Source organism: Lygodium microphyllum, chromosome 7 (genome assembly GCF_053477565.2).
Source record: "Lygodium microphyllum isolate KBCC chromosome 7, Lygodium_microphyllum_v1.1.10, whole genome shotgun sequence".
Taxonomy (NCBI): Eukaryota; Viridiplantae; Streptophyta; class Polypodiopsida; order Schizaeales; family Lygodiaceae; genus Lygodium; species Lygodium microphyllum.
The window spans coordinates 71,025,291-71,169,469 of NC_141141.1; the positions used below are offsets into that span (position 1 = coordinate 71,025,291).

General features: G+C 40.8%; 1 protein-coding gene across 5 annotated transcripts; it reads left to right on the plus strand.

Moving 5' to 3' along the window:
* The first annotated feature begins 38,172 nt into the window (after window positions 1-38,172).
* On the plus strand, window positions 38,173-115,744 carry LOC148033575 (plant/protein). Of its 5 annotated transcripts, none has more exons than XR_015691327.1 (6): window positions 38,173-38,896; window positions 88,802-88,901; window positions 89,023-89,209; window positions 89,303-89,398; window positions 114,486-114,602; window positions 115,306-115,744. XR_015691327.1 is itself a non-coding variant. In XM_087681517.1 (6 exons), the coding sequence occupies exons 1-5, from the start codon at window positions 38,476-38,478 to the stop codon at window positions 114,534-114,536; spliced, it is 855 nt and encodes a 284-aa protein (XP_087537643.1). In that variant the 5' UTR covers window positions 38,173-38,475; the 3' UTR covers window position 114,537; window positions 115,306-115,744. The 5 variants fall into 5 exon arrangements, 3 of the variants coding, with proteins under 3 accessions (XP_087537643.1, XP_087537641.1, XP_087537642.1); XM_087681517.1 differs by having other exon boundaries at window positions 114,486-114,537; XR_015691328.1 differs by having other exon boundaries at window positions 38,179-38,896; window positions 89,023-89,173.
* Window positions 115,745-144,179: the final 28,435 nt, after the last annotated feature.

A 144,179-nucleotide genomic window follows, 5' to 3' on the forward strand; every position in this document is an offset into this window, starting at 1 on the left:
CACATCTGATCGTGTAGTTGGGGACTCGAGGGCATTTTTCAAAAGACTTAAAATTATAAGTCAAGACCTGGAAGATGAAGACAGTACTGCCTACTTATCTTAGGGTCAAACTCACTGCAAAGAGAGAGCACACTGTCGATGCTCCCATTGATAAAGGAGCTGATTTTAATATCTTGACCTATGATGCATGGACTCTACTAGGCCAACCAGAGCTCACACCGACTAATGCAACTCTTAATCCTTATGGGGAACACTCACAAGCACTTATAGAAAAGTGCAAAATCCTTGTAACTATTGAAATGGAAAGCTTGCCTATCCTCTTCTATGTTCCTCCAAATATTGCTAATTGTGGAAAAGAAACCCTCCTAGGAAGATCCTTCAAAAGGGCAACAAAGTGTGAGACTGATTATGTAGCACAAATGATATACTTGACACTACCAGGTGTGAGGATAGTCACAACTTTTAGCAAGGGTGACCTCATTGAACCTCAAGGGAAAGGCAAGGAAGGTGCTGATATAACGTGCAAGCCTACTAACGAGAGTAAGGACTTGTTGAAAGAGTTGATACAAGCACATATCGAACTGAGAAAACCAATGAGCAGGGCCATGCTTGGAACAAGAAGGTTAGGAGACAATGCCAAGGACAGGCTTTGGACTTACAAATATCATGGAAGACTACAAAAGAAGCCCAAGCCTCACAAACAAAGGCATCGATGGAGAGCTAGCACAATGCCATGATGGATATCCAAAGCGTTGCTACATGCTCAAGGGTATTACGCAGGTAATCGATGGATTTGGGTACCAAAGTCCCCTGCTAAATCACCTCTATTAGCTGAAGGCCAAATAGTGTCAAAAGTAAAGAAGTGAAGGAGGAAATCTAGATGAAAATCCAAGCCTTCACTCAACAAGGTTGGAGTGACTGAGCCCCTCTCACGAAAATCAAGAAACCAAACGAGACTATTCGAAGGGTAGATCCTCAGCCTAGTGTGCTTAACAAGCGAATATAATATGTACCCTTCGAGTGTACACAAAAGCCACTAGTGTCCAAGGAGCCTTTGATTTCCCAAGAGGATAATGAGTATCATAGGCACAACATTGCTCATGGTAAGGCTAATTGCTCAACAAAGCAAACGGCAGAATCATCTAACAGCCACAAGCAAATCATCCAGCCAATGTCAAAGCCGCTTAGGAGTCCCAAGTCTCCTACACCCTCTTTCCCTAAATGGACATAGGAAGCACAATAGCAGTCATCAAGTGCAACTACTCAATCCTGATCTCTATCTCCATCCGAGCTTCCAAATGTCCAAAATGCAGGACATGACACCACCCTTAGCTCTCAGCCTAAGGATATGCCTGTGCAATCCATCATGACTAGCTCAACTAATGCTCGATCTCCACAGGTGGACACGCAGAGGGAAATAAAAGACATGGCCACTTCTGATCTACTTAAGGACTTGACACTCTAGCCTACCAATAGTGGCCAGTCCACTGATCTAGCCATTACTACTTCTAATCAGGAATCACAGCAGTCATAGCCTTTGGCCGTGATGATGCCCCTTGCAGAATGTATCCTTAGCCATTCACCAGTGGAAGAGGTGTCACAACCAACATCCTTGATACCTCCAGTACTGTTGAAGCACCTAAAGCCTACGCTTGAGGAGAAACCTCTCAAAGATGTGACCCAAAAGATGGTGCATTTGATCAATCAACCTAGCAAGGCTATTCAGCAGGCCACAACTAAGTCCCATGAGAGCACACCAGAGAAAGAGAGTGCTAAGGCCTAACCAAGCATATCAACGACTGACCTAGTTCAGGGTCCTAAGTCTTTGAGAAATACACCCTCATTTCCCACTAACAAGAGGAGAACACAGCGAACACAATTGCAGTTACAAGTGGTTGTGGATGCCAAGAAGATTGAGACCGAGAGCACAGAAGAACTTGGGAATAAAGCATCGAGTCCACCCACTAAGGAACCCATTGCCATCGCCCCTAATAGCGATGAAACCCCAGAAACATCTGTGTGTTCTAATAAGTCAAAGCAACACCATGAGCAATTGCTTGCAACATTCAATCCACCGACAACAGAACTTGCATTGACCAATCAAGAGTGGATACAACACTGTCACAACATAGTGACAAATCTATACCAGTTGCATCCAAGGAGAACCATGACGCAGTAACAACAAAGCCTCAAGAGAAACATGGAAACCCCGAGGACATAAGCAATCCTAGAATTGACCAATCTTGCTCGTCTAGGCCTGAATCCCCAGCTATGTTAAAGCCTAGGGAAACTCCTAGAACCTTCATTGAGATAGCAACTGAGCAAGCCCTCATTGAACATAGAAGTGTCACAGAATGCTTAATTGAGTTGGATGCCATTTCCCCTATCCTAGGAAGAGCAAGAACATATTGACGAGCACTATGACAGGCTCCTGCATGGACGCATGTGACTCATCTTTGACAAGGAAGCTGACGAACTATGCTTAACTGCGACATTCAATGATGTGCTCTGTCAACCAAATCTCTTAGAGTAGAGCAACTAAAGCAACAATCAGAGGGTCAAGTCCATTCGAAAAACGTTGGTTTGAAAACCGCATTACAATGGCCAAATTGGGAGCCCAGATTATGATAGTCTCAGAGGAGCAATTGGCCAAGTACTGGATGTATGTGCCACACTCCAGTATAATCCTAGTTTTTATTGTGAAGCGACATGGATGCATAAATTGTACATAAATGAACAATGTGTTTTGTGACTGTGAATAAATAATACCCAAGAAAGCTCACACACAAGCAATGATAGTCAAATGTAGAGAGAAAAGTTTGGGTTTGACAGGCTGAGCTCCTAGGGTCCTCCTCTCACCACACATCTAGAAGTCGTGTGACCGTTCCCATCTCTGGGTGAGGGCAGATAGTCCTCATGACCGCCATGGGAAGCCCTGATCAACACCTTTGAGGGTGTACATGATGGGGCACCGTCCCTTTCTATGGGCTCTCCCTCCGCTTTCGATCTCCCCTTCTAGAAGCGAGTCCTGCCCCAGTTCATCACAACCAGTCCTTTTGATTTGGGATGAGCAAAGATCTACTACTGGCTGCTAGAATACGCCCTGCAGTCGAAGCAAGACAAGTATTATCACAACGGTTGTCCCTCTACAACAACTACTATGCGCTTGATGATCTACTAGTTAATCCCTATCATGCAAATAATTCCATCTTGCCTCAGGGCCTAACCCTTGGTTCACTTTTTGCAAGTTTCCTCATAGTAGCCGTCATGGAGCACCCAGTGCAACTAGCCTTCGAATCTCCATTTCTTAAGCCTTCGAATCTCGACATTTCCCAATCCATTGAAAGGCTGATAGCCTCAATGTATTGCAATGGTTGTACTTAGGATATTCTTCTTTTTTTTTAAGAAGAAAGGAAAAGAAAAGAAAAGAAAAGAAAAAAAGCACTCACAATCACAACACGACACCTAGGGTTTCTCAAACTAGATACGCCCAGTGACCTTGGTCGGCTGGCTCCATCCCTAGTCCCCTAGCCCTTTACACATCACCCACAATTGTTTATGGCACATCAAGGGCAGGACATACCTAGGGAGCTCGTCATGGTAAGCAAGGCATGGAAGACCATGGAAAGTACATTGTACTCTTCAACCACTACACGTAGCCACCGGCTACAAAAGCTAAGGTGTCAATGAGCTCAATTATGCTACATCGTGTTGTCAAAATCACAAATGATGTCTCAACAAGCCTTCAAGCGTACTTCTCCTCAACATCAACAATTTTTTTCACCCCGTCGAACCCTTGCTTCATCCACACATTGTTATGAGGAACCAGACGCGTAGTCTTCTAACTACATAATATCTAAGTATGCATGAGCACTCACATAATATCTGCACTGAAATATATACATAGTTTGGGTCCTCAAGAGCAAGACAATACTCTCAGCTTACCTATCTCCCAAGCTAATCAAACTATGTCTTGTGAACGATAAGAAGACTAGCGCTACCCCCAGGGAGAGACCACATATGAGAGGTTTTCAATTGCAGGTATTGAAGACTCCAACAAAAGTGTTGTTCGCCCTTCATCAACACTCAACTTTGAATTCTTATCCTTTATCATCATGCAAGCCCACCAAGAATCGTCGGCCATAGAATCCCCAGAACACCAATACCTGTGCCAACCTAGGAGTGCAGCTCCCAACAACAACTAGCCCTATTGTAACGTGCATGCTTGTTTGCTTGCGCGACACGTCTTAGCAGCCCATTGGGAGGAGGGTCTAGAAGGCTCTGCCTAGCACTCGCAGGGAATGACACAGGGTTTGCGATCTAGGTCTTTCTGAGTCTGCCCCGAGCAGAAGTGTCTAGCAGTTCCCACTTGGGATCGACCTAAGGTCAGGGTTCCTTTCCTATCAGCAAAGTCTCTAGGGAGAAACTAGCGTCGAGTTCCAGATGTACCACTTTGTGTTGGAACAATAGAGTCGAAACGGATTCATGCTGCACTTGGTTCATGGAGAATGGGAAGCGAGAGGGATGCAGAGCTCAACCTCTCTGCCATATGGTATAGTCCCATCCCTTTCCCCTAAAACAGAATAAACTGAGATTCTACATCTACTGACACTAGGTCTTCATTGTCTTATTATCTCATCATTTGAGAAAAGTTCCTAGCTAATTGGGACCACCCTTCCGTAGGATGGACCTAAGTCACATCCATCGCACTTTCCTTAGTTTGCTTTAGTTATCTAATTACCTAACACATTACATTTTGACATGCAAAATCAGCTTCCTTAATTAAACAAATTAATCATGGGTTCCTTCACGTAACTTAGGCACTGACACAAAAACAATGCCAAGTAAGTTCCTTTTTCACAATCCTGGAGTACATCCAATATCCCACCTGAAGGCTATCCTAGCAATCTACAGGATTGCTGTTCCAAGTTCCGCCTGTTGACTAGTACACGGGCCTCGAGATCCCATCTCGAGTCACGTCGGCCTCTTGTGCGAGATCCGGGAACAAGGAATTTACAACCAAAGCCTCCCCTAGCACCCAAGCGTCCTCTCGCTCTAAGCAGCACCCATGGAGAGACCTCTCACGGCGGGTTAGGTCCATATACCCGGCACGGCTAAAAACCCCCTTGGATAGGGCCAGGTAGACAGTCGGAGGTAACTGTTCCTGCCTCTCCCTCCAGGCTTTCAACCTGAAGCATTAAGTGTTTTCCTTGAATTATTTCCTTGAGCAAAGAGATCAAATAATGTACCTAAGTACAAGCACGAACATTTCGGAGGTCGTTTATATGACTGACTGCTAAGATGTGACTCCTTTTTTCCCAGATGTTCCCAACATCCGATCTTGGGTCTTTTCGTGACTTGGTGAGATCCCAATAATTTCAAACAAGATTACGCAAGCAAATGTTCTTGGTAAGATAACTTATTTTTTACTTGCCCTTTTCCCTTGGGTTTTTCCTTAGGGTATCTTAATCCCTAATTCAAGCATTAGTTGGTCAATCAAGGCAATAGACATGCCTTATTCGTAACCCAACCAAGGGTCTTTTAATCTCTAATTCCAACCAAGCTTACTTAACATACATGGCAACACATGATTCTTCATTTAGACTTTCAAGATGTAGTCTAGATGCATGCGATCCTTCCAATTCTCTTAGTGCGGTTCTATGCAGGATTTCCTAATCAACCTTAACCATCATGCACATTGTGCGTTTAGTATAGTTGTACCTCCTAAATGACTTTTATCTCTCTTTATTCCCGACAACGAGTACTTATTTCTAATGCACCGGATCACATGTGACTTGCGTATATGAAAGTTTAGGATTTTGTCTAACAATGCAAGTGTATCTCATGAATAGAAATTAACATTTCATGTGTTTTTTTAAACCATGATTGTGAAACGTGAATTCTAAATGACTATTCATGCATTGAACTGGTTAAAAAGCTATCTTTTTATGTGAAGCAAGGCGATAACCCTATCATTTTATGTGAGTAAAAGCTATCACTTCATGCATAAAATCTTATGCAAATTTCAAACTCTACCGTTTCACGCATGTAACTTAGTACTTAGAGTAAACAAAACCCTAAGACTCGTTCTTGTTCCATGCACATCCCCAATCCTTTCATCTCTTCCAGAGAAATAATACCTAATTAATTTTTAAAGCTTATAACCTAGGCTTGATTCGTGTGTGTTGTTGTGGTCACTCCGCTCGCCTCTCCAGAATTACCGATAGCTTGGGCGCCTACGCTTCCCTTGACTTTCTTCTTGGGCGCCTACGCTTCCCGTGACTTTCTTCTTGGGCGCCTACACTTCCCGTGACTTTATTCTTGGCTTGTTGCGGTTACTCACCAACTCTCACTCCCTCTCCTTCTTTCTTTGTCTCTCTCTCTCTTCCTCTTCTTTTCTCTTATCCTCCTACTCTTTCTCTCTCTCCTCCACTTCTTCTTTTCTCTTATTCTCCTACTCTCTCTCTCTCTCTCCTTCTCTTCTCCTCTCCCTCTCCCACTTCTTTTCTCCTTCTTCCCCTTCCCTCTCTTTCTCTTCTTCTTCTCTTCTTCTCTCTTTCTACTTCCCTCTCTCTCCTTCTCTTCCCTCCTCCTTCTCTCCCTCTTCTTCTTTTCTCTCTCCTACTCCTCCTTCTCTCTCCCACTCCTTCTTCTCTTCTTCTCCTTCTCTCCCTCTTATTCCCTCTCCCCTCACTCCTTCTTTTTCTCTCCTTCTCCTTGTCTCTGTCTTCTTCTCTTCTCTCTCCCACTTCTTTTTTTTCTCTTCTTCTCCTTGTCTCCCTCTTCTTCTCTTCTCTCTCTCTCTCTCTTCTTCTCTTCTCTCTCACTTCTTCCCTTCTCTCTCTCTTCTTCTCTTCACTCTCCCACTCCTTCCTTTCCTCCTTCTCCTTCTCTCCCTCTCCTTCTCCTTCTCTCCCTCTTCTTCTCTTCACTCTCCCACTCCTTCTTCTCCTCCTTCTCCTTCTCTCCCTCTCTTCTTCTTCCTCTGCTTCTCTCCTACTCCTTCTCTTCTTCTCCTTCTCCCCCTCTTATTCTCTCTCTCCTCTCTCCTTTTTCTCTCCTTCTCCTTCTCTTCACTCTCCCACTCCTTCCTCTCCTTCTCTTCTCTCTTTTTCCCACTTCCTCACCTACTTTACGTCAGGCGTACAATTCACGGCACGTGGGAGCGTGTCACCGCCTACTATCACGGGGGGGAAAGGTGGGTTGAGTCGTTAGCCTGGGTAGCGGCGCAGTTCATAGCAGGTGGGAGGGTGTCACCGCTTGCTATCACGAGGGGGAAAGGTGGGTTGAGTCGTCAGCCTGGGTGGCAGCGCATTACATCAATCCACGGCTGCCGTTGCAACGGGTCTCAAGGGGACAAACACTGTTCAGAGGGCCCCACAGGGGGGGGGGGCAACATCTGGCATACAGGGGGTGACTACGGACGAAGGCCTAGGGGCCCATTTCAGCAGGAAGAAGGGGGAAAGAGAGCCCAATTGGAAGGCCCAGGGGACGGGTGTGCAGCATTGCCAAGCGAGGAGGGGGGAAGCCTTCAGTCGGCAGCCCCAAGGGCCTTGCAACAGCTGACGGGGAGGCAGTGACGTGCATGGAAGGGGGTCGTAGCCTCTATCTGTCTCGGGGGAGGGGAGAAGCCTCCCCTTATATAGGGGAGGGGAGGAGGTAGGTGGCATGGCCACCCCTCCCACCTAGAGGTTGCATGCCTCCGCCTCCATCACCACCACTCCCACTCTCTCTCCCCCCCAACGTGATGTTGGCGACCGCGGGGGGAGGGGGGTGACTATGGATGAAGGCCCAAGGCCCCATTACAGTAGGAGGAAGGGGGGGAGAGAGAGCCCAATCAGAAGGCCCAGGGGAGGGGTGTGTAGTGTCACCAAGCGAGGAGGGGGGAAGCCTTTAGTCGGCGGCCCCAAGGGCCCTACAGCAGCTGATGGGGAGGCGGTGACATGCATGGAAGGGCGCCATAGCCTCTGTCTGTCCGGGGGAGGGGAGAAGCCTCCCCTTATATAGGGGAGGGGAGGAGGTAGGTGGCATGGCCACCCCTCCCACCTGGAGGTTGCATGCCTCCCCCTCTATCACCACCACTCCCACTCTCTCTCTCCCCCCACGTGCTGTCAGCGGGGAGAGAGGGGGGAGTAGAAAAAATTTGTACTAAAGGTAAAAGATTTTTCTTTTTTTGAAATTACAGAGGGGGTCCTATGGCATGTTACACCTATCACCAACTTCGCCAACCCTACCACCAGCCAACCACCAACCACATGCCCCAAACAACCTTCATCCGCCCCACCACCAAAACTCCTCCATGGCAAACCACCGATGTCCCTTTCAACCACGTCTTCGGTGCATACCAAAGCTTGCTACCTATGACGGAGAGTGCCATGGGACTGGCACTCGCCTAGGAGGGGGGTAATGTTAACCCTTAGACAAACAAGGTGGAGAATCCGAAAAATCTAAAGCAGAAGACAGGGCCAAGGCAAAAGTGAAACGGAAGACGAAGGCGCACTAAGAAGAATCTAGAAACACAAGAAGTGTATAAAAGTCCTAAAATTAAGGAGAAGGATGCATGAGAAAAAGCACAAGTCAATGGTTTTGTAAAAAAAGCACAAGGCGCACCATGATTTATTTTAAGAGTGCCGGGCTCTCACCCGTGCAATTTGTCAAGGTAGACAGACGGTGGAAAGGAAGCTAGGAAGATAAGATGACAATGGGAAAAAGAGCCTAGCGGTTGGCCATGTAAAAAAGGGGATAAGGGGATGACCGCCCAAAAGGGATTTAGGGTTTTGTATATAAAGTTGAAAAGTGAATGAGAAGCTCATTCTTGTGTGTGGCAAAGAGTGGCTCTTCTTCTTCTTCTTCTTCTTCTTCTTTCCTGCTTGCTTGCTTGAGCTTGTGCTTGAGAGAGGAAGTGTGAGAGTGTGAAGAAGTGAGTGTGTGAGGGTGAGGACCGGGGAGGACAAGCTCTCCATCTTCTCCTCTCTTCTTGTCTTCTCTTCTTTTCTCTTGTCTTTCTCGCAGCAATGGAGCTTGGAGCGTGGAGCTTGCTTGAAGCTTGCACTTGGATCGTGGAGCTACCGGAGTACTCGGGAGAGGAGGTAACTCGATCGGGCATGGAGGTAATCTCACTACACCCATAGAGATGGATGGCGCGCTAGCTATGCGAGAGGTAGCCATTAGTGCTCGGCTTGGAATGCTTGAAGCAATAAGTGGTCCGTGGGTCTTGGCAATTGAAGGCCTCTACAAGGAAAGTAGGGCATCTTTGATATACCTCCTTATCCCACTCTTGCTCTATTTGGTAATCCTCATATATGCTATGATCATCTTTCAAGTCCACCCAGTCCTTGCATTGTCTCGCAAAGTTTGTACAGGCCCCCTCTCCATCTGCCCATACATAAACTTGACTAGCAAAGTCACCATTACATTTCTAGAATGGATTGGCAAGATAGCATCGCAAATATGCTTTAAAATAAGGATATTGTGAACTACCTATACAAAAGTCTCCATGTTGTCAACTTCGATGACTTCTGTGACTTCTGTGACTCTATGTCTTCATCCAACTTGAAATCATAGAAGATAATACGAAACATTTGCTCTCTATGTTTTCTCTTTATCTCTTGCGTATATTGAAAGAACAAATTGTCTTCCACTCAAATGTTGTAATGGTTCTCCCAATTCAAGAGCAAACTCCTTCCGCTATCTTGCAATATGGCCCAAAGGCCTCTTGTCTTATCCAACTTCGAAACGGTGCATTTCCATTTGCTTGAATCAAAGTTATCATTAAAGACCAATTCATTAGAGACTTATGATGCAAATAATATAGATGATCAATAATAACCTACGCTCATGCATGCCCATCAACGTTCAAATTTTCTTGTCAGAACTCTCTATGGCCTTCAATATCCTTACGTGATTTGTCTCATTTAGCTTTGAGGATACTAGTGTGTATACTCTCTTCTCATTCAACACACCCCCCATCTTGGAGCCCAACTCCAAGCATGAGACAATTTTGCATTGACAAAAACATTATTACTTTGGACCAATTTAGTTTAAGTACATATCAATGGCAAGCACAAAGAGGTAGTAACTTACTGATACCACTTCTCTCCGAGGCTGGGGTTTGCAACTCTTAGCAAAAATCAAGTCTTCTTGACGAGCTTTTCATTAACACTATAGTATGTCTCATCCCACTTGGTTCTAAACTTAGAGACAGAGAGCTGTGTCCATTTCTGTTCAATTGGCCATACTGCACTTGGTAATTAAGAATATTGTTATTGCATTGGGAAAAAAAGCATTAAAAAAAACATTGGTTAGTTAGCTTGAAGAACTATCTACCTTCCACATGACGTAGGCAAGTGCAATCAATGGTGCCTTGTACCATGCATGAATGGGCATTAGCTTTTTGTGCGCTTGCACCCATGCCTTTCATCATCAGTTAACTTGTCAAAAATAGTTGTGTGGTCAGCCTACCCTAGCGTCCTTGCTTTGCAAACAAGGTTAGGATATGAGGTATGGACAATCCCCCTTTGTGCCAGCATGTGCATATTTCATCATCCATGTGACTTTTAGCACACAAAGGCATTCCAAGCATACGAGGAAATGGTCCATTTTTCATACATGTATATACCAGATATAACTAAGCAAAATCTCCCTCTCTGCCACACTTGTCACTTTCACAAGGCGACAATCAACGAGCACATATTGCTTCATGTTATTTGGAAAGGCTATTGCAAACAATCAATTATGTTAACCAATGACGTAAGCAACAAACACATTGCAAAATGTTAAGGTCTTACGATTTAGGGTCACTAACATGTTTTGAGCTGATGGTTACCATCCGAAACATAAAACATGCAATTTGACAAAAAGGCCCAATTAGTACCATTGATTTTTGCCTCAAAGTCCTCGTGCTTCTTTAGCCAATGGGGATCCCACTCATTTCTAATTGTATCATCAGCCTCCTTGCACTGGTGCCTTGGAGTCTCTAATGATACTATGAATATACCCATCCCTCTAACGTGCCCATTGCTGAAAAATGTCTCTAAGAGTTGCTTGTACATTGATGTGACTCATCATATTGTAAGCATGGAAACCAAACAACATAACGGGATGGGTAGCAAAGGGGTTAATGCCCCCATTTGTATGAAATGATGAAGTAATACCCACATCAACGTAAAGAAATAAAAACCATAACCAATATCATGTCACCATCTCTTATAAACACTCATCGTCAAAGTTTCCAAATGGTCTTTGATGCATGCTTACCCACTATGTTTATCGCAAGTGACTGTGAGAGGGGTCTCACTAGTCATAACACCAGCCTTTGTCATGCGCTCCTTTTTAGTTATTTGCATTCACATCTTCTTGATTTGTATGTGGCTACGCCCATGTTGTGCAATAAAGAACTCATTGCTTTGATGGTCATTGCTTTTTTCATTAGTATCACTCGCTCATACAATGAGCTTTCTCTTGCCCTTCCTCATTTGCATCATCGAAGTGTCCCCACCTTCTTCTAATGCCACTCCTTCCCCACATGCAAGTGCAATGGTTACCTGCATCTCGGTGGATATCAATAATCGTATTTGTGTTGCTCTCTCCCTCGCTCTTGGAGAGCGACTCCCCCCTTGCGATTGCATGTTGTTGGTGATAACAGTCTGTCCTGCTCTAGGAGAGCGACTCCCCCCTTGCGATTGCTTGCTGTTGGTGATAACAGTCTGTCCTGCTCTAGGTTGTGGAGGCAAGTGAGAGTCCTCGGGAGACTCGTCCGGTCATCACTCTCTTTCTGGCACACAATGATTGAAAATAGAGTGAGAGGGGGAGATAAAGTGGCCATAACAAAAATCAAGAGAGGGGATGCTTACCATCTGTTCCATTGGCCATTGCACAATTGTGTTTTCCTTGACGTCAATCTCAATATTGCCTATGCCACGAGCCTTCACACCTCTTCGATGCACAATGATGATAAGAACTCCCACTTGTCCAAGGGAGCAAGCTCAGTGAGGGAAATGTTTGTCCAATTAAACCTTCTCCTATGCTTTTATCACCCTCGAAAAGGGTGGCATGATCTTGTCTTTTGAAATATGATATGTCCATGATGGAGCTATTTAGGGTTACTTCTTGTAGATATATTGCTTCCTTGATTTCTGCCATCAAATACCAATTATGATATACGTAAACATGGTAGCTGGGTAGGAACAAATCTAAGTACATACTCTCCTACACAAAGAGAGAGAGAGAGAGAGAGAGAGAGAGAGAGAGAGAGAGAGAGAGAGAGAGAGAGAGAGAGAGAGGGGGGGGGGGAAGCCTAGGATAGAAAGAGGTGAGAGTATGTGTGACTGAGAGAGAGAGAGAGAGGTTGGAGAGAGATTGAACCGTGCCGAGAGGGTAGGGGATAGAAAACATGAACTTGAATTATAGGAGGGGGTTCCTTTTATAGACAAAGAAGAGAGAAAGGGGAGAGAGTGAGGGAGGGATAGAGAGAGAGAGCCACATACTAAGAGTCATGGGAATGATTCGCAATGTGAAAAAGGGGGGAGGAATGGGTCCTTTTATAGTTGAAGGAGAGAGAAAATAGGGGGAGAGAGAAAGAGTGATGAGAGAGAGGGGGAGAAAGAGAGAGAACATGAGATATGTGTAAATTTTTCTCGCTAAGAAGGGGTCATCGGCAGCCCCTTATCGAACAAAAATTAATGTCACAAGTCCTAGGCCCTCGATAAGGGGCTCCTAGCAATCCATTCCCACCGAGAGTAAATTTTTTGAATGACTAGTGATTGCCAGTAGTCCTTTCTCAGGCCGAGAAAAAAGTCAAAAGTCCACTTAGGGGTTTTTTTCCTGCCTAAAAAGTGGTCGTCGCACGACAATCCCTTCTCAAGCAAAAAAAAAGTCGCAAGTGGATTTGTGGATTTTTTTTTTCACCCAAAAAAAATCCACAAGTCCCCTTCACCCCCTTCCGAACGAAGAGCAATTTCACAAGTCCCATCCTCTCTCTTTCTCTCTCTCTCTCTCTCTCTCTCTCTCTCTCTCTCTCTCTCTCTCTCTCTCTCTCTCTCTCTCTCTCTCTCTCTCATTAATTAATAATATCTTAATTACTTAGTTAAAAAATACATATTTATTGTTTAAAGAGTATTTATTTAGATGGTATTAATTTAATTAGGTAATGTTAATTAGATTACTTTCTCTTAATTACCTTTGTTAGTAGTAAACAAATTAGTATTGATTATAAGTATTAATTACTTTCTCATATTAATTAATTATTTAATTAGATTAACATTATTTAAGTATTTATCAACATTAATAATAATTTATTTTAGATATAATTTTTACGTTAATATTAATTATATTACATCTCCTATTAATTACATTCTTGTAATTATTAGTATTTAATTACTAATATTAATAATTTAATTATTATTAATTAATATTATTATTTCAATTTAATATTTAGTGTTATGTATTACTTATTAATATATTAGAAATTAATTAATTAATAGTGTTGTGCAATAAATATCAAACTAATTAACTAATTACTAAGTAACTACTCTCTAATAATTAATTAACTACCAATTTCTTAAAAAAATAATTAATTAATTGTAAATTAACTAAATAACTAAGTAACAATTACTAAACTAACTAATTAATTGATAGCTAATTAATAAATTAACTATTAAATGAATAAATAATTAACCAATTGATCACTCATTTAATTAATAATCAATAATAAAATATTAATTTGTGTTAATTACTTATTTAATTTTAATTATTAATATTATTTATTTTCTTATATTAATCAACCAATCCATTAATAATTAATTAGCCAATCTAACCAATATTTAATCAATAAATGATTATTAGTTAATTAATTATTTGTTAATAATTGATTAATTGTAACTAATTATAAATAATTAAATAATAATTATTGAGGGAGGGGGAGGAATTTGAACCTCTCTCTCTCTCTCTCTCTCTCTCTCTCTCTCTCTCTCTCTCTCGTGTGTGGTGACAACATGTGTACTGACCCCACCCCCTCATTTACCACCTACGCCTATGATGTCCAAGTCTCCCGCGAGAATTGCTCTGTGTGTGCGTGCGTGTGTGTGTAAAAGCATGCATCTACTTTTTTTGCTAGCTAATTATTAATTAATTAATTAATTAATTAGGTATATTAACTTAAAATAAACATAAATTATACATGAAATTAGAAAATGAAAAGTAAGCTTATGAATTAATATTAACATTGATTAAAATTAAATATTTTAATTATTTAATTAGTTCTTTTTAATAACTAATTAATATTAAAATTAATATGATTATTTAAAAATCAATAAATATTAAGTTAATCATTCGTAATTAGTTAATAAGTTTAGTAATTAATTATTTAGTTTACTAAATTAATCAAATTTACCAATTAATTAGGTCATAACATTAATTTATCAACTTAATTACGTAATTAATTAATTAAAAAATTAGTCATATATTCAATTAATATATCAAATATTAATGTGCTTATTTCATTAGTTATTTTAATGGGCTAGTCGATTACTAATTAATTAGATTATCAAATTAATCAAGCAATTAATTAATCGCATATTTAGTTAATCAATCAAAACTTAAGGTAATTAATTAATTAGTTGGTAGTAGTTTATTATTTAAATAATTGATTATTAAATATTTAATTAGTAATTATCAGTACTAATTATCGAATTGATTAATATTAACTTATTAATAAACTCTCTAATTAATATTAAAATTAATCAATGCATGAATTAAAGCAAGTAATATTTAACTAGATGGTATCAATTAGTTAATTAGTGTATCAATCAAATTATATCAATAATATTATTAATTAATTTATCAATTGATGTTAGTTAGCTTGTTCACTAGTTGATGCATATCAACTAGTTTATTAATTAATATGTTATTATATATCAAATTTAATAGTTCATGAATATTGATTTGTTTATTATAATTAATTAATTTAGTATCACTTACTTTAAATTGATAGATTTTTATTTACTTTATCAATTATTTATTTTAATTAGTGTTTTGATGAGATTATTAATTACACTTACTTTATTGTAATTACTATTAATTACCATTAATACTAACCAATATATATTAATATATTAATAAGTGAGTATATTGATTAACATGTTAGTATAGTAATCAATTAGTATGAAGTGATCTCTTGGTATATTAATATTAATTAATATATTTTTATTAATCATTTTATATAAATCAATGTGTTTGTATACTAATATTAATTAATCGGTTAATATGATAGTATATTAATATGTTAATTGTACGGAATATTTCTTTTAGGAGATGGAGAGAGAGTGCGAGTGCATGTGGATTAGGGTTGTTTTGCCACCGTGAAAGGGGTGACGCCCACATCTATGTTAGTTATTTGGGTTTAGGGTCTAGGGTATGCGAGAGAGAGAGAGTGTGTGTGGGCCAAGATGGTTGAAGAGAGAGAGTAAATATGGACTGGCATCATTCTATCGCCAAAGAAGGGGTCATCGGCATTCCCATATTTGGTGAAGAAAAATATAACAAATAACTCCCCCCCCCCTTCGCAGCTCTCTCTTCGTACGACACATGTCTCTTAGTCTCCCTTTCTCCATCTCTCTCTCTTTGACATGCATTTAATACCCCACTATCTCAAAGTGGTTATATAAAGCCACACATCCCCTATGACATAGCACCCCCTCCCCCTCCCCCTCCCCCTCCCCCTTCCCCCCTCTCTCTCTCCATCTCCCCTCCCCTCCCTCCCTCCCTCACTCACTCACTCTCTCTCTCTCTCTCTCTCTCTCTCTCTCTCTCTCTCTCTCTCTCTCTCTCTCTCTCTCTCTCTCTCTCTCTCTCTCTCTCTCTCTCTCTCTCTCTCTCTCTCTCTCTCTCTCTCTCTCTCTCTCTCACCCGCATCCACACACACATGCATGTGCTGTCTATCTCTATCTCCCTTTCATGCACACACACTTTATATAACTCACACCCGCACAGACACTCGCACGCTCTCTCTCTCTCTCTCTCTCTCATATATGACATACACCCTCACACTAAGTCTTTCAATGTCACCCATATCTGACATGCATGTGTCAATAGCTTTGGAAATGGATCCAGTGTCAAGTGCTACACCAAACACTGAGGTTCACATATATGTATCCTCCCTCTCTACCAAACCTATTATGCACTACACAAGCAGACGGTTCTTGATGTTGAAGAAGAAAGACATTTGCAATGGCAATGGCTACCATGTTCTTGCTATCACTCATGCGAATGGCCAAATACAAAGCATGTTGATCCATTGCAACAATGACCATGAGGTTGGCCATGTATATGTTCTAGACACCTTGGTCTTGCAAGACCATCTTACTTAGCAAGGAAATGGGCCAACATTGTAGCATTCCCCCACCATAAACCTCACCTAGAGCCCTTGCAACATTGAAAGAACAACAATCATTGTGGAAGCCTCAGCACTCCCTTGGACATTGCAAAAAACAAAACCATCCCTATCATGATTGATGTGGAAGAGGAGGGGATACATCAATCCTCTTATGTTGTAAGTGTGGTTGAGTACATAATGTCTTTGAGAGGATGACACCGAGTGTTACGTCATTTGGTTTAGAATATGAGCATTATCGAGAGAATTGAGGAGATCCCAGTTTTGTATAATGGCAATGTGACGTACAAGCTTCCACTGGTAGTAAACAATATGCATCCAATGGAGGATATGGAGCAAAAGTACGATGGCCATTGCTAGACAAAGCCCACGTTAATATCAATGGCATTCCTTGGTACTATTTGTCGAACCAAATACATCAAAGAACTAGAGCGTCCAAATAGAAATTGTGCTAGTCAGGGTCAATTTTTGGCTCCCCAAACTAGGTGGCATGGACATGTACAAGACTCTTCATTCACTTCAATATCATTAAAATGATTGCGAAGTAGCCTAACCTGGTTCTAGTACCCTATTATAAGCAAATCATACTAATCAAGTCCCAATACATGCCATCTAAGTAAACTTAATACCAACATACTGGCTATCAAAATGCTAGGTGTTGATGATCGCAGAAGCCTTGGATGCCTCTATTATAAGAACCCCCCCATCTTGCTCTCCAAGTGTGAGTGTGTAGTGTACTTTGTGATGTCAGTAAGCATAATGTCAAGACTGTTCATCCATCAAGGCACACATAATCATGAGGTGCAAAGAGGCAGCTGCAAAGCTAATATCAAAGAGATATGAAAAACCATAAAGGAAACAGTAAGAGACTTTAGTGTAGCTAGACCTTGACACCTGCAAATGACTATGGCAAGAGGCTAGTGACGAGTGCCCTAGTTCCTAAGCAAGGTGTTCCCATGTTTGACACTGAACTCTTGATGATGCTCGAGGAAATCCAACCATTGATTTTGAGAAATAGGTAACATATTATTCCATTCACAACACATCCCGAAATATCATTAAGAAGTCATGCATATGAAGATCAATATTCAATGCATGTAGGTTCAAACACGAGGTCCGTGCCGCACATGCTAAGAGCAATCGATGGATGGAATCTCGTCTTCTAATGTTAAAGCAATGTTGTGCATACAGATTTTTCCATGGTAGCCTATTTCTTGGGCAAGCTTTGACAATCATAACATTTTCTTTATATTCAAAATGTCAATGACTGGGATAGCCTGAGGGGTTTACTTAGTGAATTGTATGCGAAGGAATGGCATTGGGCACCTATGCAATAGTTGGATATGCTTCAATCACGTGCATCACATTAATGGTTGGACCACCATGGCAGCATATGTGTGAGGTAGTTTCTCTTACATGATTCTACCATCACAACACGAATTTCAAACATAGTTCTCCTTACTCTTCCATTCATCTCTTGTGTTTCTGTAGTGTACAAGAGTTGATGACTCTGGCAATATGTGAGATGAAGGAAGAGGATACAAATGCACAAGCTCTTTTCTGGCCAAAAATGAATGAAGTGATGGAGAAGTGTGGCCACCCAAGCGCCGATTTTTGAGGATTCGTGGCAAACGAGGTAGCCGCCAACTAGAGGGCCATCTGCATAGTGTTCAGAACAACATAATGCAAGGAAGAGAGATATCTTGCTTATTTCATTGGGAAGAAAGTCTCCAAATACACACATCATAGTATGTGCACAAGAGTTTCCAAGATGAGCATAAGCGTTTGTGTCGCATATGGAGGTGTGCAACCACAAAAGATGATGCAACAATGTAATATCGATTCATTCGGGCTTGGTGGGCCTCAGGGAAAGTTGCAGATTGCAATATATCAACAATGGATTTTGGAAAATTCAGACACTTACTTCAGCTTGTGGAGTATGAAAATAACAAAAAGGTGAAGACATCTCATGATGATCAAGGAGGAAAATTCACTTCTATAAGTTTGGCGATTGTTTGATGGAAAATGGCATCAAGTGCCTTAGATGTTGCGAAATATTTAGTAAGAAAAGTAATCTAAGATGTTGGGTGTTTTTTGCACATGAGTAACCTTCAAGAGTATTAACATTTAGGGATATTAAAGATCTTGCTTTTATTGATATGAAGACTAAATCTTGGCTTTTAAAATTTTTCTCAAACATGTAACATTAAGTGATGGAGTTGTAGAGCTCCTTGCCACAATCACAAATATCTAATACATCCAAATTCCGAATTCTGGATCAAAAGTTATGGCCATTTTAAGTTATGTCCAATGTACATAAATTTTTATAGGAAGTACAAGTGGCCCACATGTTTACTTTTCTTTAGCTTCTAATTAAGGCAAAACTCCCCATCTTTGTCTATGTAAAACAATCTATGGGTGGTCTTAGAGATATCAGACACCACTCTATTGGGAATGGGTGAAGCTAAAGGGAGTCTCTCTCTTTAATATTTTTCCATATCTTCTATGATCCCATGGGAGCTCTATTAAAATCCATCCACCTCTTTCCCTCTTCTCAACACATGCATGGGAGCTCTATCAAAATCTACAAAGCTCTTTTCCACATGTGCATGAAAGCTCTACCAAAATCCACCAATCTCCTTCTCTTCTCCAAGTGTGTGGAAGCTCTATTGAAATCCACCTAGCTTGCTTCCTCTTCTCCACATTTACACAAAAACTCTGTCGAAATCCATTAGGCTTTTTCTCTCTTCTCCACTATTACACATAAGTTTTGCAAAATATTTTCTCTCTTCTCTATACTCATATTGAAACTCTACTAAAATCCACCTAGCTTTCTCTCTTTTTCACAATTATGCAAAAGATATATCAAATTTACCCAAAATGATGGTCCCTAAGGGACATTGTGAAGGAAAGGAGGTTGTTAGTTGTAATAACATTAATAATTCTAGCCCTAAAAAAACTAGAAACCTTAATAGAAGCTTTGATTTTGAGGAGTCGCCAATCCAATGTCGACATCATCTTGTACTACATGACCACCACCCACATCATCATCATCATCATTAGTGACATCCTTGTGTTTACCCAAATTAAGATTGATCCTTCTCACCATGGCTATAAAAGCCTTAGTCTACAAGGCCTAAGATTACTCATTCATAAAAAGTCTGAGCGACGGTCCTACAGATAGTTTTTGAGCATTGGCATGTGTGTGTGTGTGTGTGTGTGTGTGTGTGTGTGTGTGTGTGTGTGTGTGTGTGTGTGTGTGTGTGTGTGTGTAAGTGAGGATAGAGGGTAGAAAGAGATAAAAGTGATTGAAAATATAGAGAGATAGAGAGTGAAAAATAGTGAAGTAGAGAAGAGGATAAGAAGATAGAAAGTGATATAAAAAGAAAGAGATATAGAGAGAGTGTGTGTGTGAGAAGATATAAAGAGGAAGAGAGCAAAACGATAGAGAGGAAAAGAGAGAGAAAAAGAGAATTTTGAGATACTACAAGATACATGCCTCATACCAACGTTCAAAGCGACGAAAATGTTCAAAAAAAAAATTGCCCCCGCCATCACTAAAAATGTCAGTATTAGCGACGCCATAGAACCCTCGCTATAAGCATCACTATGGACGTTGCTATCAATCGGTTTGGGACGCAAATTGCGATGCTAATGGTGACACATGCAGTAAATTTGCGACGCTAATAAAGACGGTTACAGAGAAAAAAATTTGAGACTGATACATAAAATAAATACAAGATCGCATAATGAAAGCGGCGGTAGAATCATGGCAAGATACAAAGGATAATAATAACATAGTGCATAGAAAATGCCTACATAAATAACATGACCAAAAAAGAAGAGGATGTGCCCTCCATGGATCCAAGGCCGAGCTATAGATCCTCGCCATTCGAAAGCTCATCCCACCGCAAAGGAGCATTGAACGGATTCTGCAAAAAAAGAAACAAGTACACATCAGTCCACCATACAATAATGCATTTTAATTCAAAAGTAACTACGGACCAGAAAGATGAGTGACTTACTAGGCCACCACATGCATACAATTGGCCGATCAATGCAGTGAGACCATTGACGGCTCCTGTCCTATCATCTACAAGGTATCCATACCCCTCTAGGGTATGTCTAAGATGTGTCCTCTCCCACCTGTGACCATGCTCTTGGGTATATCCAGGAGACCCTTGTACATCTGGTGTACCTACGGGGATGGTATCTCTCGAAGTAGCACCCATAGGGGTGCCACCTACGGAGGGCTAAGCAAAAGCTGGAGTGACTGGAGTAAACGTCCCCACACGTGTGACAAATCCCATAGGTGACGTGAGCTCCAGTAGAATGATGAGACAGAGACACTGCGTTGGTACCTCCACAGCAACCACCTGAGCCACGCTCTCTCAAACCTGCACGAGAGCAAGGAGTAGCACTTGTATCTCGAGCTGACCATAGGCTCACTGCATTCATATCTTCACATCATCCCCCAAAACCACTCCCTCCGTCCGACCCAAATCTAGAGCGTCGACCTCGTCTACTGAAAACTGAAGCATCAACATATACCAAAGGAGATCTAATAGAACGGTCTGATGGTGTCCGAGACAGCTCCTGGTCCACCATATCTCTGAATCGAGCAATCTAATCTGGAGACACACATGTGAAGATTTCCTATAGCTCCTTGTTGCTCATCCCTCGACTCATCGTGCAGATCCAAATATCCACAAAGATCATATGCACAAACAAAAATTGATGTTAGCAAAATTAATATAAATCAAGCAAAGCACGGTACTATAAATCTTTTAAAAATGATCTTACTTAAAATGCATATCTTATGTACCCTTATAAGTGATTCATCAATGAATTGAATACGTGGATGCTCCAAGTATGACGAACCCTATGGTCCCATGTCAATCTCCTAACACAACTCTGCATATATTGGAAGGTCAATAGAAAGGTCACCACAAAAGGATGAGCTCACCTCATTCTCAAAGAATTCTTGGTCTCCTGTCTTTCTATCATTGTTGCCCGATTCTAGCTCCTCTACATGCTCCAAGCTTTTGCGGCCTCCACCCCTTGCAATATCAACCCCTCTATTTGCATACTGTTCTCATCTATGCTAGGAACATTGCTATGATCAAAGCTCCATGCAACCATCGCGTTGACATAAGCTGCAGCATCTTCTCCATGCCCTCGGGATATCAAATCGATCGTTGGCGTGTACTATATCGAAATTTAGATCGTGCTTCTTTCCAATCTTTCATGACTTACTCGTACCTAGTAAGCCATGTCTCCATGGAGGAATGGTGCAACATAAAAAAATGATTTACTTTCTCCTCCATTGCAGCATCCATCCTTTCTTTACCCCATTTCCAACCACCACATCTCCCGTCAATCTATCATCATCCTTCAACAACCATAACATACTAGTGTCTAAATCCACTGTTGGTAGCCACTTTGAAATATGCACTAACGTCTCAAATACCAACTAACCTTCAACCATGCTACCTTCTAACCGAGCTCATTGTCGCACAAAGACTTTTAGGGTTTTCATAAAGTGTGCTAAGAATAGTATCCATCGCCTATGGACAGGTCCCACAATCTCCACTTCCTCTACAATATATACCAAGAGGTGGATTTGTATCGTGAGCATGCTAGTGGGCAGGTACTTCTCAAAGAGACAGACAGTCTCCATTGCTCCCCACCTTGTAGATTCAATAGAGGATGTCTTGATCTCCTCCTGTGAGATCCATTGCACTAAATTTAACAACTTGTAAATCGCCTTGGTATTTCTAGAGTAAGGCATCCCGCGATCGTGATCGATAGTACAAACTGCCACAAATGAAGAAGCATTACGAACAATTACTAGCCTCCAAATAGCAAAATATGCAGGCCACTTATAATCCATTCGTAGTACTACAAACTTGACATATCTTATGCCAATAATGGGATTTTAGCCATGATAATTGGTCGTCTTTAGAAAACACGGACCTAAGAGAACGTATCATACCCATCGAAGTGTGGACAGACTTGATAATTTGCTTCACAATGCACTCTTCTTTAGTGGACAAAACCCAAGGAGCTCAAGGTAGTTGCAAGTGACCATCAACACTCGGCTGCAGCCAAAGCACCTCCATCTTGCCTACCTCCTTCAAATCCATTCGTGCCCCTGTAGTGTCTCTCTTTCTTGTGATGTCGTCCCATAGCAAGCTACCCACATTCTTGAAAATATGCATGGGATCCAACAAGTGGTTGATCTATAAGTGGGTCCAATATGGCAACTCGTAGAAAACTGAGAACTGTTGCATTCCATTTGGATGCGACTCCTTGTGGACCATTTTTAGCTTGTACCAGCTTTGGGCATTCATTTGTATTGGAGGTTATCAAAGAAAACCTTCCCTCAGTTCATGACCCTTCGACAAGAAAGTAGCGTGTCCTTGATATACCATCTTCTTCATGGTTTGTGACCTTCGGGAGTCTAATTGTGGTCCACACAATGGACATGCATGATAACCTAAGGTAACCAGACCTATCCCAACACCTCTATCCAGTGAATACAAACTTGAACAAGCTATGATAGATATTACCAACGAGAACGGAAGCCTACTTACCTGAGCACTCCTCCAATCCTGGAAAGTCATGCATGGTTCACATGAGAATGGCTCATATATTGGTGGACCGTCGACTATCGTGCTTACTCATATCTTCCATGGTGACCCATGCTCAGATCTTCCATGATGATCCATACGCACTTGCCATCCATAGCAAGACCGAGCCGAAGATTCCTTGGCTCTTGGGCAAAGCTTGGAAAGGTAGAGTCAATGTGGCTCCATGCACGTAAATCCATTGATATTCGTCGGACTCCATCTGTGGATCTATTCTACGCATGCCACATTGTCAAGCTCGCCATGCCAGAGGTACGAAACATGTGATGTATACGGGGGATAAGCAAAAAGTGTCTAAGAACTTTTTGAGTAATGTTTTACCCTTGCAAGTCCTTTTGATACCTGTGAGCACCACACTTTGGACATGTCTCCATAGTCTCGTATTCTCCTTGAAACAGTACGCAATCGTTGACACATGCATGGATGCTGTTATAGTCCATGCCAAGATTTCGTAAAACATGTCGTGCTTCATCACAAGACTCAGGTATAGTATTTGTAAGTGGTAATATATGATTCTTTAGCAACTTGAAAATAAATCATAAAACACCTTGAAAAAGCACAATTATTTTTAATGATGGTGCCAAAAAGAAATCAACGAAGTGTACGTAGAAGGTACCTGAACAACTCTATCACACTCGCATCGCTCCACTTGTATTTTGCTTGCACACTTAGGAGTGCAAGCAGTGTCTTCAAGCGAGATACTCGGCGCCCATCATATAATGGTATGGATGCTTCCTCTCTAAGTGAATCAGATGTCTCGACATCCATGGGTATCAATGCATCGATCATTGCCTCTATCTCAGGATCCAAGATTGTAGGAAAGTCTGAAAGGCTACATGTCTCCTCTGGTATTGAGGATATAGATTGGGTAATGCCTTCCAAGTGGTGGATTGGCTCAGGCACTCCATCCATCGCACATCCACAAACTCTTCTAACTAGCCGCAAAAGGTACACTCCTCCTTGGGATGAGACATAACCTCCTTGTAATAAAACTTACAGCCACATCCAATGTTTTTGTATATGATATTCAATTAGTTTGCGAATACAATGCATGATTGATATACACTTTTCTTATCGTTTGCTCAAAATCTAAGATTGCCTAATCAATGATCTCTGATTGAAACTCGCCAAAGTGTCATATGTGTTCTATAGAAAATCGATATTTTCATCTAATTGCTAGCTTACATTGGTAACAAGGACATGGGACATGCTGATTAAGATACATCTCACAATCTTGAACATCATGGTCTTCATCGTTTTCCATTTGGTCTACATTACGACAAACAATTCGTTTTTGTTATCATTCTTTTTTTCTTTCTTAAATTGTTTGAAAATAAATTTCTTCTCTTGTAACTCAACAAAATTAATGTATGTAAAGTCTCCACCCACCTACGGACGAGCCTACTATATGTAACGTCTAATATGCTATGCATGGGGGCGAGAGACTAGCTACCCTATGTCGGAGTGTTCCCCATCCCTTGGTATTGCACCGGACCTCGCTACCTTTTTTCCTTTGTGTACAACTCAATATGCAGAGCGTAGGAGAAGGTAGCACAAAGCATGTCAATAAAACCGTCCATTCACCTTCAAGTCCAATCTCTCTTTTGCTTTACCGAGCCTGGAGACACAAGCTTTCCGCGCCTTCCCGAAACATCAAACACACCTAAGGTACATCCTTATATATATATACTACTACTACTACTCACCTTCCCGAAGCATCGAACACACCCAAGGTGCACCTTTAACGAAACATTTCTCTCTCTCTCTCTCTCTCTCACACACCATCACCACCACTACTACTACTAGTAGCCTTTCCGAAGCATCGAACACGCCCAAGGTGCACCTTTAACAAAATCTCTCTCTCTCTCTCTCTCTCTCTCTCTCTCTCTTCTACTACTACTACTACTACAACAAACAAGAAAAGAAGAAATTAAAGAATAAGACCTTACCCTCTCTTTGTTTTTCATTCATTTCTTCTTCTCTCTCCTCCCTCCCTCTCTCTCTCTTTCTCTCTTTCTCTTCCTCTCTCATTTCCTCTCTTTCTCCTTCAATACACATCATTTTTAACAAAAACAAACTAAAGAAAAGGAGAAAAAACAAGAACAAGCCAAGAGGGAGCAATGCACTCACTGCAAAGATCCAAGGATGGATTCGACGGCTCCTCTTTGCAACAATGGCTCCTCTTCGCCCTTTGTGCACTTCCTTCTCTTCTTTGCAAATGATGGCGACAGTGATGAGAAGCTCTCATTTTTCCTCTTTCTCTCTTTCTCTCCGTATTAGAATATCAAGCCCTCGTTAATCTTCAGTCAATCTATATTTATGTGTTTAACCGACAGCTGGATACAGCTGTACACGTGTGTGACATTCATAAGTCGGTGTAGTCAGTGACTTAACCCTTGTTAGTCTTGGTTAGTCATACCTATATGTGTAAGTCTCTTTCAGTGTGTATGATGGAAGAATAATATAAGAAGAACAATAATGAGCTCATGCTCATCTTCTGCTTCACTCTGTCTCTCTCACTCTCTTCCAACATGGTATCAAAGCTTGAACGCCTGAAGGCTTGGCAGTGGCTATTTGACATCAAGACATCATATCTGAAGAAAACATCATCAAAGGAGACTGTGCCTGCAACCCTTTTTTTTTGTAAAAGTTATATTGTGTTATAGAAATGGTTTTTGGAGAAATGGCCCGTGATTCTTGACCATTTCGACATGGTCTACAAGTTTGGAGAAGAAATATTTTCAAATTCATCATAAACTTTGAGATATTCAGCACAGACCTATACCAGACTGGCTGTTTATTGTAATAAACAGCAAGCGATAGCATCATTGCTTGACTGAGAGCTCATTTGGGAGCTTGAAGAACTGATTATTGATCTGAAATAATAGTGGTCTACTGTATACAGAAAACCTACATCATGTATGCACCTCTGACATGAGCTTGGAGCTCTCAAACTTGTTAAGAAATACCATTGAAGCATATGTATATACTAGGAAGTCATATGGACTTGATGTCATGCATTGGAGCTGGGATATTATGCTGAAAAATATTCAAATTTGAAAATTTTTAATGACTAGAAACTGTCACTGAATGTAGACAACAAGCAATCTCTTACTTAAGCATTACATGTCATTTTGAAGCTCATGTCATTTGTATGACCTGACATATGTATGTTGAATGCTTGGAAGACTAAAGAGAGAATTAGATACAATTGAGGATTGAAATTTGGAGATAAAACAAATGCCTTGACATCTACTTGGCTGGTCATTTACAGTAAATGTAGTATATGACATTGCCTCTCTACACTCCTGAAGAAAATAGCCTCATTTATCACTTAGGATCTCAAAGAAGGTTATTTCCTAAATGTCAAGTTGTAGGTTTTAGACTACATATTCTCTTCGCTACAGTAAGAATACATGAGACAGAGATACAATGCTTGCAGAGTCTATGTATTGACTAAAACACCTACGGGTTATCCCACATACTTGTGGATGTTTCTGATGTTGTAAAGGGCTGAAATACCTTGTTTCTTTGGTGCAAAAAATTATTGCAACAAGAAACTGCCATGAATTGCAAGAAACTGTCGTGAATTGCAGGAAAGTGTCTTAAATAGCAGGAAACTAGTCCTGAACTGTAGGAAAAAGAGTCAGATACTTACAAGTTGTATACATCACTAAATACCTAAGTTGCAACTATAGCAAATGCTCAAGGCATTAACAATATTACTCAAATTGTGGAAAAATAGCTGGACATAAAAAAATTTGCTTTATGGAAGTTCCGTATGAAGAATTTTTTGGTTGGCAGAGGTTATTGGGACTTATGTACAAGAGATGAGGCTGAACCTGAAATGCCTAAAAGGAAATTGACAAATTATTAGAAAAGGGCTCTTAAACTATGGACTGAGAGAGCATGCAAGGTATTACATTGGTTTTCCTTATGTATATCAGATGCTATGGTTATACAAATTACTGGATGCAGTTCCCCAAAGGATACATGTGACATACTAATGAAGAATTATGGAAATGTAACATATGCAAGAAAGATTCAGCTAAAACAATAATTCAATAGCATGTCTAGGAATGTCAGAAGCATTCAAGCCTACGCTATAGAGATCAAGAACATAATAGATCGGCTTGCCACCATTGGATCTTCATTGTCTGAGGATGATATGATTGCAGTGATATTGAATGGACTTGGCAAAGAGTATAAAGCATTTGATACATCTATTTCTGTGAGAGTTGAATCCTCTGATTGGGATGAGCTGATTGCTTTGCTATTGCATGAGGAAGTTAAGCTTGGGCTGAATACAAGTTCTAGTATGTCTCAAAGCAGAAACATTGTTCTTTACTCTAGCCGGCGTAGCAAAGGCGACAGAGGACATGGCTCTTTTTGAGGTCGAGGAGACACTCGAAACACTTATGGACAGCAACGGTAGAATGCCTAGTATGGCACAAATACACTGGGCCACTGTGGATCTGGTGGTTTTTGAGGTAGGGGAAGATTCCCTAGAGATAGATGAGGATCTTAATAGTCGAATGATCACTTCAACATGGACAAGGACTGTCATTATTGTGGTAGATATGGGCATATATCCAAAGATTGTCATAAGAAGCAAAGTGACATGAAAGCCAAGGGTAGACAACATGAAAATTATTCTTCATCTAGCAAAGTTCCTGATGATTAGGGTGACAAATTGTTTGCTATGTAAGATGTGTCTAAGAATGCATCTAGGAAGAACAGCGATGGGAGATGGTACATTGATTCAGGGGCTTCAAATCATATGACACCCCATGGAGAATGGTTTGATGAGATGGTTACAGGCTCACATGGACATGTTTGTACTGGGGATGACACCCATCATACTATTCAACATAAAGGAGTTGTACCTTTGTTGATGCCTGATGGCAAGAAAAAGAGCCTGCATGATGTATTACATGTACCTACAATAACCAAGAATCTTTTGTCAGTTGGACAAATGACAAAACAGATTCTGCATGTGAGATTTAATAGAGATGGATGCTTTGTTGAAGAATATGGTAATGGCTGCAAATTGATTGCTAGAGGTTGAAGAGATAGCATAATGTTTACTCTTGATGTGTCAATTCTAGAATTAAAAGCGGCCATGTTTGCACATGATGGTGGTACTATACAGGATGTTGAGATATGGCATAAGCAGATTGGCCATGTGAATGTACGAAAGTTGAAATCTATGCAGCAAAAGGAGATTGTGCTTGGACTGCCTAAGTTCAAGTATCATGACGTTGGACATGTATGTGATGCATGTCAGTTTGGAAAGCAAACACGGTTTCCATTTATGAGACATGTATAGAATAGCTCATGACCCTTATAGTTGGTACATTCAGATGTATGGGGTCCGTCTCATAATGCTTCGTTTGGTGGTGCTCGTTACTATATATCCTTCACTGATGATTTCAGCATGTATACTTGGCTTTACATACTGAAACATAAGGATGATGTATTTGATGCATTCAAGGACTTTAAGAAGCATGCTGAAAATGAATTGAGCTGTAAAATTTCATGTCTTAGATTAGATGGAGGTGGAGAATATGTCTCTAATTACTTTGACAGGTACCTTGCTAAATATGGGATCAGAAGATAGTTAACTTGTAGCTATACACTGCAGCAAAATGGTGTAGTAGAAAGGAAAAATAGGGTACTAATAGAATCAGCAAGAGCTATGCTGAATGAGAAGAGTTTGCCAAATGGTTATTGGACTGAAGCAGTAGTGACTATTGTCTATGTGCTGAATAGAACCCCTATAACAGGGATTCATGGTGTAACTCCATATAAGAGGTTGTATGGTCATATGCCTGGCATTTCACACTTGAAGGTATTTGGCAGTATTGCATATGTGCATGTTCCCGATGAAAAGAGGAAGAAATTGGATCCTAAAGCTATCAAGAGTGTGCTCCTTGGTTATGCACAAGACTGGAATGCTTACAAGAGTTATGTACCGTCTACACATGAGACATTGATTAGCAAAGATGTGGTTTTTTATGAGCTAGCATTGTGGTATGGTAATCCTATTGCAGTGGCTACTGATGGATCAGCCAACACTAGTAATGCTGAAAATACACCTACAGTGAGTACATCTATGAGTGGTCCTACAGGTGATGGGTCACCTATAGTAAGTCCTTGGTCAGGACACTTGCAGAGTCGTACTCATACGTCCACTGACAAGGATATGTCAATGAGGGGGAGATTGGATAAGGGAAAAGAAAAGATGCTTGAGGATGTGACATGTCCACTTATAGTAGGTTATGAGTTATCTAACAGCGATAGTTTGTATAGTGAGTTGGGCATTCTGTCTATTATGATGCCTGGAGCAAAGCAGAGTCATTATGTACCGCCTCATGAGAGGCAAGCTCAGAGTGAGCCACAGTTACGAAGATCTGAGAGAGTCAGAAAACTAGTTGATAGGTTTACATACACTGGTTATTCAGCCCGCCATTATGCATATATGGCTAGTGTGACAAGTTACAAAGAACCTACAAAGTTTGATGATGTAGTTACATATGATAACTAGTGTGTTGCCCTGGATGAGGAGTATGCAGACCTGGCTGAAAATGAGACATGGGAATTGGTTGAGTTGCCTGAAGGCAAAGTCCCCATTGGCTGCAAATGGATGTAAAGGTTAAGTGCAAGTCAGATGGTTTGTTAGAACGCTATAAGGCTAGGCTGGTTGCAAAAGGGTATGCGTAATAGTATGGCCTTGACTATGAGGAGACTTTCAGTCCGGTGGCTAAAATGGCAATAGTCAGAACTGTCATTGCTTTGGCAACATGCAAAGGCTAGAAATTATGGCAAATGGACATCAATAATGCTTTCTTGAATGGTGGTTTGGTTGAGGAAGTATATATGGAGCAGCCTAAAGGCTATGTTCACTCGAACTTTCCTACACATATATGTAAGTTGAAAAAGGCTTTATATGGATTGAAATAGGCACCTAGAGCATGGAATGCTTGGATCAAAAATTATTTACAACAACATCGATTTAGATTGGGTGATGCAGATCATAGTCTATTCAAGAAGAAGACAAATCATGGATATGTGTTTCTAGTGGTTTATGTAGATAATCTTATCATCAATGGAGATGATGAAGAGGGCATTGTTGAAATTAAATCATGTTTATAGGCTGAATTTAGAGTCAAAGACCTTGGTGAACTAAAGTATTTTCTTGGGATTGAGGTAGTCTCTATGCCTCAAGGTATATGGCTGCTATAGAAGCAGTATGCTCATGACATGTTATAGAAGTATGGTATGGCTGAATGCAAGCCTACAGAGACACCTCTTGATCAGAATGTCAAGCTGTAGATTGATGTTGGGAATGACATAGAGAATGTGACCATGTATCGATAGATGGTGGGTAGCTTGATATACTTGACTATTACCCATCCTGGCTTATGTTATGCAGGGGGTTGATTAGTCAGTTTATGCAGAAGCCTCGCAAACCACATTTAGATGCAGTCAAGAGGATCATGAGATATGTAAAGGGTACTATATTTTATGGATTGTTTTATGTATATGGAAAATCCCTTGAATTAATAGGGTTTACTGATGTTGATTGGGAACCAGTGGTTATGCATTTGGATTGGGCAGCAATATGATCAGTTGGTAGAGTAAGAAACAGCCTATTGTTGCATTGTCTAGTACTATAGAAGCTAAGTACAGAGGAGTTGCCTTAGCGGCTTGCGAAGCAATTTGGTTGATGAAACTGCTGAAAGACTTGGGAATACAGCTCAAAAGCAGAGTGAGATTGCATTGTGATAACCTCAGTAATGTTATGTTGGCTAGAAATCGTGTCTACCATGCTAGGTCCAAACATATTGAGGTTCACTGCCATTTCATCGGAGAAATGGTTCTTATAGGGCAGATTGACTTGATTCATGTGAAGACTGAAGACTAGGTAGTAGATATATTTACCAAGTCTCTTGGTAAAGAGAAGTTCATATACTTCAAACAACCACTTGGAGTTTATTAGATGGTTTGAGCTTGCGGGGGAGTGTTAAAATATCAAGCTCTTGTTACTCTTCAGTTAGTCTATCTTTATGCATGTGACTGACATTAGCTAGATACAGATGTATATGTGTGTGACATTCATAAGTCGGTGTAGTCAGTGACTCAACCACATTTAGTCGTGGTTAGTTATACCTATGTGTATAGGTCTCTTTTAGTGTGCATGATGGAAGAATAATGTAAGAAGAACAACAATGAGCTTAGGCTCATCTTCTGCTCCACTCTGTCTCTCTGCCTCTCTTCCGACACTTCCTCTCCCTCCCAAACACAAGATGTAGTTCGCTCTCTCTTTCGCTCTTTTGCACAAAATGATGTGCTCGGGTTTCGGCCCATTTTTTTTATCTGAGTACCGTCACTATTTGTGTTGCTATTTGCATCGAAATAGTGACGCCACTAATTTGTGTCACAAATGGCTGTCGTTATTCCCCTGTATCCTTGTAGTGAGAATAGACGCGCACGCACGCGCACACACATGTACATACAAGGTTGATGGTAGCTTAGAAAAGTACATGGCCATATTATATATAAAATGAGAGAGAAAGAGAGAGAGAGAGAGAGAGAGAGAGAGAGAGAGAGAGAGAGAGAGAGAGAGAGAGAGAGAGAGAGAGAGAGAGAGAGAGAGAGAGAGAGAGAGAGAGTAAGTGATTGAAGAATGAGAGGGTTGTGGCCCGAGTTCAAACTTTAAGTAGTTTCACCTCATCTTCCTCCTTGTGGACTAACCTATCACTCTCCTTGTTTTGTCCACCTACTCTAAAAGTGAACCCTGCTTCCCATACAAACCCTTCTCCAACCCTTATCATTGTTGCCTCTACCCTTATTGTGTCTCTTATTCTCTATCCAAAATCCACCAAAAAAGATACTTCAAACTCTCCAAAAATCCATCCTAATTTATCTTCTATAAAGCTTACCCCTCATAAGCTGAAACTTCTCCTTACTCAACCCAACTTTATACTTCTTTTGAAGTAATCCTTCTACCCTTGATGAGCCTTTATTTGAGGTAGCACAAGTCCAATAAAGATCAAAGAGAAAGTGAGACAAAGAATGAACTAGGGGAATTTATATGCTAGCAAGATGGAATGCAAAGGGATGTTGGAGTTGGATGAGAGATAGCACATACTAGTGGTCTTTCCATTGTGCCAACTCAAGTCGAGGTGTTTGCTTTATACTTCAAAAAGTAATTAGATGAAACAATGATAGAAAATTTAAATTAATAATATTAACTATATAGATCACGACTACTTGATATTTCAAGATCCTTGTGGATTCTTAAGAATCAAGAAAATGGATGAGAAATATAGGTGCTTAGGAGGAAATTTCAATAGGAATGCCTCTCCCATGATAGTACCTAATCCATGCTTTGAACTTCTTAATTGATTGGATGTTTTATGTTAATAGAGGAATGGTTGATTTACTAAGTTCACCATAAATCAAAGTTAACTTCTTTCTTTAAAAGAAAACCTTTAGGTGACAAAGAAAGAAACTCAAGGAAGTTAAGATAATTAGGAATGTTGGTTTTATTGTATAAAAACTAGTTAGTAAGGAGAGATTAGCCTCTCAAACTAGTAAGGGTTAACCATTTTTGCTAGAGAGTTGTCTACCAAGGTACCATGATGAAATTATAACATAAAGATAATTTGGTTAAACTTAGATCTTTCTAAAAAGGAAGCCTTTGATACTCGAAATAGAAGTATCATCTTATTACCTAGATGAAGAATGAGATAGCTCAATAAAAGGCATCTCATTGGTAAAACCAAGACCTAAGAAAACAAGAAACATGAGTTCAATCAAGTGGAATCTATGCTTGTAAGCTCATGGCCTAGAGGAGCACTTAGGCACAAGTATATTTGGTCATACTACTTATCACATTGAAAGAAACGTTTGCACTAAATGGATTCTAAGAAATTATTTACCCAACACAGGTTAAATTCTTGGATATGTGTACTAGACCTCCCCTAAGGTTAGTTGCACTAGCTTTTCATTAAGGGAGCTAGATTATCACTCCAAATTGCTATGAACGACATCGGATACTCTCTCTCTCTCTCTCTCTCTCTCTCTCTCTCTCTCTCTCTCTCTCTCTCTCATAGACACAACTAGCCCAATCAGCATATGTATAACCTGTCAAGTAAAATAATTTCCCATGCTCATAAAAGATCCCATAATCAGCAATACCCTTCACGTACCGCATAATCCTCTTGACTGCATCGAAGTGTGGCTTACGAGGTTTTTGCATAAATTGGCTAATCAACCCCACTGCATAGCTCAAGTCAGGACGGGTAATAGTAAGGTAAATCAGGCTTCCCACCATCTGTCTGTACATAGTGACATTCTCGATCTTAGTCCCAACATCAACTGCAAGTTTGACATTCTGATCCAATAGTGCTTCCATGGCTTTACACTCCATCATGCTATATTTCAACAACATATCATGAGCATGTTGTTTTTACAACAGCCATATATCTTAAGGTGTAGACAACCTCAATCCCGAGAAGTACTTCAGCTCACCAAGATCCTTGACTTCGAATTTAGCCTGTAACATTGCTTTAATTTCAGCAATCCCATGATCATCATCTTCAGTAATGATCAAATCATCGACATAAACCACTAGAAAAGCATAACCATGCTCTGTCTTCTTTGTAAACAGGCTGTGATCTGCATGACCCCCAGGCTACTCCATATACACCTTAAGTTGTGTACATAACCCTCACGCTGCTCCATATATACCTCTTCAAGAAAGTTACCATTCAAGAATGCATTTTTAGCATCCATCTGCCATAATTTCCAGCCCTTAGAAGCCGTTTATGCAATGACTATTCTCATCATTGCCATCTTCACAATCGAGGTGAAAGTTTCCTCATAACCTAGGCCATATTGCTGTGCATATCCCTTTGCAACTAGTCGTTGCAACTAGTCGGGCTTTATACCTTTTCAACGAACCATTTGACTTGCATTTCTCTTTATAAACCCATTTGCTTAAAGACATCGAGCACCTCATCCTTGTACTTTAGAATGTACAACCATGTATATCGGCTGAAATCATCTATCCAATCGACAATAGATTCTTGCAAATTCTGTTTTGCTATCATAGCTACAACAGTCTACCTTCCTACTAGTGGGCCATCCCACACTCGCACCCAAAATCTTTCCATCCCTTTCAGCTCCAAGTCTTGCATGACTTCTTGAACAACCTTATGAAAATATATTTTTGGGATGAGAAGCTCGTATCCGCGCTGGATTCTCCTTATCTCCTGATGGGGTATAGTGCCCGGTTTCCATCTCCTCTTCTTCTGTGGTGGTCGCTGTGCTCTATGGGAAGCACCTGCTGCTACACTAGAGGAGGCTCCACCTTGTGCTCCAGGTGGCGGGCCTTGGCGTGAGGCCTTTCCATGGCCAAGAAACGATGACATGCTTGCTTGGTGCTTGCTATGCAAGCTCGAGGAGGGCAAGATGGAGAAGAGATAGAGGTTGGGGGTGTGAGAATGAAGGAAGCAAAGAAAGCAAGATGTGAAAATGAGAAGAATAATGAACTTTTAACCCATTTAAACCCCAAAACTGGGTTAATGTAGCTTCATACGCATTGCCCATCATGTGATCATAAATCCATAACCTTTTATCGGAATGCAATGAAACTTCACACGCGCACTCGTTAGGTGGCTAAGAGCCCAATTTTTTTTTAGGAAAAAAAAAAGTGTGCAGACCCTTGGTCCGAAGTTTGGCGTCTGAAGAATCCTTTCGTGCTTCTCTCCTCCTTATTCTTCTTCAGGGGTTCCCTCCTTCTCCTTTGTAGTTGTCCCCTCTCTTTTGGTGGATGCGGTGGCAATGGCAATGGCAGCGATAGCCTCTCTCTCTCTCTCTCTCTCTCTCAATCTCCCTTGCATTGATCTGTCTCCCTTTTTCTCTCTATACATCTCTTCATCAACAAAAAGAAAGAGAAAAGTAAAGAAAAGAGAAAAACAAAGAGAGAAGAGAGAATGCACTTACCTCAAAGCTTGAAGAAGAATCCTTTCGCGCTTCTCTCCTTCTTCTTCTCCTTCACAGGTTCCCTTCTTCTTCTTTGCAGTTATCTCCTCTCTTTTTGTGGTGGATTGGCGGTGGCAGCAACCTCTCTCTCTCTCTCAATCTCCCTTGCGCACATTGATCTCTCTCACTTCTTCTCTTTATACACTCTTCATCAACAAAAAGAAATAGAGAAGTAAAGAAAAGAGAAAAACAAAGAGGGAAGAGATAATGCACTTACGTCAAAGCTTGAAGAAGAATCCCTTCGTACTTCTCTCATTTTTCTTCTCCTTCACGAGTTCCTTCCTTCTCCTTTACACTTGAAACCTCTCTCTTCGTGGATGGCGGTGGCCTCTCTCTCTCTCTCTCTCTCTCTCTCTCTCTCGCTTGTTTACAAACCTGTAAAATGCCATACTCAATTTTCAACATTTTTTTATGAAGCCCCTCTCTCTCCTGTTTTTTATTTCTCTTCATCTCTCTCTTCCTTCCCCTCCCTTTTTCTCTCTATTTCTCCCTCCTTCCTTCCCCACTCTCACTCAACTCATCTCATTGCGAAGACAATCAAAGATAGAAAATGAAAAGCTTAAAAAACAAAGATATTGAAAGAAATGTCACCCCACCTCTCTTTATCTCTCTCTCCCCCCTCTCTCTTTACTTTTCTTTCTTAGCCGTCTCTCTCATTCTCATTATTTTCCTATTTCTCTCTTCTCTATTTTTTTTCTCTCTATCTCTATTTCTCCCTCTCTCCCTCTCTTCTTTTCACTCTCCTTCATATCTTTACCTCACCCTTATTTTCTACCTCCTTCTCCTCTCTTCCTTCCCTCTCCCTCTCTCTTTCTCTCTCTATTTCCCTTTCTTTGTTTCCTCTCTTTGTTTCTCCCCCCCCCTCTCTCTCTCTCTCGTTGTTTCTCTCACTCATCTTCCTCTCTCCCTCCATTCATCTCTTATTTCTCTCTTCCTCTTTCTCTCTGTTTCCTTTCTCCCCTTTCTCTCCCTCTCCCTCTCCCTTCCTTCTTCTCCCTCCCTCTCTTTCCACGTATCTCTTTGCAAAGAAAAACAAAAAAAGAAAATAAGAGAATACAAAAATAAAGCAAGAAGAGGCAATGTACCTACCTCAAAGGCCTGAAGATGAAACCCTTTGTATCTTCTCTTCACACCTTCCCTCCCTTCTCCCTTGCACACTTCTCTTTCTTCTTCGTGTATAGCGGCGGCGGTGGTGACGATGGTGATGAGCTCCCTCCCTCCCTCTCTCTCTCTCTCTCTCTTCATCTCTCTCTCCCTCTCAAAGCTTTAAGCTCTCTCGCTCTCTCTTTCATTCTTTCTCGCAAATGTTTTCTCGACAAATGCCACGCTTGGGTTTTTGAAACGTTAATAGTAACGCTTTTAGCAACACCACTTTTTTGTGTTGCAAATGGCCATCGTTGTTGCCCCATTCCCTTATAGTGTAACCAAAAACTAGTAGATCTCCTCACTAAAAGTCTCTCAGCAGAGAGTTTTGCCTTCCTTATGAAATTGATGGGTATTGGATGAGATTGTGTATTTTCTCATCCTATTGTACTTTGTCACTTTTTTCTTATAAAGACACTTGTGCCTAACTACTTGTATATGCATTACATTGATAGTACCTGCACACTTGCATGCAACAGGTGGTGGGTGTCCATCACTGCCACTTCATTCTTTATTCTTTCGGTGACATTTGAATAAGGGAAGGTCCATCACACATTGTGACTGTTGGAGTTCCCACATCCATCTCTCTTGCTCGAGGACAAGTCTCTTAAGCTTGTCAAGATCTTGATTGACAAGAATCATATAGATCTACTCACTAAAAGTCTCTCAGTGGAATGTTTTGACTTCCTTAGGAAGATGATGTTGGGTGTAGGATGAGATGACGCCTAGTCCTCGTCTTCTTGTACTTTGTCACTTTTTTCTTGTTCTCTCCTCACTAGAGACACATTTGCCTTTAAGTGGGAGGTTATTGGGAGTAAAGGCGTCTATGCCTACATCACCCTATATTTACCATACACACTTTGATCACACATCTATACACTGTACTAGGTGGTGAGCATCTATTACTATCACTTTATTCTTTATTCTTCCAATGACTATTGAATGAGGAAAGTTTAGTCATCACAAATTGTGATGGTTGGAGTTCCAATATCCTCTCTTTCTCTCTCTCTCTTTATCCGCCATAGCTAACATCTCTTTTTCTTCCGCTTGCTCATGCTTCTAGTTGGGCTTCAACGGAGACTTCCTCTTATACTCATTAACTCTATGTGTGTATGGGACCATGGTTTATGCAACTTTTGGAAGTTGAATGTCTTTTCCTTTGGATGGGATGCATAAGTGTCCAAGTCCATGCTCGAGAGTCCATGTGGAAACCCTCAATCGGTTTTTGCACCTTGGGGATGCTCCCCTTCTAAGCTTCTTGGTCATCTCTTGACCTCTTTCCCCACATGTGGATGACAATCCCTCTTGCACACATGGATAGGAAAGAAATGTAGCCATGTGCCTTGTTTCCTACTCAGACTTGCTCACCCACCTATAGAATGCTATTTAGTAGCTTTTTGTTGTAGTGCCATGTTATCTACTTGCTATACATGAGGAGTGAAGCAAAATTAGTGCACTCACAAAGCTTGGTTGCACAATGCATAACATAGTAAGGGTGGGTTCAGACACATTTAGACACATGCTTCATATAGGCACATCTCTCAAATGTGTTAAAATGAGATTAGCTTTGGGAAAAGTAGATGGACATTGAGCTTGGCCACTATACCCACGTAGGACAATAGGTGGATAGGCCTCCATGCGCAAAAGCAAGGTTTCAACACATGCTACATGGAAATAAGGCAATAAGCTTTTCCAATTGGCTTACAACAATTAGCCGAGGTAATGTAGAGAAAATAAAATATTCAATATTTGTTTGACTATGTGTGAACATGAGGCGAATGGACATGGGCTTGTTTTTGCCTCTCTGTCCGCCCTCATGCGAGCCCACCCCGATTAGCTTTTGCCAACTCGAGTTTACTAACCGTGTTTGAAATTTTGAATGGAAAATGTTGTGGCAAATTTGGACACTAAATGGGACGGGAATCGGGATGAAGCCGCCTCGTGGGGTGATGGGTGTTGCAAAATATCTGACACGTCTCCCTCTCTCTCTCTCTCTCTCTCTCTCGCTCGTGTTCTCGCTTGCGTGACAGAATCGTTTGGTTCCTTGGCTTTCTCACGCGCTCAGATTCACGCCGTCGGGACGAAGAAAAGAAAAAAGAATCCTCTGAATCTGCGCTATTATTCCTCTCATTCTCACAGATAGATTCATCTCTCGCGATCCGAAGAAAGCAAACTAGGTCCTTTTATCCCGCACACTGTGCACAGCTTGCCCCCTGCGTAACAGCACTGTGCCGAAAGGGTATGGCTCTCGTCGTCCCCGTGGACTTCATTCTTGTGCCGTCTGAAGCGTGGCCTTCTCGACCGGACGCCCCTCTTGCCAAATATCACGCCTTCAACGCTGTCGCCCGCCCAGCAGCAGCCCTCAGCACCGACCTCCTCCTGCCCCACCGCTTCTCCTTCTGCTCCCCTGCGCCTAGGGCACCTAAATGGACCTACGCTGCTGCATCTAGCAATGCGGACGCATCCGGCAGCAGCGCCGATGATGGTGGTGAATCTGGCCGCTCCAGCCACGGTGACGATGACGAGCACGACATCGACCAAGCCCTTCATCTGGATGGTCAGATTCCTCCCACTTCAGATGGCTTTCTGAAGCAGGTCTCATCTCGAGCTTACGACATGCGCAGACGGCTGGAGCAGAGCATGGATACCAGTAGCTATGATGGTTTGTTTTCTGTCCCCATTCTTGTTTTTGTGCATGATTTTATGCAGGTGAATTGGATCGTGTTTCTTATCATGAGCATTGGCTGTTGGGTATTCATTTCTTCATCAATCCAACCTTTTGGTAGTGGTTCCTGCTGGCAATCAGCTTCCTCTACTGCTTGTAAATTCTCTATCTCTAGGGGTCCCTTTTGTATGCATGCATTCTTTTTTTGAAGTAGAATTGCATTGCTGCAGAACGAGAGAAGCATCTTATAATTTGCAAGCTCGCCAAGTTCCATTCCAAGCTTTTTCAGCTACTCCCAACGTTGAATAGATAAGCATAACCAGGAGCACAATATAACACTGCTTTGAAAAGAAAAAAGTGTTCAAGGCATGCAGAGAGAGAGCTGACCAGCCTCAGTGTGGATGCTCTTTGATCCAGGAACTACTTAGAACTTTATATTTGAAGCTAGAAAAAATTGCAAAGTGCCGGAAGTTTCTGATCCGAGTTTTGGGTTGTGACTTGTTATGTGACTGATAGGGATTTATGATTCATAATGCTACAGACCATGCGACATGTAATATGCAGGGGACAGCTGCAAAAACACAGGGGCAAATCAATACTGATGATTGCCAGTGAAACTACCACAATGCTGCCGCTGGTATGCAAATCAAAAGGCTGGACAAGGGAGGCACCTTCTCCACAACCCATTCCATAGGGTCTAGGTCTGCACATGATTGCAGAGGGCGCAAGCACATGCAAACTAGATATGCAATTGGTTGTATAGACAGTTGTCCACAATGACTGAATTTGATGGCCGAGAGTCCACAGGCAAACATGAATATGTGCAATATTTGCATACGACCGAGAAGTAGATTGCCTAGTATTAGTACAATAGGAGTCTACGTCAGCTACCTTAATGAGGGGCCCATTCACACAAGTTTCTTTAATGCCTGCCAAAGCTTGAGAATAGCTACAACTCATATTCCTATCAGATGTAATAATTGCTTCCCAGCGTACATTTCAAAAGTGGATTTTGGGGGACTTGACTAAATGGTGCTTGCCCATGTGAATGAGGCTTGCAACATATTTATGCTAAGGCTCTCACCAATAGAAGTCATGAGCTCAAATTGAGGGAAATGATTTTTAAACCTCAGTACAAAATAAAGTGTATTGCTCTCTTGATATATGATTCTGCACTATGACTTCAGCGCGCTAATGGGGTACATATGTCATCCCATTTTGCTTAGTTTGTGGAAAGTTTATGGATTTAAAGCCTAGCAGCAATGCTTGGTATTCTTGGAAAAACTCTTATCCCATCTCATGTTTCTTCAAACGAGTCCTCTAATAAGGAATTGATGCTATGCTCGAGCAGTGCCATTGTTTAACTCATTAGAGGAGGATGTGCCTTGGCATCACCACCTTTGCATCATTAATATTTGCACCATCAATATTAGAGGAGGATGTGCCTTGTCATCAACACATTTGCATCATCACTGCCACCTTTGCATCACCACTTTGGCCAATCTTATGACTTCAAGAATAAAACATAAAAAATCAATGTTTGTCTATTTGTAGTAACATAGGTTGAGCTTCATGGAGTCATTGTTATTCTTTTTGACAACAATGGAAGGGAAGCCAAAGCTTTGAAATGACAACATTGGGCCACTTGGTTTACTGTCAAATCCCATGGCGAGTTAAGATCTTCATTGCCTCTAAAGATCAAGGCACACTACTCATTATATATTCAATGATAAAGACTTTGACTTATGATCTTCCACGATCATGACTCACCAACGAAGTCTCACTTCCCTTGATGATGTTGATTCAATATTATTTGCCTTTAATAGGAATTTATGAAGCTCCCAATCGACTTGCTTTTGGCCACTTCTTGTTTGATTACAATTTTTTCCATGCCTCTCCCATGATAGTACCTAGTCCATGCTTTGAACTTCTTAATTGATTGGATGTTTTATGTTAATAGAGGAATGGTTGATTTACTAAGTTCACCATAAATCAAAGTTAACTTCTTTCTTTAAAAGAAAACCTTTAGGTGACAAAGAAAGAAACTCAAGGAAGTTAAGATAATTAGGAATGTTGGTTTTATTGTATAAAAACTAGTTAGTAAGGAGAGATTAGCCTCTCAAACTAGTAAGGGTTAACCATTTTTGCTAGAGAGTTGTCTACCAAGGTACCATGATGAAATTATAACATAAAGATAATTTGGTTAAACTTAGATCTTTCTAAAAAGGAAGCCTTTGATACTCGAAATAGAAGTATCATCTTATTACCTAGATGAAGAATGAGATAGCTCAATAAAAGGCATCTCATTGGTAAAACCAAGACCTAAGAAAACAAGAAACATGAGTTCAATCAAGTGGAATCTATGCTTGTAAGCTCATGGCCTAGAGGAGCACTTAGGCACAAGTATATTTGGTCATACTACTTATCACATTGAAAGAAACGTTTGCACTAAATGGATTCTAAGAAATTATTTACCCAACACAGGTTAAATTCTTGGATATGTGTACTAGACCTCCCGTAAGGTTAGTTGCACTAGCTTTTCATTAAGGGAGCTAGATTATCACTCCAAATTGCTATGAACGACATCGGATACTCTCTCTCTCTCTCTCTCTCTCTCTCTCTCTCTCTCTCTCTCCTTGTTGGTGGAAATAATGTTGCATAGACATTGGAGTCTCAGAGGTTGTTACTACTTGGAAACTTATAAGGAAGCTATGCATGGAATATATTTTTCTCCACCTAACTATCATGCCTTGAAGATGAATGCGTTCTTCAAAAATTTCCCATCATGGTTGAGCCTAGAAACATATTACTCTCGATTTGTGATTCAAAAAGTACGCTTCACCTATGGATATCACTCAATAGGTGGGTAAGTTTTACTGAGGCTTAAATCCACCCTTGGATACTTAATAAGAAGGTATGCATCCCAAAATCTTTAGGATGCTTTGATAAGAGCTAAATCACTTAGTCTCTAAGCAAAACCAAGGAACGCAAGTTATTGGGATCAAGGATTGCCCAATAAAGGACCCCAAGTCTTCATAAAAAGAGTGAAAGGCAACAAAAACTTGATGCGAGAAACAATGCCAAGGTTAATACAACTTGCACCTTTGCTCCATCAAATCAAACTGTGATACTCAAAGGCATTTCCACTATAATGAAGCAAGTCACTACAAAAGGTAGTATCCCAAATTGAACCAACCTCCTCAACAATGATAATTTCTAGCCAATATAGAGGTGCAATAGGAAGATAAAGAGAAAGGACTATTGTAGCAACCCTCATAGGAGAGGAAGAAGAAGAGCCCTCAATGGATGTATAAATGGAAAGAGGAATGATCCACATCAATCTTGATAAGAAGGGACTAAATTGCCAGTTTAATGGTGATGTATTCATTCCTTTATTTCTCCAAAATATGCACAAAAACTATACGTAGAGGTTGCACCAACATCCAAACTCTTGGTAGAGTTAAGAAATAGAAAGGAACTTATATCATCATAGCAAACTAGGAATGTAGAGTTTAATCTATCCAATGAGCCCATGAGCGTAAGGTTCCATGCTATGAACTTGGGCACTTATGAATACATTTTCAAGAATGGATTGAGCTAATCCCTGATGATGCTCATATCCATTGCCCAACATACCAAGACTCATTCCAAAATCTAGAAGAAAATCAAGTGATAACTCAAGGCAAAGCTAGAAAATCCAAATATCCAATTGGCTAAAGGTTCAAGAATAGTGCAAGGGCTAAGAAAAGGATTGCATGTATACTTAATCAAACTCACTAAAATTAGTCAAGACAATGAATTAGAAGAGGAACCTTCATGGATAAAGGAGTATACAAATGTTTTTCTAGAAGCTCTAATTGAACTTCCACCTCAAAGAAAAGTTGACCATGAAGTTAACCTAGTTCTAGGAGCTGCTCCAATTTTGCAAAAAATCCACACTGAATGTCCATCCCTCAAGCTATTGAGTTGAAAGAACATGTCAAGGAATTATTAGATCAAGGATATATCCAATTGAGTAACTCACTTTGGGGAGCAACGATCGTGTTTCAAAAAGAAGAAGAATATATAACTCTTTATCTTTTCATTGACTATCATGAGCTAAATTAAATCACAATTAAGTGCAACTAACCAGTCCCTAGGAGTGGTGAGTTACTTGACAAATTTCAAGGAGCAAATATATTTTCAAAGATAAACTTGAGATCTAGGTACTATCAAATAAGGATAAATGAAGAAGGCATCCCTAAAATTGCCTTTAATATGAGGTATGGCTATTATGAGTTTGTTTTTATGTCTTTGGACTAACCAATGCTCCTACAAACTTCAACAAATTAATGCAAGACATCCTTCAACCTTATCTTGATAATTTCATTCTATTTTTATTTGATGACATTTTGACCTATTCCAAGAAAGACAAGGGACATGAGCTAGAACTCCGTACTGTTCTTGAAACACCGAGGATGCACAAGCTTTATGCTAAGAAGAAAAAGTGCAAATTCTTCAAAAGATAGATTGAGTGCTTAGGGTTTTTAATATCAAACGAAAGAATTGTTGTAGATCTTGCCAACGTTATGTATAAGAATGGCTGCTCCCAACAACAACCAAAGAAGTGCACAGTCTCATAGGAGTGATTGCTTGGTATCAAGTCTTTATCAATGACTATGCCTTGATTGCCACACCTCTTATAGACTTCGTAAAGAAGCAGACTTATGTAGAATGGACTCCAATTGAGCAGTCTAGCTTTGAGAGACTCAAGAAAGCTTAGTAATTGCTCCCATTCTAAAGCTTTCCAACCTAAACCGAGGATTTGAGGTTGTGACAAATACAAGCTCTATTGCATTAGGTAGTGTAGTTATGCAAGAGGGACATATAATTGCTTATTCCTCAAGGAAGCTAAAAAGTCACAAAAGAAACTATGCTACTCATGACTTAGAGTTGTTGGATGTGATCCATGCTCCTGAGTTGTGGAGACATTACCGGCTTGGTAAGAAATTCACCTTGGTAAGAAATCATAAAAATCTCAAATGAATCTAAACATGAGACAATGAAGGTGGACTGAAGCCCTTTAAGGATATGACATTGATATTAAATATAGGCTAGGCAATGAGAATGTAGTTGTGGATGCTTTAAGCTACAAAACGTTCCTTAATGCTCTTTTTGAAGAGGAATTCCCAAGGGTAGAATCACTAGATGCCATAGTATCAATGCTAAGTAAACCCACCATTCAAATGAAAAAAGAAAAAGTTACAAAGGGCCCTAAGTACTAATAGTTAATAAGGGATGTTCAACTTGAGGAGCAAGATCCTAAGTTGCAACTCAAGTAATGAGACTTATCCATTGAGGAAGAGCTTGTCTACTTTAAGAAATGGTTATGTGTTCTTTCTAGTCATGAACTAAGGAAGAATATACCCTAGGAAGCACATGACTCTCTATTTTTAGGATGTCCTAGCTATGCCAAGACACTCAATGTAATTAGGAAAATCTTAGAGGTGATGTACTTATGTCATTGTAGTGGCGATCAACCGCCGAGATCCACAAATTGCTTATTGCTTCAAGAGTTCCGATTTGAGTACCAATGGCTACCTCTCACATAGCCAATGTGCCATCCATCTCTACGGGTGTAGTGAGCTTACCTCCATGCCTGATCAAGTTACCTCCTCTCCTGAGCACTCCGGTAGCTCCACAATTCGAGTACAAGCTTCAAGCAAGCTCCACACTCCAAGCTCCATTGCCACGAGCAAGAGAAGAGAAGAGAAGAGAAGAGAAAAAGAGAGGAGAAGATGGAGAGCTTCTCCTCCACGGTCCCTCACCCTCACACACTCACTCCCTCACACTCTCACACTCCCTCTCTCAATCACAAGCTCAAGCAAACAAGAAGAAGAAGAAGAGGAGGAGAGCTACTTTTGGCCACACACAAGAATGAGCTTCTCATTTACTTTTCAACTTTATATACAAAACCCTCAATTCCTTTTAAGCGGTCATCCCCTTATCCCCTTTTTTACATGGCCAGCCGTGGCCTAGGCCCTTTTTCCCATTGTCCTCCTATCTTCCTAGCTTCCTTCCTACCACCCATCTACCTTTACAAATTGCACGGGTGAGAGCGCGGCACTCTCAAAATAAATCATGATGCGCCTTGTGCTTTTTTTACAAAAACATTGACTTGTGCTTTTTCTCATGTGTCCTTCTCCTTAATTTTAGGACTTTTATACACTTCTTGTGTTTCTAGATTCTTCTTAGCGTGCCTTCGTCTTCCATTTCACTTTTGCCTTGGACCTGTCTTCTGCTTTAGATTTTTTGGCTTTTCCACCTTGTTTGTTTGAGGGTTAACAGTCATTGAATGTCCAAACTACTAAAGGGTAAAGTAGAGCATATTAAAATGCAACACAAGTTATAACCTCTTGATATTCCTCCAATGAAGTAGAAATTTATTAATATGGATTTTATGGTAGGATTGTCTTCAATCCAAGAAGGTACAAGTCTGTCATGGTGATTGTGGATATGCTAACAAAAGTTGCTTAGTCAAGGAAAACTACAATGCTTCAAAAATTGCAAGTTTGCTTGTCAAGGAAAATTTTAAACTTCATGGGTTACCAAAAAGATCGACAATCATCAAGATTTCCTCTTTAGTCCTCAATTCTTAAAGAGCTTATTTGAAGCTACTGGTGTACAACTATACTTTAGTTTAGTATATCACCCACAAACCAATAACTAAACAAAGTGGCTGAATCAAGTCATAAAAGACATCATAAGGGTATACTATTGTAGAGAGCCTAAGCATTGGATACATTAACTATCATTAGTGGAATTTTCTTACAATGCCTCGTACAACCAAAGCATTAAGATGACTCCATTCCAAGCCTTGTATAGGCACAACTATTTTACCTCGCTCAACTTTTTTAGTCCAACACTAAAGGTAGAAGCCTCCAAGAAGATGCTAGAGAAGACTGATAAATAATTTAAGGCCATAAGACAAGATATCCAAGCGGCAAAAGATCAACAAAAAACCTACATAGATCTTGGAAGAGGGGATCTTTAAACAAGGATATATGGTGTTTCTCTGTGTCAATCCAAAGAAGAGATTGCTATCATTGGGTGAATTTCAGAAACTAAGCTCGAGATATTGTGGCCCTTACAAGATTCTCAAGTGCTTAGGGATCAATGCATACAAGTCACAACTTCTCAAACGCTTCAAGATCCATAATGTTTTTCATATTGGCTTGCTAAAGGCTTATGTACCCAAACTTGATCATGTACTAGATGATCAACTGATTATTATGTTGAGCTGATAATTAATGTGAAGGAGAGAGTCTTAATAAACTTTAAGGAAAAACCTTATCCATGGAAGGACCATCTTGAAGAAGATGCCACTTGGATTGATAAGAAAGCTCTATGTAAACAGTAACTTGAGTTTCCATCGAGATGAGGACATCTCAATTCCTCTAGAGGGAAGAGGATGTAATAACCTTAATAAGCCTAGCTCTTAAAAAATTCAAAACCTTAATAAAAGCTTATGTTTTGAGCAGTATCAGCTCATCATCGATGTCATCTCATACTATGTCACCACCACCCATGTCATCATCATTGTAAGTAATATTGGTTTTGTGCACATTGAAACCTTCACACGAACTAAGATCTATCCTTCTCACCATTGATCGGCTAGATGAATCCTCAAAGCTCACGATCACACCAATATCAATACTGATTAGCTCAACTAGAAACGTGAAATAGATCAATTTAACTAGAGAAAAGCACAAACATTGAAGCCTCAAAGCATGATAAGCAAGGGAGATCCCCAAAGGCTATAAAAGGCTTAATTTACAAGGCTTAAGATTATTTCATTCATAAATTCTATGAGCGATGGTTCTATGAATAGTTTTTGAGCATTGGTCCAAGAGAGAGAGAGAGAGAGAGAGAGAGAGAGAGAGAGAGAGAGAGAGTGTGTGTGTGTGTGTGTGTGTGTGTGTAAGTGAGAACACATACACAAAGAAGGAGAGAGTGAGAAATAGTGAAATAGTGAAGAGGGTGAGAAGGTAGAGAGTGATATAAAGAGGGAGAGAGTGAGAAGATATAAAGATGAAGAGAGAGAAAAAAGAGAGTTTTAGGTGTGTATGTGTGTGTAATTAGAGAAATAGGAGGAGAGAGAGAGAGAGAGAGAGAGAGAGAGAGAGAGAGAGAGAAGGGGAGTGTGAGAGATAGATAGAGAGAGTGAGTGAAAGAAATATCGAGAGAGAAGGGGGTTAAAGAGGTAGAGGCTCACCCATGCGCATAATGCTAGATCTTTTATGCGAATTACAAATTTAAGTGTGTGTAATTAGAGAAATAGGAGGAGAGAGAGAGAGAGAGAGAGAGAGAGAGAGAGAGAGAGAGAGAGAGAGAGAGAGAAGGGGAGTGTGAGAGATAGAGAGTGAGTGAAAGAAATATCGAGAGGGAAGGGGGTTAAAGAGGTAGAGGCTCACCCATGCGCATAATGCTAGACCTTTTATGAAAATTACAAATTTACATGCCATAAAGACAATGATCACAAGAATCAAAACACTCATAGACAAGGGGTGAAAGATACTACAAATGGGTAAGCATTTTCATTTCCTTTATTGACATGTGTTCAAGGTGGCAATGCCATAATGAGACATGTGGTACTGTAGCCAGTACCAAAACATGGTCGATAAACCGATACAAGTAAGGAATAAAGACTATTAGACTCCACGCCTCATTCCGGGACAAGATTTCCACGGGTAAGCTTCCATGAGGAATCACCAAAAGAGACAACTTAACCTGCATTATCCAACTATCCAACTAAAAGTAGGCTTTTAGTAAAAGCCAAAACATGGCATATATCATGCAAAGTAAACATATTGCATGAAGGAAACTACACTGGACATCTCCAATACCAATGATACCCGATGCGAGGTCATTACCCAATCTAACAAATCCTTTGGAGCTCCCAAACTCTATTATTGCTACATATTAACAATAGACCTATTGTAACAGACTTGGAACATTGTCTTCTCAAGCATTATGGCTTATGTATTACTCTATTGATGCTTGTGTGTCTGCATATTGATGCCAGATCATTGGGGAAGTTATGTTGATGTCTTGGAATGCTTTTGGAAGTGATTTGAGTTCAAAATAGCTCATATTTCACTATCATTTAAGTATTGTAATATCATGCTAACATTGCTATACATGGGGTTATGCATATTACTAGCCATACCTTGATACATTGGGCCTTGCATACCACGCATTGGTTCCTGCATATGATAAGAAGTTATGTCATACATTGCCATATGTGGTTCCAAGTCCACTATAGCATGGAAACTAGTGCTACTACCAAAATATCTTTGTTTGCTCCATCGTTGTATGCATGCCCTGTTGTCCAAAAAGCATTGGATAGGCACTTCCAAGTTGGCCCTGCAAATGCATCAATTGCCCCATTGGCATCATTTGTTTATGCTCACTACCCACACTTGGGACATCATGCTATTGTATTGGCTCTTCCTTTAGTGCATCTCGATGTATCGAAGCTCTTAAAGATAATGCCCTCTTATTGCCTTTGCTTCCCACCTTTAAGGGTTCAGAAAGCTCATAGACTAAGGATCATTGGCCAATTGCATAAACATTTTAGCCACTGTCATCAGCCGATCTTTAAAATGGCTATCAAATTCCTCTTGCTCTTGTTGGTCATCAGCTTCAAGAGACCTAGAAGGACCCACCTCTTGTCCAATTTCCTCATTCTTAGCTTGCTGTCCATGTTGCGTGTCTTGTCCAAGATCAGGCATTGCAATTTCCCCAACACTTTGTGAATTTTCAGATTGAGAGGTATCATCCCTTCTTGATCCCATCTCATTATCTGAAGACATTCTTGTTGTATTGCTCAGCTGAATACAATTTCAGCACTAGAACAAAGCTTTTGACCTTCAATCAGGTGTCTTGGACCCACCAAGTCAAGGGATTGAGTGGTATCCTCGTGATGGAAGCATGCGACCAGCCTTCCTTCTTGGAGAGGGTGGTTGTTTCCTGATTAAGCACTTAATTACAACAATTAACAAATAAACATAAATTGAAATGCACGATTTACCTTAATAATCTTGGACAATAGACACTGGGTTGGCCCCAAAATTGGCACCTCTTTTGGTATTTCTTTAACTTTAATTGCTAATGGGTCTACAATCCTCTTTGCTGATCCAAAAGCCCCTTGTTGTACATATAATCATGAAGCAATTTGGGCCAATTGTACCTTGATTTTCATCTAGGATTTACACAAATGGAACCACCAATTTGTGAAATGTTGCCCCAATTCACAATGGATGGCTTGCCATCTGAAATCCTTGTCAATTTCACAAATTTCAAGTGTTGATTTCAGTGTATGTTGCCTTTTCTTGTTGGCACGGTTCCCAAGGTGGTTGCTAAACCCTAAATTTTGTAGAATTTTAGAGTTTACAAGAGAGATATCTTTGTTGTACAATAAATTCGACCAAGATTTGCTCAAAATGGCTGAGAAATGTTGAGATCTCTTGAGAATGGGTTGGAGAAGGTGAGAGAAAGCCAAGATGAGAGAGAAATCCGATTTTCTTTGCACCCTAAATTTTGTTTGCTGCTTACTCCAGCCTGTATCTAATGCAGTCACCTATTGCTAGGCATCTCCAAAATGCTGTCACTTGATCAACAATGGTGTTGCTGCCCCCGGAAGGTGATTCCTTGCTGTCCCTTGCCTGTTGAGGCCTTCAGATGATTATATTCTACAACAAATTGTTGTTCTTTGATCAGAAAATGGAGTAGCAGCTTCCTGTCTCTCTTTCTCTCTCCCAAGCTATAAACTAATTGAATGATTGAGACCCAGCTCCCAAAAACGTTTTCTCAGTTTTCATGGGAATTTTTGCCTAGTGGCAGTCTTCTAAAGCAAATTTTCAGCATTATCCACCATTTAATTAATTTTTAGAATCAAATAATCCTGAAAATTAAGTTTAGCCCTTTTGATCCTGCTTGAAATTAAATGTGCCCAACCTTTGTTGACATGTAGACTGGAATTAATTAATTAATTAATTAATTAATGTTGGTCCTTAGTGCCAGCACAGACACTTATTGGTTAAATAATTGTCCTAGGGTCAAAATTGACACCAACTAACCCCTAAAGCCCAATTGTTGGCATAACTTATGACAACTTTTGCCTTTGACGCCCATTGCATCCTCGGGGTTCTTGGTCTATTACCATGAATAATTGCCATGTGCATCACATGTGCTAAAGAACCTTGCACATTTGATTAACAACTTAATCAAATGTTATCAGTAAGATTAAAGCATCTCAAAAATTCCATGTCCTTATATTAGATACTATTTCCAACCAGGCTTCACATAGGGCTAAGGAGCCCTTAGAGCTTGTTTCGACAGATTTGAATGGACCGATGAGGATGGAGTCCGTTAAGGGAAGTTCATTCTTTATGCTAGTTGACGATTTTAGCAGGATGACTTGGGTGTATTTCTTGGAGTTGAAGTTCGAAGCATTCTCATACTTTAAGGACGGATTTATTTTTGAGGAAAATAGGTTTGGCAAGAAACTCAAGAGCATGTGTTCTGACATGGGAGGGGAGTTTGTTCCCATGAGCTAGCTCAGTTTTGTACAGTGTGATGCTTATGTTCACATCGTGAATAAAAAGAGGGATAAGTTTGAGTGGGCTTTCAAAAGATAAGTATTTGTGGGTTATAGCTTGTAGTCTTGGACATATAGGATTTATGATTCCATTTCATGAGGGATATATATGAGTCGAGATGTTCAGTTCGTGGAGTTTGCAGCTGCAGAGGGGGGTGTTGAGCATCCCATCTTTGGAGATCTAGTTGATAGTTGGGTGCTTGTTGTAGTGCCTTTGGAGCCTTCATTGAGGTGGAGGCTCCTCCTTGAGGGTGAAGGAGGAGATTGCTTTTCCACTAGATTCACCCATCTCACTAGCATTGGTGGACATTCTAGAGACTTTGGCAGAGGCAGAGCAGCGAGGGGAGTATCGGCCTCCTCCTTGTTGGGCATGCAATACACTCCGTGGTTTAGAGATTGAGAGAGTCCTTGAGGAGTGGCAATTGTAGAACGACCCACGACGCTCTCAGAGGAATTGGAAACACTCCATCGAGCTTGTTTGGCCTAACTATTGTTTGATGTTTCGTGCCATGTAGGATATAGAGTCCCCCTCTATTAAGGAGGCTTTATAGTCACAACATTGGAAGGAGGCTATGAGGCAGAAACTGGATGTGAATGAGCAGAACGGCACTTGGGATCTTGTGCCTTGGTTTGCCCATAGGAAGGTGATTGGAGCCAAATGGGTCTTTAACATCAAGTACCATAGTGATGGCACTTTGGATAAGCACAAGGCATAGCTCATTGCAATGGGCTTTGTGTAGCAGCTTGGGGTGGATGTCCATGACATCTTTGCACTTACAGCTCAGATGACTACCATTAGGGCTATTCTTGCCTTAGCCAGCCATAGGAGATGGCCAGTTTATCAGCTTGATGTGAAGTCTACTTTACTTAATGAAGATTTGAAGGGAAGATCCATGTTGAGCAACCTCTTGGCTTTTCCTCATCCAATGGCAAGGTATATAGGTTGAAGAAAGCCCTTTATGGCCTCTAGTAGGCTCCATGTGCTTGGAATGAGAAGATAGACCTATTTCTCTAAGGGAAGTTAGGGTATTGGTGTTCCTCTTCTGATCCCCAATTGTATATCCACACCTCCGCTGGAGGGCACATGTTTGTGCTTTATGTGGATGATCTTGTCTTGATAGATGCCCATGTCTAGAAGGTCAAGCAGACAAAGGAGGAACTACATGATATGTTCGAGATGATGGATATGGGCCTTCTCCACTTCTTTCTAGGTCATGAGATTTAGTAGACTCGAGGGGAATTTTCGTCTCCCAAGAGTGGTACGTACATCAACTTTTGACTACGTTTTGCAAGGGAGGGGTGCAAGGCTATTTCTACTCCTATGGATCCAAACTGGAAAGCTATGGTCCATGCAATGTCACCAGCAGTGGATGTTATCATGTTACCCTCTATAGGCAGTTGATTGGGTTGGTGATATGGCCCCTTAATACTCTGATTGATTTGTGTTTCCCTATAGGTTTGCTTGTAGGGTTCATGAGTGAACCCAAGGTGGTTCATTGGAAGGCCGCTATGAGGATTTTATGGCCCCTGAGGGGGACCCCCGACCCAGGTATTTATTATGCAACATGTATAGGAGATTTAGCCTTGGTTCTTTAGGTTTGGACGGACTCAAATTGAGCTGGAGATGTTGATGACATGATGTCAATCACAGGATATTGCTTCACTTTGGGTGTAGGTGCTATCTCTTGGAGTAGCAAGAAGCAGCCCATTGTTGCCCTATCGCTTACTACAAAGGTGGAGTAGTGAGCGACGTCTTCTACCATATGTGAGATTGCGTGGCTTGGGTGATTGTTAGGAGAGCTTGGTTGTCCTTAGACAAGTCCTACTACATTGCATTGCGACAACGAGAGTTGCATTGCTTTGGCATAGAATCTTGTATTCCATGCTAGTTTGAAGCGCATTGAGATATAATACCATTTCATTCAGGAGGAGATCTTGGATGAGACCATTGATGTGGTTTATTGCAAGACGGAGGTTAACTTGGCATATTTGTTTATAGAGGCTCTTCCTTAGACTGCTCCTCTTCAACACTTTGGATCCGTGAGCCATATGCTCTGTCTAGGATTTGAGAGGGGGTGTTAGAGATTTATACGCCCCTTGGACAAGGATTGTCAAGCTATTGTTATATAGTTAGCTCTCTTGGGCATAGTTATGCATTTCTTTTTATTAGGCTGGACTGTTCTATGCAGTCTACAGGTGTTTTCCAGCTTTATTGAGTAGTCGAGCAGGCATAGGATGTTACGTAGAGTGCCACGTGGCAGCTGCTGTGCAGTGCACCATTTTTATCATTATTTTATTCAGCAATCGCAGTTTTGGTGCAGTCAGCCGGTTTAAAACTGACTGACCTGATTATTATATTGTATTTTTTGAGGCCTATTTATAGGCTGCCTGCTGTTGGTCATTCCACTTGTCTGTTTCAGGTGGAGAGGGAGATTGACTCGAGGAGATACTTGGACAGTTTGTTTGCGCATTTGGTTTCTTGATTCAGCACTCATTTACTGTAGATTTTTGTGTTCTATTGCCTCTTTTCTCTCTTCCTCTTCTCTGTTCATTGTCTTTCAGTCTTGTCCATATGCTTCCACATTTGCGCTGCATTGTGATAGTAGCTCGTGCTACACTTGTGATTACCATTTGGAGATGATACTTCTTAAGAAATGGACCTTGAATCAAGTTCACAAATGCTCCACCACCCACCAAGCAACATGCAACCTGTGTCCATCTCTTGTAGTCATACATCATGTCGATCCAAGGAAGATGAATCCACACTTGTTGAGAGTAGTAGCTCAAGTATAGAAGCCATCACATGAGAAGAGGTTGAGGTTGCTTCCACAACCTTGACACTTGCTTAAGAAGTCAAGTCCTCTTTATTAGTATTATTGGAGCATTCTCATCTCATAGCTTCAATTGCTCCTTGTGAGCAACTGTTGAGAAACCACTTTTTCAGTTTACACACTTCAGTTAGGGTTTCACATTGATAGTCCCAAAAAGACTAATATCCACATTTTGGTCATTTTGTCAGTGGGCGCCCACACAGTGGTGTGTCACCCTAGTCAATTTATGCTTATAAATAGGCTGTCACTTCATTCATTCTTCAACCACTTCAGTCATTCTTCACCCCTCTTCTTCCGTCCCTCTGATGTTCTCTCTCCCGCCTCTCCATTGGCCCCACAGTCCTTCAGGCAGATATTGTGGTTTGTGGTGGGTGTCCATTCTTCTTCCACCATCTCTTGCTTCGCGTCATCTCTCCCACATTTGGCGACAGGTTCTTGTTTGCGTTTTGTATCCCAGGAGCATTTCCACTAGCAGGCATCACCTCTTCCACATTTGGTGTCACCCTGGTATGTGTGTCTGGTAGTTTGGGGGCTTTTGGCACCTGGCGACATCTTCTCCAAATTGGCGTCAAGTTTCCGGGCGTTAGTCTCCCCTTGCTGGTGTTATCATTCACTTTGCATTTTCTATCATCAAGCATCGCCGCCACATTTGATTACTTTCTTGCACACAAGCGTTAGCATCCAAGTTTCTACAGTTTGCGTTTTCAACATTCTGGCCTTTGGGAGTTGTGTTTGCTGCCGAGGTCATCTCTCCGACATCAAAGGATTGCTTCTCGACATCTCGTGATCATCTTCGTCATCTTCGATGACATCTAAGGATTGTGGTCTCCCTCGATAGCTATTCTTCACCTTCCAATGATTACTTCGACACTCCTTTGCCCCAAGGATTGTGATTTACTCCCTTCACTGTGTAGATTTCCCACAGGTGCTACCGCTTGAGTGAGATAGGACAGAGTAGTCATCTTTTGAGCTTTGGCTCCGTTGTATCACCTTTTTTTCTCATAGTACTATTCAGTGTATCATCATCGCGTTCTTGTGTTCCCGAGTCTCTCTTTTCTCTCAATGTTTGCTATACACACACTGTCATGGGGACGTGAAATTTTGAGATGCTTTAATCTTGCTAGTAACATTTGATTAAGTTATTAATCAAATGTGCAAGATTGTTTAGCACATGCGATGCACATAGCAGTTATTTTATGGGAACGGGCCAAGGACCCCAAGAATGCAGTGGGTGTTAAAGGCAAAAGTTGTGTTAAGTTATGCCAACTAGGTTTTGGTGGTCAGTCGGTGCCAAATTAGACCCTAGGACAATTGTTTGGCCATTAAGTGTCAGTGGTGACACTAGGAACTAGCATTAATTAATTAATTAATGCTAGTCTAAGGGTCAACAGAGGTTGGGAACCACTCCAAGTTGCAAATGGCTTAGCCAATTTCATTATAGATAGGCATGTTTAATTTTGGGCAGGGTCAAAAGGGTTGAAATTAATTTTCAGAATTAATTAATTCTGAAAAATTAATTTAATGGTTGAAAATGCATTAGGAATGCTGCCATTTGGCAAAACTTTCCCATGCAACTAGGGAGAAGGTTGTTGGAGGGTGGTGGAAGCTGAATTGCAGCCATTCTGAGCTTGGTGGAGGGAGAGGAGGTGATCAGATTTGGCATCTGAGAGGTGACGACGACTGATCGCGCGTCGCGATAGGACAGGGGGCAGCAGGTTTTCTCTTCCGCCTCAAGAGAGGCGGCGGTAGGAGAGGAGGGCTCACCAGCTGGGCTAGTGTTTTACCCCCCTTTTGAAGCTGTTGGTGCCATCAGATTTGCCATCGGAGCTACGAATCAAAAGATACATTTCAGCTGATTTTCTCTCTCTCTACAACATTCTCTCAACTCCTCCAGTCTATGCTCAAGCATTCTTAGTAATTCTCAGCCATTGGTAGTAGAGTACAGCCAAATTTGGTGGACAGCAGAGAGTTTACTGCTGTAAACCCTAAATTACAGCAGTAATTAGGGTTTAGCAGCTACCTTGGGACCCGTGCCATTAGTCAAAGGCATTGTACATTGAAATCAGCACTGGAAATTTGTGGAATTGTGAGGATTTCAGATGCGAGCCCATCTATTGTGAATTTGGGGCAGCATTTGACTAGTTGGGGTTCCATTAGAGCAAGTCTTGGGTGAATTTGCCTGAATGCTTTGCTGATTATTGGAACAGCAAGGGGCTTTTGAATCAGCCAAGGAGATCGTGAAATCTTGGTTTGTAATTTATCCATTAGCAATTGAAATTAAAGAAATACTGAAAGGGGTGCCAGTTTTGGGGCCAACAGGGTGTCCACTATCCAAGTTTATGAAGGTAAAGTGAGCATTTCAGTTTATGTTCATTTGCTAGTTGTTGTAATTAAGTGCTTAATCAGGTTAAACCACCCTATCCGAGAAGGAAGGCTGGTTTCATGGTTCCATTGCCGGGACAATCACTCAATCTCTTGATTTGGTGAGCCCAAGGCACCTGATTGCAAGCCAAAGCTTTGTGCTAGTGCCGATTTTTGTGCTCAGTTGAGAAATTACGGCAACATGTCTTCATACAGTGAGATGGAATCAAGCAGTGACGATGCCTCTCAGTATGGACATTCTCATGGGAATGAAGGAAATGCAATGCCTAATCTTGGACAAGGCTCTCATGACGGACAACAAGCTGAAAATGTTGCTGTTGGGCAAGATGTAGTGCCTTCAAGCCGTCATGAGGTAGATGACCAGCAAAGTGAAGAGGAATTTGATGACCAGTTCAAGAATCGGATGAGGACAGCAGCTGTCACAACTCTATAGAAACAGAATTTGTATCCTTTTTCATTAATTTGTCTATATAATGATTTATAGGGCTGTCACAAATCTATAGAAACAGAATTTGTATCCTTTTTCATTAATTTGTCTATATAATGATTTATTAAATTTATTTCCTTTGCACTAATTAGATATAAAGAAAAGTGCATTGGAGCTGGCCATTGATGAGTGGTCATAGGTTATGATGGACCCACGCGGTGGGTTAGAGAAAAGACAGTTCACACTTCCATCTATATGGCCGATTGGGCGCCTGTGACTAGAACTCACGCATATCAGGGTTAGACTCGCACACAGAAAAGATTGATGCCTTGAAGTGTGGGCTAGATCCACCAGAACAGACAGTTACAATCAACAAGATGGCATGATCATGAAATGCTTGTATAATGTGCATGTGTGGGTTGAAAGCTTGAAATGCACATTTCTTTGCATAGGAAAGTCACATGAAGATTCTGATACCGTTTTTGCGATGTACACGGAAAAAGCTTTCATATGACACCCATATTGGGGGGGTCCCTAAATTTTAGGAGATCCCTAAATTTTAGGAGCCTCGAATTAGCCTAAAAATGCTAGTCCTAAAAAATAGGGATGTCATTCTAAAAATAGTAAATTCTGTACTCTGACTGTGCTTACTAAATTTGGTTGTTTCTATTCTTGACAGTATTCAGCCCAAAAAGGAAGGCCATAGAGAAGAGACAAGTGTCAAGACACTTGTCACACAAGTTTCCAAGTGTCCCACCACTTGTCACATCTCATGACATGTGGCTAGACACTTGTCTTGTGCTACTCCACTTTCCCCTTTTGTACCAGCTCTTCCCTCTCTTATAAGTAAGAGCTCGTTTTTCTTCATTCAGCATCATTTTTCTTTGCTGTAAACTCATGTACAACACCCCCAGATAGCCAGAAACTGGCCCCATCCATCCCCATCATCATTTCCCACTTCTCCATTATCAAATTCCTCCATATTCCCTCTTCTATCACTGCTGTTTTACAGGACAGCAAGCTTGTAAATTCATTACAGCACCTCCTTCTCAAGCTCTTTCTTCCATTTTAGCAACAAGAAGCAAGCCCTATCCATATACTACTATTCAACGATGGAGAAATGCTGATTTCCTCTCTTTCTTCTCTCATACTGTAAAGAAATCAGTTCTTATCATTGCATAATAGATAATGCATGTGTGTTTGTACATCTTTGCATGATCTTGTGAGAGTGAGAATTACTTCTCCTCACTCTCAGGTTGATTGTAACTGAGCTCTTCTCTATGGGACTTGGGTTGAGTAGAAATACATTCCTTCCGGGGGGGGGGGGGGTTTGTCCATCTTTAACCCTCAATCTTGTCTCCATTACTTTTACATTTTCATGGCTGTAATTTTGTGAGTAATTTTTATTTTCAGCTTTAAGTATTCATTCTCTTTTATATTAAATCTCAAAAACAAGCGAATATCATAATTGTTAAGCATACTACGTTGTTCGGGCCGTTTACAGCAGCAAATCTCTTCGTTGAATTGGCAAAGGATCCTCAGTTCACCCGATTTTTGAATGCTCCGAAGAAGGACAGCAAGGGCAAGAAGAAGAAGTCAACTTCTACTCCTTCGGGACAGCAAGATGCACCAAAGGTAGTGCCAAATCCTTCACTTGAAGCTCCTAAAGAGGCCAATGAAGCGAAACAGTTGGTACCTATGGGGCAAGGAATGCAAATGCAAGGCCATTATGGAAGTGCCAATCCAATGGATTTTGGACAGCCGGGCATGCTTGCTATGATGGGGCAGCCAGGATACTTTGGTGGTAGCACGATTTTTCATGCAATGGTTGGCCAAGGGCTGCATACGGGAATGCATGGCACAACTCCCTATGGTATGCAGCAGCCAATGCATGGTGTGCAAGTCCCATTGTTTTCGGGGTATGGTTGGAAATGTGCAAAACCCTATGTATGGTAGCATTGGCTTGATGCTTGGGGCACAAAGTGGAATGTTTGGCAATGCGTCTGCACCCCTGAATGCTTATGGGGCTCAAGGAATGATTGCTGGTCATCCAAATGCTTCATTTGGGCTTGGTCATGATGTAAATACAGCAAATGCACCCTTTTTGCAGCAGCCAGTGTATGACAACTTGACTCCCAAAGGGGAAGAAAAAGACTATGATGAGGGTGGAAAAGCAGTGAAGTTTGAGTCCTTCAGTGGTGCACAAGATAGGCTGAAGCTTTGACCTTCATTCAGCAGTTTGATGCAGCCTATTCAGGGGGAAACTTCACCTAATCCTCTAAGATTCGAAAGTCAGCCACTTTCTTGAAGGGGAATGCATTGTAGTGGTGGTCCACGCTCTTGATGCAAGGTAGAGCACCGTCAACATGGGTACAATTCAAGCAAATGTTTGCATCGAATTGGTTGACTAGTACCTTTGAGGTGGACATCATGACAGCTTGGAACAAGCTTGATGCAAAGGAATGCAAGAATTTAGAGCAATACAATAAGAAGTTTTGGGATGCATTGCTGCCCGTCACTTCTTATCGTGCCGTACCCCTTCATGAGCAAGTGGAAAAATATGTATGTGGGATGCCCAAAGGAATCATGGATTTTTGCATAAAATCCACCGTGTCTAGCATGTCTCAGCTCATAGAGATTGCTGCTACAGCCGATGCTTTGCTGCGTGGAAAGGATCAAGAGAGCGGGGAGAAGCCGAATAAAAAGTTGTTTAAGGCTGAGAAAAGGAGCATATTTGAAAACCAGCCTGAAAAGAGGCCAAAACAGCAAAGAAAGGGCTCGAAAACATTGGCACAACGTAGGGAATTGATGGCTGCAAATAAATGCTTTATTTGTGAACAAGAGGGTCATATTGCAAAGAACTGTCCCAATAGGCAGCAAGCTGCAAAATCAGAAAATCAGGGAGATCCTAAGGTGTAATAAAGCAAATTTAATCTAGGCTTAGGAGCTAGACACATTAATTAGGGTTAGCTATAAATAGTGGAGTATGGCCAAATGTGGGACCCTTTTGTTCATTTTTGAAATACAACTCCTTGTGGAGCTCTTGAGGTCACATCCTCCCACCATTCATGGAGGTACATATCCATGTCCACCCTACTTGGAGGTGAGTATCCTTGTCCACCATTGTAGAAGGTGAGTATTCTACAGCAGCTTATCATCACTTGATTCTTAGCATACTATCTATTTCCCCATTTGTACATCTCATATGGAACATGGATCTTGGCTATGGCAGTAGCATTTCTTGTTATTGTCAGCATTAGATGTTAGATCTTGTGTATTTTCTTGTATGAGATGTCAGCTTAATTACATTGGTATCAGAGCCTTGCTTTGATCTAAGGCAGGCTTTAATTCCATCATTTTCATGATAATGATCTGGTTGGGGAGGTCATTTTCATGGAAGATTTGGTTACAAACATCATTTCTGTGTAAGTGGAGTTGAAGACATAGTCACATGGTTTGGTTCTACTTGACAGTGACTAGTCAGGTTACTGTACTACTTCAAACCGTGTTGAAGATGGTGGATCTTGGTAATATCCAGTGGGCAATGGCGGGCTCCATCCAATTTTAACAGGTCGTGGCTCAATTTTAGCTCAAAAATGAAGAGAGATGGACAAAATGCGGGTAACTTGAGTTGAGGTTGAGTTTGGTGGGGGTTACTTTTGAGAGGGAAGGGTTTGCTTTTCAGACACAGTCTTTCTCTCTCCCGTTTCAAGCTTCCTTCATACTCCATAGCCAATATCTTGCTTAAATCTTCCAACCATGGCTCTTCCAACGACAATGGACTCCATAACTTGGTTCTTGACCTCTTGAGCAACCTAGAGAATAGAGATTTGGCTCTATTAGCCTTCCTATTACTCTCTTCATCATGTTCAGGACAGCAGCATGAAATGTGCCTGTTCTGAGATGTGCCATATCCTTGTTCATAGATGAGCTCTATTGTTCAAATGGACCATGTTTGGTGAAGTAGGAGAGGTCAAGGGAGCAAATCCGACCATGAAGAAGTGCAAGCGCGGAAATGGAATCAGATTCACAGCAAGCTTTCGTAGATCTGAGTTAAGCTGACCAGGGAAGCGCAAACAACAAGTCACGCCACTCATAGTAGCTGATATGAGATGATTCAGGTCACCGAAGGTAGGTGTCACTAGTTTCAAAGTTCTGAAGCATATGGCGCCGGACTGGCCAAAGACCAAGTTATCAGGGCGGAAGCTATAGCAGAGGCTTGTGAAAGAGCAGCAGAAGCCAGGGAAAGATTCGCTGGCTGCTGTTGAGAGAATCAGCTATAGCAGAGGCTTGTGAAAGAGCAGCAGAAGCCAGGGAAAGATCTGCTGGCTGCTGTTGAGAGAATCACAGCCAGGCACCAAGAATGATATCGGCGCTGCCTTTCTTGATGGTCGATGGCAGGGTGGAATACAGTCTCCACCACTGCTGCTTCTTCCTGCACTGCACTATGAAATATTTTCTCCTCCGTCCAGACTTTTACAGTCTAGTACTTTGAAGCCCCTCAAAGATTCCTTGTTTGGATGCGTTTCTCACTCGGCAGGGCTTCCATTTTGGTCAAACAGCAGAGCTGCAAGTGAGGCCCTGAGCGGGTACAGCTGGCCATCATTCTTCATAATCCTGTGATGAAAAGCAGAATCGCCATTAGCTTTAGCTACGCCATTGTGAGTGGCACTTCCTTTGAAGAGCTAGACTTAGACTGAACAGGTGCTGGAGAGACTTGCACTTTTACTGGGGACTGGGGAGGTGGAGCCATAATGGGAGGTTGAAACAAAAGCGATTTCTCCTCTTGTGGACTTGGGGACATGGCACCACCTGTCCACTGAAGAGATTCAGCAGGTGGCAACCCATGGGCTTGCTGGTTCACAGAACCAGGATCCTGTGAAGGGACCTCAACTTGTGGCACATGAGGATGCTGGCCAGAATTCTCTTTCCCTAGCTCAAGAGTCTCAGCATCTGAGTGATAGCTGACATCTTTCCTCATGCTGTCATGTTAATTTTCTTCATCCTCATTCAGATAAGCAGTCTCCCATGGACGAGCAGCCATCCACCGCTCCAGCCAACTCCAACCCCAATGAGATTCATCATGATCGCCATCACCTACCCTTTCTTGGAGATTGGGAACAGATCATGAATTGTGCCTGCAAGCATTGATTACATTAGGAAAAGCTGAGCATGTTATGCACGAAGAAGATGTTTCAGAGAATTATGGGTAGCAGAGGGTAATGTGTACTAAGATGTGAGGGTAGATCTCTTGAGACGGTCAAGGCCTTGCTGAAATGGTGGTATCACAATGAAGATATGCTCAACATAAGAACTCAGAGTATACTGCATGGTTTGCTATAGCTTCAAAAATGACCATTAGAGTCTACATGTTTTGGAGCTGATCCTCATCTTTGGGAAGACTAGCAAGCTGCTAAGCAATAGTTGATTGATTAAGTTCAGTTTCCCTAAACAGGTTATTAAGTATTGAAACCTGGTTTCTATTGTGGTTTATCATCAAATCACAAGGACCAGAACCTGGTTCATCATTCAGATTTAGCATAACCAAAGAAGACACAGAGCAAGGGGGATTCCAGAATTTTGACAGTCTCAGTACCTACACTTGCATTGAACCAGGGCATGAGATCTTGGCTCAATCTGGTATCAGCTTGCTGCAATGGTCTAAGGTAGAAACAGTTCTACCAAATCTAGTGATGAAACCCTCATTTTTAACTACAGGTAGATCCACATTTGTTGGAGTCAGTTTACAGAAGCTTCCAGAATACTCCTGCACTTGAAGGTCAGCATGCAAGTAGAATGATTATGCTGATGGGAGATGTGTTTCTAAACTTGAGGAGGTTCAGAGAGTGAATCCAAGGAGACCAAAGACGCTTTGGTGGCTGGGGAATGTCTATTCATGTTAGGGCCTATTAATGCTTTGGCAATATAAGGCTGAGCAGTTGCACTCAAGGGTCATATTATAGGAGCATCAACCTTCCTGAAGTCGAGCGGGCTCAAGTATTTGTTGATGGTAGCAATAGCTTTGGAAGGCTTGAGTGGCATTCTCTTACAATTGGAAGCAGTCTTGATGCTTATTTTGGCGGGATCTTTGCGGTAACAACCATCTTATGACAACAGGACATAAACAGGGTGCAGTCCAAATAGGGACAAAGCTGGAAAATTTGCTACATAAATTAGTAGCATCATTCTAACGACAAACGGACAATTGAGCTTGATACTGGACATCACAAGCTTGGATTGGAGCTAACAAATGCTTCATTTGGATACATATTTCTCAAGTTAGAGCCTATTTTGTTCCAACAGTTCACTAGTAGTTCACTGTGGACAGTTCTGGAAATTCTTAAATAGAGAGGGATATTGCTACTCCTAAATTCAAACCAGGATTTCTACTTGATACTAGACATTTTAAGCTTCGAGTCAAGCTATCATACACTTTATTTGAACTCATATTTTTCAAGATAGGGCTGATTTTGTACCAATAGGTCACTATGGACAGCATGTATAACCGGGGGTACAGATATGTAAGTGTGAGACCTATGCTCAGTCAAAGGCAACAACCTAATCATCGGCATTCCTATAGACATCAAGTGCATGAAGGGCATTGTTCTTATGATGATAGATCTCATAGGTATTCTCCTTATGGTCAGCAAGAGTATGCAGGGAATTACCATATGGGGAAGCATTCATATGATCATAATCATGGTTATTTTCATGAGACTGATGGGCAGCATCAACCCTATGCAAATGAGGAAAATATGGGAGTTAGTACCACCAATGACGAAGTGCAATGGTCAAAGAATCCTCATGTCATAGATCATGGGAATGAAATAAACATCTCACGTGATTCTAACGAGTTCCAACAAATGTCTAAGCAACTTGGCAACATGAATGATGGTTTACTTCAGCTTACCCACTCCATGGATGATAAATTAAACAAGATGTTTTCTCGTATGGAGCAACAAAGTAGTAGATTGGATACCAAGTTTGATCAGCTGATCACTATACTCAGCAATTTGGGAGATAGATTCCAAAGTAAACCACCACCCCATGTTGAAGAAATGCCACTTACTCATGGGAATGTGAGATCTACTACAGCTCATCAACATATACCATTGACTTATGAACATGGAGGTCCTTCTAGAGTCAATGAAACCGCTCAGCCACGTGCTAATTCATGGAGTAGAGGCAGTCCTAAATTTCCTATCTCAAGAGAACATGGACAGCAAGGTCATTCACTGCATGAAGATGAAGATGAAGCTGAAGACAAAGCTGAAGATGAAGATGAAGATGAAGATGAAGATGAAGAGCAAGAGGATACACATGACAAAGTTGATCAAGAGTACATTAGTGTACAACAAGAAGAGCAAACTCAAGGTTTACATATATTTCATGATGATGTTGAAGAGGATTATGTTGATCATATATGTCATGAAGATATTGAGGCATCACATGAAGATATTGAGGAAACACATGATGGGTTCTATCAGCCCATTGATAACTTTGGTATGCTACAGCCAATAGAAGAAGATGTTGATTGGAATGCATATGGAGATGTACATGAGAAAAATGTTTGGGATGCATATACTTTTGATGAGAGTATCAATGAAGACATGCCTTATGATGATGATGAGATATCTTTTCCCTATGATCCGGGTAGTCATGATGGAGATGATTCTCTCTTTCCTTTTGACCCGGGTGGTTTGACATTTATGGTTCATGACAATCCTACTTCTCTTGATGGTTATTATCTCGGTATTCCATATGACCCGGGTGGTCCTATACTAAGAGAAAGTCATTTGCAGCAAGGCATCCTGCATACAAAACTTAATGATACTTTGTTCTCATGGTTTCTTCATGGTTTATATGGGAGAAAGGCTGAAGAAGATGGATTTTCCTGCAGAATACAGCTTGCTGTATTAAATTCCTGTCATGGAATTAAATGATTTATCTTTGTAAAAATCATGGATTTTTGCTTGGAGAGGGCAGCTACATCATATACTTCAATATGACATATCATTTGTCCAATTTGGATGTGTCTACCGAAAGTTATGCCTATTTTACTATGGCAGCCCGGTTATGCCAGCATGCAGGAAATTCACTATAGATTTCTTGTGGAGCTTCATCGATCATGGGATCTTTTCAGCCACATATGCTTTGATCTACTATTTCATCCATTGTATTCTTTCCCATTTTCTCAAGCTTTGAGGACAAAGCTTCTTTAGGCCGGGATGGCTTGTAATAAAGCAAATTTAACCTAGGCTTAGGAGCTAGACACATTAATTAGGGTTAGCTATAAATAGTGGAGTATGGCCATATGTGGGAACCTTTTGTTCATTTTTGAAATACAACTCCTTGTGGAGCTCTTGAGGTCACATCCTCCCACCATTCATGGAGGTGCATATGTCCACCCTACTTGGAGGTGAGTATCCTTATCCACCATTGTAGAAGGTGAGTATTCTACAGCAGCTTATCATCACTTGATTCTCAGCATACCATCTATTTTCCCATTTGTACATCTCATATGGAATATGGATCTTGGCTATGGCAGTAGCATTTCTTGTTATTGTCAGCATTAGATGTTAGATCTTGTGTATTTTCTTGTATGAGATGTCAGCTTTATTACATAAGGGTAAAAGGTCCAAAACATCAGTGGGATTGGTGCCTGATGTTGTTAGTGATCAGCCCAATGATGATGCTACTGAGTTGTGCAAAGCATGGGGCAAAATTAGGGATCAGCATGCATTGATCTTCTTTGATAATGGTGCACGAGCCAACTTCATCTCTACTGACATGGCAGCCCGTCTAGGCATCAAAGAGGATGAGATGGGAGCCATGGGGGAAGTTGGAATGGCATATAAGGGTCATGGAGAACCTGCCACACCACTCATTGGAAAGCTTCGGTTGCACATACAGGGATATGTGGACAACGAAGAGTTTTACATTGCTCCACTTGAGGGTTGTGATGTGTTGCTTGGTATGCTATGGTGCCACCGTATGCATGCAGTGATTGATTCATATGCAAAAGAGATTACTATTCAATATAAGGGAAAGACACTCACACTTGATGTAAAGTTAAAAGGGGAATCTGTCCCTGTTGTATCTATAGCTGCTATTTCTAAAGTAATGAAAAATCATCTTTCAGCGTATTTAGTTTTTGCTAAGGATAAGGATGATAGTAAGAATGTTGGGAATATGTCTAAATTAGAGAAGGATTGCATGTCATTTCTGAAAATGTATGCTGATTGCTTCTCTCAGTCACTTCTAGGGCAGCTACCACCTGAAAGACCCAAAGATCATGGCATAGATCTTATCCGTGAAAGTAGCCCTCCTAATGAATCACCCTATAGAGTCAGTGCAGCCCAACAGGAGGAGATTATGAGTCAGGTAAATGAGCTGTTAGAAAAAGGGCTGATCCAATCCAATTCATCTTCTTTCTGTTCTCCAGTGCTTTTGGTGTAGAAAAAGGATGGTTCATGGCGAATGTGCACTGACTATCGTGCTTTGAACAAGATCACGACAAAGAACCGCTTTTCGATCGCTCGGATCGATGATGTTATGGATAGATTGCAGGGGGCAACAATATTCAGCTGTATAGATTTGAAAAGTGGGTATCATCAGATACGCATTAGACCAGAGGATATGCCCAAGACAACTTTTAGGACATCTTTTGGGTTATATGAATTTCTTATCATGCCTTTTGGACTTACGAATGCTCCTCCCACTTTTAATCGGATGATGGATCGCATCTTTCGGACATAGAGCATTTGTGGGTACTTTCTTTGATGACATGATTGTCTATTCAAAGAATGAGATGGAGCATAGAAAGCACTTGGACATTGTTTTCAACGAGCTATGTAAGCATAGGCTGGTTATCAATGACAAGAAGAGTGAATTCTTTTTGTATGAAATTCACTTCTTGGGACATATTGTATTGGCTGGTGGTATTCGTATGGACCCTGCTAAGGTTGAAGCAATACGTTCATAGCCAGCTTTGAATAATGTTCATGAGATCCACAGCTTCTTGGGTTTATGTTCTTATTATAGAAAGTATGTACGTGGGTTTGCTGAAATTGCATCTCCATTGCATGCTTTGCAAAAGAAAGATGTTCCATTTAGATGGAGAGCAGTGGAAATTTCAGCATTTGAAAAGTTGAAGGAAAAGATGACTTCAGATCTTGTGCTTGTGTTGCCTGATCTAAGGAAGTCATTTGTGGTTCAGTGTGATACATGTGGTAATAGCATTGGGGCTGTCCTTATGCAAGATGGCCGAGTTGTGGCTTATGAGAGCCGAATTCTCCACAGTGCAGAGAGAAATTTATAGGTTTATGAGAAAGAGCTCTTGGCTGTAATTCATGCACTGTCTACGTGGAAACATTATTTGTTAGGGGCTGATTTTACAGTGCAGATAGACCATCAGACTTTGAGGTACTTTCTGACGCAAACAAAGTTATCAGAGAAGCATATGAGATGGGTAAATTTTCTCTCTATGTTTTATTTTCAGATTGTACACATTGATGGTAAAAAAATGTTGTGGTTGATGCACTGTCACGTAAGCCACAAATTTCAGCCGTCACTATGGTTTATCACATTGAGTTGAATGCCATGAAAGAGCAATATGCTACTGATTCGGACTTTGCTAATGTTTATGATCAGCTTTGCAATGGCCAAAGGCATGAGCATTTTATGCTAATATATGGATTTCTGTTGGTGCATGGACAACTATGTGTCACAAAGCAGTTGAGGCCTAGAGTGATCATTGAAAGTCACGTTCCTCCGTATGCAGGACACAGAGGTATCGATGCCACAGTCAAGGCAGTGGAGCATTTCTTTTATTGGCAACATTTGAGGCATGATGTAGAGCAGTATGTTAGGGCATGCATCATATGTCAGAAGGTAAAGCATGATAGGCAAAAGATGTCGGGCTTGTTGTAACCCTTGCTTATACCAAATAGGCCTTGGCAGAGCATTGCTATGGACTTTATCTTTGAGCTTCCTAGGACACCTACATGGAATGATGGAATATTGACTATTATTTGCAGGTTTAGCAAACAAGCCCATTTCATCCCGGTGAGGAAGAAAATAAAAGCTGATCATTTTGCACGATTATTTATGCAGCACATTTTTAAGTATCATGGTATGCCTGAGTCGATCATCAGTGATCAAGACCCTCGGATGACGAGTCTATTTTGGAAGGGGTTGTTTGAGAATATGGGTACCACGTTGAATTCTCATCATTCTTCTATCCGTAGACAGATAGATGGTCAGTCTGAGGAAGCAAATTCCACAGTGTTGGATCTTTTGAGGTGTTATGTTTCAGGCCACAAGACATAGTGGGAGCAGTATTTGGCATTGGTTGAGTTTGTATACAATAATACGGTGCATAGTTTCATTGGCAAGTCTCCATTTGAGGTGGTTGAGGGTGGCAAGAAGGTTCCACCTATTTTGCACACTAAGGATAAGATTTTTGAGACTGATCGCTTTGTGGAAAGCTTGGATGCAGCCTATGCAAAGATAAAGTATGCACTTCAGAGATCACAGGACAAGCAAAAGCAGGCAGCTGATCGCCATAGACGTGCTTTGCAGTTTGCAGAGGGCGATTATGTATTGTTGAGTTTCGAAAAGTCAAGGCTGAAAAAGATGAAGGGAAGAGAGAGGTTGTATCCGAAGTTAAGCATGAGATACTATGGGCCCTTTCAAGTGTTGGAAAAGATCAGTGATGTTGCATATCAGCTGAAATTACCTCCACATTGGCGGATACACAATGCCTTTCATGTTAGTTTGTTGAGACCTTTTCGTGGTGATGTGCCAGAAGATGTATCTGTTGAAATTCAGCCAGAGGTTGAGGAACTAGATGAGATCTTGGTACCCGAGTAGATTTTGGCACATAAGGAAAGAAAGGTCAGATGTAAAGTTTCCAGAAGATATTTGGTGAAGTTTCAAAACTATTCACCAATGGATGCAAAATGGATGGAAGAGGATGACTTGGCAGACCATCCTTAGTTGTTGCAACTTTATCTCGATGCCTTTCAGTTAGAGCCGACTTTGGATCGGGCTTACACAGGTTCAGCAGAGCGGGTTTCCGAAGCATTGCCTGATGCTCAGGGGGGAGGTAGCACTTCCACTCCACCGGCTATGGACAGCTCTCGTATGTAGTGGATCTCGGATGTATTTAGCATGCATCCAAGGTACTGTGCTGACAGTATGTCTGCCATGAGGTCACTACTCGGTGTTCTAGTCACTGTAAGATACATGTATATGAGTATGGTTGTCACTGCTGCTCTGAGACTATACTTATGCATGAGTTTTTGGACCAGTTTGGCATGAGTTTTTGCCTCAGTTTTGAGATCAATTTCTAATTAGTTTCAGCTCAGTTTTTGATCAGTTTGAGAACCGTTTATGATCACTTTGGGTTCAGTTTTGCATCAGCTTTTGCATCAGTTTCTGATAAGTTTTTTTACCATCAGCTTGTGATCAATTTGGAGTCACATTTGCAGCCATTTGTGATCAGTTCTAATATCAGTCCATAATCAGTTTATGATCAGGTCATGCTCAGTTTTTAATGGTTTACAACTGACTCCATGGACAGTGTAACGTGTCCACTAGAATCATCTAGGACACGTCTTGGCAGTCCATCGGAAAGGATGTCTAGAAAACTCCGCCCGGCACTCCCATGGAATGTTACGGGTTTTGCAATCTAGGTCTTCCCGCGTCTGCCACGTAGCGGAAGTATCCTGGCCGTTTCCCACTTAGGATCGACTGGAATTAGGGTTTTCCTGTTTGGCCATTAGCTAACAACAACTAGCGTCAGACCCGATCGAACTACTTTACGCAGAAATGCCAGGTCTGAAGCGGATTCACGCTGCACTTGGTTCAAAGAGAATGGGAAACGAGAGGGATGCAAGGCTCAACCTCTCTGCCATAAGGCATAGTCCCATTCCGTTCCCCTAAAACAGCGTAAATCGGGTAAGACGTAACTCTAGGTTATTGCTCTCGTTATTCGCTTTGATAATGATGATCATCCCGCTGTTCTTCGAGATTTTTGAGAAAAGTTCCCGGCTAACCGGGACCACCCAACCGTAGGACTGACCCATGGTCCATCCTCCGCACTTTCCTCGGTTTGTTTTAGTTATGTAATTATCTAACACATTAATTTGACATATAACAAACAGCTTCTTTAATTAACCCTGTTAAGCACTGGTTCCTTCACGTAATCTTATCACGTGACATAGAAAAACAATATCAAACAACTTCTTTATTATCATTTCGTCATTTTATCTTTGAAATACAAGGAGTTCCGCCCGTAGGCTTGTCCATAATCTGCCCGAAGGCTTATCGAGTAATCCGCTAGGGATCACTATACCAAGCTTCTGCCCGTAGACTAGTATGCGGGCCTCGAGATCCAATCCTGAGTCACGTTAGCCTCTTGTGCAGGACTCGGAAGGCGAGGGATTTACGGCCAGAGCCCCCCCTGGCACCCAAGCGTCCTCCTGCTCCAAGTAGAGCTCAACGAAAAGACCTCTCGCGGCGGGTTCGGTCCACGTTCCCGGCGCGGTCAATAACCCCCTTGGTTAGGGTCAGGCAGGCAGTCGGGGGTAACTGAAGCTGCCTCTCCCTTCAGGCCTTCAACTTGAAGCATTTAGATATCTTTTCATCCTTTAGTTCCTTGAGCAAACAATGCAAACAGTGCTTTCTAAACTATTACAAGCACAATCAATTTCTAGTGGTCGTTTATTTGGCCAACTGTTAAGGAGTGAATCCTTCTCTCCGAATGCCTCCAGCATTCGATCTGGGATCAATTTCGACTTGGCAAGAACCTCAAGGGTTTGTTCGTTCACCCTTTTTGTCCTTGAGTTAGGGCTATACCCTGTTAACCCAACTTAACCAATACCTTAGGTTTTATTACTAGTAAATCCTGGCGGCCATGTCGCTTTAATTTATTGATTGATCATTTGCGTCCAAGCAAATACCTAACTTCCCTTAACTTGGCAAATTTTCCCAATGAGGGTGATGTAACAGGATGACTACTCATCCCCTTGCAAGTTAAACTTGCACAAGAACCTGCCAACCTCATTCCAAGGAATGGCAAAACTTTCTTGTGATCAAACCACAAGGCTATGCGACGTTGCAACTTGTTGCACAAGTGTCGCCTCCATTCCAAGGGATCATTTCACCCCTAGAATGGTGTTTTCTGGTCAAAGAATTATGATTAGACTCGAAGTAGGGTTTAGAGTGTCTTCTTACTCACCCCAATCCTAATTGCACTAGACCGACAACGTTCGGTCCTAGGGATTCCAACTCAATCCAAGTTCTAGCATTAGGTCGAATGATCCTTAGGGTAGAAACCCTAGATCATTATTTGCGTGCGTGTCCCATTGACTCAACTTTCCGGGAAGGTGGGTAGGACCTTTGGGTTTGAGGACTTCGACTTGGCGTCCAAGTACGATACTTGGCTGCATTTCTAACGTGCCAAGCCCTAGCTAGTACTTTGGGGTTTTTATTGAATCGGCTAGTTATGCCTATACGAAACCCTAACAGTCATGATACCACAAATGACTTGGGTAAGTTGACCTACTTGTCTTATGACAAGGACAATTCTTTCCTAGAGATGATAAACTTGATCTAAAGTAGAAAAATAGTTGCAAAATGTTACAATACATGTAAACATGTAATTCATTATTTCTACGCACCATAAGATCCGCAATAGCCCTATCCCTTTTTTGCTAAAGTCAAAAGGGCATGATAATTTGAAGAATAACTTACATAGGGCCTACTAGGATTTACATCAAGGAATAACACCTACAACCTTTTGTCTAAGTATTTGCATTTCATGCTTTTATAAGCCATGCAATCATTCCTAAATGCAACTTGATGAAATGAAATTTGCGAAAGTATAAGTGCGACCTTGGATACAACAACATTGTGAATGAAGTTCATGCAATACTAAGGCAAGTGTCGATTTAATCTATTTGCAAGCATCTTTTCCCATGCAACTTATATAAGATCGGGGTTCTTTTTCATGCCGTGCAACAGAAATTAACACTTTCCTCATGCGAATCCTAACGAAGGGAGTTATTGCAAAAATACTCCTTTCCTTCATGACCAATACACTTAACAATTTCCTCTTTAATCCTAGGCAATATGTGGCTTTCCTTTGAAAATGCATGACAAGACAATTTACTATTAAGGTCATAAGATGGATGGACAAATAGCGTTTATATTGAAAATACCAATTTTTCCCAATTGCATTTAACTAGGCTAGGTGAATTTGAACATGCACGGGTGCTTCTTAATCCGTGGAATCGTCATGCTTAATGCATTACTTTAGTATGAAATCACAATAGAAAAAAAACCCTGGTCTGTGGGTTCGGGGAGATGTCCACGTGAATGCTAGGAGAAGAACCTCCCGCAGGCGCGCCTTGCGACTTCTTGGGAGCCATCGTTAGCGTGCTTACGGACTTCCGGTTTGCCTTTACCCTTACGCGATCGATGAGTCTTCTCTAACCGTTGCGGGCAGCTTCAAGATCTTTCCCCTTTTCCTTCGTACGCCCGAGATCCTTTCCAAAGTGCGGATCCTTGAGAGTACCGGCTTGCGGGTTTTTGGGCTTATGGAAGGCCCGGTTTTAAACCCGGAAAGGCCGCGTAGGACCAAGGCTTATGGCCTTATCCTTAGAAGCTTCTTAAAGAAGCTTCTACTTAAAGAAGCTTCTAGGAAGCTTCTGAGACCAGCAACGACGTCGTGGGAGGCCCAATGATTGGGAAGGAAAAGGCGTCGAGGACAAGGGGAAGGGCTTGATGGCGATGGTGAGGATAGGCGGCGGCCTGGTGGTCTCCAGCAAGGCGGTGGCATCCTTCTTCTCTCCCAGCGTCGACAGCACTCCACCCTCCAACGCGGCGATGGCAACAGCCGTCTGTCCTTCCCTCCCCTCTTCAACACCTTAGCGGGTGTTTATATAGGCATGGGGGGGGGAGAGAAGGCCTCCACCACGTGGCCCTCTGCATGGGTTCCCCCCCTCCCCATGCAGCCCACGTCTCCACCAAGTCCATCCCCCCACACTCCCTCTCCTCCAGCCGTGCATCGGCTGGGGAAAAGGGGTAAAAAAAATTTGCCTTGATAATATTCAATTTGCCCCTCCCAAGAGGGTGTTTTCGTGCGATTTGTGGGTTTGAATCCTCAGTTTTGCTTTGCCAATGCGGAGGTCCCGATTTCTCGCGTGCAGGTCACAGATTACACTGCCGGAAATTCCAATATGAAAGATAACCTTTGCGCGAGGTTTACGCTGTGTGCGGGAAATCAATATTCACGGGTGGGAATATTACAGACAGCCGCATGTAAACGAATGTCATTGACAGTTTCAGCCATGATTTATGCTGAGAATATGCTTTACTGTGGTTTTGAAGTCAGAATAGTTGAGAAACATGAGTTATGGATGCATCCAATGGTTTCTAGCAACAGTTTTGGACTGTTTTTCAGTTTTCTGTTATGTTTTGTTGGCTGGAAATTTTCAATAAGTTTTGCGCATATGCAACGTTTCGACAACAGTGGCCAATGTTGTGGCGACTGTCATGCCAAATTGAAATTCCAATGCAATATACTTTTGCTTTGGCCCAATGCAGTGCAATCGAGGATGATTGCAAGGTTTTCAAGGGAGAGGTCTATCACAAGGATGGGAAATTTTGAGATGCTTTAATCTTGCTAGTAACATTTGATTAAGTTATTAGTCAAATGTACAAGGTTGTTTAGCACATGTGATGCACATGGCAGTTATTTCATGGGAACGGGCCAAGGACCCCAAGGATGCAGTGGGTGTTAAAGGCAAAAGTTGTGTTAAGTTATACCAACTGGGTTTTGGTGGTCAATTGGTACCAAGTTAGACCCTAGGACAATTGTTTGGCCATTAAGTGTCAGTGGTGACACTAGGGACTAGCATTAATTAATTAATTAATGCTAGTCTACCACTCCAAGTTGCAAATGGCCTAGCCAATTTCATTACAGATGGACATGCTTAATTTTGGGCAAGGTCAAAAGGGTTGAAATTAATTTTCAGAATTAATTAATTCTGAAAAATTAATTTAATGGAAAATGCATTAGGAAGGCTGCCATTTGGCAAAACTTTCCCATGCAACTAGGGAGAAGGCTGTTGGAGGGTGGTGGAAGCTGAATTGCAGCCATTCTGAGCTTGGTGGAGGGAGAGGAGGTGATCAGATTTGGCATTTGAGAGGCGACGGCGATGACTGATCGCGCGCCACGACAGGACAAGGGGCAGCAGGTTTTCTCTTCCGCCTCAAGAGAGGCAGCGGTAGGAGAGGAGGGCTCGCCAGCTAGGTTGGTGTTTTACCCCACTTTTGAAGCTGTTGGTGCCATCAGATTTGTCATTAGAGCTACGAATCAAAAGATACATTTCAGCTGATTTTCTCTCTCTCTATAGCATTCTTTCATCTCCTCCAGTCTATGCTCAAGCATTCTCAGTAATTCTCAGCCATTGGTAGTAGAGTACAGCCAAATTTGGTGGACAGCAGAGAGTTTACTGCTGTAAACCCTAAATTACAGCAGTAATTAGGGTTTAGCAGCCACCTTGGGACCCGTGCCATTAGTCAAAAGCATTGTACATTGAAATCAGCACCGGAAATTCGTGGAATTGTGAGGATTTCAGATGCGAGCCCATCTATTGTGAATTTGGGGCAGCATTTGACCAGTTGGGGTTCCATTAGAGCAAGTCCTGGGTGAAAATCAAGGGGCAATTCGCCCGAATGCTTTGTTGATTATTGGAACAGCAAGGGGCTTTTGAATCAGCCAAGAAGATCGTGAAATCTCGGTTTGTAATTTATCCATCAGCAATTGAAATTAAAGAAATACTGAATGGGGCACCAGTTTTGGGGCCACCAGGGTGTCCACTGTCCAAGTTTATGAAGGTAAAGTGAGCATTTCAGTTTATGTTCATTTGCTAATTGCTGTAATTAAGTGCTTAATCAGGTTAAACCACCCTATCCGAGAAGGAAGGTTGGTTTCACACACTGTCTTTTTCCTTGCAAACCCTACCGTCTCTTTGGTCTCCTAGTCATTTTTAGACATGGTATGAGAGCCTTCATCTATTAGTAATTTTTGATAGCAACTTCATTCTCGGTAGATTCTTCCCTACTACTCCTAGAAATTTGGTGAGGTGAGTGAAGTAGGCATCCTCGTTCTCATATCCTAGTGCCTCCATCCACCTCTGCCTCCACCTCTACCTCCACCTCCACCTATGGTATCGTATGGAGCTATGTTTGTTTTGGTATCTTTGTAGTAATCGGTACCCATTGGACATCAGCAACCCATTTTTGTCTATCCATCACTACCCCCTCCTCTTTCTTATCCATCAGCACTACCACCATCTTATCCCATCTATCCATCTTTCCAGACACCTCATGGTTCTAGTTTCTCATTCCCCAAGCATGCTTTTAATAGCAAGACTCGTTTCAACGGATCAAACTACACCACTTGGTCAAATTTGATGAGGCATGTCTTAGACTCTTAGAACCTATGGGATTTAGTATAGGGATTGGAACCCCAACTCGATTCCGCATTTGTTCCATATGAGATCGTCTGCTCATGGAAGGCTCGTATTGCCTCTGCTATTGTTGGAGCTTATGCAAGGCTTATTGCTTGAGTTTCACTATCAACTTCAGCATTTCGACTTAGCATCTGAGCATTGGGCACATTTGATTGACTGCTATGCGGGTCGAGATTGGACCGTTGCATCAAATTGGATCATAAGCTTCAAAATTTCAAAATCACAGACAAGGATGACTTGAAAGTCAAGTTGGTTGAGTATCTGTGACTCGTTGAGTTTTAACCACTAGGATAAGTGCTTTGACGATCAGGTTATCATGTTTCTTAACAAGCCATGTCGTGAGGGGAAGGGGGGTTGAGTGGAGCGAGGTTTTGGAGAGGGGGTTGTTGGGTGGAGTGGGGTTTTGGAAGGGGAGAGGGTGGGGTGCCATGTCGTGGGGGGGTTTGGGTGGAATGGGTTTTTATGGGTAGGAGGAGGGAGTGTATAATCTCATGTCGTGGGGAAGTTGGGTGGAGTGGGGTTTTTTGAGGGGGGGGGTTTTTATGTGCCATGTGGGAGAGTTGGGTTGGGTAGAGCAAGGTTTTGGAGGGGGGGTGTGCCATGTCATGGGAGGGTTGGGTGGAGTGGGGTTTTTTGAGGGAGGGGAGAGAGACGGTAGGGGGAGTGTGCCATGTTGTGGGGGAGTTGGATGGAGCGGGCTTTTTTGGGGGGTTTATCTGCCGAGGGCAAGGGCAAATAAAGCTCAAATTAAAATAAAAAATCTAAATAAGGCTAGTGAATCCCAAGGAACCAATCAATCCATACTTAAACAGGGATGGCAGAGTGTACCTAAAACAAATAGGTATTGTCAATATTGTCAAAAGGTTGGCCATTATGACGACAAGTATTGATCTAAGGCAAAATGCACACGACCAAAATCCAAGAATCTGACCCCCGTATCCTAGTCGGTGGGTAACCCTCAATAGGGGAAGCAAGGTGGTGGCAACCCCTAGTAGGGGCAGTGATGAGGCTAGACCCACACTGCCATTGGTCAGTTATCACAGTTAATGAACTACTCAACTCCAGAGGTTTTGTTTGACTAGTTTGTAGAGGCTCACATTGTCTCCTTACAGACATTGGATGTGAGTTTCGTTCATATCTGCGAGTTGCCTCCTGATGAGGTGTCTGCAAAGATCCACTCGTCATAGTAGAGCATTTTAACACTTGTTTGGCTTGTGGAGAGTGGAGCTACCCATCACATGAGTTCTAGAGCATACATTTTCGTTTCCCGAGCCCTTGCATTGGGAGTGTTCACATAGAAAACAACTTCTTGGTCAAGATTCAGGCCTAAGGTCGTGTCAGTTTTCCCACTGACAAGGGTTTAGATCTCGCTTCGTTGGATGATAGGAAAGCTCACCTCTCTAGCTCATCTCTTGATCTTTGTGGGCTATTCTTTTGAAGCAAAAGTCTATCCTTTGTTTGATTCACAGATAAACAAGGTGATCGTTAGGAGGGATATTGTCTTTCATAAGAGAAACATACTACAGTCCTTTGTGCTAGACTCTTCATTCTCACCTCCGCTCACATCATTTGAGATCGTGCCTACTGAGCCAGATCTACTATCTGCTCCTGATATTCTAGTAAATACTCTAGCTTCTAGGCCTCCTCAGCAAGAACCATTACCATATTGGTATCAGCAGACCATGTGGGACTCAAGGATCCCTCTATCGGATTTTTCTCTGGAGCTCTGAACCCGAGGAAATCACGGGATATCAAAGGCAAAAGTTGCTATAAGTTATGTTGCATAGGTACTTGGTGGTATTTGGTGCCAGTTGTTGGCCTAGGTCATTCGTTTGGCCACAAGTGTTAGTTGGTGACCCTAAAGAAGTGGCGTTTAATGATACCTAGCGTCAATCTGATGGTCAAAGATGGCGTAGACACACGCCAGAATGAAAGTTGCCTAGCCAATTTAGTTATTGGTCAATCAAATTATTTTTTTGGGCACCGAAATAATTTTTAGATTAATTTTCAGTATTTGAAGACTGCCACTTGTAAAAAATGCCCATGCAAGATTTAAAAACGTCTTTAGAGGTTGGATAGAGGCATTTTGATGCATTCAGCTTGCAAGAGAGAGAGGAAGGAGATGCTGTTGGTATGATCTGCAGACATTGGAGGACCATTTGAGGCAGCCAGAGATAGGAGAAGACCAATCAACAACAAGAGACAACATCCATAGGTTGTTGAGACAAGGCAGCAGTAGTAAATGACTGATTTTCTTCTAGTCTTTGCTAAGAAAGTCTGGATTTTCTCTCTCCTCAGCATTCTCTCTCATCTCCCAATCTTTCTATAGCCTTGCATCAAAGATTACAGCATTGAGATTACCATAGGCTGAGAAATTTCAGATTTCTTTGTTGTAAACCCTAACTTGCGGTAGAAAGTAGGGTTTAGTAGCAGCCTCGAGAAGTGTGCAAGAAATTAGAATCTCCAAGACTTGGATTCAATAGGGCTGAAGTAGTTTTTAGTCAAATTCAAGTAGAGGAACAAGCGAATCAATGAATTTGGGGCATTTTCCATCTCTATCAAAGCATATGAAGGCGAATTGACTGCTTAAATTATGGGGCAAATCAGATTGAAGACTTGTTGGTCATTTTGGACAGCAAGGGGAGTTGAAATACCAAAAGGGATTGGGAAAATCCCATTGTACATCAACTTCTTCTTCAATTAAGCGGAAGAAATACCGAAAGGGGCGCTAGTTTTGGGACATGCTGGGTATCCATTGTCCAAGATTGTAAGTTAATTTGCATTTCTCAGTTTTGTAATAAATGTTGCTGCTGTAACTTAGTTGTAATCAGGGAATTACTACCCATCCACGATAAAAGGAAGGTTGGTTTCATGGCTCCATTACTGGGATACCACTCAAACCCTTGATTTGGTGGACTTGAGGCAACCAATTGCAATCCAAAGCTTTGTGCTAGTGCCGATATTTACTCTCAGCTGAGAAATTACAGCAATATGTCTTCATATAGTGAGATGGACTCGAGCAGTGATGATGCCTCTTAGTATCAACATTCACATGGGAATGAAGGAAATGCAATGCTTGACCTTGGACAAAGCTCAGACTCTGGATAGCAAGCTGAACCAATTCAAGAATCGGATGAGGAGAGCAGTAAATCTCTTTGCCGAATTGGCAAAGGATCCTCAATTTACTTGATTTTTGAATGCTCCGAAAAAGGACAACAAAGGCAAGAAGAAGAAGGCGTCTTCTACACCTTTGGGATAGCAAGGTGCACCGAAGATAATGCCAAACCCTTCATTTGAAGCTCCCAAAGATGCTAACAAAACAAAACAATTGGTATCTACGGGGCAAGGAATGCAAATGCAAGGCCATCACAGAAGTGCCAATCCAATGGATTTTGGACAGCCGGATATGCATGCTATGATGGGGCAGCCGGGATATTTTGGTGGAAGCATGATTTTTCATACTATGGTTGGACAAGGACCACATACAGGAATGTATGGCACACATTCCTATGGTATGGAACAACCAATTCATGGTGTGCAAGGTCCAATGTATTCGGGTATGGTTGGAAATATGCAAAACCCTATGTATGGCAACATTGGCTTGATGCTTGGGACATAATGCAGAATGTTTGCTACTGCATCTGTATCATTGAATGCTTATGGGGCTCTAGGAATGAATGCTGATCATGCAAATGCTTCGTTTGGCGTTGGTTTTGATGTAAATTCAGCAAATGTGTCCTTTTTGCAGCAGCCGACGTATGACAACTTGACACCCAAAGTGGCAGCAAAAGACTATGATCAGGGTGGAAAAGCAATGAAGTTTGAGTCCTTCAGTGGTGCACAAGATAGGCTGAAAGCTTTGACTTTCATTCAGCAATTTGATGCAGCTTATTTAGGGGGAAACTTCACAGAGTCTTTGAAGACTCGAAAGGCAACAACTTTCTTGAAAGGAAATGCATTACAGTGGTGGTCCACTCTTTTGATGCAAGGTAGAGCACCATTAACGTGGGTATAATTCAAGCAAATGTTTGCATCGAATTGGTTAACAAGTACCTTCGAGGTGGACATCATGATAGCTTGGAATAAGCTGGATGCTAAAGAATGTAAGAATTTGGAGCAATATAATAAGAAGTTTTAGGATGCATTGCTGCCTATTACTTCTTATTGCCCCATACCCCTTCATGAGCAAGTGGAAAAATATGTTATGGGTTGCCCAAACGAGTTAGGGATTTTTGCATTAAATCCATTGTGTCTAGCATGTCTTAGCTCATAGAGATTGTTGCTACAGCCGTTGCTTTGCTCCGTGGGAAGGATTTAGGTTTCCTAGACAGTGGGAAGAAGTGGAATAAAAAGTTCTTTAAGGATGAGAAAAGGGGCAGGTATGAAAACCAGCCTGAAAAGTGGCCAAAACAACAAAGAAAGGGCTCAAAAACATTGTCACAACGCAGGGAATTGATGGTTGTAAATTATTGTTTTATGTGTCAATATGAGGGTCACATTGCAAAGGATTGTTCCAATAGGTAGCAAGCTAGAAAATTGGAAAATCAAGGAGATACCATCACCCCTTGGATATGGCACGTGACTGTGCACTATTACTTTTTTAGAGAATAGTTTTGAGCCAAGTGCCATTCACCTAGAGTTTATGCTGTTTAGTGACAATTTTGTAGATATTTTGATCAAGGTAGTCAACAAGTCCATTCTACAGTATCTTCCACCAGAGATCTGCTTGGGCACATTTTCCTCTACTTTTTTAGATTGATGGGGAGAGAGTGCTTTCCTCTTACTTCTCCTTTCAGTTTGAGAGGGGGCCATTTTCTTCTCTTGATAGTGGTAGTGATGCTTATAGTTTTTTACTTTCAAATATTTATTTATTTTATATTGTAATATTATGGACATTTATAATGTCATCTACACTGTCAGGATGACATGATTGTAAAAGGATGCTTATACAAGTGGACAATTTTCATGCGAGAGCACTGTGATAGTACTGTTACATCGCATTCTACATGAGCATAAAAACTTACACCTTTCTTTGCATTACCCCATGTATCGGCATTGTGTTCGTATAAACATGTATCTGTGCGTATTTATTCCTTTTCGATTAACCTTGGAGTGGTTGACTTCAGATTCACCATACTTGTGGCATTGCACATGGTAGTTTTCCATGTCACTTTTTTTGTATGCTTGTATGTTGGCTTTGCTTGTCTAGCTTGCTTAACCGTCATATTGTCTTTTTTCACATATTCTCCATATGATTGGTACATACACATACTAAGGCATCCCTAGACACTTACTCTAGTAGTGTGTAGGATTGTTTTGCTTGTTTTATGAAAGTAGTGGGGTTATCCATAATTCTTTTTTAATAATTTGGGCACAGTGACTCAATGGGATGAACACTTATTTGAAACCATTACTTAATGCTAAATCTTTTGAACAAATTAACCCAAAGCCCTTTAAAAAAATAAGTCCATTATTGATTCCATTTGTCTTTGCAGGACTTGATAGGCTCCTGGGCAATCAACAAGCACCCTTGGTCCGATGCTGTGGCCTCTTTGAGGTGATCAATTGGGCTTCCTTGGTAAGATAACTATTGTGTCTGTAGTCTTGGTAGGTCATTGGGCCGATGCCCTAGCTGCTTTGGAGTAAAAAAAAATCCATCTCAAGGGATTATTTCTCATGGCTCATTTTTGGGCCTAAAAGAGGGTGTTGAGCTAAAAATGTATTAGCCTGAATTAAACAGCTTTAAAACACGCTTAATTAATGAAGGAACCTTTTTATTTTAAAAATAAATGCTATCCAAGAGAGTTATTGTGTCCCATATGAAAAACCCTAATTCGGGTGTCCCGAATTGTCTATAAATAGGCATGCAGTCCACCACTCTTCCTCAATCTTGTTTTGCAAGCTTCAGGAGCGGTATCTCTGTTGCCCACACCCTGTTCGTGGAGGACATCATGGTGAGAGATTTCCCCAGATATTTGCTACCATCTAGCGCTTGATTCTAGCCCTAGCTACCTGTTTGTAGTTGTGATTATGTACCTTGGAGCTATCGCCTACAGTTTGTTTGCTACATTTGATGTTAACATTAGCACTTGGTGCTGTTGCCAACAACTTGGAGCTGTCGCCATGATCTTTTCTCTCCTCCACAGGATGTGTTTGCACCTCACAACTGTCATGCAGTTTTTCTCTTCTTAAGTATGTGCGTTTTTAGTCTTTCTTTGCCCTGCACTACCGTTTGTATCAAATCTAGTCTTCCTTGGTTACGTTTGTTGGTGTTCGATAAACGGAGGTTGCCTTTGCTGCGATTCGGGATTCGTTTGGAGAACGACACACTTTATAGTTCATAACCTTTGCCTTGATCCTAGAGATACAAGAGTTCGAGGCTCAGTAGTCACTACATAGTGTGTTTGTTGCATGACTATTGTATATTCATTATTTATTCACTTTATTATCTATTGTGTTCATTGCCTCTAAGTTACCCTAATCCTAGCCCTAATTGCGTTTTGTGTTTATCAGTCTGTGTTTCGTTGTACGATTGGCTTTGTGGTTTCTGTTTTTAGAGTAATCCTTTATATCATGTGCGTCACATGTGCTAAACAAGCTTGCACAATTGATTAACAACTTAATCAAATGTGATTTTCAAGATTAAAGCATCTCAAAATATCACGTCCCTGTGCGAGACATTTCCCTTGAAAACCTTGCAATCGACCTCAATTGCACTGCATTGTGCCAAAGGAAAAGCATACTGCATTGGAAGTTCCATTAGGCATCATAATCACAACATTAGCCAGTGTTGTCCAACCATGCCACATGTCCCAAATCTTACTGAAAATTTCTAGCTAGCATAAACATTAGATAATACTGAGAATTAGCCGAGAATTTTTGCTATAAACCCATTGGATTTATCCATAACTCATGTTTCTCAACTGTTCTAACTTCACAACCATAGTAAAGCATAGAGTCAGCATAAACCATGGCTGAAACTATCAATGGCATTGACTAACATGCTGCTGTCCATGAAACCAACTGTAAACCATTGAAAACTGAATGTAATCTGATCATAAACTGAACATTTATAGATTTGAGAACTGATCACAAACTGCTGTAAATGTGACCCCAAACTAGTGATAAACTCATTGCAAAAACCGATTAGTAACTAAGGTAAAAATTGATCCCAAAAGTGATCATAAACGATTCTCAAATTGAAAAAAAAAGTGAGTTGAAACTGATTAGAATTTGATTTCAAAACTAAGGGAAAAGCTCATGCCCAATTGATCATGAATTGATCCCAAACTGATGCAAAAGTATAGTCTCAGAGCTGGGTAACAATCATACTCATTTGCATACATCTCATAGTAACTAATACATTGACTAGTGACCTCATGGCAAACATACTATCAACAGAATACCTTGGATGCATGTTGAATATATCAGAGATCCACTACATACAAGAGCTGTTCACAATTGGAGCAGTGGAAGTGCTACCTCCCTCTTGAGTATTAAGAAATGCTTTGGACCCTTGCTCTGCTAAACTTGACTGAGCTCGAACTGAAGTCGGCTTTAACTGAAAGGCATCTTGGTAAAGTTGCAACAATTGAGGACGGTATGCCAAGTCATTCTCTTTCATATACTTTGCATCTATTGGTAAAACAATGTTGAAGCTTCACTAGGAAGCGCATGGAAACTTTACCTCTAACTTTACTTGCTTCAAATCTCCACTAGGTTATAGGTATTTTTCCCCCTTAAGCATTGCGATGCTTTATACTTTCACATTGCTCCAATTCCAACTTAACTATATGCAACATTGCATTGAGTTGACCAGCCTCTCATGTGTACCTAACATATTAGAAGCACCAGATGCATTAGGAAACATTTTTATTTGCATAGTTTGGACCATTGCAATGTGATTGTGCATGGGAATATGCATTTTGCCAACCATAACAAGATACATTTTCCTAGACATTGCATGCATTAATAGTTGGATTTCTCTCATGACCAACACTATACGGAGTATTTATATGACTACATTAATACCATGAGTCCCAAACATAGTGATTGCATATATACATTGCTAAACTCGCTAGTTTGTGCCCCAGCATCATGCCAACATTGCTATACATGGGGTTATGCATATTACCAGCCATACTTGAATACTTCGGGCCTTGCACACCATGCATTGGTTTTTGCATATGATAAGGAGTTGTGTCATACATTGCCATATGTGGTCCCAAGCCCACCATAGCATGGAAACTAGTGCCACCACCAAAGTACCTTGGCTGCCCCATCGTTGCATGCATGCCCTGTTGTCCAAAAAGCATTGGATTGGCACTTCCAAGTTGGCCTTGCATATGGATTAATTGTCCCCACTGGCATCATTTGCTTATGCTCACTATCCACATTTGGAACATCATGCTATTGTATTGGCTCTTTCTTCGGTGCATCTTGATGTCTCGAAGCTCTTGAAGACGATTTCCTCTTCTTGCCTTTGCTGCTTTCTTTTAAGGGGTATCAAAAGCACATGAAGTGAGGATCATTTGCCAATTGTACAAACATTTTAGCTGTTATCCTTAGTTGATCTTTAAATTGGTCATTAAATTCCTCTTCCTCTTGTTAGTCATCAGTTTCAAGAGACCTAGAAGGACCCACATTTTGGTCTAAACCAACATTTGCAGCTTGCTCTCCATGCTGGGCGCCTTATCGAAGATTAGGCATTGCATTTTTCCCAACTCTTTGTGAATTTTCAGAGTAAGGCATCATTTGAGCTTGATCTCATCTTACTATTTGAAGATATTCTTCTTGTAATGCTCAGCTGAATACAATTTCAGCACTAGAGCAAAGCTTCCGACCTTCAATTAGGTGCCTCGGGCCCACCAATGTGAGGGAATTGATGGTATCCTGGCAATGGAACCATGAAACTAGCCTTCCTTCTCGGATAGGATGGTAAAACTTGATTAAGCACTTAATTACAACAATTAAAATCTGAGCATAAACTGAAATGCATACATTATCTTCATAAATTTGGACAATAGACACTCCGTTGGTCCCAAAACCGGTGCCCCTTTTTGTATTTCTTTAACTTTAATTGTGAATGGACAATATAAAGTTGAGATTTCACAATCTCCTTTGCTGATCCAAAAGACCCTTGTTGTGCATAGAATCAACAAGCAATTTGGGCCAATTGCCCCTTGATTTTCACCCAAGAATTGCACTAATGGAACAATCGACTGGCCAAATGTTGTGTCTATTCACAATGGATAGTATGGCATCTGAAATCCCTGTTAATTTCATGAATTTTAGGTGTTGATTTTATTGTATGTTGCCTTCTCCTATTTGCGCGACTCCCAAGGTGGTTGCTAAACCCTAATTTTTGTAGAAATTTAGGGTTTACAGTAGAGATCGCTCTATTGTCTACCGAATTTGGTTGAGATCTGCTCAAAATGGTTGAGAAATATTGAGATTTCCTAAGAATGGGTTGGAGAAGGTGAGAGCCAAGATGAGAGAAAAATCGGATTTTCTTCGCGAGAAAACCCTAAATTTTACATGTTGTCTACTCCAGCTTGCATTTAATGTAGTCACCTATTGCTATGTATCTTCAAAATATTATCACTTGATCAGCAATGTTGTTGTCAGCCCTTGGAAGGTGACTCTCGGTTGTCCCCTGCGTGTTGAGACCCCCAGGTGGTCGTCTTCCATAGTAAATTGTTGTTCTTTGATTAGAAAATGAACCATCAGCTCCCTCTCTCTCTCCCTCAAGGTGTAAACTATGTGAATGCCTGAGACCCAGCCTTCCAAAAACGTTTTCTCAGTTTGCATGGGAATTTTTGCCATGTGGCAGCTTTTTAAACTCATTTTTCAGCATTATCTAGCCATTTAATTAATTTTTAGAATTAATTCTAGCCCCTTTGAACCTGTCCAAAATTAAATGTGCCTAATCATAATTAAATTGGCTAGGCCATTTGCAATCTGGAGTGGTCTCCCTAACCTTTGTTGACCATTAGATTGGCATTAATTAATTAATAATGATAGTCCCTAGTGTTATCATCGACACTTATGGGCCAAATAATTGTCCTAGGGTTAAAATTGACACCAACAATTGACCCCAAAAGTCCAGCTGGCATAACTTATCACAACTTTTGCCTTTTGCGCCCATTGCATCCTCGGGGTCCTTGGCTTGTTACCATGAAATAATTGCCATGTGCATTACATGTGCTAAACAACCTTGCACATTTGACTAATAACTTACTCTGATTATGATCCGCTTCAGTTTGTAAGCGAAAGCATGGATCTTACTACCATGAAGACACCATTGGGATTAGTGTGGATGTGCACTTTACCACAGGGAGCTACAAATTCTTTGCACACATGATGAATACAATGAATAAAGTATTGTAGGATCACACACCACATGTTAATATGCCTTTTTTGGATGATGTGACGATAAAAGGGTGCACAAAAGAGGATAAAGATATAGAATTGAATGAGCATGGATGTATGAGATTTTTTGTTGAACACATTATTGACAATGAAAAGATTTTGACTAGACTATAAGAGGTGAATATAACTTGTTCAGGGCAGAAGTTAATGGTTTGGATAAACAGCGTAGTTGAAAAAGGTTCAATAAGAGAGGGTTTGGTCCTTACATTGTAAAGATACGCATATGATAATGCTACATATTCTCTTTGTGAGCTGGATGGGACAGTTGAAGATACCCATAGTTGGAAAACGGATCGAAATATTCAAGAGAACAGATTCTTCCACTTATGAAGAAGAAGAGGATGATAGTGGAAGTACTCAAGATAGCATAGAAGAAGAGGAAGAGGAAGATAATGAAGAAGAAGCTGAAGATCTTGATCATGATGAAGAGTAAGATAAGTGGTATATGTTGGAGGATGTGCAAGTTTAGAGGGGGTGGATGTTATGCGGTTCTATTTCTAGTAGTTGAAAACTTATTGGAAATTTGATAGTGACTGTACTTTACCCATGTGCCTATGGGATTGCTTTTCTTGTGTCTGTGCTGAGTTTACACTGTCTTTGGTCATCCGTCATGAAGTTGGAGTTGATTTTATACCTTTGTTTGTATGGATAGTAAAAGCCACTTGATTTGGGCAGCTCAATGGTCAATTTAAGTAACCTTGCACAAGATGGAAGAGAGAGATCAAGTGTGAAAACACACTAGGGCTGCCCCCATGAATTGCGCCGTGTTTTTTAGGTGCTAACAGGCTGCCCTCAGTTTGAACCATTCATTAGGGGAAAAAAGCATAGCGTGTTTGCGGGAATCAGGGGAAAGATATAGAAGTCTGAAGAGAACAGGCTGACGCTTTTTGTGTGCATGCAAAGAGTGATCTGGGATCTCTTGGACTGTTCTAAACAGGGCAAACATGCTGTCTACTGCTGTTCATGAGGAAAATACTCTGATCTACCTTGAATTTGGAGGAGATTATTGCTCTTGGCTATCCCCAATAGAGGGATTGTGTGGACTGTTTTGGGTATTCTTGTTCTAATACTGTAGTGGATTAAAACAGAGATTTTTGGACTGAAAGAAGGGTCTTTGGAAGCTTCAAAACAGGGTATTATTGGTCTATGTGGGCTACATAGGTAGTAGATTTTTTTACTGCAAGGTTGGGCCTGTTTTTGGGCCTCAAACATATTGTTTGATGCTCTATCTCTTGTAAACATTGAATCATACAGGCTAAATTAGATCAGGTTTTCACTGAGCCATAGTCTCAATATTATAGTCTTTATGTGGATGCATATGTTGTATAGGGATTGAGCTCAAGCTCTTACATGATATATTCTACAATTGGGTTTATTTGTCTCTAGGTTTTTATTGCATTATACCTTCTGTTTCTTTAGATTTTCTTTTCTCTATGCTGTGACCTCTTCTTGCCAAAGTCTTGACAGCTTTCGGCCATACACAATAAATATCCCAATAGCATATCTAGTGTTTGCAAAATGTCACATCATAATGAATGGAAAATGTGTCTTAGTTGGATAAATATCGCATATCATTGTTAAGGATTATGAAGATTGTTTTTCACAGTCTTTGCGAGGGTAGTCACCACCTGAGAGGCTTGAGAATCATGCCATTGATTTAATCCCTAGTAGTAGTCCCCGGTAGCAGTTCTGTTTTGGTGTGAAAGAAGAATGGGTCATGGTGTATGTGCATTGGCTACCATGCTCTAAAGAAGATCATTATTAAGAATTGATTTTGGATTCCTAGAAATGATAATGTGATGGGTAGATTGCAGGGTCTACTATTTTTAGTTGCATTAACTCAAAAAGTGGATGCCACTAGATACATATAAGACCTAACAATGTATATAAGGCAACCTTCAGGACTTTGTTTGGATTGTATGAGTTCTTGGTAATGCCATTTGGTCTTGCAAATGCATCAGCTATATTTGATCGGATATGAGATTGTCTTCTTAGGTCACATTGTTTTAGTTGATTGTATTCACATGGACCTTGCAAAGGTTGATGCTATACGTGGCCATACTTGAAAAATGTACATGCGGTTCGAAACTTTTGGGATTATGCTCTTACTAGTGTTGATTTATTTGATATATTGTTGAAATTGCATCCCTGTTGCATGCTTTACAGAAAAAGGGTATTGCCTTTCGGTGGATATAGATGGAAATTTTAGGATTTGAAAAGTTGACTTCGGATTGTTTGCTTATTTTGGCATATCGTAGGAAGTCATTTGTGGTACAGTGTGATCATTGATGCTTGTGATAATAGCATTGTTATGCAAGAGGGTCATGTGGTGACATATAAATGTCATGTTTTGCATGGTGCTGAAAGAAATTTGCAGGTTTATGAGAAATAATTACTTGCTATGTTCATGCCCTTTCCATATCTTGGGAAGTCATTTGTGGTACAGTGTGATCATTAATGCTTGTGACAATATCGTTCTTATGCAAGAGGGTCATGTGATGGCATATAAAAGCTGTGTTTTGCATGGTGCCGAAAGAAATTTGCAGGTTTATGAGAGAATTACTCGCTATATTCATGCCCTTTCCACATGGAAACATCGTGCGCACTATTGACATATTTGACATATGGTTGTTTCAATTATTAGCCTTGATAGGATCACTTCGGCAAACCAATTCTTTCTTTCTCTTATCCTCTTCCATCATTTTGGAGCTTAGTGAAGCCATGGTCAGCCATGAGCTCAATATATGCCATTTCAAACTGCTGTCTCTCTAGTGATGCCTCCTTCATGCAACTCTTCTTCTACTTCATCCATGGAATTTCCCTATTGTTGAAGGTTTTATATAGAGGCAATATTTTGCTTTCAACGAGTTGGATTTTGAAGTAGCTGTTGAGATCCATTGGACAGCCACAGGTGTTATTCCTGGGAAGGGGCACTATTGATCTTAGACATTGAAAGACTTCACAGGACAAGCCACTTGCAGCAGAAACACATGCAATGGTTGCCATAACAGAAGGACCTCGTGTGGGACAGTCACTAGTGTGTGTTCATGGTAGGTATGCCCCTAAAGGTGATTCTTCATCATCAAGATGAGAGAAGCTTGACGACGTTGGTTTGAAGAGAGACTCTGATGTCTTAGCTATTTGACTACTAGTATTTATCAATTTAGATTATTGCTGGTATTCCAAAAGGCGGATGGGTGGTTCCATGCAGTCATTTGTTGTCTATTGTCCCGAGCACTTTGTTTCCTTTTTAGTTATGGCAGATAGTCATTCAGTTTTCAGCTGCTGTTTCAGGTTTTTAAGACATTTATAAGAGCAAATGCAAAATTTTAAAGGGATTGAGAGCTGTCAGTGAATTATGACACTTTACAGCTTCTAGAGACCCTTTGCCATGATAGTTGACCAGTTACCAAAAGTTAAAATTGCAGATTTGAGGTGAAGGTGAAAGTTGCAAAACATTCAATTTGTGCTAAATTATGTTTCGCTCAGGTTTTTGTTGATTACGAATTGATTTCTAAGATTTGATCTAGAATGATTTTACAGATGTCTCTTTTTTGAAACATGTATCTTACATTCTGAGTTAGCTGTTGCTTCACCGAAGTGTAAACTTGGGTTTGTTGTGTAATATGCAATGCATTGTAGTTCTCGAGGCAAATCCATGGAGAGAAGACTCGAAGCCTGTGTATGTACTCGCACAAGAAGAGAACAAGCTTTTGACTATGCGTACAAGGAGAGCTCGCAGGTCAGTTTCTGTAAAGCTCTCTATTTACAGCTTGGTTGTCTGTCACTTTTATCTTTTGGATAATCTCAAGAGTTTTCGACCCTTATAATTATGCTGAAATTTGAGTTTTTGAAACTTGTAGTGAGGTTGCCAATGAGCTTAGCCTTCTATTTCCCAAGCGAGGAAGCCGTAGGGGAGCAAGTGCTTATTCTCGAACTTCCTCCCAGCCTACAAAAAGTACTAATGAGACTCGTTTTCAGATGGTAGTGGAAGATGTCCGTGAAGGGGTGCTGGTATTCAAGTCTGACCTAGTGACCCCCCTTGGTTCTGTAATGTGTCTATGAGCTTTTCAAAATTTCTATGTATGATTAGTTGAGTATGATCTAGAAAGCTTCCTACTGAGGTATTTGATTTGATGCTAGGTTTTTGAAGATGAAGAGGAAGCAACAAAGTACTGCACATTATTGGATGGACAAGGAAAGAGTTGCATGGGCGTGGCTGAATTAGAGGCTTCTGATGTAAGCCCGTAACTTAAACTCATCCTGGCTGCTTCCATCATGTTTCTTCCTTTCTTTGTCTTTTTCCTGCAAACTTCAATTTTCTTGGTTGGAAGAAGTCTTACTTTTGTAGCAGGGTGTGATATTTTATTGCAGAGAAGTTGATGCTAGTTTGAGCAGAGGGACTCAGTTGGGTTCTACCGAAGCTGCAAAAGCCTAACCTGAAGCATTCCCAAATTGAATTGCAAGATCCCCACTAGGCAGTTTGGCCATGCTTAATCTTTTGTGTCTGGCTGTAGATCCTCTAGCTTGTGTTAGGGAGTAAACTTTAATTTTAGAACAAAGAATACTGTATCTATGAATGTGTTTGTTCCATCCCCTCAGTGTGCAGCCTTGGTCAGGTGAGAAGCTTTTGTGCCTTGGCTCTGATGAAGCTCTAAAATCCTCATACAACTAGAGTTCAATCTGAGTTAAGCCATGTCACTTTTCACGTTGCTGAATGCTGCCAGTTCCCTGATTCATTTTTCAGCCTCAGGGTGTCCTGCATTTGTATTCTGCATTGAGACAATGTTTTGTATTCAGTTTGTGCATAATATTGTGAAGTAAACTGTAGGAAACATGCTCCTCATGTAGCATATTATTGGAAAGATCTTGAAAAGTAGGTTCTAATGCCTTCTCTGACAGATTTGGAAGTGGTATGCTTGAGTTATGAAATATACTCTTTTGAAACTTTCTATGGGAACTTTCAAAAAAATGATGACCACATCCAAGGAGAAAGATTATGATGGCATGGAGAGGATGCAAGATGGAGTGCATCCATATTGGTAGGGAATGGTGCCTAAATTGGTGGATTGTGAAGGGGAAAGTGCCTCCTGCCCCATAAATGCTGGCCCAACTACCATAAATATTGTCGACCTGATTGCCATACTTATTACTGGCTGACCTACTACGATAATGTGCTGCTTATTAGCAACCATGTTATTTTGTGCCTTGTTTTGTATACATCTCCTGTTTGGTGAGCCTCAGTGTGAATTAGATGGGGACATTAGGAGCTTTGACATTGTCACAATCTGTTAGTCTTTTTTGTGTGTTAGTTTCTTCCACTACAGGCATATTAAGTGGAGATTAGGGTTTCTAGGCCCTGATAATTGTATCCATTACTTCTGTTAGTCTATTCACACTACATACATGTGAAGGTATGCTTGGCTTTGCATTGAGAAAACATAGAATGTACAAACATGACTAAGACACAGTAACTCAGACAGTAATGCAATAAAGCGAACTCTAAATGCAAAACACAAACTCAAAACTCAAAACACAAACCCATAAACACAAAACGGGGAGAGAAGAGAACTTTGATGTCGATGAATCAATGTAGTAAATGAATGTAAGAGCGTACAGAATGCTCAAGGGCAGAGCGATGAATGATGTTGGATGGTGACATCCACTAGAGATGGATCCTGACTGCTGTAACCACTGATTGAAGCTGAAAGAATGCTGAATAATGGAGGGCAGTAGGCTGGTCACCAAAACACAGCAGTGTACCACCGATCAAAAGCTGAAAACTGCGTGTAGGAGTTGTAAACAGCAGCATGACAAATGGAGGGGAGGTGTATTGATGAAGATGGCCTATTGGACGGCAAAACTGTTGAAATCCATGGATCTAGAGCATAGCTATGGTGGATGGAACACAAAGACAATGTTTATGATGACATAGATTAGAGAAACCAACTGTTACTCAAGTGAATTAGCTTTTAAGATGGAAGCTTGGACTCATAAACACAATCTCGAGTATGATACTGACTATGACTGAAAGGACAAAGTACAATAGTATTCCATCATTGAATGATAAGAAGGCACATCACTTTATAGGCTCATGATGGTTCCCTTCTTCTCCTATGCATATGGATTCATGACATCTCTTCTTGGAGCATACATCATTTATCATATCTTTCAATACCCCCCCTCAAATGATGAGTTCCTACGCTTGCTGGCTTTTGTCTCCCCACATGATGACATGGCCCGGGGGGAGACTAGCTCATAGGCAACCTAGTCAAGTTAAAGCTTGAAACTTTATATTTTTGACAAGGGTTCTATTTTACAAAGAAAATCTACTATGGGAAAACATAAGATCCACTATGGGAAAGATAATTTCTTCAAAACAATCTATCAGAGTTGTTTTTGTTAGCGGAAGCATTTTCTTCATTCATGAAGTGATTTTGATGATGGTTATCATTCTGCACATGTGCTGCTATTTTACGATGGAAACATTCATTGGCTATATGGCCAGTCTTACCACAATAATGACATGCCATCCGATCTTTGTTGTTGAAGTTGAATCCTCGGCCTTGGCCCTTTGCTCCATAATTTTCTTTTTTTTTTTGCAAATAAAATGTGGCTGATTATATTACTCAAAAGACTGATTACAACGGAATGCTCATGCTCAACAAACTAGCTGGAGCTATGCAAAGTCACAAATACATTATGTATACAAGCCTCTCAAGGCGGTCTAGGGGCAAGAAGCCATGGAGGGGGGGTGTATCGCCATATTGGGCTGTTTGCCTGCATTACGAAAAACAGGTTCTGGCCGCCCTAAGTGCGTATGAAATGATAACGGAGCTCTTGACGAGCCCTGGCCTCGCCCTGCACCTGATCCCATCGGCCGCAGAGGGAGTGGATGATGGAGGTCCAGAGCTCTGCTAAGGTCATCTGTGCTGAAAGTCTCTCTCCACCGAAAGCCTCCTGACATCGCGCTTTCCAGATATGCTAGTCGGTAAGACTCCCTATGATCTCCCATACCTCCGAGCGGTTTGCTGTGGGCTCTAGTACCTGGCGGATGGGTAGAGCCTCCAAACCGATCACTGCGCACGACCCTGTCTCGATAATGAATATCGTGTTCTGCATCCTGGCCTCATACAGAAGGTGACGGCCTTGGATGACTGCTTGCCAGTAGAAAGCTCTCCATGAGATACATCCAAGGCTGGGTGATACACGGGGAAGGATGTGGCATGATTCTTTCCACAGGAGTTGCGTCTCCTCACACGACCAAAGGCAGTGCTTTGGGGTTTCTAGAGGTTGCTGTGTGCGGCGCTTGCAACCTTTTTTCTTTTGCATTTGGGCAAGCTAACTTCCCACTGCCAAGCCTCCATGTGCCACCAAAGTTTCTGGAGATTGAGATTGGAGGTCACTTCTTTAGGCAGTAGGTCATTGTGATTGGGCAACTAGGACAGTGCTTGTGTTGCCACGACTTTGGGTATTAAGCAGCAGATTGTATGCGTTTCGGGGCCAAGGCGGCTTCGTCGACAAACCCACAGGTGGACGCTGACGGCTTCATACGAGTCCAGAGACGATAGAGAGGGAGATGGCAAGGGGGGTTGCAGACAGCTTCTCAGACCTAGCCTCGTTGGCAGGGAGCAGGAGGGCGAGCGTTGCCCCCTTGGCAGAGCACTCCGTAGGCCCCCTTGCCTGCCCCACCCGACAGGACCGCAGTCCTCCACATCCATCTCTTGCACCACAGGCTACCTCACCTGAGATCCCACACCCCTTCCCCTTCGTTTCCCATGCTTCCCCAAATTGACCCTGCCCACAGTCCCCCTCCCCCGCCCGCCCCCACCCCCCCCCCCCCCCCCCCCCCTCCCTCCCCACACACCCGACACATATCTTAGACCATCCCTCCATCCCCGGACCCCCCTCTTTCCCCCAACCACCTCCCCTGTCAAGCACCCCCCAAGATCCGCACCGGGTTCAGGTGACCCCCCCCAGACCCACCCCCCCTCCTCCCACAAGTGGTGATGAGCCACACACGCTTACATTCTCCTTGCGCCAGCAGTGCTGTCTCTCCCACACAGCCACTAGCTCATCTGTCCTTGTCGCCCATCACATGTTCTTGAGACATGCACAACTGCTGCCACATGAGTTCTTCGGTAGTGGCCCATGGTCCTACTTGAGAGTTGCGGAGCGCGGAGAGTTTCCACTATCTCTTGAGGTGGGGATCTTCGTGGTTCGTAAGTGAAGGAGGGGCAAGATCCATCTACTAGCACCATCGGATGGACCAAACTATGCTTTTTTCCTTCAGTCCTCTTACTAAGAGGATTGGACAACGACATTGATAGAGAAGAAGTTGAAGAGTCAGGTAGCAGACCACACCTCCCAATGGATGGGAGAAAAAGGATTAGCACTATTTGCACAACAGTGGCTTGGTTGCATGATGGACATTAACTGGTGGGCTGGTGCTGAGGTCCCACACTTGAGCATTGTTTTTCGAGCCCCTCCACAGTGGAGAGCTCCGCGGGATGTGATCGAGTGGTCCCTGGCACAGGCGGTTCGTTTCTACCAGTGTACAGAGTCACGACTCTCAGCATGGCTGATAGTATCACCTGGAGCATCGATCAACTCTATGGTTCGGTCGAGGGCCACCATGGGGGATTGGAGTTCACAGTCCAAACCGGTGGCAAAACGTACTTGTATGCCTCATAGTTTTTCCTCTTCATCAGCAGCCTCAACATTGAATAGATGCCTGTTCAGTCAGTCATAGGTTTTCCCATGGGCCTACACCTTGCATCTTGGAATGTGAATAGTCTCCACTACAGTGGGGCATGTGGCTCCAGGAAGTTGATTGTTCGGCAAGAGCTGCAGTCTGCCCTTGTCGGACAGATCGACATCTTACTTTTACAGAGCATAATCACCCAGGCCCAATGGGTAGGAAAGGTACTTTCAGGCAACTCGCACACTTACTGGGGGCATGCCATAGGTGCCCACGGTAAGAGTGGAGGCGTATGCACCTCTATTGGCCCGAGTCTCACCGCCTGTGTATGAGACCATGGGACGATAGTGGAGGGAAGGGTTCTATGGATCAGACTAGATATCGGGGACTCCTGCCTTGGTGTCCTCAATGTCTATGTCCCTATGGAGGTTAGAGCACGCAGCAGGTTCTGGGTAGAGATCGCGGATGGACTCCTAGAGGTGGACTCTTGGATCGTTGGAGGAGACTTCAATAACCTAGAGGCTTTGAATGACCAGCATGGTAGAGGCAGAAACTACCAGGGCATGGTTGGGGAGGAGCAGGAGGCATGGGAGGTCTTTCTACTGGTAGTAGGAGCACGCGATGCCTGGAGAGACAAGTTGTGCTGCCTGCGTTTTTAGTCTCTCTCCTGCTGTCTGCGTTTTTAGTCTTTCTCTCACGTGTTGCCTACGTTTTTAGTCTTTCTCTCTCTTGCAAGTTGTCTTGCCTACGTTTTTAGTCTCTCTCTCCTCACCTGCGGTTTTTTTATTGGTTGCAACCTCTTACTGCTGGTCATATCCTCCTCCCACTGGCAGCTCACTTCCAGCCCTTCCACTACCCTCCCATCCCTTGAGGCGGACATTGCGGTTCGTGCTTCACATTGCCCTCATATTCCTTGAGACGGACATTGCGGTTTGTAGTTCATGGTGACTGATCTCTTCCTTCTTCAGCAAGGCACACTGGTATCCATGGCTTCTTTACCAATAGATGTCCAGACTACTGGGTGTTTCTACTGTGGCATCACCGGACACACCACCGATGCTTGCCGACTTCGATCCTTGCTCCCCACCCCCCGGAGTATATGCGTCTTCCACCAGGCACTCCTCGTGCCACCTCTCCTTTTTGGGCCATAGAGATCGTTCTACATCGGCTATCAGAGTATTATGCTCAAGACAATAAGACGTATCCAATGTGCACTAAGTCCTTTCGAGCACATAGAGGATCGATTGACGCTACGACCTCCTGGAGATCGTTGCAATGCCAGCGGCAGTCTTCTCTCACTTATTTTTAGGTATTGTCGCTCTTGGGCAACTTTGATAGTGGCTCGAACTTGATCCATTGCTGTTTTTAAATCTGAAGCAAACTCATCAGCAGCAAAAATCTTATCTTTAGTGTGAATAATTGGAGGAGGAATCACTTTACCCTGTACTATTTTATTTGGAGCTTTCCCTGTGGATGAGTGCACTGTATTGTTGTAAGCAAACTCCAATAATGGAAGATATTTCTCCCATTGTGACTTATGTTCACTAACATAAGCTTTCAACATATCCAAAAGAGTGAGATTCATCACCTCTGTTTGGCCGTCAGTTTGAGGATGAAAAGCTGAGGAGAACTTTAAAGTGGTTCCCAAATTCTCAAATAAAGCACGCCAAAAGTTGTGAATTTGGAGTCTCTATTTGAAATGATCTCAGAAGGCATACCATGAACTGTGAAGATATGTTGAATGAAAAGTCTTGCAGCTTGTGCGGATTTCAATGTTTTATGACATGGAATAAAATGTGATTGCTTACTGAATCGATCAATTATGATCCAAATCATATCATGACCTTGAGGTGTTCTTGGAATACTTGAGATGAAATCCATTGTGATAGATTCCCATGGATCTTTGGGCACTGGAAGAGGTTGCAACAATCCTGGAGTCTTTTGCCTATCATACTTGGATTTTTGGCATACTAGACAAGCCTCAATGAAGCTATGTGTATCTCTTTGTAATGTTGGCCAATAAAAGTAGCGCTCAATTGCACTTAGAGTGGCTGCCCTCCCTCTATGTCCTGCATAAGGGGGTTCATGACTTTCTTTAAGCACCTTTTGTCGAACAGGAAGAGTGACACAAAGGCGATTGTTCATGAGAAGGTAGCCGTCTTTGATGGAATAATCTGGATGAGAACCTCCTTGCTGTAAATTTGACCAAATTGCTGCAAAATCAGTATCTTCATCATAAGTATTCTTCATCGTTTGAAAATCTTCATGATGAGCCACTGTAATAGTTGCAATACGAGGCACTCTAGAAAATGCATCAACAACTACATTTTGTTTCCCTGGAGTGTACATAATTTGAAAATGAAACATAGACAAGAAATTTTTCCATCTTGCATGTTTCTCCTGCAAATGCTTTTGAGTCTTGAAATACTTCAAGCTCTGATGATCAGTTTTAATAAGGAATTCATTGCCTAAAAGATAATGTTTCCATATCTTCAAAGCATGAACCACTGCTAAGAGCTCCTTTTCATAAATGTCATACCTTTTCTCCACATCATTTAGACGGTGGCTTTCAAAGGCTACGGCATGGCCTTCTTGATTTAGCACTGCACCAATATAATCACCGCAAGCATTTGCTTCCACCACAAATGGTTTTACCAAATCTGGAATGATAAGAACAGGTCCAGAAGTAAGAGCTGTTTTCAGCCTTGTTTCTGCTTTCTCTTTTTCCTTCCATTGGAAAGAGGTCTTCTTCTTTGTAAGGTCATGAAGTGGAGAAGCCATATGTGCAAAATGCTTGATGAAGCGGCGGTAATAAGAGCATAAGCCAAGAAACGATCGCACCTCATGTACATCATGAAGATGAGGCCATTCTTGGATTATCTTGATCTTTTCAGGATCCATCTGAATCCCTTCAGAAGAGATGACATGCCCAAGGTAATTTATTTTATGTATGAAAAATTCACTCTTTTTACCATTTACCAAGAGTTGATTTTGTTGAAGTAATTGTAGAACAATCTCCAAGTGCTGATGATGCTTCTTTTCATTCTTGCTAAAGACAAGAATATCATCAAAGAAAGTACCGACATATTGTCGATGCTCTCTAAAGATGCGCTCCATCATTCGATTAAAGGTGGCTGGTGGATTAGTTAATCCGAAAGGAACCACCAAGAATTCATAAAGACCGTATGAAGTGCGGAAAGCAGTTTTGTGTACATCTTGTGGTATTACCCTAATTTGATGATAACCACTCTTTAGATCAATGCGGCTGAAAACCTTTGAGCCTCCTAGACGATCCAAAATGTCGTCAATTCTGGGAATAGGAAACCGATTCTTCACAGTGATTTTGTCGAGGGCTCGATAATCAATGCACATCCTGAATGTGCCATATTTCTTTTGAACAAGAAGAACCGGTGAACAAAATGGTGAGCTACTTGGCCTAATTAGCCCACGGTTGAGTAGATCTTCGACTTGCTTTCTGATTTCTTTTTGTTGAGGACGGCTCACACGGTATGGTGCTATATTAGGAGGAGAACTGCCTGGAATAATATCAATATGATGGTCTTTTGGTCTTTCTAGGGGAAGCTGATAAGGAAGATATTCCAAAAAACAATCTTTACACTTTTCCAAGAGCTGAAGTCGCTCTTGGTTTTCATCATTCATATTATCTTTTACATCAGTGACATAAAGCAAACAACATTGAACACAATCCTTAATTGCTCTAGAGACTTGCATATGGCTTACCATAGGTATGGTGTCTCCAGAAACTCCAGCTTGGATCTCGTACTTCTTGCCTTTGTTGGTGAGTTCTACCTTCTTTTTCTGAGAGAAGATGGTTGAATCTACTCTATGATTCCAGAGCATGCCAAGAATCACATTGCAACCATCAACTTCATCACTGTAGCCTTGAATTTGAAACTTGAGCTTGCCAATGTAGGGTGTCACAGTCTTCACTGTGTCACCTTCATCGGCATTTAAAGCTTGGCGAACTTCTGCTGGAGTGTCTATCTCTTCATTCTTTAATCCAAGCTCTTTAGCTAATTGTAAGGAATTGACATTTTCATTCGCCCCAAGATCTATCAAGAATAGTGCTTGCTTACCTTGCAACTATCCTCAAGCTTTTAATAATTTGCGCATCTCTGGAGTGTGAGTTGTGTTTGCAACTACATCACTGATAGCATTGATTTTCACGGGCGACTTAGGCTTGTTGTCAGAAACATTGATTTGTCCTTTGTTTGGACATTGCTTCGCTATGTGGCCTGTTTGTCCACATTTAAAGCACTTCCCTTCTTTCATGAAGCGCTGCTTTTCTTCTTCGGAAAGTTGCTTTACTTGTGGGTATAGATTGGAGCGAAATTGAGGAGCATTAGGAGGTGCATAGGGCTTCATCTTCTTTTGATTTGATGGCTGCTTTTGCCACTGTTTTTGTCCTTCATTTGGGGCTGAATACTCCTCATCATCAGCTACTCTCTTCTTATCATTCTTTTGGAATGATTTGTTGCCATTGTGCTTCATTTTCCATGTCTCAGTATGGTCAATGAGTTCCCTGATACTAGAATAATGATAATGATTAAGAGTAGTACGAAGTTTAAAATGCAAAACTCCTTGAAACTTCCTAAGCTTTTCCGAACTGCTGATCTTCTTGAAATGTTGGACCTTCAAAAGTAGCTCCCAAAATCTCTTGGTATAGTCACCAAGTGACTCATTTTTCCTTTGCCAAAGCCGATTCCATTCCATTTTTACATCTCTTTTGAAATGAACAGGAAGAAATTGACTTTGTATCATGCGAACGAAGGACCGCTATGATTTTGGGGCAGCATGATCATATTCCAACCCCGTCCACCAAGTATGGGCTAAGTTGGTCAAATGTAAAGCTGCAAACTTAATCTTTTCTTTTTCTTTATACTTGTCACGACTATGCAAAATTTGAAATTGACGAATAAACTTCAGAAGAAGATCAGGATTTCGGGAACCATCATACATACTGGGCTTGATCTTCTTTTCAAGTTGAGATAATGACTTAGTCTTCTTCTTCTTCTTATGCCTTCGTCCATGCCCGGATCTTGAGGTTGAAGATGATGAAGTGCTTGATGGGGATGAAGATGGAGACGAGGGTGAAGAATGTCAACGCCTTTGACGATGATGAGGTCTTCCACGAGAAGGGTGTGACTCTTCGTCCACTAGAAGAGGGTCCATTAGAGTAGGCGCCAGATGACTTTGAAGAAGAGGATGAGCTTCGATGCGATCTCTTTCTTTGTCTTGAAGTAGAATGGGATTGCCTCTTAGAAGTAGTTGGACTTCTTGATCGGCTCCTTTCATTGGTATGGCTTTGTCTCCTTGAAGCAGATGGGCTTCTTTCCTTGAATTCTTTGGGATTCTCAACTTTTTCTAGTTTGAGAAGTTGCTCACGAATTTGCTGATTCTCCTCTCTAAGACTTTGAATGGCTTGAAGGATAGCACTCGACTGAACCATTGAGACTCAGAGAAAAATATGCTCAAGCACTCAATGCAAGGGCTGAAAACAAACAAACTTATAATTGTAAGCACTACCGGTGTTGGGGTGAGGACCGAGCCAAAGCTCTGATACCACTATAAACGCTCCGAACAACGTAGTATGCTTAACAATTATAATATTCGCTTGTTTTCGAGATTTACTATAAAATATAATGAACACTTAAAGCTGAAAATGAAAATTACTCACAAAATTGCAGCCATGAAAATGTAAAAGTAACGGAGACAAGATTGAGGGTTGAAAATGGGCAACCCCCCCCGAAGGAATGTATTTCTGCTCGACCCAAGTCCCTTAGAGAAGAGCTCGGTTACAATCAACCTGAGAGTGAGGAGAAGTAATTCTCACTCTCACAAGATCATGCAAAGATGTACAAACACACATGCATTATCTATTATGCAATGATAAGAACTGATTTCTTTACAGTATGAGAGAAGAAAGAGGGGAAATCAGCCTTTCTTCATCGTTGATCAGCAGTACATGGATAGGGCTTGCTTCTTGTTGCTAAAATGGAAGAAAGAGCTCGAGAAGGAGGTGCTGTAATGAATTTACAGGCTTGCTGTCCTGTAAAACAGCAGTGATAGAAGAGGGAATATGGAGGAATTTGATAATGGAGAAGTGGGGGATGATGATGGGGATGGATGGGGCCAGTTTCTGGCTATCTGTGGGTGCTGTACATGAGTTTTCAACAAAGAAAAATGATGCTGAATGAAGAAAAACGAGCTCTTATTTATAGGAGAGGGAAGAGCTAGTACAAAAGGGGAAAATGGAGTAGCACAAGACAAGTGTCCAGCCACATGTCATGAGATGTGACAAGTGGTAGGACTCTTGGAAACTTGTGTGACAAGTGTCTTGACACTTGTCTCTTCTCTATGGCCTTCCTTTTTGGGCTGAATACTGTCAAGAATAGAAACAACCAAATTTAGTAAGCACAGTCAGAGTATAGAATTTACTATTTTTAGAATGACATCCCTATTTTTTAGGACTAGCATTTTTAGGCTAATTCGAGGCTCCTAAAATTTAGGGATCCCCCAATATGGGTATCATATGAAAGCTTTTTCCATGTACATCGCAAAAATGGTATCAGAATCTTAATGTGACTTTCCTATGTAAAGAAATGTGCATTTCAAGCTTTCAGCCCATATGCACATTGTACAAGCATTTCATGATCATGCCATCTTGTGGATTGTAACTGTCTATTCTGACAGATCTAGCCCATACTTCAAGGCATCAATCCTTTTTGTGTGCAGGTCTAACCCTGATATGCCTGAGTTTTGGTCACAGGCGCCTAATCGGGCCATATAGGTGGAAGTGTGAACTATCTTTTTTCTAACCCACCGACTGGGTCCACCATAACCTGTGACCACTCGTCAGTGGCCAGCTCCAATGCACTTTTCTTTATATCTAATTAGTGCAAAGAAAACAAATTTAATAAATCATTATATAGACAAATTAATGAAAAAGGATACAAATTTTGTTTCTATAGAGTTGTGAGAGTCTGCTACTTCGAGAGACAATGGTTGCTCGACTCCTTCCTCTTCTTCGGCTACCCAGTCCGCTCCACTGAGAGACAACGATTGTTGCCTACCTCTTGCTCATTTTGAGCCCCACTCTTCCCCACCCTCGACTACTCAGGTTCGAGAGGCTACCTTTGGGAGCTCTTCGGCACCCTAGATACCTTCTTTAGCACGGCCAGCGGCACTTTCTTCGTCATCAGACATTTCGGAGTCCGTGATCCATGAGTTTTTGGATTCCCTATCTACTTTAGAGGGGGGTTCAGAGGGGGATTCTCCCACCTTAGAGAGGGAACCTACTCCACATGAAGCTCTTCACCCATCCTCTACTTTCTTGGGGTGACTGTCTTTGACAAGCCATCTCTTCTATTGACATCCAGGATCTTCAGGACCTAGGTACCACCTAGATCGGGACCTTGGAGGTTCAGTTGCGACTTGGTGATGAGGCCTTCGTATTCCTTCTAGCATGGATGCACGGAGCTCGTGGCTTTCCTCCCGAGGTTGAGTTTCGGGTTCTCCAGCTTACTCTGTCTACTGTTCTTTACTGCAGGTTCTCTTTCTGGTGGAAATCTTGGATCTTAGGGATCCTCTACATCTTCTTTCTCCTCTTTTTCTTACCTTTGTCCCTTGATCCGCATGGAACCACCTCCCGAGATCGAGTATGGGCATATCCTTATGGTTCTTGGCACCACATAAAGTCCGACATTCCTCCTATGCATTGCATGATTTCATCATCTTTGTACTAGGGCACTTGGGCAAGTGAACAATTTTCCCACGAGGGACACTGTCCAAGTGGCACATGGTGCATGAGCATTCTTCAGCATGTAGCATTGCATTTCCACCTCACTCTTCTCTTGTTTCCCTTTTTGGGCGTGAGAGGGGGTGTTGAGAAACCCTTCACCCTTCACCCGCAGTTTGCGTTTTGCGTTTAGGGTTTGCAGCCCCAAAAAGGGGCGCTATCCTAGATTGACTATGCCTATTTCTAGGCCACTCTCTCATTCATTCCTTACGGCTGATTCATTCAGTCCGTCACCTCTTCTCTCCAACCTCTCCTCTACCCTCACACCCCTTCAGGAGGACATTGCAGTTCGTGGTTCGTAGCTGTCTTCATCATCTTCCTTGTGCTATGACACCTTTGTTCCCTTGTATTACATTCACTCCATGATTCAGGTCTTCATCATTCCATTCATCAGAGTTTCTTCTCTCTTCTCTTCTCTTCTCCATGTTTGCCAAGTTCACTCCATGTTCCTCCCCGCCAACCCTACTGTCTTGCTGGTACGTCATCTTTTGACAAGGCCTTTCAATCTTCCTTGCAGCATGATGGGCATATTACCATTCCTCAGTGGTATTTACGGCTCAAGGAAGATGTAGGTATTACTCACTTTCTTGCGATCCCTTCAAGCCCATGATGATTAGCCAAGATACAAGCCCAACGGAATAGTTCACTTTGCGTGAACTAAGCTTTTATCTCACGGATTCTTCATGACTATGAGGCTATTATAGTTAATGCGGCTCTTGCACACAATGTTTGGTGCCATGTATGCTGGAGTAGCTTGATGCAATTGTCATTGTTGGAACCTTATAATGTGAAGCGGAGCCAAGCGAGCTTGAGTGACAAATAAGGAGTATTGGATGGGATCATTTAGGAATATCTCTTGATGAGCCACTAAATCGTGTCAATGAGAGCTTAATCGGGTACATTTTAGTTGGGATTTAAGGATGGAAGTGTCTTATTTTTAGAATGTTTATTTTACATATAATGTCTTGATTAGAAGACAACAAGATTGTTTTGATTGTATTATTGCAACAAGTTTGGCATGCTCTAGTGGAGCCAACAAGGAAACAAGTGGAGATGACACTTGAGAGTTGGTTTGCGTCCACGAAAGTGAAAGGTGATTGGTGTAAAGTGGGTCTTTACTACTAAGTATCTGATTAATGGCGCCTTGGGCGAGCATAAATCTAGGTTTGTTGCCAAGGGTTTTGCATAGTGTGCAAGTTTTGATTATTCAATGACTTTCGCACCTAGAGCTTGTATGTCTACTATTCGGGCTATTTTGGCTCTCGCCACCCATCATTGATCGCATGTCTTTTAGATGGATGTGAAGTTTCCCTTTCTGAATGGCATCCTAGAGGGGAAGATTTATTTCCTACAGCCTTGTGGTTTTCTTGTGTAGGGGAAGGACCATGTTTACAGATTGTGGAAGACCCTCTATGGACTGAAGCAAACTCCTAGGGCTTAGTATAAAAGGATTGATTGATTTCTTTTATAGAGTGGTTTCCATCATTAGATCATGATTCCAATCTTTATTTTAAGGTTGAGGGTGATAGATGTGTGCTTGTCATCTTTATCGCACTGGAACATAGTTGTTAGGTATGAAAGTTATGATGCAGTATGATACAATGACATACAATACTAAATGGTACCTTATGATTTTATAAGGTACAATACAATATTAGTACAAAAAAAGTTAACTTAACTATTAAAAAAACTAAAAATCATTAAATGATAGAATACATGTGTAAAGTATTATAAAATAAGATGAATACATAAGGGTGGCCCTTGCGGCTGGATTTGATGCGCACAACATGTGATACAACTAGAGTCTAGTATATACATGGATCATAGTGGATACAATCATAGTAGATAACAAAAGAAGAGAGGCCTATGATGAAGCATTACTATTATCATCATCATTAGAACCATTTGAATACTTATCAAGAGAGTCTGAAGATGATTCCTCGGCATTGCTCATACTCATTCTCATTGGTGAGGTTACCATTGTTATCAAATGATAGCTCCCTAGGCATTGATTGTGTAGATTGGGGGGGGGGGGAGGGGACTCGGGAGGGGGGATGTAATCATGAGACACGGGATGGGCTCTACTAGAGCCCTGTCTCACATATGTCTACAAGCCACTCGAACCACCCCTCCTCAATGCCGGAGGGCGTCAAATGACCATACCTGTGTTGCCACCAATTCCCCGTGAGGATGTTGACTGCGAGTGTTACAAGTTTTTGTTGCTATAAGCCATCTATAGAGCTCCACAAAGATTATATTCTCTTTCTAATCCACCTCTTGATGTTCACTTGGAAGAGTGTGGCCCGTCAACATGAATGTATCAACATTCACCTACACAATGCATATAAAATTATAAATACTCAATTGTAAAGTATAAAGTTTTAAACAACGAATTTTAAATTTTATGGTTAATTATTGACTTACTTTGGACTATCCATGCTTATCACAGTCCTCATCATCATGTGTAAGTTATCCACTTAGAGCTTCCTGATGTTCTCCATGAGCAAGTCCAAACAATGACTTGCACATGGAATCCACATAATCATAGGAAACTTGGCCTCAAGCAAATGGCCCATGCATTGACAATTTGATGGATTATTAGTAATAACTTGCACCACATTTGAGGGGCCGACCTACAACCACAACTTACAAATACTAAAGAGAGAAAGAGCGCAAGAGAAAGAAAGAGTATATTAACATCTCTAAAAGGCCAATGTGGCCTATGAGAAGTGCGGAGTGGACATGAGATGAGTATATTGATGATGTCTCATTTCTTACGATCATTCCATTTGTAGGTGAGAATGAAGCAACCATATTTTATCCATGCAACCCAAATAGGATCAAAAGATCTATCAAGCCTCTTCTCTTCATCAGTCTTTTTCGTCCTCATGTCATGATATGTGACATTGGTCCATCTTTCACATGGACCCACATTGGCAATGGCTTTTACCATCTTCTTTCATTACTCTTGCTTTTGGACATTGAATGCAAGACTGAATTCAATCACCCTGCATGCGATTTCAATGTCCGCAAGTCATTTCCTTTCTCTAAGAAAGGCAACTGATTCACGCACATGTTTGAGAGAGAGAGAGAGAGAGAGAGAGAGAGAGAGAGAGAGAGAGGGAGGATTGCCTCTCCGGCACTGCACAAGCCTCCTTTCCTGGGTACAGATGTGGAGTTAGCACCTGAAGGAGGTGAGAGTGCGTAATGGCGTGCAAGGTCAAGGCGTTAGCTGAAGAGCAGAGATGAGCTCAGAGTTAGAGGAAGAGTGAACACAGAAAAATAGATGTACCGATGTGATGGTACACAAAGAATAAAAAGAATGTATTTATATGCTAGGGTACATTAAGGGTGTGTTCACACCTGTAAGTCTATTTACATGGAGACGAAGGGACTTTAAACCCAACAACCTCCCACTTAAAGGCCCGAAGTGGTACCTTTAAGCTAACCAACTCCCAGTAAATGAATGCAATGCTCATGCTAAGCCTTTGCAAGAGACTTAGTGAGAACATCTGCAGGGTTATCTTGGGTTTTGACCTTAGTCAGTGTGAAAAGACCATCATCCAAGACCTGTCGAATAAAGTGATACCGAACTTCTCTGTGTTTGGTATGTGCATGGAACATGACATTCTTAGCCAGACATACTGCACTCTGGCTATCACAACCAAGCACTAGAGTACGTGAAGAAAGACCAAAATCCTTGACCAGATGGCCAAGCCAAATAGCTTCCTTAGAAGCTTCTGTGGCTGAAATATATTCAGTCTCTGTAGTACTCAGTGCCACAATTTTCTGCAATCTTGAACACCAGGAGATAGCCCCACCAGCCAAAGTAAAAACATACCCATTGGTAGATTTCCTAGTGTCAAGATCTCCTGCCATGTTTGAATCACAAAATCCTTGCAAATCTAGTGTACCCTTTCCATAGCATATACACTTTTCTTGTGTACCTTTCAAGTATTTGAAGATACATTTCACTGCTTCTCAATGTGACTTGCTAGGGTTAGACATAAATCTGCTAACAACTCCCATTGCATGAGCAATGTTAGGGCGAGTTGCAACCATGTCATACATCAAAGATCCACAAGCTGATGCATAAGGTATATCCTTAATCACACTAACAGCTGCATCATCCTTAGGGCAATCAGCTTTGCTAAGCTTTGTATGTGGCGGTAAAGGCACACCAAGAGGCTTAGCATCAGCCATATTAAACCTGTCAAGTACTTTGCTGATGTACTTGTCCTGTGAGAGAAACAACAAATGTTGTCCTCTGTCTCTTTTAATGCGCATGCCCAAAATGTGTTCAGCTGTCCCCAAATCTTTCATAGAGAAGGCTGAACTCAGCTGCCTTTTAAGAGCATTCAAAGTACTCTTATGCTGTCCTGCAATTAGCATGTCATCCACATATAAAACCAGCACAATAAGGTTGCCATCATCAGTCTTTTTAGTGTATAAGCAATGATCTACATGACTGCGTTTAAATCCATGGCTGAGCATGAAGGTATCAAATTTTTTGTACCATTGTCTAGGGGCTTGTTTCAGCCCATATAAGCTGCGTTTCGGCTTACAAACCAAATGCTCTTTTCTTGGAATAGCAAATCCTTCTGGCTGTTTCATGTACAGCTCTTCATCCAAGTCACCATGAAGAAAAGCAGTCTTCACATCCATCTGATCCAACTCTAAATCCAAGGATGCAGTGAGAGCAAACAAAACACGGATCGTAGTCATCTTCACCACTGGTGAAAAGACCTCCTGAAAGTCTATGCCTTCCTTTTGTGTATAGCCCTTAGCAACCAGCCGTGCCTTATACTTGGGCTTCCCATCAATACATTTCACTTTGTAAACCCATTTATTAGGAATAGCTTTCCTATCCTTGGGTAAAGGTACAAGTTCCCATGTGTTATTCGCATATAGAGACTTCATCTCTTCTTGCATAGCAAGCTCCCACTTTCTCTTGTTTTCACATGACTGTGCCTCTTTAAATGTCAAAGGCTCACCCTCATCAATCAACAAAATGCAATCCAAAGATGGCTGAAAGCTCTATGGCTGCCTTCTGATACATGTAGACCGTCTTACCCAATGATCTATATTATCAGGCAGTGGGCCTACGTCCTGAGGAATGTGCACACCATCACCAGGTGGCTGATTTTCAGCATTTTCTTGCTGCTGTAATCTGTTTTCAGCATGTTCTTCTTGTTGTCCTATTTCATCCTGTGCATCTATTTGCTGTCCATGATCTTCTGGTTGTAGCACAATAGGTTGCTGCTCATATTCAGCATCAAAAGGGACAGAATTTTCAGCTAATGGCCGCTGAATGGCTGGCTGTTCATGCTGAAATTTGACATTCTTTTTATCAAGATCACCATGTGTAGCATTTTTCAGCAACTTTGCCTCATTAAATACTACATCTCGGCTGCGTATTATCTTCCTGCCCTAAGAAAGCCAAACTCTATAACCCATCTCTCCCTTATCTCCATATCCCATGAAGATGCCCTTGATGGATTTCATGTCTAGTTTGGCCCTCTGTTCTACAGATACATGCACAAAGGCATCACAGCCAAAGACACGCAAATGGTCATATGAAGCAGGTTTGCCAGACCAAACCTCTTCAGGAATGCCATTTTCCAATGCATGAGTGGGAGAGCGATTGTATACATGAACTGCAGTTTTAAGAGCCTCTCCCCAAAATTGCTGTAGGAGATTAGCTGTGGATAGCATGCATCTGACTCTCTCACAAAGTGTGTGGTTAAATCTTTCAGCCACGCCATTTGATGCAGGATTATAAGGGATTGTTAACTCCCTCTTAATGCCATGCATCTTACAAAACTTGTTAAATTCTTTTGAGACATACTCATCTCCATTATCTGTTCTTATGGCTTTCAACTTAAGCCCTTTTTGTGTGGTAACAAAAGCATGAAAATTTTAAAAAGAATCCAACACTTCCTTTTTGCTCTTAAGTACATATACCCATAACTTTCTACTAAAATCATCAATGAAAGTAACAAAGTACCGTGCACCCCCATACGAATTAACATGTATAGTGCACACATCAGAGTGTACTAAGTCAAGAACATTAGACTGCTTAACGACACCAGAGTAATAAGGATACTTCACATGTTTTTCATATAAGTAATCATTACAAAATTCGAGACCAGAGCCTTTTACATCAAATCTTCCTAAAGAGGAGAGAACTTGAAGGCCTTTCTGGCTCATATGACCAAGTCTTTTGTGCCAAAGCTCCATCTGTGAATGGACTTCAGCCATAGCCAAGAACTTGCCAGGTAATGCTTTACAATGCAAGCAATATAAAGTCCCCCTTTGCTGCCTTTAACAATCAACATAGAACCCTTATGGACCTTCCAAGATCCACCACCAAATATAGTAAAGTACCCTTTAGCATCAAGTTGCCCAATTGATAGTAGACTCTTCTTTATGCCAGGTACAAATTTGACATCCTGCAAAATCAGCTCTGGGCCATTTTCAAGAGCCAAGTGAATGGTGCCAACACCCTCTATCTCACATGCATAGTTATTACCCAAGTAAAGCTTGCCTAGGCAACCTGCAGTGTATTCAGAAAATGACTCCAAAGAGGGGATAACATGAAAAGAAGCACCGTTGTTCACTATCCATGATTGTGATAGCCCATTATGAGCTGAAAGTAAGGCATCAATTACCTTCTTTTTGGTGATGTGCATATCACATGTTGCTACCATAATATCTGCATCATTAGATGAGGCTACAACAAGTATCTCTTCGGTGTCAGGAAGCTCTTCAATGACCACACTGGATGCAACATTTGCCTTTGCAACTTCTTTTGAGGAAGAGCTGTCATATATTTCTTTTTCTTATCTTGCTGTTTCTTTCTTTCTTGCTCTTTCTTGAAGTACCGGAAATCGGGCTTTTTATGCCCTTTACGCCCACACTGATAGCATGTGACATCCTGCTGTTTGCCCTTGCCTCTGCTTTTGCTTTTATCTTTACTGGCTGCATTACCCCTCTTTTCAGACCTGCCCCTTACATGGTAAGCTGAGCCACTACTTTCACCACTAGACTTTCTTTTGATTTCTTCGTTGAGGATTGAACCTCTAATACCATCAAAAGTCAAAGCAGGATTGTTGCTAAGTGACACAACCAAAGATTCCCAATTGTCAGGCAAAGTCATCAATAAGAAATAGCTTTCAATTTATCATCAAAAGCCGTGAAACTAGAGTCCTGCAATTGACTCAAAATCCCAATGAAAGGTACTCAAATGCTCACATGCTGGCTTAGACTCATCCAACTCCATGTTCACAAGTTTGCGCATAAGATGCATTTGATTCACAGGAGTTGTATTTTCATAAGTGTCCTTAAGCTTTGTCCATATAGCATAACCTGTATCAAGACGCTTGATGTCTGTAAGTACATCATCAGACACTGCCATCTTAATGTATGCAATGGCTTTCTTATTAAGTCTAGCCCAATCCACATCTGTCATAGCTGCAGGCTTAGTCTCCAAGAGAGCATCTTCATAGGCCTTGAGAAACAAAATGCCTTGTATCCTATCATTCCACAAGTCAAAGCCAGTGCCATCAAACCTCTTGATTTCAAAGAGGGATTTTGGGTCACTGCTGCTAGAAGCATTTGCAGCCATTTTTCAGCAATACACCAGAAATTCAATGCTGCAATTTATGACAGCAAAAATGAGCTGAATATTCAGCTGATTTCAGCCCAATTTTTCAGCAAATAATAGCAAGATTCAGTCCAAGTACATGTACAATAGTAGAATGAATGACTTTCAGCAGTATGACGGCAATTTCAGCATACAATAAATGCATACATCATTGCTAGATAATCCCACTTCAGCAATATCACCAAAAATACATTTGCACCAATCCCAGATCTCCAAATGATCACTAAGACTATTGCAACATGAATAATCAACAATACATGAACTCAATGGGAGCTGCCCAACATGTGTATTGCATACATATGTGCTCGTATCAACCTGTGATACCCAAAAACACCAAGAATTCTTTGCAATTTGTCCAAAATCGCACAAGCGGGAGATAAAAATGCTCAAATCACTTTGCTTATGGCAACAAGATTGCTTTAGAAAAATTTCCAAAGTGCATTTCACGCGTTAACTTTGCCAAAATCCACAGATTTCAGTAAAAACCCCAAAATTTCACTGACCAATTTTCCACGATTGCATTAATACATGTTCCCAAAAGCATAAAATGAGCAAATTTAGCAAAATTTCACAAAATTGTGCAAAAGCCCCAAATTTCTTGGGTCCAATTGTGCACCAATGTCAGCCAATTTGACTCAATTGACCAAAATTTCGCCAATATAGCAAAAGCCCCAAATTTTATGGGTCCAACGTTGAGAAATTTCACTCGGATAAGTAAAATTTCAGTAAATTTGGCGAAATCCCCAATTCAAACGTGCACAATGTTTGCAATTTCTGACGACGCAGATGCCTCGATCTTGCATGAGCAGCAATCAATCTGGAAAAGCCCCAAATTTTTGGGCATAAACCTGCACAAATCTGAGATCTGTGCCTCCACCGCATGAACCCTTGTTAAGAGGAAGGGGATAACTTTGAAATTAAAGAAAATTTTTATTTATTTTTATTAAAAAGGAACTGATGAAGTCACGAAAAGGGGGGTTCGTTGACCCTGCCTTGACAACTGTCATTGCCTGGTCCCGATCGTCGTGCTACGGAGTTGCTTGCCAATGCTTGGTCGTTTCTTGGTCCCAGTTGTCATGCTGGACCCGAACTCCAGTCGTCTGCCCCGTGCTACTTGTTACAGTGAGCCGCCTGTCGACTGGTCCACTGCCGTCCTTATCGTCACGTTGGACATGCCACCTGGTCACCCGACTGTCGCCTGGACTGTTTATCGCTTGGACTGTTCGTCAGCACGTAACAAGTTGCCTGCACACGCCGCAGTGTCACCTGCGACTTGATTGTCGCCTGTGAGCTGCCAACTACTCATCTCCTTTTGGTGGTCTCGAGAAGCACACGAAGCCTTAAGCTCTAATATCAGTTTGAAGGGGGTAAGAGTGCGCAATGGCATGAAGGGTCAAGGCGTTAGCTGAAGAGCAGAGATGAGCTCAGAGATAGAGGAAGAGTGAACGCAGAAAAATAGGTGTGCCGACGTGATGGTACACAAAGAATAAAAATAATATATTTATATGATTAAGGGTATGTTCACACCCATAAGTCTATTTACACGGAGACGAAGGGACTTAACACCTAACAACACCACCAATGGTGGAGGCCTCACCTACATCGGTTGAAGATATGTCTATATTCGATGCTTCCTCATTAGTAGGTATAGGTATTGGTGTTGAATCTTGATGCACCACTTCCTCCTCTAGCGATCCCCCTCTCATCTTAGCGACAATCTTGTCCGCAATGTTTCGAGGGATTTTCTTGCATGGAGCAACTTGCCCCCGTGTCTTGGAAACGTGTTGGAGGAGTGGGGTTGCACCACTTGTGTAGCACTTCGTACAATACTTGCATGCTCAATGGTGGGAGTTGGACTTCTTTGTGGTTCTTTTCACATGGATGGCGTGAAAATAGAAGGCCTTGCACTTCTCACGAGTCATGCTGCTGATGGAGGGTTGAGGCTTCAAGCTTTGGAAATTGGATGTTCAAGGCCTGGGTGTGGGAGAGGAGAGTGAGAGAGAGGCTTGAGAGAGAGGGATAGTGAGAGGCTCGAGCCTTGACAAGAAGAGGGGGAGAGAGAGAGAGGCTTGAAAGTTAGAGAGAGAGGAGGCGGTATAGGCTGATAGATAGATAGCTTGCTTGAAGAGAGAGAGACTTGAGAATGCTTGTTGATTTGCTGTAGAAGGATGGAGGGGAGGAGCATCTTTTATAGGCTGGAAAAGGGAGTGGAAGAAGAGAGGGATCCAAGGTGGAATAAGAGAGAAGTGTGTGGAAGAAGAGCATCCAGTGAATCTATGTAGAAGTCTTCCACAATGGTCAAAAGTGGCTCTCCAGTGAGCTTGTGTAGAAGTCTTCATAAAAGAAGATAGCAATGCCTTCACAAGCTTTTGGCCATTTCCTTTGTGGCGGCATTGCTGTCTTCTTTTACAAAGACTTTTACACAGGCTCACTGGAGAACCACTCTGCATGTTTTGCACTATTTATTTGGGACTCAATCCTATGGGATCATATATGGAGAGGGAGCTACTCTTTTTGGATGGAGTGACTCAGATTGGGAGGTGATGTGGATTTGAGATGATCCACTACATGTTATGCTTTTTCCCTTGGATCAGAAGCTATCTGGTGGAGGAGTAAGAAGAAGCGTGGCGCCTTCTTCTACTGAGGTAGAGCACCATGTTCTTTGTTCCACATCTATGGAGGCAGTTTGGCTTAGCGGATGTTGGTGGAGATTGGCTTTTCACATATAGGACCCATGCATCTGTGTGTGGATAAGTAGAGTGCCTTAGCTTTGGCAAAGAACCCCATGTTTCAGGCTCGCATGAAGTACTTAGAGATTCAATGTCATTATGTACAGGATTGGATCATGGATTTTGAGTTAGTGGTGGCCTATGGTCCCATGGCGGACAATGCAATAGATCTCTTCATGAAACCTTTACCCAAGGCTTTTATGCTTCATTACATGAGATTGTTGGGTCTTAGACACTCCTAGGATCGAAGAGGAGGTGTTAGCTTGCCTTATTTAGTCTGTTAGTTTGCCATCTCTTGGTATTGAGCTTTGCTAGAGTTTGACAGAGACATAGGAGCTCTGATTGTAGTTGGCTAGCATAGGATTCTTTGCTAGTGTAATTTCCATGCCTAGCAATCCTATTTGAGAGGCTATAGTTGCCGAAATTCCTGAGGACCTTGACTACCTTGAGTTCAAGAGATCCATCCAAACTAGGGGAGATAGTCAAAATGCAAAGGCCAAATTCAGGCACTATCACATCAAGGGCGAGCAATTGTACTACCAGCATTTCTAGTGTCTGTTAGGCATTTCATAGCTTGTGCTTCCCAGCCCTAGACTGCTGTGATTTTCTCAAAGCTGCCATGTCAGAATTTGGACTGCATTTAATGCAGTCAGATTACATTAATTGCAGTCAGACCAGTCATTGGCCAATTTTTTCTCTCTCTGCTATTTATAGCAAGCACTAGGGCATAGGCAGATTCGCTTCTGTTGCCTGCAGGTGCACACACTAACATCGACATCTCTCTCCATCTCCAGTGCTGCCAGAGTCTTCAGCCTGATCTGGTGCCCTCACTGATGCTGTGAGCTGCGTGAAGGGACGGATTAATCAAAGGGGCGCAGGGTGAAACCAACCACCCCTTGCCAAACAGCCGACAAAAATAACCAGACTTTCTTAGCGATGGGGCAAGAAATAAATCGGTGGCGGGCGGATTCCACAGTAGTGGTGCAAAAGAAACAGTTGCCATTGGAGATTCGTCGCTTGGAAAGAGCTGAAGCAAGCGGAAGACCACCAATCATCACTCTCCAAAGAAAGACTTTATATTTGAAGGGTGTCTTGTTCAACCAGCCCTCCATCACAGTCGCCCTCCACCATGACCGGGATTTACGCAATCCCCATAAAGCATTCGCTTTAGTAACTAGCCATCCTGCCAAGGATGATTCGAAGCAAGGGCAGGAAAGGGCTGTCGGCTCTGGAGCACCCTCAAAAGCTGTTCCCATAAAGGCCTGTATCCACGAGAATAGTCCATTCATTCTCTCTCTCTCTCTCTCTCTCTCTCTCTCTCTCTCTCTCCTGTATTCAGCATTGATTTCTGATTCAGTGCAGATTATCACTTCACTCTCTCTTCTCTTATTGCTGTTTCTCTCTTTCCTTTTCACTCCATGTTCATGATTCTCTTCTGTTGTACACTCTCATAGATCGTTGTATCCACTTCTCTCAGCCTGTTCACATTTGCACATAGTCTAGTTCATGGAGTGCATTGTGATTTTAGCCATGTGGCAGTGTGGGCGGCATCTTTCAAAGCTCAGGATGCTTAGTTTTCCACAGTCAATTGGCCCTTGCCATTTCTTGACGTAAGGCAACCTACTGGTGAGATCGGCGTTTCAACTCACAAAATTCTTGCATTTTTCTGCTTCACCCCTGGATGATAGGGGCATCATCCATGACTGTTGCTGTCTATGTTGACCAAGCATGCTTCTCCAATACCAGGTGAACAGCATGTTGCTGTGTTTCAGTCCAGTAAGCTGACAGCATTTGCATTTTGCTCTAAAACAGGCAGAGAGGGCAGTTATCTGCTGTCCATGCCTGTGGTTTGTGTTCCTGTCCAGCATGGCTGATTATTGATCTTCTGTACTGGCCAAAATGCCTTTGTGTCGTGTGAGCTGCTGCCTATGGGACAAAACGAGATATAACAGTTTCATTGTTCAGATGCTCATAGGCATAAATTGCCAACTCTGAAAATAGGTCTTTTTAAATGGAGTAAGATCGCAATGCTCTGCTATTTACGGCATTTGAAGTTATAATCTCTCTAGTTTTTAGGGTTTTTCTCACCTTTAACTTCAGGCACCAGGGATCCACATCTTAACTCTATCCACTCTTTAAGAAACTCAAAACTTGGATAGTGTTAATTATGTCCTGTGGGAGCTGAAGGCTCGAGTCCCAGCTTGGACATTTCTGGGAGTTTGCCAGCCAGCCTATCCCATGCCATCTTTATGGACCTTCTCTAAGGTGTCACTTTTGGCCCGATCAATGATTTTGCATTCAAGCTCTACTGGCATGTAGTTTTATGCATTTATGGGCACAGTTTGCTAGCCTTATGATTGCACCTTCCCACACTTTTGCTACTTGTTGACTACGGAATCTATCCATGGCAGGTTCCCAGGCACAAAGGTTCACATCAACAAGATGGAGGAGCTTTGGAGTGAGGTGCAACGATGGGAGTGGTTTTGGCCATGCCATTAATTTTTCATTCCTGCACAAAGCATATGGAGGTTCAGTTTCACTATCTTTGGGAGAAATTTTAATTGGGAGTTGGAACATATGATGGTTATATGAAAGATCATGCAGTAGATCGTAAATTGGGTTTGGAACATATGATTTGTTATGCGAAACACTCTGCGGTAGACTTCTCCCCGAGGCTCTGCCTTTCCCTTGGAGTGTCTTCATCGTTTGCACCCTTATTCCTTCAGGCATGCCAAGATTTGAAAATGAGTGTTAGAAGAATAGTCATCTCCTGCAGCCTGCTTTTGAGCCCCAACACCAAGTTAGTGGGGAACATTAGCAGCTGTGTCCACAGGCCTTTACTTGGGCATGGTTTAATTATGATTGTACGCTGAGGTTGAAGTACCACCATCTGCTGAGCAGGGGCACGTCTGAGTGCGAAAGAACCAAGGAAACTGTAAAGGCTGAATGAAACCGACTGCTTTTTTGACTAATAAATCAATGCAAGTTCTCAGATCGTGCAAGTTTTGCATCAGATAAGTTTGTTTCAGAACTAGATCTGTATGCTTCAGATGGTTGGTATAACAAAAACCACTCCCAATCATTGGAATTTACTGAATTGGCTGGTTCATGTGAGCTCAAATTGAGCAGATATCTTATTTGCTGGGCAGGGGTGCTGTATGCCAGTTCTTATCTTTTCCTGTTTGCATTTCTTGTTGGAACTGATGGGATTATTTATGAATTCTGGTGCAGGTGTTCAATCTTTGTAAGAACATCAGAGCTTTTGCTGTTTTATTTCGAAGAGGGAGGACTCCTCCATTGCCAGAGAATCTGCAACTGAACCTGAAAGCTCGAAAACATTCTTTGGAGGACTGATCTTTGTGGGCAAAAGTTAGTACTCAAAATGACTTGATTCATTGAGCTAGAGCATCTGCAGAATGTGGATGATGTGTACAGATTTGATACGGCCAATCAAAGTTGTGCGTCACATAGTATATGCGAGTTGAAATAGGAAGTTTCATCATACTCTTCATGTATACAACCTTGATTCTTTGTTTAGTTACAGGTTTGATGGATTGATAATGTATTGTGGTCTTATCACTCACACTAAAATCTTGACACCACTATTTATTGTATCTCATCTGTCTGGATGTTTCCAGTTTTTGGAAGTTGACATGACATAGTTTGGCTATCTGCATTCAAAGTCAATTGTCCTGTGCAGCATGTTGTGAGAGTTTTAGTTTGTAGGCTTCGACTTGTGTAGAGAATGTCAATACAAAACAAGGCATCATGAAAGGCTTATAACCTAATGCTATCCCCTGGTGCAGCTCTTGCTGAAAAAGAACCAACATCATTACATGTAATAAACATGCAATATGACTAGAGCTCTTGCTAAAAAAGGACCAACATCATTACATGATGTAAGAACACACAAAATGCAATATGACTAGAGCTGATTTCATATACACGAATAAAAACCATTAAGCCAATTGGCAACCTGCAATGTGATGTGAGACCACAAAATGACAAACACTGAAATTTGATGGATTGAAAAAGCGAGACTTGATTTACTGAACTGGTAATGTACTCCAAGCCTCTTTGATGGCACAATAATAGGATGTGTACATCTGATTTAGGGGCTAAAGGTAGATGGGTGGAGCTACCTACATGCAGCATGGCCTCAAATGATTACTTCTGTGTATTAATAATGAAAAGGTCATATTAGCTTTTATGACACTTGAATGTCAAGTAGAGTCAACTAGTGTTGCAACATGAAGTTTTTTCTTGAAGGAACGTGAACAAACAATATATTATGTAGAACATGTGCAAGCCCCTAGATGCTAACGGACTCCAGGAGTTTGTGTGAACTTGTAAGGCAAGCAATTGTTACGACCAATTCTAGTCAATAGCTTCAAAACCTAATCACTGTCATCAATGTCACACCAGAGTTGGCCTTTTGATTTAGTTGTAAAGAAAAGAATCAAAACATACTCAGATTCTAGTTTGTAAGTGTAATAATCCCAAATTCTGAATGCAAGTAGCTGAGCTTACCCATGCAGCAAGGTTTAGAGAAGCATCACACCCTTCAGAGTAGGTTCAGCTATGTTTGTGTTGCGTTCATCTGAAACTTGCACAAAACCTCATCATTTTCACGGCGATGCTGAGAGAAGTTAACAATATTTATGTATCTTTTTATCTTGAGAAAAGACCAGATTCCTTCATAGCGAAGATGAAGTTTTGGGCAACGACCTTAAGATGTAACACTAAAAACCTGCAAACTGTGTTACTGTTATTTCATGATTGCCTTCCAATAGCTGCATCTGCAAAGACACTCACGAGGTTCCCCTTCACCTCAGGAGGTTTTTTAGTCATGGTTAGCTTAGTTTGTTATATTTGGCCTGTTTCGATAGTAGAGCTGATATATTCTTATGAGAGCCGTGGATATAAAACCAAGTCGTGATGATGAATGAGAGAAACATAGTTTAGCTTCAGAATCAGATCTTAGTGGAGTAGTAGGCATCCATCCATAGAATGAGGCCGTTGGAGCCATTATCCTCCCACTTTCCACAGGCTAACTCACCATGACATTTTAGTTCTCTAAACCATCTACTAGCATGTTGTATAGCATATAAAAATATCTTCCTTCCAATACAATTCTTAAACATTTCACACAACTCCTGAGCATACAAAGGCATAAACCAAAAAAGAACATTTCTATCAAGAGTTTAAGCCCCAAACTGAAATCGCCAGCTTATCCAAGCTTCTTATTTTCCTTGTTGTCTAGAATCCGCCTTCTATCCATACAAACTGAGGTCAGGACATGTGTGACCTACACTCTCTCTTAGGCGCAGGAGAGATTTACAAGACCATAATGCTCTCTAAACTTCTCGAATCCATCAAGAATGATAGCCATTGAGACATACATATTGAGCTTCTGCACTACTTGATTCTTGCCCCAGAATATCAAGCAAAAAAATATACTTATTCACTGTGTTCGAGTGATCAGCCATGACCATGTTAGTGTAGGGGATGCTAAATAATAAACCCATTTATAAAAACTCAATTGTAATCGGGCTAATTAATTTAACCCATTTATACAGACCTCAATTATTGTTTTAATAACTCGATTACCCAGTTCTTGGCCCAAACTCATAATAACTGCTTGTATTAGTAAGAATTTTAACATTGATTTATGCATTGAGGTCACAACAGGAAAATTCATACACTATTTTACTAAAATAGGCTCGACTGGAAAACACGCATGCTAATTTACCGAAGAAGGATTAGGAGTGCGACGACATCTGTTGGGAGCGACACAGATGGATGTCTGTTAGTGTGAGAAAGCTGACCCAACGGCCAGAGACCAGAGGTTCATTATGTCGAGCTGGTTTGTTTAAATAGATACAAGAGGGTATAAATATTGGCCTTTTTGTTTGGGCTATATTTTTGGCCTGCCCATAAAGATCACTTTGATCGACAATTTTTAAAAAGAAAATTTCTCATTTTTTTGAAACACAGATTTTGATGGTTGCACCAACCCTTCTCTCTCAAGTCTTTTTCTCTCTCACAATCACAAAGAAGCTGCATTGCAACATCTTGATTCTCCTTGTTCTTTTGTATCACATGTTTCTTATTTTTAATTTTGTCTACCACACTGACATATAATCTCCTCTCTCTCTCTCTAGGCCAAAGACCAAGAAGTTGCCAATGGTTCTGAGGCTAAGGGTTGGTGGTGATCATCATCTCATCTTGTGTTTGCTATGTGGTGATGTTGCTGGTGGTTGAATGCCCTGGGACTGGGCTAGGGCATACAACATGGCCTTATTGCTGCCATTATTGCATCCTCCATTCATTTGCTTCTCTTTGAGGGTATATGCTTTTTTCGAATCCATAATCAAGTTGCTATGTGACATGGATAGTTGCAGGTGCCCAAAGTACAATGTCGTGATGAAGAGGGGCTAGAATTGATGGATGGTCTCCGTCAAAAAGATGTGGGAGGAGCCTACCATGCAGCCACACCTCTAGTCCAAAGGTGCTTCTCCATCCAAAGGTGCTTTGCATTGAATGTTCCACAATGAGTATTCTAGTATATGATTGTTAGCTACAAATGCAAAAGACCCCATAATTTTTGAGAAAAAGATTGTTGCATAAATCAATTGGATATTTTATTGAGAGTTGGGCTTCTTCCCATGCAAATTGTATTGGATCAAGCAACATCATAAGACTAGGATATATATTAGTTAATTTTTTCATTAAAATTGAGGTCTACGTGTATGCAAAAGGAAGACTGGTCATGTGGCGACAGAGGGATGAATGCGCAAGGGTAATGAGAGAACCTTAACTCTAAAAATCATGTATAAAAGGGATGAAAAAGAACAGAACAAGCTATTCATGTGTGTGCTAACTTTGCTTGCTGTCTCTCTTGCTACTCTGCTATCTATGTGCATGAGAGGGAAGGAGAGGGAGTGAGGGACTTGTAGATCATGAAGCTCTATCCATTCTCTTCTTTCTTTTACTTCACCATCCCTTCATGGTAAGTTGAGTACTTGAGCTTAGAATGCATGGTGTTGGGTTTTTAAGGGAGCGAGGGATGTGCAACGCAAAGTTCTTTATCTCTTTGTGTCTTCTTGCTCCTTGCATTGACTCCTCTCAAGCTCATGGATGACAATGGAAGCAAGGAGGTGAGCAAGCGAGTATACAAGGATTGTGGAGTGTAGCTTATCGATGCAAATGACTATGCCATGGTGGGCATTTGAATGTGAATGCAAAATAAAGATAGAAAATGTATTAAAAACATATTGGATTTGTATAACGCGTTGGGAGTGTCCATCATCTTGAGGAAGTACACACATGAAGAAGAGCCATTTCAAAGGACTTAAAAAGAATGCAAGAATGAGCTATGCCTTTAGGGGCAAACACAAAAAGTTTAGTTATAAAATCGAGTAAGAAACATGATACAATCCACATATAAAACAAGGAATTGTGTCTTTTTTCACCCCCACATTGTCTTTAATAGATCTAAGTTGTCTTGTTTAATTAGCATTGGTTAGTGATTCGATTATGAAAAAACAAACAAACAAAAGAAAAATAAAGCAAAATGATTGCTCTACTTTACTTGGGGAATCCCTAATCATTGGTTGCATGTCACATCAACCTACATTGTGATGTGCATTATACCAATGCACTAGGGCACTAGTACATGACCCTAGTGTAGTATTTCTATGATCCCCACACACACAACCTAGCACATGCTCTTGTGAATGTAACCCTAGCATGCTAACCCTCGCACACCACCCCTCCAGCACATATAGGCTCACCACTCTTCTACATCCACTACACCTAGGATACTGCACATACATAAGTGCATGCATACACATGGGCATGTGCACTAGTCTGTACCTACACACTAACTTAAAGAGCAAGCAATTTGGGTGTCAAAATCTTGCTCACCAGTAGCTTAGAACAATCTGACTCATATATTATTGCATGATACCTGCATCCGCACATCTAGTACACTATAGAAACCATGCTTGAGCATAGCCTAGTTCACATGTGTACGTTGTCGTAGGGATTTTTGTCGAAAAGTCATGCCCATCAAGGATCAGAGGTAGAAGGAAGTAGAGATAGGAGATGGAAGGGAAGATAAAGAATACACAAGAGGTAAACACAATAATGACAAAGCACAATGAATTGAATCAATATGTATTGACAGAACTTGGATTCTTTTGTCTGGCACTACTTAGAAGCAATCTTCAGGCATTAGATCGCATAGAGCTCCTTCGTAGACCAAAAACGTGGATCAGAAATAACAGCTCATTCTCTTCTGCTCGAAACTCAAATCTGATGGCTCCGTTGGCTTTGGAAGGGGGGTAAAACCCTAGGACACTTGATTAGGGATCTCCCAGATCACTTCTTCTTCTTCTTCCAGTTCAAAGTGCAGTTTTTAGTTTATCAACAACGATCGCAATGCACACGATTTCCTCAATCTGTTTTTTTGTGAAAAATCTCATTACTGGCTGAAAAAGCAACTTGCTTTTTGCATGCCATCCTAATCTAGAAGCTTTTCTAACTTTTTTGGATTTTTTATAATAAATAATATAAAAATATGCTAAAATTATCCAAAAATCTATTATTTTTGGATAATCCATGCACACTAGTACTAATGACTCAGATCACATTGACTCTCTTTATCAATAAGAAAGTCGCATGATGATGCATTCCATGCTTTTTCACAACGTGTCCGCATAGCATCAGGGCATCCACCCCCTCTGAACCTGCACATCCTCCGGTACGTGCCAAAATCCTAGTTGTCACTGGATTTTGAGTCCTCATCCTCTGCAACCATATCCTTTGCTTCTTCATCTTCCATATCTTCATGGCTAGCTCTTGTATCATGGCCACTATTTTCTTCGAATTCTGGCAACTCATAGGTAGTAGATTCCCGCCTCTTGAATAATTTGATTCTTTTCCCTGCTACCCGAAGTTTTATGGTTGTCCCATCCAACTCATTTAATGCATAAGTAGCATTATCAAACACTTGTCTTACTATATAGGGTCCAAACCATCTTCTGGAAACTTTACGCATGGCACTATGCTGGTTGTCTAAACTACTATCATAAACCAATACCCAATACCCATCTTGTATGGTTCTTGGTCTCAACCTATGTCTTTTGTCAAACCATTTCTTGTTCTGTATCCTTGCTGCCCTTAATTTTGCAACTGTTGCCTCTATGTCTTCTAACTTCCTTTCCAACTGTCTAATGCGCAAGGCCAACAACTCCTCCTCCCAAGGTAGCACAATCCATGTGATTGTCATCTCTTCTATTGGCATGATAGGTTTTTGACTATACATCAATTTTGCAAGCATATATCCTGTACTAGCACTATGAGTTGTTCTGTCAGCCCACAAGGCATAGGGGAGCAATCGTGGCCACTCTTTTACCTTCTCTCCACATGCTTTTGCTAATGCCTTTACAATAGGTGGATGACCTCTTTCACTTTTGCCATTTCCTTCAGCGTTATAAGTTGAAGTTAAAGCACGTTTTATCGCCAATATTGCAAAGAAATCATGAGTCTCATTTGCATCTAGCTCACCGCTATCTGCTGTAATTTTTCCCACACAGCCATATTGACAAAAGATCTCTTCTAAGAGAAAATTATACACGGCATTTGTCGTCTTAGTATGTAGAGCTCTCCCTTCCACTTGATTAGTCAAGTCTTCACGGGCAAGCACAAGATACCTCATTTTCCAAAGACCTGTAGCATCGTGACTAAATCCACCACCCACTTGAGATGAAGAGACAATGGGTATATGGGCTGCAATCCATCCCAATGTCTCAGAGATGAATACAGTTGACATGTCGTATATGTTTCCACAAATTGAGCAACATCCTTATACATTCCATGCCACCAATATCTTTCTTTGATCTTTGCAAAAGTACCCCAAACACCTCTATGGCTAGTCCATTAGCTTTCATGAAATTCTTGCATAATATTTACTTGTGAAGCTCTATCACCCAAAACTCGCAATGGTATACCCTGTTTCTTTTTAGCATGTTTCCATAAGTATCCATCTTTTAAGAAAAACCCATAGGCTTTCCTCTTGATATTCTTAAACTCCTCATCTGCCATTCATCTCTCTTTGTTAATGTACTGAGGTATTGACCAATTATCAGCCACTCTCTTGCATATTTGTCTTCTAGAAACACTTCTACACAAGATGCAAAACATCTGAAGTGTCTCCTCTTTGTTGTCCAAGCTTCTGTTAAGGCTATAACAACACCTTGCATTACTAAACTCACTCTTGCAACACCATTGTCAGCTACAAGAAAGTCATCTTCTTCCTCCTCATCAATCATCCCATCTTCATTCTCATAACGTGCTTGAGATAACATGTCTGCCACTGGGTTATCTCTTCTTGCAATATGCTGAAATCCAGGGTTCAAATATTTGATGTATGCAATCCACTGGAGTATAGCAATGCCCGGGATAGCACTAGTAATCATACCAAATACCGACAAACAACCAGTCTTAATGACTCCATGAGCACCCATAAAATACTGCTTATCACATTTAAGGGCTGTCACAATTCTCCATAATTCTCTTTTGACCTGTGGATACCTTTTTTGTCGTTTAGTCAATACTTTAGCACCAAAGCGTATTGCATATATTTGCCCTTATCATCTTGCCCAATTGCCCATCCAATCGCGATTGGGCTTGTATCAACAGTAATAATGATAGGCTTTCCATGTGAATAGTTAGCCTTTCTCAATGTAGGAGCATATTTTAAGAGCTGCTTCAATTTCTTCATTGCTTTTTCTGATGCTTCCTTTCCCAATGAAATCTCTGACCTTTCCTAATGAAATAGTTAGCCTTTCTCAATGTAGGAGCAGATTTTAAGAGCTACTTCAATTTCTTCATTACTTTTTCTGATGCTTCCTTTCCCAATGAAATCTCCGACCTTTCCTTAGAAGCTGATATAGAGCATCGGCTACATGTGCAAAGTGAGGAATCCATATCAAATAGAACACACATGCCCCCAATAATTTACGCACCTCTGATACATTCGTGCATACATCTTGCATTCTATCAATCCCATCTATTTTTTTGGTGATGGTCTTTGCCCATAGGGCCCACACATATGCCCAACAATCAAAACCTCTTCAACTCGAAAGATAGACTTTTGTCTAGAAAGAGTTAAATGCACCTCTTCTAGACACGTCAAAATCCTCTCACAATCCACAATATGGTCTGCAACAAACTGTCTGCATCCATGAGAGTCCATCTCTTCATTCTTTTCATCCACTGCACACTCTTTTATTGGAACATCATCCAAAAATGGTCAATTGTGGTATAAAATCCACGAGTACCCTATTCATAGCATTTGTCATGTGTGCCACTAAGTTTGTTGCACCTTGTGGGAGAGTACACATCCGAACTAACCCCAAAGGAGTCTTCATAGTTGTAATATCCCTGCTTTCAATTGCAAGATGAAACTGATCATACCCCAAGTAAAGATCACCCAAATAATAGATTACTCTGCCTGCAAAAGCCTTTGCAAATTCATCAACCACAGGACTTGCACCCACATTTCTTATGGTCACTTTATTGACCGATTGCATGTCTTGAAAAAATTTCAAAGCCCCATTCTTTTTGGGCACAGTAAACCAACGATTTGAGTACGGGGCTGAAGAAGGCTCCAAGATCTTCATGCAAATCTTTTCTCATTTAGCAAATCCATCAACTTTGGCAAGTAAGCTTTAGGTACTGGAATAGGCCTCAAGTTCCATTGTACATGTGGCACAGTAAATATTACCATAGGAGAGACAACATTTGGATTCACACAACCTATTTCACTTGGATGAAATGCAAATTCCTTTCCATGCCTAGCCAACATCTGAATAAAATAGTTTCTTTCAGTAGGGCAAAAGAAATCCTTTTGCACCAACTTTCAATTCCTGGAATGTTTCAGATGTAAACTAATGGCCTATATCTTTAGGATCCTGTAAGCTTGGCTGCCTTGATACTTTTTCATACAAACCCTCACTTTTTGGTGGAAGTGGCAAAGCAATTGGTTTCACATTTTTGTCAGCTGTCTTATATTTCATCTCCATAAGTGCTTCAACCCATTGTAATCCTTTTGGCTGAGCAAAGAATGCTATAACATCATACATGTCCAAAGAACATACTGACAACACACTGTTTTCAGCCTCATTTTCTGCATGTATAGTTGTTGAAATTTCAGCCATAGTGTAATTAATATTCAGCCCATAATAGATGCCTAAAATGCCTTCATTTTCAGCTAACAATCTCAACGCTCTTAGTTCCTTAGTAGCTCGTTAGATATGTGTTCAGCCTTGCACATAGCTTCCATAGGCTTAAACTAATATGAACTGTTTGTTGTAAATTGAGAATAATCACTAGTAAATACATACTTCATTCAATCAAGAGGCGAGTACATCCTCTGAACAACATTACTGTAGCCCCGCATTACAATAGTGCTTAATGAAAATCCAGGTCTTTGAATTCCCTTGCATTTGGAGCTAAAGGAGACTCTCGAAGTGTATCTCGATTTCTAGGATGATTAACACAAACAGTAAGAAATTGGATTGTTTTCCTCCCATCCTTGCTTCTGACTCTTGCATAAGTAGAACCATAATCAAGCACCTTTGTTTTCATACACTCCTATAATATAGGGCTATCCCAAAATCACTACATATGAGGAATTATCTTGCACAAAGAAGTGTTGCTCTTCTTGTACATTACCAATTGTCACTTTTACATTAGGACATGCAACATAGAGCTTTTCTGAAGAATTATTTGTAGCCCTCATACACCAACCATGATCAATGTCTACAGGCCATGCACCATTTTCATACAATCCACACTCAATGACATTTATCTTAGACCCATGGTCAAGTAAAGCAACACAAGGAGTTTCACGTTCTCCTATTTTCACTACCGTTTCAGTGGTAGCTTTGGCCCAATGATTTCTTGTATAGCGACTTCGAGGAATAAATCCTAGAGTCTCTTCCCCATATTGTTGCATCTGCCTTACTCCACCATGCATACAGCTACAAGATAATGCATTTTCAGCCACTTTCTTCTCTTTTCCACATGCTGTCCATTGATTAGTAGCATCATGCATAGATAATCCAGTACTTACTTCATGCTCATATTCAGCTCGAATACCCAACAAACCAGTTTCCTCTTCAAATTGCAACAATGCACTAGTGATATCACCAAGAAACTGACACTTCCTCTTAATTATGCCAGCAATCTCATCATGAAATTCTCACTTGGCGATGCCAAGCACCTCTACCGACTGTTTAAGATCTTGACTGTTTAAGATCCGTTCTTCAAGAACCTTCTTAAGATTTGTGGCTGTCTCAATGTCAGATTGCAACTTATATCCTGGCTGCTTGCCCTTCTTTTTGCCCTCTTGTTTGCTATCCTGGTTTTGCTCCTGACTGACCTCTTCCATAACATGCTCGGGAGGTGGCAAATTTGTAGCTTTAGGATGATCCACACTTCTTCTTGTCATTCTTTTAGATGTCGCTGCATTATCTTCATCTCTCTTTCATTTTTCTTCCACAAGTACATCCGTGTTTTGTACCTTTACTAAATATGCATACACTGAATATGAATCTACTGGTGATTGCCAACCAATTATGTCACGAATGTATTGCCCTACATGAGACATTTCACAATCAGTAACCTTTCTCTTTTTAGTTGCATGTAAAAGATGTGTCTATATTTCAACCTTTGGACCAACCATCAATCATTTGGCCATGCATTCTATTCAATTGTAGACCAAAAGTAGAAGCATGTACCGCCGCATAAGCATTTCAGACAGCCAAATCTTCCAACAACTTCTACATACCTCCCTTTCCAAAATTCAAAGTAAGAGGCTATCCCGTTTCTTGTGCATGGATCTTGCCATCTTTCCAAAAGATGAGCTGTCGTGCCAAGGCCTTTTGATAGGCAGCACAATCCTTTCTCTCATGCTACAAACTATCACACCACATACATCTTTTTCTTGGCTTATGGACTACTACCTATCTCCTTTCCTCTTGTCCTTTTTCATCCAATTTTGCAACCTTCAATTGAAGATCCTGCATCCCTCTGACCAATTCATCTAGGACATCTTCCCTAACAGAGGGAATAATAGCAGGTACAGCCATAGGGTTACCCACAAAAGTGGGTGACTTATTGGATACATCAATTGTCTTGCTCGTAACAGTGGGCAGGCTAGAGACATGTGATCTTTCTCTTCTTCTATGCTTCTTCACAAGTGCAGTAACAACTTCCTTGACATGTCTCCACTCTGTTTTAAGACCTGTCTATGTATTCTGATCCTCTAACAAATCATCAAGCTTCTCTTGAAGCTCAGGATCAATTGCCTGTAGAAACAATTCAATTTTCTGACTTACAAGAGCTTGCTGTTCTGCAAGATCCAACTGCTCAAATCGACTTTTAAATTCTCTTAAACAATTCTATAGCCACAAGACCCTTATTGGGTTGTAAAACCCACTCCTGAAAAGTCTTGTGCATAATCAAATTCGTATCTTCAATGTAAAATTCTTCCATGAGTGTCTTCTTGAAAGCCACCCAGTCAGCATCTTGCATGTATAATTCAGTAATCCACGCTTTCAGTTCATGTACAGTAACACATACAAAATACCGGCTCCATGCGAGTTGAGCCACTCCAAAGAATTCCATCTTTTGAGCATAGGTATGTACATATGTAGATACATTCCTCCCATTGAATAGCTTCACCTCACACTCAATGGCTTGCAAAGCATTCATCACAACACTTTCTGTTTGAGCAGAAGCTTGCATCACCTGTTGTTGTTGTACATGTATAAGCATATTCATATTTTGCACCAACTATTGCAAAACATCACTGGAGATTATGTTTGAAGGTTCTCCCATATTGTCTTTCTTTCTTTTGACGACCTTTCACGTCGGGTTCACCAATGTCGAAGGGGTTTTTGTTGAAAGGTTGTATCCATCGGGGATCAGAGGTAGAAGGAAGTAGAGATAGGAGATGGAAGAGAAGATAAAGAATACACAAGAGGTAAACACAATAATGACAAAGCTCAATGAATTGAATCAATATGTATTGACAAAACTTGGATTCTTTTGTCTGGCACTGCTCAGAAGCAATCTCGAGGCATTAGATCTCCTAGAGCTCCTTCGTAGACCAAAAACGTGGATCAGAAATAACAGCTCCTTCTCTATTGCTCAGAACCCAAATTTGATGGCTTTGTTGGCTTTGGAAGGGGGGTAAAACCTTAGGACACCTGTTGGACACATGATCAGGGATCTCCCAGATCACTTCTTCTTCTTCTTCCAGTTCAAAGTGCAATTTTCAGCCTATCAATGTGATTCCGATGTGTGCGATTTCGTCAATCTATTTTTTTTGTGTGAAAAATATCATAACTAACTGAAAAAGAAACTTGATTTTTGCATGCCATCCTAATCTAGAAGCTTTTCTAACTTTTTCACATTTTTAACAATAAATAATATTAAAAAAATGCTAGAATTGTCCAAAAATCTAGTATTTTTGGATAATCCATGCCACTCACACTAGTACTAATGACTCAAATCACATTGACTCTCTTGATCAATAAGAAAGTCCGATGATGATGCATTCCATGCTTTTTCACACTGTGTCCGCATAGCATCACGACAACGTGCACTAGCACATGTTAGTACACTCACTAGCCATATGACCCATAACACTAGGGAATATAAGACATAACAACATCACACATGTGCATGCATACTCTTGCACACATACAACACAAGGACATATAATATATCACAACATAACATGTGTGTACATGTACACTCCCACACATAACCAACAAGGAAGATGAAACCCAAAACGCCAACTTAATAGGAGGGCATGCACACAAAGAAGAGGGTAAAACCTTGAAGATTGAACAAACTCAATAGGTCAAAACACACCATCATTGAAAAAACCCAATTGAAAACCCACCATAAACATTGAGACCCAAACTCGAGACATTATTAACTTGTGGGGCCAATTGTCTTAAGGGTGTTGCAAATAACAATGCTATAATCACACACACACATTAATTAGGAAAGGAGAAAGACTATTTTCGCACAGTGCACTCAAACATACTTGAACATAAACTAAATGAGAAACCTTTTCTTGTTAAGATAATTGTAAACCATAAAACAAAAAACTTAAGGAATGGGATAGGGCAACAAGACAACAATAACAAAGATAACAATCTTGAAAAATTTGACAATCTATAAGCAACAAGGGAAAACCTAGGACTTGAGTTCACAATGTAAATGCATGCACTTGCAAAGTGGATGTGAGTCATACCATTTTGATAATGAGGTGCCCAACACTTCAACAGTCACTTGAAAGAAATGATAAGAAGATAATACATAAAGTTGATTGAAATAAGCTCACAATCAAGTAGATTATAGTGGAAGCAAGGAATGTGCAGTAGAAATGATTGGACACACTCAAGAAGATAATGCATTGATTCAAGATAAGTACTACAATTAATATAGAGATAAAGATGGTTTGCTCACACTCCCTTGCTCTCATATAATGCTCATATAATCCCTCTTCATTCCCTCTCTCTAGTTGTTGAGATTAGCTTTTATTATATAGCAGTGGTTGTCATTGACTACTTTGCTCTTTGAAATCTACAGATCAATAAATGTGGATTTTACATTAGTTGGCATAAAATTTGGTCAATCCAAGAGGCAAGGATATTGGTCGTGAGTAGGGGAACAACTTCTTAGAAGATGTTAACTTGATCCAATGATTGAAATATTTTATATGTGCCTTGGAATTTAGATGTATTTTGCAGCCTAAAATGCAGGGAAAATAGACAATTAAGTATTAGGCCTAGAACATAGGAATTCTTTCCAAAATGGTACATCCAAGATGAAATATCTTTATGCCATGTCATCCTATGATGATTTTATCTCTAGCTTTGTAAGACATGATAGTTTTCTATCTTTTTTGTTTAGCGGTACTTATATAGGTACATGTTACTGCACATAGATACTTTGTTCTTGTGCATAGATACTTTGTTTGTGTGCAGAAGTGTATTTACACACACCAAGCTTATTCCTAAAGATGGTGAACTTATATGGTCTGAGTGGGTTTGTGAAGATATCTCTAATTTGATCATGTGTGGAGCAGTGAATCAAATCAATTTCTTGATTCAAGACACTCTTTCAAGTGAAGTGGTAGTGTATCTCAAAGTGTAGTCTTGGCATGCAAGACATGATTATTTGCAAGGTAGATACTTGAGAGATTACTATCGAAGACTTTAGTTGGTCCTTCAACTAGTATACTAATGTCTGCAAGCATTCTTCTCAACTATACAATCTCACACATGACATTAGCTACTTCTCTATATTCATCTTCAATGATAATAATGCAATTGTAGGCTACTTTTTACTTGACCAACTGATTCTACCACTTCTGAGTGAGTAGCAATATTCTAAAGTGGATCTTCTATCCTTAATATTCCTAGCCTAGTCAACCTATGTGGATCCAAATAGCCTCAAGGATGAAAAGTCATAATGCAATCCAAAATCTGAAGTACCTTTGACATATCAGAGTATTTACTTTTGTACTTTCCAACTCTTGCGACATGTTTTATCAAATACTATGATGAGTGTCAATGAACCAAAACTCTTGATTAAGAAAGATAAAATGGAAATTTTCCTTGTAATCGCCTACCAACCTTAGAAGTGGGGTATATACTTTATCGTATCCATTCCATTAGTCTTGCAACCAATATTCCCAATCATGCTAGACTATACTAGCTATCAATTACATGATTAAATGGGCAAAGGCTAGGATGATGCAAAAGAATGATGCTAGAACCTTGGAAAAATTCTTATAGGAGCAACTCATATCACAATTGGGCTACCCCACTGAGATTGTAAGTAACCAAGGAATTCGTTTTTCAAATAAGGTCATCAAATATCTCCTATCCACATCCTTGGTTTTGCATAAGAAATCTAGCTCTTACTATCCTTAAGAGAATGGGAAAGTAGAGGAGACCCTTCAGTCCAAGGATGTGTTTGTATGCTCGGTAATTGCCAAGAATGCTAGGATCATGGACATGCAACACATCGGGAATGATGCAGGAAAATTTTCAAAGTATGCAGCACTGTATATTTCCAACAGCATCCATGCACATGCCAAGTTTAATCATATGATGCTCATTAGAGACTTGATGCAAAAGTCAATAGTCATGATCATTCCAGCTTCACTCATGAATGATAATCCACTGCATGGAAGGGATCACCACTTGCCTTTTGATCCGGGTGGCAGTACAGAGACCCACGCTTGCATGGATGACCTGTATGTTGGTGATGCTTACCATGCAGGTTATCCATTTGATCCAAGGGGTTCAAGAAAAGCTCTATCTACATTAGCACTCCCTCGGTGCAGTCCCCTCACCTTGAGGCGGTAACCTTGGCTGAAGGACAACTCGATTTGGGCATGTTTTGCAGTAGACAGCCATCTGTTTTCGAACAGTTTTGGGCTTGCATTAATTACACCCACGCATGACCTACTTGAGCTGAAAGTATGCTCAACGAGCTTCGTTTTGACATGCGGAACGTCTCGTTTGGAGTTGCCCATGGAAAGTTATAATTAGTTTTCCATTGCAGGCCTGTTTGGGACAACATGCTGTCAGGTGTTGTCCATCCCTTCTTGTTTGGAATTGGTGCCTATCTTTGTACCGAGTTACCCTCTCCCCTCATGCTCATACTGCATACATGCTCATAGGCCACCGTTCCACAAGATCCCCCCCCACCCAGCCATACCAATGCGTCCTCTTTTTGTTTTTGAGGGCAAAAACCTTCCGGGCCGGGATGGAATGTAAAGAATGGGATTAGAGGGTCTTACACGGGTCAACATGAGGATAGCACATGCGAATACCCGGTTACACGGATGGGGTATTTAAGGTGTACAAGGACCTGGTTAGGGTACCATTTGATGAATACACATCTGTTCTTTCACCTTCTTCACCTTCTTCCCTGTCCTTCCATGGCCGCCAGCCATTTCTCTCTCCTCTTCTTGCCTTTCTCTCTCTACTCCTAGTCTTTCTCTCTCCTTGTCACCCTCTTTCTCTCTCTTTTTCTCTCCTCTCTGCAGTCTCTCCCTTCTCTCCTTCTCTCTCCTAGGTCCCCTTCATTACATAGCTTCGCAATCATAATGGGATCAAACAATCATGGTTATAATTTGGGCTTATTTACATGATGGCCATAAGGTAATCCTTTAGATTGACTAATGAAAGTAATGTTATTATGTAGTAGAGTTTCTTATCTAGCCATCACATCATGGTCCAAAAACATTGGGAAGCACTAAATTTGGTCAAATGAATTACTAAAGTGGAATGCCTAACTAAAATGTGATTACTCATAAATCATGTCCTATTATTTGAAAAAGGTTGAAAAAAGGCCTACTTTGATAAATCTGTCAAGTAGCAATCCTTCAAGAAAGATGACCTAGTGTTGTTGCACTCAATCAAAGGCTATAAACACAAGCATAAAATTTAAGGATTTGGACTCTATTGCATTCATACCATTAGCAGGACAAGTAACATGGAGTTAGAAACCATGGATGAATAGAGTATTAGACAATTTAATAGCATTCACATTAAGTGCTACCCTTTAGGGTACTACTTAATAAGCCACCCATGAAGGAACTCAAAGTTCCCATCATATCCATCATGGTAGACGAACAAACATGGTATGAGAAAATGGAGCAACACATGCAATGCAACAATCAATATTCAATCATCCTTCTTCCTAAAAACTTTGATGTTAGAGAAGTGAGGTTAGTAGTCTAGGATCAAGGATGACCTCATAATTTCATTTACCTTCACAATCACTTGATTGTGTCTAAGTGTATGACCATGCTCATTGATGAGAGAACTAATTACAATAATCTTTCTTATAATGCTAGTTTAGAGAATTTGGTTAACTATTTTTGTAGTGCACTAATGCCAAGCCACATCTGTTTAGAAACCAAGCATATTCATTGCTAGGAATATACATAATAAAAGGAATGACAAAGACTGAAACCATTCGAATCTTCTTCTATATGCACAAAACCTCCACAATTGTTACTCCGAATAATGTCTTTAGACTCATGCTCATTTATCCATCAATACACCCACTATAAACTCTTTGATTCCTCCTGAAGTACCTAGACCACTACAATTTGAGTGCCTAGAAGACAAAAAAACATTGCCAACTATGTCACATCCACTAGAATCTGAGTGCCGAGAAGACCAAACAACATTGCTAACTATGTCACATCCACTTTGACGAATGAGCACTTTAAGTAAACAACTAGAATATGTCTTAGGCCCCAACCAAGTTGACCAAAAAGCAAGACCTTAATGTGTATCCCTTAGGGTTAGTGACCACATGCCACTACCCTCCTAACCATTTAATAAACAATTGGCACTGTTTCTCAATCTATGAAATGGTAGAAGAATTGGTCCAAAAAACCAAAAGATCTCCAACATAATGCTTTTTATAGATAGATTCAACCTTTGGCACCTTCAAAAGATTCCTTGTCATGATTGATTTAGGTCTATGGGTGATGATATAGTTTTTCTCATATCCCAGTGGCACGCCATGTGGGAAGAGTAAGATAATTTATATCATAAAAAGCATCCCTCTCCAAAAACAACTCTCATACTAAATTTTTGAAAATCAACTATAAAAATGTTGAATACTTTCCAACCATGCATTTATTATATGAAAATTATAGACACGTCTAAGGTTGAAGCACTCAAGAAACAATTTACCTCCTTTAGCCAATTATCATAGAGTTGGTATCAACTACGATATGACATGGCAACTAAAGGTAGCCACCTTGTCACCTTGGATGAATAATTTTGTGTTGTCACTTTGCTAAAATGTGACCTTGGGTATTACGAGTCTATTCCATATGATCTATCATCTAATATGATAAACTAGATGCATCAAATGAGTTATTTCATCACCTACTTTTGGATAAGACCTTGATCGAAGAGGTACTCCACATCATCAGTCACTTTAACAAACCCTTTTTGCTAAGTGATATTGTGTATTACATGTGCCTATTCATGGTTCAACCTTCAGACCTAGACGCCTTCACTGAACTCAAGTATAGTCCTAACATCTATGATTGCAGGTGGGTCTCCAACTCAACCATTGTACATAGATAAAATGACTCTTATTGTAAATATGAATAAAACTCTCATTCTCTCATTCTTAATTACTCAAAACTCAAAAAATTCCTACACACTTTAACTGAGTCCTCAATCTTAGAATCTTGCCTTCTTTTTTGAAGGGGATGAGAGCTTAAAGACATCTCAAAATCTTTTAACTCTATACAAGAGAAATCAACCATTGCGAAGACCCTAGCCATAAATCCATAGTTAAATTGTCGTGGTTAAAGTTTAAACAAGTAAAGAGGAGATAAATGAAGTATATTCCATTTTTCTTGATGGATAATTCTAATGGACATTTATCTTTTTGCAGATGTCAGCTCAACAAGCCCCTCTAATACAATCAACACCTCTCCGAATAACTAATTAGAGGTCCTCTGAATGAAGATAAACTAGTGTTCAACACAATGCATGACTTTGCATGTGGGAATCAAAAAAGCACAAAGAGCATTGCAAGTCACACAAAGATGGGATGAGCCAATGGTAAAGAGTGAACATAGCCTTTTGAAGGCTAATCTTAATGAAGATCTTGAAGTCACATTGTAGGTGAACATGCATTTCACTACTTGTTCACATGCAATAAAGATACAACTAGAGTGCCAAAATGGTTATTAAAGGAAATAATTGTGAATCTAGTTAAAGAGGATTTAAATGCCCTCTGGCTAGAATAAGTTATGGAATCCCTCACAAAGGCTCAAAGAGTTCTCTTGAAGATCCATCAATGAAGTTGAACTACACAGAAAAAATATATAACATTGTCAACTATGGTAATGCAATGTCTCACATTATAGGTGTTAGTGTAGGAGTACCGTTGCAATAGATCATGTCATCACAATATGTCCTCATTTTTGACATTGAAGGATTAGATTAGAGAGTACAACACTCAAGAAAAAGAAAAGGAAAAGAGGCAAAGAGAAGAGAGTGAGGATTTCAACACTAATATGTTAAGCAAAAATAGAAACAAAGAAAAGGAATAGAGTTGAGCTCATCATCAAGAGATTCTAATGAAGGAAAAAGAGAAGACTAGAACATGATCATTTGATTTGTTAAAAAGAGGTTAAAGAAATAATGGAAAAAGTTGTAAACTAGGATGAAACAAATCCAGGAGGCTTATGAGCAGGCAATAAGGGCATCCATTGAAGAGAAAATGTGCCAAAAGGATCATACAATCTAGAAAAATCCTCTAAAGTGAAGAAATGAGAAAGTAATAGAGGAATCATAGTTCTTGACTTGACAACACTTTGTACACAAATAGAGAGCATAAAAGCATAGATCAATGAGCTTACCAAGGCAAAAGTAGCTACATCATTGTGAGCCAAGACAATATATTGTGCCTTGATAAATCCTCTAAGAACACAAGAACCTCCCATAGGAGGGTAGCACACAATGAGGAGAATAGGAGCTCTAGAGCGGCTATGTGTAGAGCTCAAGAGGGTTAAAGTAGAGGTAGTAAAAGCTAGACAAGAACTTTAAAAGAGATTAGAAGAAACCCGAGAAGCCTACATGAAGTTCCTTGTGGAGTTTGATAACTAGGTAAAGGAGTTCCAAACACAACTTCAAGAGAAAGACTTATAACTTCAATAAAATGCCTTTGACCTTAGAGAGAAATATTCATAACTTAAACCTAGGGAGGAAGAAGTGGAGAAACTAAGGAAACAACTACAATAATGCAAATCACCAATTAACTAGCATCTTTTGGGAAATCCTCAAAACCCCTAAGTTTGCTTTGGATTGCTAAGTTTTGAGACTTTGTATAGATGTGTGGTAGTTGATTTTCTAGTTTGATAATCAAATAAAACTTGAATTCTTGTCAACATAGGAGTTCAGATATCACTTTTGCTTTGATTTTCAAATGCATATAAATTCTTTTATTTGAGAGTTAGTAATTGTATAGGATAAATGAGAGAGTTGGTTGCAAAAGAGAAAGACACCTCGAGGAGGAGATGAGATTCTTTTAAGCCTAAACCTATGCAAATCATAGGGAAAAGATGATCACAATCACTATATTGCACATTGTTTTGAAACACAACACTAGGGCTTCTTATATCTCAACTAATCAAATGATTCCATGCCATTGGCTTGATGCACCTAATTGCATAGTTTTTTATTGCATTGTACAACATGATGCTCATTGGAGCTACACTTAGCAAAGCTATAAGCATGCACATGAGATCTATGCACAATGTATTCGAGGTGTGTAGATTCTTGGGTGCATGTGTGTTCTATTTGATATGGATCCCTCATTTTGCACATGTAGGTGATGCTCTATATAATCTCGAGGAAAGGTCAGATGTTTCACTAAAAAAGGAAGCATAAGAAAGCAACACAGAAATTGAAGCGGCTCTTGAAATCTGCACCTACCTTGAGAAAGGCTAATTATTCACATGGGAAGCCTATCATTATTACTATTGATACGAGTCAAATGAGGATTGAATGGGTAATCAGGCAAGATGACGAGGAATGGAAAAGATATGCAATTTGGTTTGGTGCTAAAGTATCATCTGAATGGTAGAGAAGCTATCCAAATGTGAAAAGAGAAATATGGGGAATTGTGGCATCCCTTAAATGTGATAAGGAGTATTTTATGGGTGCTCGTGTAGTCATTGAGACTAATTGTTTGCCAATATTGGATATGATTACTAGTTGTGCTACCCCGGACATTGCTATGCCCCGGTGGATTGCATACATCAAATCTTTGAACCCTTAATTTCAGCATATTGCAGGAAGAGATAACTTGGTGGGCAGACATGTTATATTGGGCACACTATGAGAATGAACATGGGATGATGGATGAGGAGGAAGGAGATGACTTTCTTGCTGCTAAAAATGATATTTTGATTGTTGAAATTTGATTGGTAGCTAATGTAACTACAGGTACAACTCTCATGAATGCAAGGACAACATTAAATGCAATAAGTACAACAGCTGGTTTGGTCAAGTACAAGTGCTAAGAGTGAATTTAGCAATGTGCGGGGAGTTGCTATAGCACTAAAAAAATCTTGAACATCAAAGAGAAAACAATTTAGATGCTATGTATCTCTTGTGTAGAAGTGTTTCTAAAAGACAAGTATGCACGAGAGTGGCTAAGAATTGGTCAATACCTCAGCACATTAACAAAGAGAGAAGAGTGATCAGATGAGGAGTTTAAGAAGATCAACATGAAAGCCTATAGGTTTTTCTTAAAGGATGTTCTTGTGAAAACATGATAAGAAGAGACAGGGTATGCCATTGCAAGAACTAGGTGACAGAGCTTCACAAGTAAACATTACACATGAGTTTCATGAAAGCTTATGGTCTATCCATAGAGGTGTTTGGGATACTTTTGCAAAGATCAAAGAAAGATATTGATGGAAGAGCACGTTTAAGGATGTTACTCACTTTGTGGAAACATGTATGATGTGTCAAATGTATTCATCTATGAGACATCAAGATGGATTGAAGCCCATATATCCCTTGTCTCTCCTTGTCTCTTCCTTTTAAGTAGGTGGTGGATTTAGTCACGATGCCTATAGGTTTTTGGCAAATGAGGTATCTTGCACTTTCCCGTGAAGACTTGACTAATCAAGTGGAAGGGAGAGATCTACATACCAAGACAACAAATATAGTGTGTACTTTTCTCTTAGAAGAGATCTTTTTTTGGTATGACTGTGTGGGAAACATTATAGTAGATAGGGGTGAATTGGATGTGGATGAAGCCCGTGATTTCTTTGCACGGTTGGAGATAAATCGCTTTAACTTCAGCTTATAATCCTAAAGAAAATGGTAAAAGTGAAAGAGGTCAACCATTTATTGTAAATGAATTGGAAAAAGCATGTGGAGAGAAGGTAAAAAGTTGGCCATGATTTCTCCATTATGCTTTGTGGGCTAACTGAATAACTCATAGTGCTGTAAATGATATATACTTGCCAAATTGATATATGGTCAAAAACATATCATATAAATAGAAGAGATGATAGTCACATGGAGTGTGCTACCTTGGGAATAGGAGCTAAATTGAGAGGAGTTGTTGGCCTTATGTATTAGACATTTGGAAAGGAAGTTAGAAGACATAGAGGTAGCAGTTGCAAAGTTAAGGGTAGCAAGGATACAAAATAAGAAATGTGTAACATGCCTGCGCCATGATACATTTTAGTAGTCCATCGGCAGTGTGATCTAAAAGATGCTGCGTGGCATCCCCATGGAATGTCACAGGGTTTGTCAATTAGCAACTCCTGAGTCTACTCAACAACGAAACGTATCAGCCAACCTTGTTAGGATCAACCTAAATCTTCCTGGGTTTCTAATGGTCAAGACATTCTACAGCCTTCTAGTGTCAGTCTTCAGATCTTCAAACGATCTACAACCTTCTAACTCTAGGCTGACTCATATCGTACTTGGTTCAAAGAGAATGGGAAATAAGAGGGATGCATCACTTGACCGCTCTACCGGTAGGGTAAAGTCCCATTCTGGTCCCCTAAAACTATATAAGTTAGGGTTCTATCCTAGATTATCTAAGGTTAATATGTCTTTGCAATTTGAATGTTGAGAAGTCTCCCAATTCTTTGGGACCACCCTGTCGTAGGATGGACCCATCAGGGGTTCTGCTCATCCACTTCCCTTGATAGCTTTAGTTTCCTACTTACCTAAGGGCACATTAGTGCTAACACATACAAGCAGCTTCCTTAATTAACCCATTAGTCACATGTTCCTTTACGTAATTTTATGCATTGACACAAAAATAAATCAGACAAATTCCTTGAGCTTTGGTAGAAATCTTCTAGATCACTCTTTCTTCTTCTCCCTATTCGAAGTGTTGTTTACTACCTGTAAACTGCGATAACGGCGCACACAATTTCACAATCTTTCTTTTTTTATATTAAATCTCAAAAACAAGCTGAAAAAACCACTTGCTTTTTTTACATGGCATCCTATTCTAGAAATCTTCATTTTTAAAAGGATATTTACAATAAGTAACATCTAAAATATCTAAAATATTCTAGTTTTGCCCAAAAATCTAATATTTTTGGACCATTCATACTATACACATTAATACTAGTGATTAATATGGCTCATAACTCTCGTTCACGCTGTAACTTCCATGAAGGGTAGCTACAATCCTTGTCAATTTGAAAAAAATGTCAGATTACGACTCTCGATGTTTTTTAAATACTTTAATTAAATAAAAATTACTAGTTATTAATGTTAGCTAGTTTTTACTTTAGTTAGTCTTTAGTTAGTTACAACCTTACTAACTTATTAATTGACTAACTAACTTTGGAACTAACCAACTAGATTTTAAATGTGTAGAAGTATTACATCCTCCTGCCCTTAGAGAAATCGAGATGTCGTCACCTTGAGAGAAATCGTGGGTATTTTTGATGAAGGGCATTCTTATCTATCCATGTAGCATCTTCTTTAAGGTAGTTTCTCCATTGGATGAGATATTCCCTAAGAGTTCTACTTCTCAATTGTCTCTCCCTAGTATCTAGGATTTTATTTGGCTGCAGCGTAGTCAAGGACTCCTTTACTAGGCATTACAACTTTTTGATCACTCAGTACATGGATAGGATTAGGCACATATTAATTTAGTAGACTAACATAAAATACGTTGTGAACTTTTACATTTTCAGGGAATTGAAGTTTATAAGCATTAGGTCCTAAGCTTTTGAGGATCCTGTAAGGCCTGCAATACCTTGGGCTAATCCTCAAGGAAGTTACTATATGTATATTGTGTACATCACGTGAGTTCAAAGTATATTTATAAATATCCTTATTTGTGAATTTTTCTTGAATAAAACATAACCCTTTTCTATTCCATTTGTAAATAACCCCTTTATATTGCACCCTTCTATATGTAAAAAATATATAAAAATGGTATTTTAAAAATACCTCTCCTTGAAGAGCTACTTTTGGAATTCTCCCAAGGATAAGAAGGTTTTCAAGGAGCGGGCTAAGCTTTTTGATAGGAACTCTTCTTGGGTCGTACACAAATGAGAACCATATCCCACTCCTTGAAGAGCTGCTCTTGCCTATTCAAATTTGCAAAAGCCTTCTGTCTATCCTTGGTGGCTTTGATGTCTTGCCTAATGGCCTTAACCTCTGTTCATCCATTTCTTCTAGCATCTTCTTGGAAGCCTCTACCCTTAAAGTAGGGTTCGAGAAATTTAATGGAGAATGGAAATCATGCCCATACAATTCTTGGAAAGGTGTCATTTGAATGCTTTGCTGGAAGGAAGAATTGTAGGCAAACTCCACCAAGGGTAGATATTGGATCCACTTCTTGGGTTTGTGACAACAATATGCTCTAAGCATATCTTCAATCACTTGATTGACCCTTTCTATTTGGCCATCAATTTGAGGATGATAGGCCATACTAAAACAGAGTTGAGTCCCAATAGCTTCAAATATCCCTCTCCAGAAATGAGATGTGAAAAGGGAGTCTCGATCACACTAGTGATCCTCTTGAGTAGACCATGGAGTCTGAATATCTCCTTAATGAATAGTCTGGCAATATCTGAAGCCTTATAATTTGTCTTTACTGGGATGATATGTGCAACCTTGGTGAGCATATCTACTACAACCATAATTGAGTTGTACCCACCTGTAATTGGAGGTAACCCAACAACAAAGTCATGCTGATATATTTCCACTTCATCTGAGGGATGTCGAGGGGTTGTAGCTTTCTAGGCATCTTGACATGCTCTGTCTTGATGCGTTGGCAAGACAAACATTCCATGACATATTTGAGTACATCTCCCTTAAGTCTTTCCCAATGATAGCTCTTCCTGACTATGTTAAGAGTCTTGGCATATCTTGGATGACCAAAGAAAGAGAAATCATGTGCTTCCCAGAGTATCCGTTGTTTATCTTTGGCTCGAAGGAATACATAGTCTTGTCTTGAAGTAGACTAGGCCTTCATAGACATAGTACTCTTGGTATTTAACTTTGAGTTTGGAACTTTGGTTCTTTTCTAGGATCTCCTTTATCATTTTTTGATATTGTGGGTCATGTTTAGAGTCTTCCTTATCCAATTCAAGAATAGTGTTGCTTAGCATTAACACCATGGTGGCTAGTGACCCAGTCGTCGAAGGTTCCTCCATAATGAGAGAGTTAAGGAACGCTTTATGACTTAAAGCATCAATGACCACATTTTTCTTGCCATGTCTATATCTTATCTCAAAGTCATACTCTTGTAGCACCTCAATCCAATGGTGTTGCCTCATGTTGAGGTCAACCTGGGTGAAGATCCATTTGAGGCTCTTGTGGTCTGTGACCAATGAGAATTCGTCACGGAGCAAGTAGTGCCGCTAGAGTTTGAGGGCATGAATGATAGCCAACAGTTCCAAGTCATGAGCACAATTTTTCTCATGGGTTTTTAACTCCCTTGAGGAATATGCCATGGGATGACCTTCTTGCATTAGTACACAGTCTAGTGCAAGTGAGCTGGCATCTATAACAACTTTGAACTCCTTGTTGAAGTCTCAGAGTTTTAGAATTGGTGCTGTCACTAAGCTATGTTTGAGTTGATCGAAGCTCGCTTGTTCAGTGGTTTGTGAGGGGTGTCGCAACTAAGGTGTAGTCTTTGATGAAGATTCTATACCATCCTGTTAGACCAAGAAAGCTATGTAGTGGCTATGCACTTCCTTAATAGTGGTTGGAGGGGGCCATTCTTGTACATCTTTAACATTTTTAGGATCCACGGAGATTCCCTCTTTTGATAAAATGAAGCCTAGATACTCAATCTGTCATTTGAGGAAGACACACTTCCTCTTTTTGGCATAAAGCTTGTGCATCCTCATGATTTCAAGGACAATGCAAAGTTGAGGCTCATGGTCTTCTTCTTCCTTGGACTAGACTAGGGTGTCATCAAAGAAAACAAGTACAAACTCATCAAGGTATGGTCTAAATATATCCTACATTAGACTATTGAATGTAGTAGGAGCATGGGTTAATCCAAAGGACAATACTGTGAACTCAAAATAACCATATCTGGTGTTGAAAGTTGTCTTTGGAATATCCCCTTGATACGGATTTGGTAATACCCTAACCTTAAGTCAAATTTTGAGAATATTTTTGCCCCTTGTAGCCGATCGAGTAACTCATCAATCCTTGGGATAGCATATTTATTCTTGATTGTTACTTGATTCAGCCCTTTGTAGTTGCTGCATAGTCGGAGCATTTCATCCTTCTTCTGAAACAACACAGGAGCTCCCCATGGCGAACTACTAGGCCGAATGAACCTCTGATCTAAAAGTTGTAGGTTTTTTTTGCAACTAGAGCAGCACCTAGTATGAGTTTGATCTCATGATCAATCTCCCTTGGGGATGATAGCTCTGTCAAGTCTTTGGAGAGCATGTCTACGTACTCCTTCAGCCATGAAGGTTCTTCTTCAAACTCCTTTCTTTGCTCTAGCTTTGTAGCTTGATCAAGTAGATGGGTAAACCCTTATGCATTCCCTTAACTGTAATATTCCTGCCATAAAACTTCATATCAAGAAACAAATTCGGGCTTGAAATGTTTTAAAAATTACTCTTTGAGTTATCACATAAGTGACCACATGTAATATTGAGTCTCGCATTAAATCAATTGTGTGATCTGAAAGAGAAGATGCCTCAATGTTCCTAGCCAACAAGAAGCAAAGACGCCTCGTAAATAATATTATGACAGATTGATCATAATATTTCTTACATTATATTTGATTTAGCATTCCCGATTCCATTTAATGTATCAAAGATTGCATTGATTTCATAATGGCAAGATAAATCGCAAAAGCCTTAATCGGTAGACAAAGAACGCACAAGAACGAGCATGATATTGAGTAAGTTAAGTATTAAAGAGTATGGCATGACTTTATAAACTAGATAAGACATGAGGTAACTTGGCCAAAAACCACTAGATAAAGTCATTTTGAAGAAAAAAATAATTTATTTTAAAAATAGATAAAAAATCATGACGTTTTTAACACCTGGAGGGAGAGAAAACATTTTAAAACCATCCCCATGTCACCATCCAATAGGTAGGCAATCACAAAGCATTTTTTATAAAGCTTACTTAGCTCTTGATAAGTAGCCAAAAGAATGAGCCGACTGCATGCTCCCCCTCATGGCTATAAATACACCCCCTCTCCTTCATAAAGAGAGCAAGAAGGAAGACCTCCTGATGATGGAAAATTTTCTCTACATCTCTATTCCATTCTAGCTTGAGCTTTGAAGGAGGAAAATACCCTTCTTCTATGTCATTTCCATTTTCTCTACCCCCTGTTACACTTTCCTTCTATACAGCCATATCGCTAAGCAAAATGCTAGCAAAATTTTTCAGGACGACCACCAACTCTTCGTGAACTACCACGTTAACTTCATCTGACATCCATGGCTCCATGAGGTCACAAAAATTCAAGAAGCCCATTTGAAGCAAGAGAAGTAAGAAACGCGGTCGATGGAGAAAATGACGCGATAGAAATTGGCAAAACCCCTATTACTACAAACCTGATAGAGATAACATCTTGCTAGTTTGGAAAAAAATAAATTTTTATGAGCTTATCACTATATATGGCTTTAAATGATTATAAACATATTTTAAAGAAAATACATATGAACTGTCGCTTAGGAAAATATCATAAGTAATATAATAATTAACTATTTAGTGAAAAAACTCTTTCACTTGGAAAAGAAATATATACCTATCATTAAGAAAATATCAAAATTATGGTTTATTTCATGATATTTATTGTTATTTCGTTAATGATGCATGTGATTATAATAACTAAAAAAGGGTAGACAATGTTAGAAAAGGAAATATTATATAACTTTCCCTTGAAAGTGACTATCTCTGTTTCATTTTGCTAATGATAAACAGACACATATGAGTTTCATAATAATTTATAGAACATCATTTAGATAATATCATGAAATAATCAATATATTAAATTAATAGAAAAATATATAGGAAAATATATACTAGACGCACATAAATTAGGTGCGTAGTAATATAATTTGATGTTTGAAAGATGAAAGAAAATTTACAATTATGATTTTTACATTTCTTAGAATAAAGTTTTCAGAAAAACAATCAGCATTGTACTTAGGACATAGCTAAATGAAAATTGATCTTTTTAGATAATGTTGAAAGTTTGACAAATGGTCGGACATCGTTGATTAAACCATAGAATATGATTATAATAAAATAAAAATTATTTTCTTGTTGAAAACACACACAATTTTAATATTAATGGTTATATTAGCGAGAGTGTCAATATCATGAGTTAGCCCATGTATGAGTCATTAAGAAAATCTAACCTAAAATATCAAGAATGTTGAAGCAAAAACAACTATGAAACACTCGACAAACCTGAAACTATCAGTATTATGAACTTAAATAAATATTGGAAGTATGTAAGACTTATTGAACATTGATAAGAATTTGTCGATACAAATTCTAAAATCTAAATAGACTTGGAAAAGCATTTGAAATCTTGCTAAGCACGGGTTAGGGCAGGGCAGTGCATAAACTACCTGCCATAGGTATAAATGCCCATATTATCTTTTAGGACATAAATACTAAATTTTTCATAATGATAAAATACACTTCAGATTCACGAAATAACTTGAGATTACCAAAAAAGAGTTGCAAGTAGGAAGCAAAACCCTAAGATTAAGGTGGAACCTTAAAAGGGAAACCTTAGATTTGGTGGGGCTGCTTCCCATGCTAAAAACACTTGCTGCTATTTTTTAAAAAATTTGTGCATACATTGATAGTTGCATAGGAAAGATTAATTGTGCTTGAAGGAGTTAGATCTGATTGTAAATATATAATCAAGATAATAAGAGGAAAGATCGCGCTATGCCTCCCCCACGGCTAGACGCGGAACCTTGCTCCAAGGGGGATTGTTTTGTACCACCGCAA

What these genes read in the sequence shown, in the direction of transcription:
- LOC148033575 (XM_087681515.1), top strand. Translation starts at nt 38,476, where the DNA reads ATGGCTCTCGTCGTCCCCGTGGACTTCATTCTTGTGCCGTCTGAAGCG. An exon ending in CGTACAAGGAGAGCTCGCAG is followed by an intron (nt 88,902 to 89,022) that starts GTCAGTTTCTGT and finishes TGAAACTTGTAG; the next exon opens with TGAGGTTGCCAATGAGCTTA. An exon ending in CTGAATTAGAGGCTTCTGAT is followed by an intron (nt 89,399 to 115,305) that starts GTAAGCCCGTAA and finishes ATTCTGGTGCAG; the next exon opens with GTGTTCAATCTTTGTAAGAA.